The sequence below is a fragment of the Triturus cristatus genome, chromosome 7 (assembly GCF_964204655.1).
Source record: "Triturus cristatus chromosome 7, aTriCri1.1, whole genome shotgun sequence".
Classification (NCBI taxonomy): domain Eukaryota; kingdom Metazoa; phylum Chordata; class Amphibia; order Caudata; family Salamandridae; genus Triturus; species Triturus cristatus.
The window spans coordinates 47305016-47449194 of record NC_140590.1 but is presented as its reverse complement, the minus strand read 5'-3'; the positions used below and the strand labels follow the sequence as shown (position 1 = coordinate 47449194).

Here is a 144179-nt window from a genome sequence, read left to right as displayed (position 1 = left end):
ACTTTGTGGGACACTCCGAATCCAGCTCCTGGTTGTTGTCGACACCTCCTGGACCTCGTGGCTGAAGAGTCAAGACCCCCATGAATCACCTGAAATCACCCGACTACTGTGGGCATCCATCTTCCTGGCCCCGGGTCAATGGCAAGTGACTTTGAACACTGTCCCTTCTGCTTTCAGGTCTTCCTTCTTCTGAATCCATCCTTGGATTCCACCGGACACTTCTTCCGTCTTCACAAGCAGCAAGTCTTCTTTGGCTCCCATTGAAAACGACGCCGCAGGCCCGACACCAAAAGACACCTAGCACCCAGCTTCCCTGGGTGAGGTAACTCGTGCACTCCGGTGCTCCTGTGTGTGTTGGCTCTCGAACTACTTACCCTGTAAGTGACTTGCTTGTAGACTCTCTAGAAGTACCCTAGAACTTTAAAATTTCAACCGCGACTTGCTCCATTGAAGTCTATTGGGATCCGCGGCTGTGTTCTCACACTGCAGGCGTCTCCCGTGGGTGCTTTACTTAACTGCCTTGGGTGGATTAGTGAGGCCCCAGCGCTTCTGAAGACCTTAGGCCTTCTCCCTTCGCAAGTCGATATCCTTATACCTCTTTTTTAGTATATGATCTGGTACACCCCTAGGGCCCCAGCCATATAAGTGTTTAATTTGTTGTGAAACATTGATTTGTGCACATGTTCCTGACTTCTAATCTCATAAAGAGATTAGTAGAGTGTGTCTAGTAATAAATACATATATATTTTATATATATACCTGTGTGGTGTCCTTTCATTTGGTAATTAAAGAGATTATAAGGTAAAACAAGCTGCTTTACATTCCTCAGAGACTTAGCCTGAAGGCTGTTCTCCACAGCTACCACTAGGATAGCTTTCTTTAAAAGGTTGTCTTAAACCTATCTACCATAAGAGTCGAATTGGACTGGAGCAAGGTGGCCACTTTAACTAGTGACCAGCATATGCCACGCCAACTTCTCACAAATGCTAACAAACCCTAACCTGAATGCAACAGCAGAATTAGATAAAGCTACTCTAACAAGGGGCCCCTCAACAGATACCTACATGTTTGATGACACGATGGCCATACTAACCAACACCCTGGCGCCTCCCACCTTACCTAGTAAAAGCCTTCCCAATAAAAACTCTGCCCCCTGGTTCACCCCTATGCTATGAGGCTAGTGTAAAAACCTGGAATGCATATGGAGAAAAAACTACATACAGAAAGCTCTTAAACAATATCAGCAAAAAATCAGAATAGGAAAAAGCGCATACTACTCCAATTTTATCAACCAGGCAGTATCCGATCAGAAAACTATCTTTAACATCGTAAAATCTTTCACTGACCCCAAAGTGTTGGAACTCAAAATCCCGCCGTCACAAAACTCAAGTGAACAGATAGATGAATATATCGACATTAAAATCAAGGATCTAAAAAAAGATTTTAAGAAGAGCAACTACCCGCCTACTGAAGGAAGGGCCCTAGGAGATAAAACTAAACTGTTTCGAAGAGGTCAGCCTGGAACAGTCCCGGCAAGCTATCCTATCATGTGAATCAGGGTCCCCTCTCAATCACTGCGCCTCAATAATTCTACATGCTCTCATTGACATCATCAACCCGATCATCAACAAAAATAGTCAACTCCTCTTTCAAGCTAGCAAAAGTACTGTAGAACTAGAAAATCGCTCCGGTTAAACGCCTCCAAAAAAATAAACTACCGGGCCCAACAACTCTTTCCAACCTCAGACCAATCTCGTTGCTACCAAGTCTGAGCAAAATAACTGAGAAGCTAGTTAACACTTAATTAAACGCCTATCTGCAAGAAGCTAACATTCTGCACCTCAAACACTCAGGTTTCAGGCCTGGCCATTCAACAGAATCAGTGCTGCTCCATACATTGAAAACCTTAAAATTTGCCTAAGATCAAGGTAAAAAATGCAGTACTGATTCTGTTGGACCTATCAGCCGTATTTGACACAGTCTCCCATGACATCCTGGCAGAGAGACTCGCGGAGAGCAGTATCTCTCAAAAAGTCCTGGCGTGGTTAATTTATTTCCTGTTATTATTTAACAAAATAGAGTGTGAGGTTTTTTTTCAAGGGATATTCCCAGTCCCCCTGGGATATGAATCAGAAACAAATAAAGGAGTAATCCCGCGGATATAGGATATCTACGAGATGAGGAGGTACCTATAGAAAAAAAGGAAAGACTTCCTTTTCTAAAACGACCCCTCACTCATCAAACTAGTTGGTGACATGCTTCATCATTGGGGTCCCGCCCGAGTAGCCGAATGCCACCCAGGTGTGCTTCAACACCTGATTACAGTGGAGCAGGATTATTCACAACAGTGGTGTAAGCGAGTGAAAAGGTGAGGTTAAAAATCGTCTTTGTTTAACTCCCTAAAAATGTAATATGGAGCAATAAGACAATAGTTCAAAACAAATGTGAGACACCAAATTAGGCTAGATTGACCTGTGGTGTCTATATCTAAAATAGTGATCGTGGTGGTCTACATGTTTCAACCTGTGCGTGATATTACCAGGTTTTCATCAGGACCCGAGTGGTATGCACACTCTAAGGTGCACCCTACTCTGGGTCAATCGCGAACCACACCATCTACTTACAGTGTGGCAACCTTCCAGCCTTCTGTGAAATGAACAATTAGAAACTAGCTTTATTCGTGCCTCATGGACACCGTAGAGAAGGGCGCTGGCTCTAGTCACACTTGTGCCAAGCCATGCCACCCGCAATCAAACCTGGATGCTTGTCCTACACGTGTCTTTTTAGAAAAGGAAGTCTTTCCTTTTTTTCTATAGGTACCTCCTCATCTCATAGATATCCTATATCCGCGGGATTACTCCTTTATTTGTTCCTAATTTATTTCCTGGACAACAGGAGTAACTTTAGGCAACTTCAAATGGACAGAAAAACAATTGCTCTCTTGCGTCCCACAGGGCTCAACCCTGAGCCCAACACTTTTTAATCGTTACATGATACCGTTGCTTAACCTGATTGCATCGTCTGATGTCCAGTCCATCTCGTATGCGGATGACACTCAGCTAATTCTCACTCTTGACACAAATTCCACAGCAGCTGAAGAAATATACCAGTACTGTCTATCCACAGTCATGGACTGGCTGAAAACAAACCACCTGAAATGTAACAGTCAAAAAACAAGGATCAAGCTACTTGGTAAATCCATAATCTTCATCCCAAACAATGGTGGCCAATTGATAAGGCACCACCCCCTAAAACAGTGAACAATGTGAGAAATCTAGGGAATTGTTTCAACCATGCACTGTCCTTTCATCAACAAGCCCTCTCGGTGGCGGTCACATGCCTCCAACTGATAAAAACCCTCAAACAACCTTTTGACCTACTTCCTGTCACAGCCAGAAAAACAGTGACAGTAGCCCTGATTTTGTCTTGTCTGGATTACTGCAACAGCCTATATGCAGGAGCAAAAAAGGTAGTGCTGAAAAGACTACAGACAGTTCAAAACGCGGCTGGTATTAAAACTACCTAGGAGGTCCTCGGTCACAGCAACACTAAAGACCCTCCACTGGCTGCCCATACACAAAAGGATTCTCTTCAAGATCCTAGTAATCATTTTCAGAACCATCATGAATACAGGACCCAAATACCTAAGATCCAGAATCAAACCATACATTACCCAGTGGCTTCTGCGATCATCCTCGGAAAATCTCCTGGTACCCCCGCCTTCCACCTCATCTAGAGGAGGAACGTTAATGGCAGTCCTGGGAACTAGAGCATGGAATAGCTTGCCCACCCACTTGAGACAAGCACAGTCCGAATTCATGTTCAAGAAACTCCTAAAAACCTGGATCTTTGCGGCCCCTGACCAGTTAGTGCTATCACTGATCGGACCTTCTCTACCGGATTGTTCTCACTAATTCCTCATCACAGCCCCACCCCCCCTCAGTTTCGCCAGCGCCAAGATGCTCCTTAAATTGAACGTTGCGCTCTATAAATGTTATCATTCATTCATCTACATAGGACATTGCCTCCTCATCAAAATTTTGAAGCAACTCCGTTACTCTTGCTGAGAACAGCCCGGGTTTTTTTTCATACCCTTGGTGCAGTCGACAGAATTGACGCTGAGAGCTTAAACATGCTGTCAAATATCTGCTCTCAGGTGCTATATTCTGGCAAAAGAATCCATTTGACATATCTAGTGTTGTTTTGTATTTTTTCCGCACAATGTTATTCATTAATACGACACTGTGTGCATTTTGTACTGCAAATGTCTTTGTGCATGTGTTCAAATGCCTGTAGTCTAAAACTAGACGATATGAATTATCGAGTTTCACTATGGGAAACAAAGGATTACTCATGGGAAAGGTGCAAGGCTCTATTAACCCTTGGTATTCAAGTTGATCTAAGATCTCCCTGACTTGTTTTTTCACTTCATGTTTTATGGGGTACCGTCTCTGTGGAGTTGCAGTAGTTTTTACTGGGTAACATGGTGAGGTGACTCAGTATCCCACCCTACATGATTGCGGTATAAGGCAGGCGCTAGTGCAACCGCCCACTCCTGCGCGTATGAATGTTTCAGGGATTCTGGAACGAGGTCAGAGAAGGCTGGTAAAATTACCGTTTCTTCCTTTGGGCAGTCCCTAACAAACTCAGGCGGTCAATATCCAAAGGACAGGTTCTCCCAAAAGAGACCTTTAACTTTCGTGGGTATGTCCCTATCCAAATGGAGCGTTATTTTGTATAACTGGTGTGAGACACTTACCCTAGTATCAGGTGTCTCCACCGTGATATGTTCATTCAACACCGCTGTCAACAGAATTTCCAAAAGGTTCTGGCGAGCAATTGTTACTTCTGCTGAGCTGTCTAGCATCATCAGAGCCCATTCCCCGTTCAGACGGCGAGTCCTCAGCAGCCAGGGCATTTCTTATTTTAAGGCCTGCTATCTTCTTTTTAAATTGAGTTTTTGATTTTGGTTTATCTTCTCTTTTATATTAAAGTATGTGTGTCTCTTGACTTGGCTCGATCTTCTGATCTGTGTTCTAACCGTCCTTCTCTCTTGGAGTTTCTTGGTGAACCCTGAAAGTAACAAGAGCAACGTGTATCAGTATCCTGATACCTGTCAGGTTTTTTAATGTTATCACAGTTCTAATGTTATACCTCCTGTCAGAAGGCTCCCATCCTGTGATTGTGATGCATTCTGCTTATTTTCCTGTTTATTGTCCCATTTCTTCTGGGAATGATCTGACTTTTTGTTAGTGTTACCCTTTTCAGGATTTCCCAGAGCTTGTGGTTTCATAGGTCTAGCACCCAATATATCTCTACCTAATTTAGCGTAAGTACCTTTGATCATTTTTGGCAACTCACGTTCTTGTTGTGCAGGAGAGCATTCCCTCAAGCGTTGGCGATTAGCCACTGCTGCTGCCTCCTATTTTATGTTAGCTAACACAATTGTAGATACCTGGGAACAACTGCCCATCAATTTTACCCATAAGTTTAGAGCAGGTTCTGCACCACTCATTTTGTATCTGTCTCAATATTTATGGCCTCACTGCTATTGAAGGGGTGCCATGAGTCCTGGTATAGATGGCAGCAAAGAATGTGCCCCAAATGGTACAATCCTCTACTGGGGGAGCTATCCCCATTTGCAAGCAGATTGTCAGTATTCTGTGTTTTTCTTGTGGACCTGTGTGTGGAAACACTGGCTCCAACTGTGCTATCCAGAATGGCATTTGCTCACGCTTATTGGGCTTTTCCCATAACTGCGTTCAGTGTTTGTGGGGTAATTTAGTCGGGGTCCCTTGTAGTTGACCTGCTGGGGTAACCCTTGTGGGTTGAAGTGTGAGTGTTCTCATAAAGAACTGTGTCAGAATTCTGTAAAGTTTTATTATTTCATAGTGAAGTGGAGCAAGTCTGCAATTGGCAAAGTGTCAACTTCTGGATGAGGCATGTAAGCCGCTAGAACCCGCCAAGTCGGTCCATCTCTGCTGAGCGGACAGCCCCACTTTTTTTGTGATGTGTGTCGGAGGGCACCTTAAACCAATTTACATGCTCTTGGTACATGAGCAGAACTTCTATGTCCTTGTACGGACAGTACTCTTCTGGAGTATAAGAGTGAAATGTGTTTGTGCGTGTGTCTACAGGTGGAGATTTCACTCAAGAATAGAACACCTCTGTCCTGAATGATTTGTGTGCCTCAATCACGAATGTTACAGTCCCTCCTAATGCTGAGAAGCCGAAATTTTCTTATTTTGCCGGAAGTGTATTTCTTACATTTTCTGAAATGTTGATCGCACCTTCCTGCTCCGTTACCTCCATACTTGTACTAGCACTGCCTTTAGCAGCAGTGTTTGCTGCCTGAGACATAATGGGTGGAAATGTATAGAAAAGAAAAGGTTTTATGCACAATGAAGGGAACTATAACCCTTCAAGCTTGAATAAACCTACAGCCAATACAGAAGATATCCCTACTCAGCTGTGGCAGATTTTTTCCTTCCCACACCAGACGTCTCTCGGTAAATGAGTAGAGGTCACTGAGAAAGCAAGACTGACCTACTTAGGTTTGACCGTTAAATAAGGGCCAAACCAACGTTGGCGGCGCCATGTCGTGTAGTTCCTACAAATGTATATAGAATCTGCACGTTTAGATAACATAAACTAAGAGACTGGTGTCCAGACTGATTCCAGGCACCCCCAAAAGATATGTTAATCTGCAGACAAGGTAGCTCACAGTGCCACTATGAGCCCCTCTTACCAAGGAGCAAATAGCTTTTGGCAACTATTGAACATGTCAACCCTGACCCCTCAGGGATCGTGGAAACAGTACAGTACTTTTCGCTCAGTCACTCGTGCTTACTTTGTCTCAGAGAGATACACAGAATAAACGGTGGGGATGTTTTCAAAGAGCATTTATTGAACCAGCGTCATTCTAGTATAAAATACGTGTGCTGCAACAACCACGAGACAGCAGCAGATATATACAATTATGAGCACCAGTTGAGTAAAGAAAAAGTAGAATATTACCATAGTGCCTAAACAATGAATATATGCTGGCATATAGATACATAACAGTAATAATGCATACTCCTACGATGCAGACCCTAACAAGATGTACCTAAATGTACCTAGCATGTATGTAGGTGTATAGCCAAGAAGCCCCTCAGGATAGAGCCAACCCCATTACCTGATGTGGGAGAGTGAAGGACCCCATCTTGGTCTCGAGATGGACACCCCTCAAGGGAAGTCAGACCACTGCGTGCTGGAGTTCCTGCGTGCAGGGACCTCAGCATCTCGCGTCAGCATCGAAAGTCTTTCTCTTGTGGTTTGCCCAGCGAAAATGTAGTGCTTATATACCCAAGAGGTACCATTAGGGGTTCTACTTCCAAGTGCATTATGGGCATGACGGGCAAGTATGATGATAGAGGGGACCCTTTTACAGAGTTAATATGCAGAAAATGGTAATCCTGCGCAGATGTTGGTAAAAGGTCGTGTAGCTACTTAGGCCTATATTGGGTTCATTAAAAGAAACAGCCTGCAATGGCAGTGTGTGTGTGTGTGTGTGTGTGTGTGTGTGTGTGTGTGTGTGTGTGTGTGTGTGTGTGTGTGTGTGTGTGTGTGTGTAAAGGTACAGGGCCTCTAAGGGTGGCACAATAAGTGCTGCAGGCCTTAGAGGCCTTCCCTGGTAACAGTGCCCTTTGTACCTAGGGTACCTTTTACAAGGGACTTACATGTGGCCAGAGAGTTGCCAATTTGGGTGTGCAACAGTACATATTTAGATAAAGAACATAGGCCCTGGGTACCTGGTTGGCAAGAACGCTTAGTCAAAGAGCATCAACATTCGGCAAAAAGTGGGGGCAACCATGTAAAAAGGGGCACTTTCCCACACCACCACCGCAATTCAGGCCATACCACAGTACGAAGGCGGTCCTCATCACACCACAGACAACACTAGGACGATCAAGATCAGAGGAGACATCATAGCCCTCCTCCTACTGGACCATTCTGCATCCTTCAACAGTCTTACATGCCATCCTAATATGAATGCATGAAGCCTGCACCCAAGGACCCGCATTTCGCTGTATTTGCTCCTACCAGCCAGGCTGCACCCAGTTGATCAGCCTAGCCCTCTTCACCTAAGATGCAGTCAACCTCATCTGCGGAGTTGCACAAGGATCCTCTATCAAGCCCACCCTGTTCAAAGCTTGCATGAGACTCCACTCACTAGCATAATTTGGGCCCATGGAATCAACATCATATCTTGTGCAGATGACACCCATATCATACGCTCCCTCTCCGACAAGATCCAAAACACCTAAATCGATTTCTCAACCTGCATGACCGAAATCACCAAATGGATGAAAACCAACTACCTCAAGTTTAAGGAAGGAGTAGTAATTTTTGGTAGACACCTCGCTCTGGGACTCCATGTGGTGGCCTGCTGAACTCTGAACCACACCCCATCCAGCAACTCGCACAATGCTCAAGTTGGAAAACACAAGCAACTCACCCATGACCAGCCAACTGAATAGTCCGTCCCTTGCTTTCACTCACTCAAGATCTACAAATGGCTCTCCATTAGCACTCGCAGAACCCTCATCACCAGCAACCTACACTATAGCAACACAGTATGCCAGATTCAGCGCTCAACTGAGCAGAAGACTCCAGACCATACATAACTGAGCAGCCAAGCTCACCCTCAACCTTCCACCCCATACTCATTACACACCTAAAAGCTCCACTCGCTCCCAATCCATAAATAAGCAATCTTAAAACTCCTTCTCACACATACAGACTTACACATTGGCTCCACATACCTCAACCATATAAACTCCCCCAAACCTATTAGACACCTCCATTGTCCTGAACTACTACTGGCACACCTTCCCTGCATACGCACGACCAGAACTGGCAGTCATGCCTTGTCCTACCTTGCTCCTAAAGCCTTGAATTACCTGCCCTCTGCTCATCAGAAGCACCTCCAATTCTTGAATTCCCAAGAAACCGAAGACCCGTCTCCTCCACTAGCCCAGGTCATGGGTCGAGCCATTCAGATTCTGCTTCAGCACCAGAATACCCTCCCAGGTGAGCTGTTAGAGAAATACACATCATCACATTGTGGAGTAACCTCATTGTCAGAAGACTTAGTTGACTTGGTTCTAATGGAGTTCCTACTCATGGTATTCTGATACTTAACAGAGTATCCGTCTAATTGTTCTGGCGTGCCACAGCAATGTCAACATTTTGAGAAATGGCCTAGTCCCACAGAAGTTGAGCTTCTTCCGAAACAGGCCGGGACTGAGTAGTCCCCTTATTGAACTATAAATTACAGCTGTATTGACTGCCCTGATGAGGTCTGCTTAGCTTGCTAGCCTTGGTCAGGACGCTTGAAGGCCCAGTCTTATGGCTTGGAACTCTACTACCTTGGTGTTAAATATCTCTTCAGAGTCTGACCAGAGGCTTCTGTTCAACAGCTCTTGCAGGTGAGCTCCCCAGCCTTACTTGTATGCATCAGTTGTTAGCACTAATCTGTCTGATAAAGGATGAAAAGGGAGACCTTCCTTCAGGTATACAGGGACTCCCCACAACTATAGTGCTTGTTTCAGTAATCTCTTGACTCAGACTGTCGTCCAGTGAGTAGTCAGTTTTTTTTTTTTGAAAGTCCAGTTCTTGTTTGATCAGTCTCATTCGAAGACGACAAAAGGGAATGAGGCCTGTGCAAGAGGACATTAAGCCCCAATAGAGACTTTTACTTTCTGACCATGACTGTGTAGTAGACAGGTTCTTTTCCATAGCACGAAGCTTCATCACTAAAAACGTGAATGCCTTTCCCAACTGGTGCGTATCACTTCCAGGACCTGAGCCCTTCTGAGCAGCTCCAAAGAAGATTTTTCTCTGTTTAGTGTGAGACAGACTCTGAAAGAGACTGATGAAGGTAGCCATACAAGCATTTACCTGTGCCTTTGATAGATGTTGCCTTGGTGATCCCATTATCTGAGGAAGTCAGCAACTGTCACTATAAAAATCCTAGGTGCTGATTAGAGCCAGAATGAAAACACCTTGAATTGGGAGTACTGTACCACCAATAAAACGAGGAGGTACTTATTTTGTTTTTGGTAGATACGATTGTGTTTTTCCAGATCTTAAAAGATCCATGGGCACTTTAAAACTTCCACAGATCAGGAGAACTTACAGAAGTGAACAATATGAAAAAACTGCTTCTTCAGAAACTTGTTTAGTTGTTTAAGGTCTAGAATCGGTCTCCATTGCACGTTTTTCTTTTCGATCAAGAAGAATTGGAATAAAAGGCTGGTTTTGAGATTTCCATTGCTCCCTTGAGAAGAATTGCCTGTTGAAGGTCCCTCAAGTGGAGATGTTCCTTTTTGGATGGGCAGACAGAAGGAATTTGTACAAATTCCAACATATGTCCCACATTTACCATTTGCAACACCCATTGATGGACTCCCATGCAAGGGCCATAAGAAACTCTCTCACCCACTTTCTGGGATTGAAATGAAAGGGAAGGATGGGAGGGGAGGGGCAGCGGCAGAGTCCAGCGTTTCTGCATTTTGCGGGGAGCATGATTGGGAGGAGCTCTTCTTCTGATCATATGGTCTTCCACATCCTGGTCTTTGGTTGTGGGTGCATCCCATCATAACCGGTTTGCCATTTAGCCTAGTAGGTTTGTCCTTTACCTCGATAATGATTAAATTCACCCCCGTAGGTTCGCGACCTGCATGAGCCATGCAAAGTGGCCCAGCTGTGAGGTCGAGATAGCAGTAGTTCTGGTGATTTTGCTGTATCCGTGCCGGAAGCTTGGCTGCATCCCTTAAGGAGGGCGGGAGCCCACCCCGCCTCCACGAGCCGAGAGGTAAAGTCCCGGGTCCCAGGAGGGGGCCCGGGTGAAGTCGACCGAGAATCCAGGCAGGAGCCCACCCCGCGCTGGACATTGTGAGGAGAATCCCGGGTCCCAGGAGGGGCCCCGGGTGAAGACAGCAGCGCGTGGCTCCCAGGAGTGAGGGAAGCCCAGCGCCGCGAGAGGAGTGCTGCCGGTCCGCCTGGGTAAAGAGGAGTCTCACCACGGGGAAGAGTCCGGTGAGTGAGGGCTGACATCGGGCGGGCGGCCACCCTTTGTTTTCAAAGTCCCCGTGGGGGCTTGGGGGCATTGTTGTTTGCAGCTCCCCATCTGCTCCATCGAGGGGGCAGATCAGTTTGGGAGGAGCCCCAGAGTGCCACCTTACTTGGAGGCAAGAGTTACGCTCCAGAGCCCATGTGGCTCCAACGTGGGGTACAATGGTTTTTAGAGCCTAGGTGGCTCCAACGATGGAACCATTATTTTATAGAGGGCCCAGAGGGGCCCAGGCTTTGCCCCGTGTGGGGGCCACATTGAGTCCAGCGGCACAGTGGTGCCCATGTTTGCTGATCTCAGCTGCCCTGCAAGAGCGCAGGCAGCTGCAACGTTTTTGCGCAAGTATTTTATTTAGGAGTCCCTGAGAGGTACAGGAGCGGCACAGTGGTGCCAGGCCTCATTGGATTCCCAGCTGCCCAGCAAGTAATGGGCAGCTGCACCGTTTAGGTCTCTCTTGACTTTGGGGGCATGTCTGAGTTAGGAGTGAGTTGCACTCCTTTGCCCCTGACCTTCACAGCTCTTAGTGCCAGCTGCTTCGTTTAGGTCTGCGCAGATTGCGCACCCTTGACTTTCGCTGCTTGGGCAGTGCGCCCTGACTTTTGGGACAAAGGGCCTTTGAGCCCCTGTTTGAGATGGCCAGTTGGCCAGGGGGATTGCTAGATTTATAGGGCGCCAGGCCCTACTGTGATTTTGGGTGCTAGGAAGTGTAATGTATGTAGAATGATTTACGCACCTGTGTTGGTACCTCTAAATGTGTCCTATGATTATGAGGTTGGTTCGCATATGATGGTTTATGCTAGTGAGTTATTCCCTAATGTAGTTATGCTTAGGAGGTTAGGGTCTAATGTGTTTAGACTTGTGAGAGAATTGCCTAATGTGTTTATGCGGATGAGGTTGACGTGCAATGCGTTTGGCGCCTAATGTGACACTGTGCATAATGTGGTTTATGTTACAGGCTGATGCTAAGAACAGCGATTCCCAGTGGTTGCAGGTTGTACGTTTATGATCTGCTTTACTTTTACTAAGTTCGCTTTGTGATGGATCTGACAGTGGTCCATGTGGCCCTGTCATGTGTACATAATCCCTCGTAAATATTGCCCAGTGCCAGTTGGCAGTTTATATTGTGTGATTACTATTCTAATGTGTTATGATAATACAAAGGCTATTTTCATATATAACCTTGTGTGGAGTTTCTTTTGTGGTGGGCCTGGGATGTTGTTGCTGTATGCGTGCGCAAATGCTTTACACATTGCCTCCGGGATAGGCCTGACTGCTCGTGCCAAGCTACCAAGGGGGTGAGCAGGGGTTATCTTTGGCCTGTAACTTCCTTGCCCTGACTAGAGTGGTGGTTTCTGCCTGGCTTAGGCGCACGCCTTAGCCAGCCAGAAATCCCATTTCTAACAGGATCCGTCTGAGGTAATCCGGTAGTTTATTCCACAGATTTGCTGCTTTGCCCATGAAGGAAGAACCACCCCTCCGCTGTCTTGGAAAGAGAGGGGACACAATAAGACCCGCTGAGCAGGAGCACAGCAGTCTCCCCGGGCAGTAAGCCTAGACGCGATCATTTAGGTACCCAGGTCCCTTATTGTGGAAGGATTGATGCAATCGGATCAAAGCCTAATACCTACTTCGCTGATGAACTGACAGCCAGTGAAGTTTGCCTCAAAACGATGAGTCCGAAGTATAATTCTGAATTTTGTATAATAAACGGAGTGCCATATTCTGCATGACCTGTAAATGCTGGATCAGATATTCCAGGAGACCAAGATAAAGGACATTAGTGTAGTCTAACCTACATAAAATCAGGGATCTACCCACTAACAAAACAAAACAAAAAAATAGGATTTCACCACTGCTGACACCTGTGATTCTAAATGAGAGCTGTGTATCAAAACACACCCAGAGTTCATTTCTTGCCACCGCAATCGGGGAGGGGAAGAGGATGGGGGAAACAGCAGAGGAACACTTTTGTGCCAGGCCCTAACTCAGCCGGGAAGGGGGTCCTGCCCAAATAATAAGACTTCTATGTTATCAGGGTTGCACTGCAGTCTATTGGCCTTTAGCCAATCTAACAGTGCCACCAGACAGTGGACAAAAGCTGTCTTCGTCCTCTCAGGCTCCCCATCATACACTAGCAGCAGTTGGGTATAATCAGCATGAGATGATCATCCAAACTACCTACTCGCAGCCTTCAAGGAAACAGCCCAACCAGCTCAGTGCAGAGCCCGCTACTCCCAGGTGTTTTAACCTGTGCAGCAAGATGTAGTGAGCACCAGAGCCACATTGAGGCCACAGTCCAGATTGAAACTAATGGACTCTGAGACCTCTAATAATGTAGTCTTGGTGCTGTGGTCGGATCTGAACCCTGATCGAGAGTGGCGGAGTAAGTTATTTTTTGTCAAAAAGGCACAGAGTTGCCAGTTTATTGATTTCTCCAGCAACTTAGATGCTGCTGGCAGCAACGAGACTAGCCTGAAATTTGCGAAGCATTCAGGAACAGCATTGGCCTTTTTCGGTCAAGCCTAGCGGCAGCGTGCATTCACTGCTCGCTCTGCGAGACTGCTGTGGGAGAGTATGGGAGAGAAGCCGCACCCAATCTCCTCCCATATTTTTCATTAGCTTGTGTCATTGTCTTTCGTAAATGCTGCCTTCGGATTCGTTAATAGGCTTGTTAGTCCCTCCTTAGTAAGGCCTTGTTTTAATTTGTACCCTCCCATGAAGTCTAGCCCTTTTACTACTGTTGTTACACAGGACCTGTTATTTAGTCTGTAAGCACTATTTACTTTATTGAGTTTCTCTTACTGCTGTCCGGACATGCGCTGCTTCAGCTGAAACCGCTTGTGTTTTATTAAGCAGCACAGCCGCCCCCATAACACGGGCTCCTGCTTTCAATCACTTTAACCCAGCATTATCTTGTGTCTGTTTCAACCCCGCCCAAGCGAAATAGATTTAGAAATGATTAGCGAATTAAAGTCACGTGAATTCCAGTTAGCACATAATCCTGTACTAATGGGCTGAAGCTGGTAACAGCACATCTTGTTACATGTTATTCGTACTAAAGCCACATGACAGATTGTTTTCAAAAGCCCGTTTTTTAACACCGCTATCACCAATACCACAACCTCCACAAATACCACCACCAATAATACCACCACCACCATAACACCACCATCAACAATACCAATACCGCCACCACCAAAACCAATACTACCACCTCACCGCCTCTCGCTCACTAGTAATAGCAGGGGCACTGTACGAGGCCGGAGATGCAGCAGAGACCCTCCCTCCCTCCATGCCTGCCAGTACATAGATTTCTTTCTAAAACCGTTAGCTGAGGAAACAGAGACGTACCTGCGTGATACTATGCAAGTAATCAACATAGTGGATCAACAACCTTTCAACTCCAGCGAGCAAATACTCGTGACTTGTGATATTGTATCACTTTACACCAGTATTCCTCAGGAACCAGCTTTGGAAGTCATGAGAGAAGTCTTGAACTCCAGACCGGCACCGATGAGGGTACCTACTGACTTCATTATAGCCCTCTTGACTATTGCTATGAGGAAGAATTTCTTTTACTTCCAAGGAAAGTACTACGTACAGACGAAAGGAGTGGCGATGGGGGCTGCCTTTGCCCCAGACCTGGCGATCCTGTATATGGACGATTTTGAAAAGCGTTTCGTCCTTTACAACAACCCCTTCTCTGGACACATTAATCTATGGAAGAGATATATCGATGATATATTGATGATCTGGAGCGGCGATATACCCCAACTTAATTTGTTCCATGAGTGGCTTAACCGATGCGACCAAGACATCCAGTTTACCATTCAGTCCAACACTCAGGAGATACCATTTCTTGATTTGAAAATATTCAGCGAAGATGCCAAACTTTTCACCACCCTATACAGGAAGCCAACCGAACGGAATTCCCTGCTGAGGTACAGTAGTTACCACCCACGTGGTTTACGTGATAATCTCCCAGTAGGTCAGTTCCTGCGGATCCGCAGGAACTGTACTAAGCGAGTGGACTACATGACAGAGTCGGAGGACCTGAATGCCAGACTAATTGCCAGGGGCTATCCGAAGCGTTTGGTTAAGAGGGCCCAGAAGAGGGCCTGGTACAACCCACGTGATGATTTGCTCATAGCTAAAGATCCTGCTACATCACCAACGAGCAACAAGATGATATGTGTGACAACGTTCTCAACTAGAAGCAATGCCGTGAAAAAGATAATTAACAAACATTGGGGCATTGTATCAACTGAGATCAATCAACTGAATTTACCGATGCATTCCTTCAGAAAAGCCATGAGCATCAAGGACCATGTGGTACATTCTTTCCTTGAGGACCCGGTTGCACCAACTATCCACTCAATTTGGAAACTACCACCCGTTGTAGGTCATTTCAAGTGCGGATCGTGCAAGGCATGCCCAACTACCATTCAATCTAAAAAGTTTGTCTACAAACATCAAACCATCACTTTTCATTCACACACCAATTGTAACTCGACCAACGTCATTTATGGGATCCTCTGCCCATGTGGCCAATTATATATTGGCCAAACTCAACAAAAAATCAAGGCGAGAATTCTACAGCACCAAAGTAGAATAAGATGTAATGTGATCGGAGCACCTCTAGTTGAACATTTCAATCAACTAGGACATAGCCCCGAGCAAATGCAATGGATTGTGGTGGAGAAGACTGAACTGGGCCCTAGGGGTGGTAACATATCTTCTATTCTCACCATTAGGGAGTCCAAATGGATGATTCGCTTTGACACTGTCAACATGGGTCTGAACGAACAGGATCCGAGTAATGCCCAATTAGCCATTCTAGGGACCTGAAATTAGTTGGCCACTGTATCTCGATCCATCCAGCTGTTAGGTCGCTTCTGTTGTGAATGGAACCTTTAATCTATTTAGCTGTTGAATTACTTTGAAACATGTTATTCATCTATGCTACATTTATGTTCCAAATGCTATGTCTATCCATTAACACTCTGTTTACTGTCAATGGTATAACGGGTTCATGATCTATCACATAGGCCGTCGTGTGTGTTTACAATCAATGCAAAGGTTTTCTTTTTTGCTCGAATATGCTTCTTTCATCTTTGTCTGCAATTACGTATGTGCCTGGTCAAGTGTGATGTACCCCCTGCAGGTGTCCCCTCATGCCCATGGACTGATCTGCTTCATTCATGCTAGAAGCCTCTATCGAGATCCCCTTTCTTAATACACTTTTAATCAATGTGTAACCATCCATCTAGCCTCTTAATTTAATTCACTGGAGTGCTCGGAACTAATGTCCATTTTTTCGCATTAGTCGTCAACGAGCGTTTTGCCTCCTTCCCCATAGAACTACTCACGGTGTCTTTCTTCTACTACACCGACGCTGCTAGCATCGAGCTGCTGCGCCCGGTTGAACGTCACGCGGCGCACGGCGTGTCCTTATCAGTGAATTCTCCCAACGGGTCCAGTGCTTTGTTTTGAAACCGCGAGCACGACAGGCCATGACAGCCGCTTAAGGTATGGGAACGTCTGTTCTGTTAAACTCTCTTGCTACGAGCAACTTAGCAATGCGTGGCATCTTTTTCTATACTCAGTTGCCTAGCTTTCTAACTCCCTCACGAAAATGCATACCGGCTCTGTCGAAGTGCACTTTATTGTGATACTGGAAACGATGCGACCTCACCATACTTTTTAACGCCCTGTCATCACTTTCATTAATGTACAGCAATACCGATATAGTCTATGTCCCACCACTTACCAAGGTGCGGACTTTCCCCCTATTTTATCGCTGTTATTGTTGACAGATTAGGGTACTAGGTCCTTAGCTGATTATCCTCTAGGTTGGGTTTTCCATCTGTTTTTAAATTAGTACTCTTTCCCTTTTTATTCATAGAGGTCATCATCCTTCGTGATTTATTTCACTTGTCACACCGATGTCTTTCACGGCGTGTGTTGTTGGATTTAATAACTTCTCTTCGTTGATTTGATCATCACCAGTAAGTGAGATTTTTTCTTTTTTGTTTCTGAATAATTTCCAATCCTTTTGACCCGTTTATGGATGGTTACAACGACACCTTAAATTCATTACAGGTGAACTCCACCCTCTACAGTCCTCGGAGCCCACCAGGCCCTGCACCCCCGGACGCGCACGTTCCAAGTGATTAGATACCCTGTTTCTAATATGGTAACTATGGCGATGTTTTCGCTCACCCAGTCTCCCTAAGTCAATTTAGTTGGGACTCGACACAGTTTTTAACACTTACCCAATGTCTCTTTAGGTGCCTTCCCCTTCTGCTCCACCCATCTGTTTGTCCTGAGGAAGACCCCGCCAGTAAGGACCTCAGTCGCCTACCTATGCTTTGGGGTCGAAACGTCGACATAAGACTGTGCCAATACCGACAATAGTGCAATATGCACTGGTTTCCTCTGATCGTATATGGTTTTTGTCAAATTATCTATTTTCTTCTGTGAATGGATTTCATACTAATTAATTGGCACAATATTGCGTGCCAAACAATTGATTTGTACGAGTAGTAAAAGTTTTTTCATGTCACTTATCCTATTACCTTACCCAATCCATCACTCCCTTCCCTTACCCCGTGGCACCCCACACTGATTGAATATTGTGAATTTTTTCTACATTAATATGTTCCCATCTAGGTGTGATTAAATAACACTTGGATGCTATTTCATTGTTGTATTTTTCATTACTGTTGATTCTGTTTAGGCTTTTACAAGCTCCTTTGTTCTGGGACCATTTCCTTTCTACTGTTCTGATACCCAGGTCCCAGCGACTTTTTGGGTTTACCCTTAGTTTAAACGCTTTCATGTGCAGGTGCATACCTGCGAGGTATTTTATGTGATATCTCCTTCTGTAAATAAAATGGTGGAGAGCGAAACCCTTTCCTATACTGAGGATTATATCAACCAGCTGCTACAGGATCCTAGAAATCTTTTTCTGTCATCCGACACACCAAATATTGACTTCACGCTCAATGATAAAATAGCACAACTTGAACGCCTAGAAAAGAAACTTATCCGCACTAAACTTCATGGCCATCTGCTCACCAAATATTTACAGGCCAGCATAATACCGGTTGGACTACAGATTAAAAATGAACCTGCCATCTTCATTGACATACCTAAATTTAAAGAAGGCTTCAGCTTCATTGCAAACAATGCTTCGCGACATTGGATGGTTCTAGGAGTAGAGACAGCGGCAGAACAGGTCCAAGTTTTGTTGAGAGAAATCGCTGCTCTGAAACAAGAGATCTCAGGAGATTCTTCCCTGATCAACGCTAAAAGTGCCCTGGAGAACCTCACCAAATCATTAAAAGACTTTGAAACAACTACGCAGAACAAGAAGCTGGATAAACTCTCCAAGGATATCAGGTTCTACGAGAAAAAGAATACGTACCCCTACCTTAACGAGGATTATTACAAGCAAGACAATTCGGGTCGTTTTACAGGACGAGGCAGAGGTGCCTTTAGAGGCAGGAGGAATTACACCAATTTTTCTGACTCCACTGTGAGCTCAGACAGTGACCCGGAGGTCCAGGGTCCGAGCTACGATTACAACTACCGTGACAACTATCGTGATAACTGGTATCCCCCCCAAGGTTATTTCCCTTTTTTAGGGGAAGGCCAATGGAGACCCCCGCGAGGACGAGGCGGCAATTGGCCAAGAGGACCATCGAGAGGCCAGCAGAACCCACCGAGTACGAATTGGGACAGAGGCAGAGGCTCAACCCCCAAACAGGTCCGTTTCCAACAGGAGAATCATGGAGAGATCTCAACAAGGAGGAAAGTGTACAGATGGTAGAGCCCCACAATAACCCTGTGGTTAACATCTCTGCATACAATTTGAGCACTGATGAACAAGCTGTTCTTTCAAAAGGTCTATCATTCGTACCAACGGCTCATCCCAATTCATTTAATCTCAAGACAGAACTTTATGGATTTTTTCGTAAGATTCGTCTCAGATACTTTTTCAGAAATGCTGAGGATAATCCCTCTAAATCCCACACTGGACTCAGACCTCCATCTAAGTTCTTTCCACCGACCAGTGCCATGAGTAGCAGGATTTTGGCGTATGAGAACATGGTTCTGAATGATGTCAATACCTTACTATCGACATATAAACACACTATACCGAACACCAGTAAATCTGAAAAAACTGCACTCGTGACCCTTAAAAACAATAAGGACATTGTGATCAAGTCTGCCGATAAGGGGGGAGCCATAGTGATACAGGACACGACTGCCTATAAATCCGAAATTTTGAGACAACTGCAAGATGGTGTCAGCTACTCCTTGCTCAGATCCGACCCCACCAAGGACTTGATGGGTGAAATCCTTCTTATCACTTCGGAAGCCTTTAACCTCGGTTTTATAAGCAAACTGGAATTCGAGTACTTGAACCAAAAATGCCCACGACTACCGACCATCTACACCCTACCGAAGATACATAAAGACATTCTTCATCCACCGGGGCGCCCTATTGTATCGGGGTGTGGGTCATTATTAGAACCTCTATGCAAGTACATAGATTTCTTTCTAAAACCGTTAGCTGAGGAAACAGAGACGTACCTGCGTGATACTATGCAAGTAATCAACATAGTGGATCAACAACCTTTCAACTCCAGCGAGCAAATACTCGTGACTTGTGATATTGTATCACTTTACACCAGTATTCCTCAGGAACCAGCTTTGGAAGTCATGAGAGAAGTCTTGAACTCCAGACCGGCACCGATGAGGGTACCTACTGACTTCATTATAGCCCTCTTGACTATTGCTATGAGGAAGAATTTCTTTTACTTCCAAGGAAAGTACTACGTACAGACGAAAGGAGTGGCGATGGGGGCTGCCTTTGCCCCAGACCTGGCGATCCTGTATATGGACGATTTTGAAAAGCGTTTCGTCCTTTACAACAACCCCTTCTCTGGACACATTAATCTATGGAAGAGATATATCGATGATATATTGATGATCTGGAGCGGCGATATACCCCAACTTAATTTGTTCCATGAGTGGCTTAACCGATGCGACCAAGACATCCAGTTTACCATTCAGTCCAACACTCAGGAGATACCATTTCTTGATTTGAAAATATTCAGCGAAGATGCCAAACTTTTCACCACCCTATACAGGAAGCCAACCGAACGGAATTCCCTGCTGAGGTACAGTAGTTACCACCCACGTGGTTTACGTGATAATCTCCCAGTAGGTCAGTTCCTGCGGATCCGCAGGAACTGTACTAAGCGAGTGGACTACATGACAGAGTCGGAGGACCTGAATGCCAGACTAATTGCCAGGGGCTATCCGAAGCGTTTGGTTAAGAGGGCCCAGAAGAGGGCCTGGTACAACCCACGTGATGATTTGCTCATAGCTAAAGATCCTGCTACATCACCAACGAGCAACAAGATGATATGTGTGACAACGTTCTCAACTAGAAGCAATGCCGTGAAAAAGATAATTAACAAACATTGGGGCATTGTATCAACTGAGATCAATCAACTGAATTTACCGATGCATTCCTTCAGAAAAGCCATGAGCATCAAGGACCATGTGGTACATTCTTTCCTTGAGGACCCGGTTGCACCAACTATCCACTCAATTTGGAAACTACCACCCGTTGTAGGTCATTTCAAGTGCGGATCGTGCAAGGCATGCCCAACTACCATTCAATCTAAAAAGTTTGTCTACAAACATCAAACCATCACTTTTCATTCACACACCAATTGTAACTCGACCAACGTCATTTATGGGATCCTCTGCCCATGTGGCCAATTATATATTGGCCAAACTCAACAAAAAATCAAGGCAAGAATTCTACAGCACCAAAGTAGAATAAGATGTAATGTGATCGGAGCACCTCTAGTTGAACATTTCAATCAACTAGGACATAGCCCCGAGCAAATGCAATGGATTGTGGTGGAGAAGACTGAACTGGGCCCTAGGGGTGGTAACATATCTTCTATTCTCACCATTAGGGAGTCCAAATGGATGATTCGCTTTGACACTGTCAACATGGGTCTGAACGAACAGGATCCGAGTAATGCCCAATTAGCCATTCTAGGGACCTGAAATTAGTTGGCCACTGTATCTCGATCCATCCAGCTGTTAGGTCGCTTCTGTTGTGAATGGAACCTTTAATCTATTTAGCTGTTGAATTACTTTGAAACATGTTATTCATCTATGCTACATTTATGTTCCAAATGCTATGTCTATCCATTAACACTCTGTTTACTGTCAATGGTATAACGGGTTCATGATCTATCACATAGGCCGTCGTGTGTGTTTACAATCAATGCAAAGGTTTTCTTTTTTGCTCGAATATGCTTCTTTCATCTTTGTCTGCAATTACGTATGTGCCTGGTCAAGTGTGATGTACCCCCTGCAGGTGTCCCCTCATGCCCATGGACTGATCTGCTTCATTCATGCTAGAAGCCTCTATCGAGATCCCCTTTCTTAATACACTTTTAATCAATGTGTAACCATCCATCTAGCCTCTTAATTTAATTCACTGGAGTGCTCGGAACTAATGTCCATTTTTTCGCATTAGTCGTCAACGAGCGTTTTGCCTCCTTCCCCATAGAACTACTCACGGTGTCTTTCTTCTACTACACCGACGCTGCTAGCATCGAGCTGCTGCGCCCGGTTGAACGTCACGCGGCGCACGGCGTGTCCTTATCAGTGAATTCTCCCAACGGGTCCAGTGCTTTGTTTTGAAACCGCGAGCACGACAGGCCATGACAGCCGCTTAAGGTATGGGAACGTCTGTTCTGTTAAACTCTCTTGCTACGAGCAACTTAGCAATGCGTGGCATCTTTTTCTATACTCAGTTGCCTAGCTTTCTAACTCCCTCACGAAAATGCATACCGGCTCTGTCGAAGTGCACTTTATTGTGATACTGGAAACGATGCGACCTCACCATACTTTTTAACGCCCTGTCATCACTTTCATTAATGTACAGCAATACCGATATAGTCTATGTCCCACCACTTACCAAGGTGCGGACTTTCCCCCTATTTTATCGCTGTTATTGTTGACAGATTAGGGTACTAGGTCCTTAGCTGATTATCCTCTAGGTTGGGTTTTCCATCTGTTTTTAAATTAGTACTCTTTCCCTTTTTATTCATAGAGGTCATCATCCTTCGTGATTTATTTCACTTGTCACACCGATGTCTTTCACGGCGTGTGTTGTTGGATTTAATAACTTCTCTTCGTTGATTTGATCATCACCAGTAAGTGAGATTTTTTCTTTTTTGTTTCTGAATAATTTCCAATCCTTTTGACCCGTTTATGGATGGTTACAACGACACCTTAAATTCATTACAGGTGAACTCCACCCTCTACAGTCCTCGGAGCCCACCAGGCCCTGCACCCCCGGACGCGCACGTTCCAAGTGATTAGATACCCTGTTTCTAATATGGTAACTATGGCGATGTTTTCGCTCACCCAGTCTCCCTAAGTCAATTTAGTTGGGACTCGACACAGTTTTTAACACTTACCCAATGTCTCTTTAGGTGCCTTCCCCTTCTGCTCCACCCATCTGTTTGTCCTGAGGAAGACCCCGCCAGTAAGGACCTCAGTCGCCTACCTATGCTTTGGGGTCGAAACGTCGACATAAGACTGTGCCAATACCGACAATAGTGCAATATGCACTGGTTTCCTCTGATCGTATATGGTTTTTGTCAAATTATCTATTTTCTTCTGTGAATGGATTTCATACTAATTAATTGGCACAATATTGCGTGCCAAACAATTGATTTGTACGAGTAGTAAAAGTTTTTTCATGTCACTTATCCTATTACCTTACCCAATCCATCACTCCCTTCCCTTACCCCGTGGCACCCCACACTGATTGAATATTGTGAATTTTTTCTACATTAATATGTTCCCATCTAGGTGTGATTAAATAACACTTGGATGCTATTTCATTGTTGTATTTTTCATTACTGTTGATTCTGTTTAGGCTTTTACAAGCTCCTTTGTTCTGGGACCATTTCCTTTCTACTGCCATAAAGCAAAGCCAGCCCTGCACAAGGTTGTGAAGCCAGGGCCCTATTACAGCTGGAGTTTTTTTTATTAGGCCAAAGATAGCAATGAAATTACACAATGCCACACTGCACACTCAAATCACGGAGAGGGCAGGAAATGTCCGCTCTTCCTCCTGAGCCGCGACAGAGTAATCACAGAGCGAAAGGTGTTGGAGCGCTTTGTTAGTGTTTATAGCTCGGATCATATGTAACTCACTTTACACTTTGTGTTTGTGTAATTTACAAAACATACACATCTTCACTGCACTATTTATTACTACTTTGAAAACGTCGCAGGCCGGTCTCTTCCTCTGATATTTACAATCTAACAAGCGGTCGAGAAGGCCCTTTACTGCAATGCAATAGGTCTTGCATTTACGAGAGTTTAAGCTATTAGTATTGTAAATGACAATGCCTTTTATGTTTTAAAACCCAAAACATAAAAGGCATTGTCATTTACAATGCCAATAGCTCAAACGGGTGTCGATGCGAGACCTATTGCATTGCAAATGCTCGTTTAATAACGGAATCACCCAGTCGTTTGGTATCACGCCTGTGCCAAGGGAGCTAGCAAATAACTTCTGATACGCCGGAGCAATAATATCTGAGATGGACTTTAATATGGGGCGGGGGGTAAGGGGGGGTTAATCAGGTCCATTGCGGACCTTGACCTGCAGTTCAAGAAAGAGGCTGTTACATCCTCTACTGATGGCACCAAGAAAGTAGCCAGAGAGGAATGCTGTATTTGCTCCACTGGTTCTTCTGGCTCTGGTCCTACCAGAGTATTGTTCTCCCCAGACAAGTTAGCCTGGATTCTGAGACTTTTCCCCCTCAAAAGTACCTCAGTCGGGAGCATAGGGACTGATGGGGTTCCAGCGGGGGGGACGTAGCTTTAGGATCGGTAAAATTAGTCACAATTTGAAAAATCTCCTTCCCATCATTATCATCCTCCTTAATGTAGTGGGAATAGAAGATGCTACGAGTCCTCGAGATTTTTAGGACAGGATTTCAGTGACAATTTATGAATGACCTTATCAGAGTCCAGATACGACCACTGCCACACTTTAGTTTCTTACACGCTTCTCTTTCCAGAGCTAGTTCCTTTGTGGACCTGTGAGCCGAGTGTCTTTGTAGCCTTTCTAGAGGCCAAAGTGGGGGCTAAAAGATCAGGCACCCCCCTGAGCCATTAACTGATGGCATTATCCCCCTCTCTAACGGAATTCAGGATGTCCGGTTTAGAGTCCAGAAGAGAACTCCTTAGCTCGTCCAGGGTGCCATGCTCCAGCATCTATTTTCATAGTGCAGAGCAAAGTGCTTTTAAACAATCAACTTCCATGCGAGATGCAAAAGGAAGTGGTATGACCAAGATACTGGCAGGGGCAGACCCCCTTTTAGTGTTGTGTTAGAAAATATGCCTCAATAGTGTGGCCAGCTATATAGGTGGGCCCTGTAGGGGTTATGAAGTAATCTTCCCATTTATCATTACCTCAGTCATCTACTCACAGAAGTTCAGCTTCCTCCTCATTTCCATCTGAATATAGTCCTCTCTCATGTCCTTAGACGTTAGGGCACAAGTGGTTTATTGACAAATCTGGGAGATAGTTCCTCTGGAGTTGGTGGAGCTGTAGGTAGCCCACAAGGCATAGATGGCAGAGGTGGTAGAGTAGGTAAAGCAGGCATTGCGGTAGAATAAGGGTAGGTCATCCCGAAGGGTGCGAAGGCAGCACTCTTTGAAACTTATTCATCATCTGCTGTAGTGTATAAAAAAAAGGGTTGTTACTTACCCAATAAGCAGCTGTTCTTGGCATGTAGAGCTGTAGATTCACATGCTTTGCATACTTCTGCCACCTAGTGTTGGGTTCGGATGTTTGCAAGTCGTTTTTCTTCAAAGAAGGCTTTCCATTCATGAAACTCCTCTTTTCCTCTAGTGCGCATGGGCATCAACTCCATTGTTAAATTGTTTTCCCACAAGAGGGTGAGAATGGAGCAAGTGAGTGTAGTAGAGATGTCCATGCGTATGTCATGTAAATAATAAGAACTGCAACAACTACAGGTGTCCGGGGAGGTGGGAGGGTGCATGTGATTCTACAGCTCTACATGCCAAGAACAGATGCGGTAACAATCCATTCGAGCCATGGGTGCTGTAGTTACACAAGCTTTGCATAGACTATATAGCAGCATTCTCCCAAAGCTGTGGCTAACCAGTAGATGTTGCAGTTGTCTGAAAAGTGTCTTTAGCACTGCTTGTTGGTGTGCTAAACACAATAATGTTTGGTAAATGTCGGACTAGGAGGGTCTAGAGGCTGCTGCAGATGGGGCACTGGTGGACTGGCCCGCACCGCTGGCCCCCAGACCCAAGACGGTGGGTCCCACATCCCCGGCCGCACAGAGGCTGGACAGCTTGCGCAGGCCTGTGGCTCTGGGCGGAATGTGGCGGGGCACCCCTTCTGTAGCCACGAAAGGGGCGAAAAGCAGACTGCGCAGGGCAAGAGGAGGAAGCGAGGCTCAAGGATCTGGCCTCAGCCCTGGAGTCCTTAAAGCGCTCAAGTGCGTTGTCTGCTTTGTCGCCAAACAAGCAACAGTGTAGCTTCGACATCACCCGAAAAGCCAGTGGACCTTAGCCAAGCGTAGCGTTTCAGGGCTAACATGGCAATCGTTCTGCCCAGCGAGCCGGCGGTGTCCAGCCCACACCGTATGGCGAACTTCGCTGCGTCTCCCCCTTCAGCCACTGCACGGGAGAGCACAGCCTGGGCCTCCCCCGGACACTGTGCCAGCACCTGTGCGACTGTGTCCCATACAGAATGGGAGTAACCGCCCAAGACACATGCAATGTTCACCGACCGCAGTCCTAAGCTGGAGGAAGAAAACCTTTTCTTCCCAAGATGGTCTAGCTTCTTGGATTTCCCATCAGGTGGTGCAGTAGGGAATGCGCGGTTGGAAGTCGAGGCTTGGACCACCAAGCTCTCAGGGGTGGTGTGTTGGGAGAAGAAAATGGGGTCACCCGTGGCCAGGCAGTGGTGCCGGGCGATCATCCGATCCACAGGAGCCCATGTGTTGGGCTTGGAACAAGTGCCCAAAGGGATGTCCGTAAGGGCCTCATTGAACGGCAGAAGGGGCTCCGAAGAGGCCGCTGCCGGTTGAAGCACCTCGTCAGGAGGTTAGTCCTAACCGCCACCGTAGGAAGCTCAAGGTTTAAGGCATCAGCCACCCTACGCAACACCACTGCGTATGATGCATCCTCCTCCATAGCCATGTTAGGGGAGAAAGCATGCCAAGATCTGGAGAAGTGTCCAGACCACTGGCCTCACCCAACTCCAGTTCAGTTCTTCCAACTGGTCTGCCAGAGGGTTCACAGACCCCTCCCAGTCCTCCTCCCCCTCCTCAGGATGATAGGGAATACCAGGGGAGAACAGGGGTACAAAAGTACCTGTCAGTGCCGGTCTAGACGTCGGGCGATGCCGGTCCAGCTCTGTCTCCATATTGAGGAGGAGGCCGGGGTCAACATCAGTTGGGGACACAACCGGAGGCGGAGGTGTCACCAATGGATTCGGCGCCAGAGGAGGTGTCACAAGGTGTGACCGGCGCTGATCCGGATTCAGCCCTGGATCCCTGCTACACTGGGGCCGAAGCCTCCGGCATCGAAGGCTTAGAGCCCCCAGCAGAGTCTGTGGGGCCCAAAGGCACACCGGCGAAGTCCGGCTGCCCAAAAATAGAATGGAGGGCTTGGTAAAAACTACGAGGTTGGGCAGGGGTCGCTTCTATTCCTGGAAAGGGAGGGATGCTCGGATTCAACAGGCTCAGCGGGCGACAACACGGGGAGAACACAAAGAGCGATGGTGCTTCTTTGCCTTCTTTTTGAGCTTCAACTTACCTGAAGTCAACTTAGACGAGGAGCGGTGGTGATGGCTCCTCGGCCGGTCCCACGACCTCCCTCTCGACCGGGACATCAATCAAGACAGAGCCGACTCCCGGGCCTCCAGAAGCTTTCAGGACTGCTCCCACAAAGACTTGGGGAAATGGCCAGGCTTTCGGAGCACGACTGTGGGTCGTGGGTGCGCTCCAGGCACCAGAGGCACACAAGATGGGGGTCCATCACCGACATCAACTTGTGGCAGGAGCAACAAGGCTTGAGCCCATACGCTGAGATGACATCCCTGTGCACCAGGAGTCATGACGATTTGAAAAGATGTCGACAAAAAGTCGCAAAGAGTCCAAAAGTGACTTGAGCTACCGCTCTCTCCGGATCTGTGCTGGGTGGCGCGGGAAAAGAAAGAACTGACATCAGTGCTCAGGGGCGGCGTCTAAGTAGATACCATGATGTCATTCCGGCGACCACGACGCCAACAACAAACGCAGAGTTGACCGACCCCACCTACCGGCGCGCAGGGGTACTGCTGAAAAACAATTTGCCGGATCCAGTCTGACGGCTGGGGGTAATTCTAAGAGGAGGAATCCATAAATAATGGTCTCTTTCAGATTAAAGATTATTTTTTTCCACAGTCAACCCTGGTGACGTACAAGTTACTTACCTTCGGTAACGATGTATCTGGTAGAGACGATCCTAGCCGCAGATTCCTTAACGTAGAATTATCCCCAGGCGTGAGACTGGACCCGGAAAACTTTCTTGCCCAGCATCTCTGCGCACCAGGGGGCGGTACCACGTGACTCTACCCAGACGTCATCCGGGGGCGTGACGTCAGTGAGGTCACATAAGCCCCACCCCGGCACGATGACGTCAGTATGCTTCTGAGAACTTTTTCTGTGCTACAACGCGGAGCCAGCACAACAAAACTGAGGAGGGCATGGGACCAATGTGCGAAGATAAAAAACCCAGAGAAACAAAAGAGAGAGAAACAAAAGGTGAGGAACAGCACCAGGTGGCACCAATGCACCAGAAGGCGACAACAGCAGGCCAGAGCAGGAAAAGAGCAGAGCACCATCCTGAGGAACAACTGTGCAAGCCAAGGCAAAAGCACCAGGAGGCAGTAAAGCACCAGAAGACCGTAAAGCACCAGAAGACCGTAAAGCACCAGAAGACCGTAAAGCACCAGAAGACCAGAGCAGCGAAGCCAGTGCAAGAAAAGCGCAAAGCACCACTCCATGGAATCACCTAGCAAGCCAAGGCGAGAGCCATCCCAGAGGCACAAGCAAGGGAAAGCACCGTGACGGGAGAGGGAGAAGAAGAACAGCAGCAATCCATCCCCAGAGCACACTGCCAAGGATGGCCATACCTCCTGAAAGAAGTAGGAGGGCAAAGGACAGTTAATGCATCTGCAGACTACATTGCCAAGGAGGGCTATAACCTCCGAAAGGAGTAGGAGGTCAAAGGACAGGTAAAAGACCCCCCAACAAAGAAGACCGGTAGGGATCAGAAACTCTAACAACAGAGGGAAGAGCAAAAGGAGGCCCTCATGCTGGAGAGAAACCAGCTGGAGGAAAGCCTGACTGAATGAAAACGAAGAGGACACCCACAGAAGACAAGCCACCCAGAGGGAGGAGACTGCAGAGACCCAAGCAGAGGGTACTCGCACAACGGGGAGGAAGGGAGGGGCGTGAAGGAATCTGCAGCTAGAATCGTCTCTACCATATACATCGTTACCGAAGGTAAGTAACTTGTACATCTGACAGAGACTACTAGCCGTAGATTACTTAACGTAGAATAGATATCCTAGCCATACCCAGAAGGGAGGAGGGCCTGCGAGAGAGCCTCCCCACCAGGAGAGACCGGGGCCCCTGTAGGGGACATGGCACAAGAACAAGAAGGAAAAGGGGGCAGGGGATCCTAGCCCAACCAAGATAGAGCACCTAACAGCCCGCAGGGGCAGACAGCGCTCAAGGAACTCAAGGGTCATTTCGAACCCAGTGAGAAGAGGCAGAGCCAGAGGCAGGGCCCACTGGAAGAAGCGGAAAACACAGTGGCCGCGAGCAGCGGACAAGGCCGGAACGGCGCTCCCGACAACAGCACAGGCGGAAGACGTAACGCACCGTTGCACGAAGCCCCAATGGAACCAGAGACAGGGGCACAATAAAACACAGCAAGAGCACCACGGTGGAGTAGAACAAGCAGCCCTGCACTGGCACGCGTCGCCAGCAACAGGTAACATCACGGAGCAGCGCACCCAGGAAAGGCAGATGCCAGGCAGAGGCCCGGGAGGACCAGGACATACCCCAAGGGAGGGAGAGGACCAGAACACCCACACACTGGCCACGAAGAAGTGGAGGAACCAGCAGAAAATAAGAGGGAGACGGAGGACGGCCCAAACCGGCCATGCGAACTCAGAGGCCAAGGAAAGCCAAACCCTCTGGAGCAGCCGGCAGAGGACACAGCCAAAACACAGGACAAAAGTCCGGAACCACCACAACACGATACCGCAGACAGCAGGCCAGACCAGCCGAGTAGCATGGCGACAAGGAGAAGAACAGACCTAGCGCAAGCCACACCAAGACAATTAGCAAGAAGATCGCACCTGCGACATACCGTGACGCCACGGAGAGCAAGGAACCCGAAAGGGTGACCACACCTCCCCAGCACATGACAGAGCCATGTAATAGCTACAAATTAACCCACATAGGGTAGGTTACGTCCCAAGAACCATGGGAACACCTCTTAGGAAAACATTAAGACCTGCAGAAAATACCCGCTGACGGCTTATGAAGCAGCCAATAAAGAAGAGACAGAAGGCCTAATCTCAGGACCTACCGGGCTTACCAACAGCCCAAAACCACAAGACAACAAAAGGGCCAGACCAGCAGCCAACAGCACCAAGGGCCCCACAAAAGGACCCCCAAGGCACATCAACCAGACAGAACACACAACCTGGGCTATCCGTTACAGGGCCCCAGGAAAACAACGGGAGAACACCTCCCAAAACACACACAGACAGTGAGGAGGAGGAGGACGAAGCCCTGCAAGAAACCTCTGAATGGCAGAATCCGCAGGGGCTTCGAACAACAGAGCGCCATCAAAGGGGAGGTCAACTAGTCATTCTCTAACCTTCTCAGGGAAAACACTATACCGTAGCCAGGCATGGCGACGAAGTGCCACCGAAGTACCCATGGTACGACCAAGCACCTCCGAAACGCCCAGAGCCGAGCGAAGAATAAACACCGCCAGCTCTCGGCCATCCAACACATGGTGCCGCAGATCAACGCAGGCACCCTCCTGAGAAGCAGAAGACATAAGGGACTCCATAAGCAAGAGGTAGCTCTGGTTAATACACAAAGAGTGTTAAGGGCCCGTAAAGCAACACTGGAGGAGGCGAAGATGTTGCACCCCCAGGTCTCCAACCAGCAGGCCTCCCGTGACAGGGGAAGACAACACCGATGGCAAGGAGGGAAAGGCAGTCTGTAAAAGAGGGCCCCTGGTAGAAGGGTGGAGGGAAAGAGACAGGATCCTGCGGAGCAGGACAGTGGCGGTGTAGAAGAGGCTGGGGCACCGGGTCCCCCAAGGCAGGATGCCCCCAGGTCCCCAAAAGAGAATTGTGGAGCGCAGCCTCAAAGGGAAGAAGCAGCTCCCGTCCACCAGAGCCCTCGTGAAGAACCTCCAGCAGATGATCCGTGGGGAAATGGGCAGCTGGATCACCCATGCGCAAGATGCCCACAGACGTGGAAACAGCCTGAGCAAAGGCAGCAATCGCCTCCGTAGGGCCCCGCGGTGGGGAAAGCAGCTCCTCCGTCAGTGACGGCTGCAAGCTAAGGCGGCCGTCCCTCAGCCCAACCGGAGGAAGGAAAGGCCAAGCTCGAAACGGGGGAGGGTGGACCGATGAATGGGGAACCTGAGGTGCCTCTGGCGAAGACTCGGGCACGGCAACGAGCTGTCCTTAGAAGACGTCGGGGGGAAAAAGCCACGACGCTGCAACTCGTTTCTGGAGAAGATGAAAAACAGCTGCCGAACCTCTGGAAAAGAGGGGGCATCCGTAGACGAATCAACGACCCCACATTGGACCGGCGCCATAGAGTCCACCACTGGCGTCAGATCAATATCGACCGGCGCCGAATGAGACGCCGGAACGACCTCCGCCACAACGCGCGGCACGGGACACCGGGCGGGGTCGGAACCAGGGCGGCTAAGGAAAGGCGTCGACTCGCGTGGAAGGACGAGGGGGGCCCGGGCACACGCCCCAACCCCTAGCCGGCCCCTGCAGAGCCGCCAGGGCCAGCAGCCGCTGGCGCCTTAGCGGCGTCACCTCGGCCAAAGGATCCGCAGACGTCCCAGGAAGAGAAGGAGAAGGAAGAGCCAAAGAAGCCTGCAATGTCACCGCATAGGCCTCCATCTGGGCTCTGGTCGACCCCGCGCCGGGGAACGGCGGATAGGGTGGCGACGAACTGGGCGCACCACCCGCAGAGAACCCACGCCCCCAACAGGCCGGGGACCGGGCCTCAGGAACAAACTGCGACACTTAACAACAGGTGAGCTACGCCCTTGCGGCCTGGGAGAAGGACGATGTCGGAGACTGAAGCGGCGGGTCTTCAAGCCGTCCACTAGGGACGGACGCGGCGATGACACCGACTTAGACATGCGTACCGAAAGGAGTTTCATCCAGCACTCCCGCCGGGACTTCGCCTTCATTTGCTGACACGCATCGCAGTCCGTTGAGTCGTGGTGCTCCCCCAAACACCACATACAGATGGGGTGAGGATCCGTCGCCGACATCTGGCAGGCGCAAGACGAGTGTGAGAAGTTGGCCTGATATATGCTTGTCCACTAGTTATAGTGGGCACCTTGTATCAGTCCAAACAACCCCTTATGGTGGTAGGTTAAAGACAACCTTTATCGAAAGCTATCCTAGTGGTAGCTATGGAGAGCAGCCTTCGGGCTAAGTCTTGAAGGAATGTAAAGCAGCTTGTTTTACCAGTCTATAATCTCTTGAATGACCAAATGAAAGGACAACCACACCAGGTATATATTTAAAATATATGTATTTAAGATAAAACACACCCCTCTAGTCTCTTTATGAGGCTGGAGCTCGAAGTACTTAAGTTACAAGTCAGTATTCAACAGTAAATACACGTTTGGGCCCTAGAGGCGTACCAAACCATATACCAATAAAGTGGTACAAGAACCACGACTGAACTAGACACAAGGCCTAGAGCCTGTAGAAGTGCTTGGACCACAAGGAACCACCCAAGGCAGTGACACAGGGGACGCTTGCAGTGTGAGAACACAGCCGCGAATCGCCGTTAACTTCTATGGGGAAAGTCGCTATTGGATATTAAGAGTTTAAGGAGACTTCGAGGATGACTACGAGCTAACCCTTTTGGACTTAGAGGTGTCTAGGGCCAACACCCACGGGAGCACCGGAGTACTCGAGTAACCTCACCCAGGGAAGCCGGGTGCATAGGTGTCTTTTGGTGTCGGGTCGCGTCGCTATTTTCAATGGAAGCTGCTCAAGAAGTGCTGCTGCCGTGAAGAGAAGTGTCTGGAGAGATCCAAGCCTGGATCTAGGATGGAAGGAACCTGAAAGCAGAGGGGACAGAGTCTGGGTCACTTACCAGTGACCAGGGGCACGATAGTCCAATGCCCACAGATGTCGGGTGCTTCAGGTGAGTTGACGGGTGTCTGTACTCTTCAGCCACGAGGCGTTGACGACGACCAGGAGCCGGATTCGAGCTGTCCCACGAAGTCTGTCGAGTGCTGCGGTGTCGGCGATCAGATTGGACCCAACAAGCCTTGGCAACGGCAAGTCACTGGAATTTAGAGAAAGGACTGTGGTGCAGACCAGCAAGGTCTGGGGGACTCACCCAGTGAGGGTAAGTCGGGGCACGTCTGGAGCAACCAGGAAAGCCCAATCAGAAGAGGAGTTACCATCGTGGGGACCCACTAGCCAACAGGCTAGCGATCCCGAAGGAGCCTTGAGTGGTCGCACTTAAACCGGCCCACGGTGGGCCGCAGGACGTGGAAATAAGCGTCCTGCAAGTCCAACGCTACCATCCAGTCTCTAGGGCAGCCAGAACCTGAGCTAAGGTGAGCATCTTGAACTTCTCCTTCCGGGGGAAGGCGTTGACGCTCCTGAGGTACAAGATAGGGCGTAGGCCCCCTTTGCCCTTCTTGGGAACCAGAAAGTAGTGGGAATAACAACCACGACCTACTTCTGGACCAGGAACGCACTTGATGGCCCCTTGGCCAAGAGGGCTGTAACTTCCTTCTGTAGAAGATTCAAGTGCTCCTCCGACATGCGGTGGTGGCATGGCTGGAGGGGTCACCCCGAAGGGAGGGAGTAGCCCCTTCGGACGATTTGCAGAACCCACCTGTCCGACAAGATGGAACGCCAGTGGAGCAGGTGATGGCGAACTATGCCTCCCACTGGCGTGGAATGGGCCTGAAAGCACAGACTAGGAGGGCTTTGAGGCGGATGCTGCTGGGGTAGATGTGGACGGAAAGGCACGTTGTCCCCCTGTACCGCCTCGGTGGAATCCACGTCCGCGACCACGTGGAGGTTGGTTCTGCGGCCTGTGGCTAGGCGGACGTGAGGGGGCGCCCCTTCCTTGGCCACGAAAGGGGTAAAAAGCGGAAGATTGCGGGCGTGGGCCGAGAGGCCCAAGGACTTGGCCGTAGCCCTGGAGTCCTTAAAGCGCTACAGCGCACTATCTGCTTTGTCGCCAAAAAGGCCCTTCGATGGCATGTCCATGAGGGTGCTCTGGACATCCCCAGAAAAACTTGTGGACCACAGCCAGGCGTGGCGACGAAGCGCCACCGTGGTCAGCATTGCCCTACCCAGCGAGTCCGTAGTGTCCAGTCCACATCGGATTGCATGCCGCGCTGCATCCCGTCCTTCGGCATGAGCCTGGGCGAGCAGAGTCCGGGCCTTCTCCAGACACTGGGGCAGCACGTTCTCCACCGTATCCCACAGGGAGTGGGAGTAACGGTACAAAAGACAAGCGGTGTTAATAGACTGCAATCCCAAACTAAGGGAGGAGAACAGCTTCTTAGCAAACTGTTCTAGTCTCTTGATTCCCGATCCGGGGGAGCGGACGGGAAGGAGGTCTGGGAAGTACAGGCCTGGATAACCAGGCTCTCGGGCGTGGGGTGCATGGACAGAAAACTGGGGGGGGGGGTGGCCCGGTGCAGGGCCACATTCCGGTCCACAGGAGGACCTGTGGAGTGCTTGGACCAGGTGCCCTTCAGAACGTCAACCAGTGCTTCATTAAATTGCAACAGAGGCTCCGAGGAGCTTGCTGACGGTTGGAGCACTTCAGTGAGGAGGTTAGCCCTCACGGCCACAGCAGGTAGCTCCACCCCAAGGGCTTCGACCGCCTTGCGCAGCACCACAGAAAATGCAGCACCTTCCTCCGAAGCCACGGTCGGAGGAGAGATGAAGCCAGTGTCAGGGGAGGTATCAAGACCACTGGCATCCCCCAGCTCCTCTGCCCAGTCCTGAGACAACTGGCCTTGTCGGGCCAGAGGGTCCTCAGACCCCTCCCAGTCGTCGCCATCATCAGATTCCTGGTAGACAGGTGGAATGATCGGAGCCGGGCGGAAGATGAAATTGCCACCCATCGGCGTCTGGTGCGGTGCCGGACAGCGCCGCTCCGATGCCGGGCCCGGATCGGGACTAAATTGGGGAACGGCGTCGTCCGAAGGCGGCGCCGGTGGTGGCACCGGAGTCGGTGCCGGCGGAGGGGTCGTGAGGTCGACCGGCGCCGACAGGGATCCAGGCTTGGATCCCGCGGGGCCAGCAGCGTCGTGACCGGAGTAGACGACGGCGCCACCAGTTTGCTAGGCCTCCCAGTCGAGCCCGAAGGCACGCCGGCAGGCGTCGACGGCGGAGCCAGGCCTCTCATGGCCATGAGGAAGGCACTGATCTCCGCCGGAGTCACGTCAGCCCCAGGGACCGGCGGGTATGGGGACGGACGGGACTCCTGCGGCTCCGACGGAGCCACATGGGTGGTACCACCCGAACCCTCAGCAGAGTCACGCGACCGGCGAGGGGAGCCCGAAGAGCGATGTCGCTTTTTGGACTTCTTGCTATGCTTCGACTTACCCGAAGACATGAAACCAGACGAGTGGTGGTGATGGCTGCGGCTCCGCGACCAGTCCCTTGACCTCCTCCTCGACCGGGACAGTGAACGGCACGGAGCCGACTGCCGGAGCTCGAGGAGCTTGCGGGACTGCTCCCTTCTAGCCTTCGAAGTCAAGGCCCGGCAGTCGGGGCATGACTCGGCATCGTGGTCGGCCCCAAGGCAATAGAGGCACCGGTGGTGGTGGTCCGTAACTGACATCAGTCGGTGACAGGAGTCACAAGCTTTAAAGCCAGGCATCCATACCGGAACCAGAGTAGAGTCGACGAGAATAGAACCAAAGGAGTTCAAAAAAGATTAGTCAAAAAGTGACTAAAAGGGTATGCGCTTCCCGGATCGGCGCTGTCTGGCACAGAAAAAAGAAGAACTGACGTCAGCGCGCGAGGGCGGCGTCCAAGTACTTCGACGACGTCATCCCGGCGCACGACGACGGAAGCGAAGCCGCAGACGCCACCTAGCGACGCGCAAGGGTATTGCTGACGAAAACCTTTCCGGATCCAGCCGAACGCCTGGGGATATTCTAAGGTGAGGAATCTAACTAACGTGTTTCTTTCAGATACTTCCTGTTGGAGAAGGGCCAGATGAGCCTCCGATGTGCGATGGTGGGGTAGTCTCGAAGGGAAGGGAGTAGCCCCTTCGGACTATCTGCAAAACCCACCTGTCCGACGTGATGGTATGCTAGTGGGGGAGATGATGGCAAATCCTGCCAGCCACTGGCAATTGGTGGCCCTGACTAGGAGGGGTTGGAGGCTGCTGCAGAGGGGGTTGAATTGGACTGGCCCGCCCGCTGGCCCTTAGACCCACAGCGGTGGGTCCCATGTCTCCGGCCACGCAGGGGCTAAACATCTTGCGCCGGCCTGTGGCTCTGGGCAGAACGTGGCAGGGCACCCCTTCTGTAAGCACAAAAGGGGAGAAAAGAATACTGCGCAGGGCGCGTGGTAGAGAGGCCCAAGGACTTGGCTGTAGCCCAAGAGTCCTTAAAGCGCTCTAGCGGGTGGTCTGCCTAGTCGCTGAACAGGCAACACCCATCAAAGGGCCTGTTCATAAGGGTAGCTTGGACATCCCCTGGCGTAGCGTTGAAGCGCTACCGACGTTGAAATAGTCCTGCCTAGCGAGTCAGCAGTGTCCAGTCCTCAGCGAATGGTAAACTTGGCCGCGTCTCTCCCCTCAGCAACTGCACAGGAGAGTACGGCCCGGGCCTCCTCCGGGAACTGGGGCAGCACCTGCGCCACCGTATCCCACAGATTGGGTGCAATGGCCCAGCAGACATGCAGTGTTTACCGACCACAGTCCCAAGCTGGAGGAAGAAAACATCATCCCAGGGTGGTCCAGCTTTTTGGATTCCCCATCAAGTGGTGCGTTAGGGAATACGCATTTGGACGTGGAGGCTTGGACTACTAAGCTCTCAGGGGAGGGGTGTTTGGAGAGGAAAAAGGGGTAGCCCGGAGCCAGGTGGTGGCATCAGGCAATCATCCTGTCCACAGGAGCCCCCGTGTTGGGCCTGGACCAGGTACCCAAAAGGATGTCAGTGAGGGCTTCATTGAACAGCAGCAGGGGCTCCGAAGAGCTTGTAGCCGGTTGAAGCACCTCCATCAGGTGGTTAGTCCTGACCGCCACCATAGGTAGCATGAGGTCTAGAGCCTCGGCCGCCCTACGCAACACCACTGCTTAAGAAACTCGGGGAGGAGCCTAGCGCTTGACCAAGATGGCCGCGTGAGCTTAGAGCTCCCGAGACCCTCGCGCCCTCCGTCGACTATCCTGTCTCTAATCCTGATGGTATGCATGGCACCGTGTTGCTGAGTTGTCAGGGAGGCGATTGATGCTACCCACGGTCGGATCGCCCATCGGGAACCGGACTTACGACGGGCGGAAGATTGCGGCCTAACTCCCGGGGATGCCAGGGGCTAGAGTTGGCAGGATGCCCGACTCCTAGTTGATCAACAACGGCCTGGCGAGGTGTGAACTGTCGGACGGAGGTCCTCGCTCTTTCACTTTCGGTTTCGTTCCCTTTGTCTGCCCGGACACTGTAGAGCTCTGGGTGGCTTTACTACCCCAGGGACGCTCGGCGGGCTACTCTGGCGGCACAAGGCGGACCTGCTCACTCCTTATTCCTCTCTCTGAGAGGGAACAGTCTTAACTGCATTGGACTGCCTGGAGTCCATTATGTCGGGCAAAGCAGAAGGGGATCGGCTGAAGACTAAGTCCACCAGGCGGGGAACGTATTCCCAAGTCAACAGTATGGACCGCTACGCCCTCCTGAAAGCATCGCCGAGTGGATTGAGCCAGGCGCCGGATGCCCAGAAGGAGGACTCGCCTGGGACACCGGAGCTCTCCCTCCAGGATGTCATGGGTGCGCTCGACGGGATGCAGTCCTCGATGGGGAGACAGTTCGAGGCCCTGGCGCATAAGGTGGATGCCATCCTGGTGGATGTCAATCTGATCCGCTCGGACCTGGGCAAGACGAACGAACGCGTTAAGAACCTGGACCACAGGACCACGGGCCTCACTGATGATGTAGCGGATCTGCAGACCGAGGTTCGGAAGTTGAGGGCCGAGAGTGACCTCGCCGCCCGCCGGCTGGAGGACTTCGAGAGCCGGGCCAGGCGCAACAATGTGCGCGTCATCGGGGTCCCGGAGTCCTCGGATGAGGCCTCGGCGGACCTGCTGGTGGAGGATTTGGTCCTCAATCATCTGAAGCCTAAGGGCCTTGGAAAGTTTTTTGCGGTGGAAAGGGCCCATAGGGTGCCGGGCGGGCGGCCCAAGGCGGGTGCCCCGCCGCGGCCGATTGTCGCCCGGCTCTTTCATTTTCGAGATCGGGACGCTATCCTGCAAGCTTCGAGGGTGACGGGCCCAGTCCCCTTCCAAAATGCGTCGGTGAATTTTTATCCGGACTTCACCCAGCAGGTGCAGAGGCAGAGACAGAGTTCCTGGGGGTGAAGCGGAGACTTCGGGAACTGGATCTGAAGTATGCCATGCTTTTCCCTGCCAGACTACGGGTGGTGCATGAAGATCGGACATTCTTTTTTGACTCTCCTGTTATGGCCGACGAATGGCTGGACGCTTTGCCCCGGCGACGGACGGGGGACGACACAGCCGAGCAGGGAGACAGTGGCCGGGATGGACAGGGCTGATATCTCAGAGCCGGTCTGACTTGATTTGACCATATTTGAAGATTTGAACGGAGTGCAGTAACTGTGGAGGGTTGCGGGAGGACGAGGGGTGCTCTTTTCCTCCCTTAGGGTACTTTTTGTAGATTTTTTGTTTTTGTAGGGCGACAGGCACACTGCAAGTTGGGGGGGCTTTGTAAGCTGCAGCAGGGGTGCAGGGTGGGGGGAGTTTTGGGGATTTTGAGTTTGTTGTTGGGGGGTTTATTTCTGCAAGGCATGATGATTATCCTCAGGGCTGTTCCATGGTGGCTCCTCGGGTGTGGGGTGGGCCTCTTTCCGTTTGAGGATGGGGGGTAGGGGCTTAAGTGTTATAAGCTGGAATGTTAATGGTTTGGGAGATCGCATCAAGAGGGGGATTGTTTTGCAATTTTTGAAACGCTCAATGCCAGATGTTGTCCTGCTGCAGGAGACGCATCTCATAGGTAATACGTGCTATGCCCTGAATAGGAAGGGGTATAAATTCATTGCACACTCGGGATTCTCTTCTGGGTCTAGGGGTGTGGGCATCCTCGTTAGAGCATCGTTGCCTTTTGCGGTGGACTCCACCATTGTTGACGATAGGGGGAGGTTTGTGGCGGTGGCGGGGCGGTGGGAAGGAAGGACTTTGGTTTTGGTTTCGGTTTATGTCCCGCCGGCCCTGCAGGCCTCCACATTTGCTGAACTGGGCAGGGCATTGCTGACTCTCCCGGGGGGAATGCTGGTGGTGGGAGGGGATTTCAACGCTGTGGGCTCCGGACTGTTGGATAGATACCCGCCCAGGGACACAGGGGGGGCTCAGAAATGGCTTCCAGACTTCCTGGATACGTTTGGTCTGATAGACTGCTGGAGGCTCCGGCACCCCACACAGAGTCAATACACGTTTCACTCCGGGGCGCATGGTAGCCTCTCCAGGATTGATTACCTGCTCACTCTGGCCGCACATGCCTCGTTGATATCCGAGGCGAGGCACATGGCGCGCGGTATCTCTGACCATTCGCCAGTGTGGATCCGGCTGGATCTAGGTCGGGAGGGAGGAGGGAGGGTGGCCCCCATCAACCCATGGTATTTCCGAGACCCCAAGATGCGCAGCGCCCTGGTAAAGAAGGTAGATAATTACTTTAAGGACAATCTGGGAACCGTGGACTCGGCGGTGTCGCTGTGGGAAGCTTTTAAGACCGTCCTTCGGGGGGAAGCCCTCTCCCTGGTGGTGGCTGCCAAGAATCGGAGGGATGGCGAGGTGCGGCAAGTGGAGGAGGAGATCGCGGCCCTCGAGGGGGCTATGGAGGAGGAGGTTACAGAGTCCTCACTGCATGAGCTTTGCTTGAAGCAGGCGGAGTATAGGGACCTGGTGACGAACGCCGCTAAGACCCTCAGTAGGGAACAACAGGGCCGCCTGTATGACGTTGGTGATAAGGCAGGGAAACTCCTGGCGTGGTTGGACAGGAAAGAACGGGTCAATAGAGTGGTGCCAGAGTTGACGGGGGAGCGGGGAGAGGCGATTGTGGAACCGGAGGGGATTGTGAAGTGTTTCGCGGAGTATTTTCGTAGGGTTTATTCCTCGGTGTCGGACAGGCCGCCCGAGGACTCGTCTGATCTCCTCCGTGATATCGAGTTGCCCTGCCTCTCTGACATAGATAGGGACGATTTGGATGGTGACATAACGGTTGACGAGGTGGCCGGGGCGATTCGCGCTTTAAACTCGGGTAAGGCCTCTGGACCGAATGGACTGCCGATCGACCTGTACAAACTGTTCCCGGATAGGGTCGCCCCTCACCTGCGCGCCATGTTTTTGGAGGCGCGGGGAGATGGGATCCTTCCGTTGGATCAGCGGCTGGCGTCGATCGTGGTCATACATAAAGAGGGTAAACCCCGAGATAGGTGCGCTTCCTATCGGCCCATTTCACTCCTCAACGCTGAGCCGAAAATTCTGGCCAAACTCCTGGCTACCCGTTTGATTAGGGTACTTGGCGATTTGGTACACCCGGATCAATCTGGCTTCATCCCGCACCGAAACACAGCACTAAACCTTAGGCGTCTTCATGGCGTCATCGCCAGGGCGGGCACGCTGCGTGAACCGGCTATTGTGGCATCTCTTGATGCCACGATGGCCTTTGACACGGTGGAGTGGGCATACTTATGGGCCGTGCTGGCCAAGTTTGGTTTCGGTCGCGGTTTTGTGAGTTGGGTTCGGTTGCTGTACGAGGGGCCACTAGCGAATGTTGTGGTGAATGGTCGGGCATCTACTCCGTTTCAGCTTGGTAGGGGTACTCGGCAGGGTTGTCCCCTGTCGCCTCTGTTGTTCGCCCTCGCCCTTGAACCGTTGGCTGCGTGGATACGTTGGCACCCCGATATACGGGGCCTTCGGTGGTCGCCTGATCACGAGGACCGTATTTCGCTTTATGCCGATGATATCCTGCTGTATCTTGCCTCACCTAAGAAGTCACTTATAGTGGTCTGTGACGTACTCGCATCGTTCGGTAGGAACTCGGGGCTTGTGATTAATTGGGGCAAATCGTACTTGTACGTTCTTAGTGGCGAGGTCCCACCAATCCCTAGAACATGTTCGATACAGGTTGCCCAGCAGGGCTTCGTGTACTTGGGGATTTTTATATCCATGGATCCTGCTGTGCGCTACGAGAGGAATCTGCTCCCCCCCTTGGCACGCTTGAGGCGAGATGTTGAAGGTTGGCGGAGGCTGCCGCTCTCCCTTGTTGGGCGTGCGGCCCTGTTCAAAATGATGTCTCTTCCCCGCTTCCTCTACGCCCTCCAGAACACCTTGGACTGGGTACCGGCCAAATACTTTCGGGAAGTCGAAGGCCTCCAACGGACGTTGCTGTGGGATGGGCGGCCGCGAATAGCTATTTCAAAGTTGACGCTCCCGTGGTACGATGGGGGCATTGCGCTCCCAGACATCCGACGGTACTATTGGGCCACGCAGCTGAGCGCGATCAACCATGGGTTTTATGGCCCTGCCCTCAGCCCTGGGTATGCCATGGATAGGTGGCTGCTGCGTGGCGGCAACTACTACAGGGCGTTGTATTCGCGGTCCTTAGACTCGTCCCTCACGGGGCCCACAGGTGTGGCGGTGCGTGTATGGAAGATGGCGACTGATTCGTTGGGCTGGAAGGATAGGCTCACCCTCGCTACCCCATTGTTTGAATCGGAAAGATTGGGAAGACTCTGGCATACGAAGGGCTTTGATAAGTGGGATCTGATAGGTATATCCAAGGTGGGAGATGTGCTGCATAAGGGGAGGGTGAAGTCCTTCGAGGAGTTGCAGACTGAGTATGAGTTAGGGCCCTCAGAGTATTTCAGGTATATCCAGCTGCGTCACGCCCTCCGATCAGTCCTCGTGGAGGGTGAGAAGGTGCCGGAGTCCTCTCCCCTTGAGGACCGAGTCCTTGATGGTCATATGCCCGAGAGCACGATCTCGCTCATATATAAGAAGTTGATTAACGTCCGGGCAGATATGCTTTTGGGGCTGAGAGAGCAGTGGACTAGGGATGGCCTTGAGTTGGATAATGAGGACTGGCAGTCAGCGGTTTCTTCCCCTAAGGAGGTTGCGATCCCGTCGCGTCTGAGGCTGGTGCAGCTTAAAATACTGCACCGGGTGTATGTGACGGGGCCAAGGCTGGTCCACATGGGATTCTCGGAGGACGGCCTGTGCAGAAGGGGATGTGGTATGGTAGGCACTTTCCTGCACATCATTTGGGAATGTGGTGTCATTGTGGAGTTCTGGAGGAGAGTCCATGCAGTTATGGGGGAGGTGACGGGCACTGCGGTACAGCCGGAGGCGCGGTGTTGCCTCCTGAACGTCTGGGGGCCCACTGACCTCGATGAGGCGCAGACCCAATGGGTGACTCTGGGTAACATGGTAGCTAAAAGGGATATCGCGCGATTGTGGGGCTCCTCGGGACCCCCTACACTGACCGCGTGGAAGGAGAACATGGACTGGAGCATGTTTAGGGAGAAGACGGTCTACTGCTCTAGAGGTCGCCCCCGGAAGTGGCATGCCATCTGGGGGCGGTGGAACCAATACAGGGGGGGAATATGTCTTGCCCCGGATCTGGAACCTCCCGAGGAACAGCTTTCCCCCTGACCTACTTTCCAGCACAGTTGGGTTCTAGGAACCGTTTTGGGCCTCTGCTGTCCCCCTTCTTCCTCCGTACACAGTCTTGTAACTAGTAGACGAGCGGGGTCCGGCCTCCCCTGGGGGCTTTCGCCATGGGCTTTCAATGTGCTTGCCTTGCTGGGGTTTGTTGTGAGTTTTTTCTGTATTTACTTAAAATTGGACCTTTGCATTACTCTTTGAACTGTATTGGGGGCACATCATTGTATCCAACTCTCAATGCTGCCGAACCTCCGGGCTGTCGGCTGAATAGCTGTGTCCTGAATTTTGAAATAAAGGTTTTCAAAAAAAAAAAAAAAAAAAAAAAGAAACTCCCTCCTCCGTAGCGTAAGGTAAGAAATGTATAACTGTCTTTCAGATCTTGTTGGAGTACTGTTTGATGCTCGTGTGATAGCCTGTGAATGCAAGGTGGAATGCTTGATGGTGAAGTAATGAGCTCTAGGCAATAGCCATGTTAGATAATGGCTAATACCCACTTGTCTGATTTGTGATGGATTGCCATGTGGGTAGGAAATTACTAAATCTGCCCCCGACAGGTATTGTGATCGGGGGAAGAAAGGAGCAGTCACTGCTTAGAGGGTTTTGCTCCACGGAGGAAGGCACCCTTTCCTTTATCGTAGTTACCTCTATAGTAGCCACAATAGCCCTGATCTTAGTGTTTTTCTTGGGAGGTGGAGGCCTCAGAAAAGGTGGATTTTGAGGCTTCACTGTAACCTGGATGCTAAAACAAGCTACAGATAGCAAGTGTTTGGAGGGCTCCCATAGCTTCTCCCAGCTCAGTGTACTTTTTTTTTTTTTTTCTTTCTAATGTGGAGACCACCTGAGGACCAAAAGGAATATGCTACTTACCAGTATGCATCTGTTCTTGGCATGTAGAGCTGCAGATCTACACACTTTTGCATAGATCGCCATCTGGTGTTGGGCCCGGATGTTTGCAGTTTGTTTTTCCTCTTGGAAAGTCTTTGGAAGTCACGAGGTCGGTGACTCCTCCTTTGGATCGTATTGCGCATGGGCTTTGGCTCCATCCTCAGACTGTTTTTCGCCAACAGGGAAAGATGGAGCATAGTAATAACAGTGAAGAAACCCATGTGTGTTGTATCTAAATAAGATAGACTGGAACAGATACAGGAGGCGGGTGGGCGTGTGTAGATCTGCAGCTCTACATGCCAAGAGCAGATGCATACTGGTAAGTAGCATATTCTGTTCGAGGCATATGAGCTGCAGATTACACACTTTTGCATTGACTATATAGCAGTTCCCAACCTTAGCGGCGACCACCGGTATCTGTTGCAGTGGTTTGAAGGAATATGCTACTTACCAGTATGCATCTGTTCTTGGCATGTAGAGCTGCAGATCTATAAACTTTTGCATAGATCGCCATCTGGTGTTGGGCCCGGATGTTTGCAGTTTGTTTTTCTTCTTGGACAGTCTTTGGAAGTCACGAGTTCGGTGACTCCTCCTTCGGTCCGTACTGCGCATGGGCTTCGGCTCCATCCTCAGATTTTTTCGCCAGCAGGGAAAAGATGGAGCGTAGTGATAATAGTAAGAAACCCATGTGTGTTGTATCTAAATAAGATAGACTGGAACGGATACAGGTAGCCGGGGAGGCGGGTGGGCGTGTATAGATCTGCAGCTCTACATGCCAAGAACAGATGCATACTGGTAAGTAGCATATTCCGTTCGAGGCATATGAGCTGCAGATTATACACTTTTGCATAGATTATATAGCAGTACCCAGCCCTAGCGGCGACCACCGGTATCCGTTGCAGTGGTTTGAAATAGTGTCTTTAGTACAGCCTGGCCCACACTAGCTTGTTGTTTAGAGTGCACGTCTACACAGTAATGTTTTGTGAAGGTGTGCGGTGTTGACCATGTGGCTGCTTTGCAGATGTAATCTAAGGGTATGTTCCCTAGAAACGCCATAGAAGCCCCTATCTTTCTTGTAGAGTGGGCTTTAGGTGGAACAGATAATGTTCTTTTTGCTTTGTGATAGCAAATTTGTATGCACTTCACAATCCACCTAGCTATCCCTGATTTAGAGATGGGGTTGCATTTATGCGGTGGAGAGAAGGAGACAAACAATTGTTTAGTCTTTCTGAAAGGTTGCGTTCTTTGTATGTAGTACAGTAAAGCCCTTTTAACATCAAGTGTATGAAGAGCCCTTTCCGCAACAGATTGAGGTTGCGAGAAAAAAAACGGTAATTCCACCGATTGATTAAGATGGAAGGGGGAAATTACCTTGGGCAGAAATTTTGGATTTGTGCGAAGTATCACCTTGCTGTGATGTATCTGTAAAAAGGGTTCTTGTATAGTGAACGCTTGTATCTCACTAACCCTTCTAAGGGAAGTGATAGCTACAAGGAAAGCTGTTTTCCAAGTGAGGAACTGTAGCTCACATTTATGCATTGGTTCGAAAGGCGGACCCATTAGCCTTGTAAGAACTACGTTTAGATTCCATACAGGGGAAGGTGGTGCCCTGGGTGGAATTACTCGTTTAAGGCCTTCCATAAAGGCTTTAATAGCAGGCACTCTGAACAGTGATAAATGCTGTCTGTTTTGTAGGTAAGCAGCAATTGCTGCTAGGTGTAGACGTATGGATGAATATGCCAGGTTACACCTTTGAAGATGGAGCAGATAGCATATGATGTGCTGTATGGATGCATCTAAAGGGTTGATTGTATTGTTACGGCAGTAAACAACAAATCTTTTCCACTTTGCGGCATAGCATGCTCGAGTGGTAGGACGTCTGGCTTCCTTGATAATGTTCATGCAATCAGGGGGAAGGTTAAGGTATCCAAATTCTAAGATTTCAGGAGCCAGATCGCAAGGTGCAGCTGAGCTGGGTCCGGGTGCCTGATTTCTCCATGGTTCTGGGTTAGGAGGCATGGGGACAGGTGCAGTTTTTGATGTGGTACCACCGATAGCTGTAGTAGTGTGGTGTACCACGGCTGCCTGGCCCATGTTGGAGCTACTAGGATCAGTGTGAGGGAATGCTGTTGTAGCTGTCGCACCACTAATGGAATTAGTGGGAGAGGTGGAAAAGCGTACGCAAATTTGTCTGACCAGTTCATCCATATCGCATTGCCTTTGGACAATGGGTGTGGATATCTGGCGGCGAAGCTTGGGCATTTTTTGTTTTCGTGGGTGGCGAAGAGGTCCATCTGCGGATGCCCCCACATTTGAAAGAACGGGTGAAGAACCTGCGGGTTAAGTTCCCACTCGTGGATCTGCTGCGTCTGTCTGCTGAGCAGATCTGCCATGGTGTTTTGGACTCCTGGGACATGTTGGGCTAGGAGAAAAATTGTGTGGAAATGCCCATCTCCATATGCTCTGTGCTAATTGAGAGAGCTGTGGAGAGTGTGTGCCGCCTTGTTTTTGAATGTAATACATGGCCGTCATGTTGTCTGTGCGAATGAGGACTGCCATGCCTAAAATCTGTCTCTGAAAGGATTTTAGGGCTAGAGAGATTGCTAGTAACTCCAGATGGTTGATATGGAGTAACTTTTGTTGCGGCGTCCATGTGCCCTGCACTGTGAGGTGTAATAGATGAGCTCCCCAGCCGGAGAGTGATGCATCTGTTATTAGTATTATTTGTGGAACCGGGTCCAGGAACGGTCGACCTTTGGAAAGGTTTGTGGGGTTCCACCACTGCAGAGAGCGATGGGTACGACAGTCTACCAACACCAGATCTGTCAGTTGCCCCTGGGCCTGGTTCCATTGGCGCGCTAAGCACTCTTGGAGTGGACACATCTGGAGTCTTGCGTGGGGCACTATGAAAATGCAAGAGGCCATCATCCCTATCAGTTGCATAAACACTCTTGCTGGAAGGGAGTGTTGAAGTATGAATCTTTGAAGCAAAGCCTGAATGCTTGCAATCCTGGCCGGATTGGGGTAGGCTATGGCTTTTGAGGTGTCTATGGTGGCACCGTGGTATTGCTTTATGTGGGATGGTGTTAGCTGGGACTTTTGGTGGTTCACCGTGAAGCCTAGTTGGTTTAGTAGTTGGATTGTAGTGGCAGTGTGGTGTACACATTGGTTGTAGGACATGGCTTTTATCAGCCAGTCGTCCAAATATGGGAAGACGTGAATGTGCTGTCTTCTGAGGTGTGCCGCCACTACCGCTAGGCACTTGGTGAATACCCTTGGTGCTGTTGTGACTTCGAATGGGAGCACCTTGAACTGGTAGTGTTGCCCGTCCACTACAAATCTGAGGAACTTTCTGTGAGCACGGTGTACCGGAATGTGGAAGTATGCGTCTTTCAAGTCCAGTGTGGTGAGGAAGTCGTTCTGGGAGAGGAGCGGAAGCACCTGCTGAAGCGTTACCATGTGAAAATGGTCTGAATGTATGCATGTGTTTAGGGGCCGGAGATCTAGAATAGATCGTAGAGTCTCGTCCCTTTTTGGTATTAGAAAATATAGGGAGCAGACCCCTAAATTTTGCCGATTGGCGGTAACTTGTTCTATTGCCTGTTTTTGTAGGAGGGAGATTACCTCCTGTTTTAGTAATGTGGAATGTTCTTGTGACATTGGGCGTTGCCGGGGGGGGGGGCTGTGGGAGGGGGGGGGGGTTAGATATTAATTCCAGGCAGAATCCTGAATGAATAATTTGGGTCACCCATTTGTCTGAGGTGATAGTCTCCCAGACCTGAAGGAAATTTTGTATTCTGCCCCCGACCGGAGTGGGATGGTCTGGAGGGAGCGGGGGAAGTCATTGGGTAGGCGGTGTGGCAGAGCGGACGGTATTTGTTTTGCCTCTGCCTTTGTTATTGCCCCTATAGCCGCCTCTTTGATAACCCCTTGTGAAGGTGGACTGAGTGGGGGATTTGTAGGAAGTGGACGCGCTATCTGAGGAGTAGCCTCTAGACGTGCTCCGAAAGGAAGAGCGGCGATAGGAGCGCCTAGGAGGGTGTGACTGCAGGGCTCCCATGGATTGCCATATCAGTGTCCTCCTTCATTTTTTCGAGGGCCTCATCTACCTTTGGGCCGAATAGGTGTTCTTGGTCAAAGGGATTATTTAGGATGGAGGCCTGTATCTCTGGTTTGAAACCTGATATTCTCAGCCAAGCATGGCGACGGAGGAGGACGCTAGTATTAATGGCCCTGGAGGCTGTGTCTGCTGCATCGAAGGCACAGTGTATGGAGGTGTTAGTTATTGTCGTACCCTCTTGCATTAATTCATTGGCCCTATTTTTGTATCTTTCCGGGAGGTGGTGCATTATGGTTTCTAATTCATCATAATGTGCCCTATCGTATCTGGCCAATAGCGCTTGGGCGTTGGCGATACGCCATATATTGGCTGCCTGTGACGCAGGGCGCTTTCCTGACGCGTCCAGTAGCTTTGACTCTTTATCAGGTGGTGGTGCTTCGCCCGACGCCTGGGAATTTGACCTCTTTCGTGCAGTGAAAACCACTAGGGAATCTAGTGGCGCTGGCCCTTTGATATAGGCAGGATCTGTGGGGGCAGCTTTGTACTTTCTCTATGCGTGGGTTAATGACCCTGGCCCTGACTGGGTCCTTAAAAACCTCTGGCGCATGTTTTACCACCCCCTTGAGCATAGGTAGTATGGAGGTAGACCTATGTGCGGTATCAAATGTGTCGAGGAGGAAATCCTCCTCCACTGGGTCAGTGTGTAACTCTACCCCGTGATAATGTGCCGCCCTCTGAAGTAGGTGGTGGAAGCCAAATGAATCTTCCGGTGGAGATGGCCTGGAAGGGTAAAGGTCATCTTGTGGGACGTCTGGAATATCTGGGTTATTGTAGTTGTCCCAAGGGAATTGTGGATCCTGTAGGGGTGGGGTCTTGGGGCACTTCCCCTGGATCGTGATATGGGTCCCCCTGATCATCATCGTCTGGAGACAGGGTCGGAGAGCGATGAGGTGGGGGTGGAGAAGGCGGAGGGGGCGGAGGAGGTGGGGAAGGTATTCTGAAAGGGGAGGTAGCAGAGTCCTTCCTCTTTGGAGGTGGAGGCGGAGCCGGTTTGTCCAAATGTCTCTTTTTGGAAGAGAGTGCCAAATTGTCCAGTTTTTGGATCCTTGGTAAGAGTTTTTTGTAAGGGATCCGGTGTAAACAGTTCCTGTGACAATGTTTATTCCGACGGCGCCGAAGTCTTCGGGGGCGATGACTTTTTAGGCTTGTCCGTGCCGGTTTGCTTAGCACTGGGCTTGGGAACCTCCGATTTCTTGGTCGGTGCCGAGGTGGCCTTCGGCGTGGAAGTGTAAGTTACTTACCTGTAATCCTAGTTCTCTTCCAGGGGTATCCTCATCAAAGTCATAAGCACTGAATATTCCCGCCCATGTGCGGGGACCCCGGAAATAATAAAATCATATATGTAAAAAACATACATATATACAGCTCTGTATATGTATAAACATATATTATTTTTTCCACGCAAATGCAGCCCCTAAAAAAGAAGGCTAGGCAATGTATAAATACACATCCAATAACACATGTAGGTATAATAAAACACCTAAATCTCTTTTTTTTTTTTTAATGAGGTAAACACTCATGAGAAAGCAAAAAAGAGAAAACTGTGGGAAACACAGATCTACAACATATTGCTAGCCTGCAGGCTGCATTGCAATACAATACCATAGAGACTGAAAAGCCCTGTATAGGTAAAAACTGGCACCGTGCCTTTAAGGCAGCCCTGGCTTCCATATCCCATCATGCCTCAGGGGTGACAGTTAGGTCAGTTGTTCTTTGCGGGACCATAGTCCTAAACACAAAGATATCCTTTCCATAATGAATAATACCCTTCTTCTCATTTGCCTGGGGAGGTGGGTGGGTTGCTTATGACTGATGAGGATACCCCTGGAAGAGAACTAGGATTACATGTAAGTAACTTACCCTTCTCTTCCAGGGGATCCTCATCAATAGTCATAAGCACTGAATAGAGTAGCAAGCTCACCTTCCACCTGCAGGCAAATGAAAAAAAGATTGTACCACACATGGAATAAGAAGATCATGAAACTGATTATGTATGGAACAGATTCCTCAAGGAGGCTTGTCCTACTTGAGTGTCTGCTCTGGTGTCCGAATCCAGACAATAGTGTCTGGTAAAGGTGTGGACAGATCTCCATGTAGCTGCCTTGCAGCTCTCGGAGAGTGGGACATGGAGAAAAGCAGCGGTAGCCGCTTTTCCTCTTGTAGAGTGTGCTCTAGGGCGCGCCCCCAATGGTTTCTGAGTCAGTTGGTAGGCCAATGTAATACTTGAAACAATCCACCTAGCAATGGAAGGTTTGGAAGCAGCAAAGCCCATACGGACAACCCCGTAGTTCACAAACAGTTGATCAGATTTCCTAACATTCTTAGTCCTATCTAGATAGAATTTTAGGACCCTTTTGACATCTAAAGAATGCAACGCCCTCTCTGCCGGAGAGGAGGGGTTGGGAAAAAAGGTTGGCAAGGAGATGGCTTTATTTACATGAAAGTCCGATACCACCTTAGGCAGGAATGAAGGATGAGTCCTCATCACTACCCTATTGAGATGAAACGTAGTGTAGGGTTCTTTAGAACAGAGGGCCTGTATCTCACTGACCCTCCGTGCTGTAGTGATGGCTATTAAAAAGGCTGTCTTCCATGTGAGGTGCTGTAGGCTAGCCTTATGAATAGGCTCAAAGGGAGAACCCATGACCCTTGAAAGAACCAAGTTTAGCTCCCAAGAGGGAGGTCTAACAGGGGGATAGACTTTGAGACCTTGCAAGAAATCCTTCACCACCTGTAACTTAAAAAATGACTGCTGCGATGGAGAACGCCTGTATGCTGTTATGGCTGCTAGGTGAACCTTTATGGATGAAAATTTCAACCCTGCCCTTGCTAAATGAAGAAGATAGGGCAAAATTACATCCTCCTGGCATTTTGTTGGATCATAATGATGCTGAGCACACCAAATGTAAAATCTTTTCCACTTACAAAAGTAGGAATGTCTTGTCAAAGGCCTCCTGGCTTCCTTAAGTATGGACATACACTCTTGAGGGAGGTTCAGATGTCCATACTGGAGGACTTCAGGAGCCATGCTGTTGAGCTCAGCTAGGGAAGGCTGGGATGGTAAATCTTCACCTGCATCTTGGATAACAAGTCCGGTCTGCACAGCAGCCGTTTGTGGGGGCGGATCGACATGTGCAGGAGATCCGTGTACCACCACTGCCTCGGCCAGTCCGGTGCTAGGAGGATCATCTTGGCAGATGAATTCTGCAGCTTGGTCACCACCTTGGGGATTAGTGGGAGAGGCGGAAAAGCGTACACAAATGTCATTGACCAATTTATCAAAAGGGCATTCCCTAGGGATCCTGGTCGATGGAATCTTGAGGCGAAGCCTCGGCATTTTGTGTTGTGCTCGTCCGCGAAGAGGTCCACTTGCGGACGCCCCCATTCCCCGAAGATGTCTTCTAACACCTCGTCGTTTATTACCCAATCCTCTGGTTCTTGAAAATGACTGAGCAAATCCACTTGCACGTTGAGTTCTCCTGGTAGGTGCACCGCTTTCAATGAGATGTTCCTTGCTAGGATCCAGTGCCACAGGGACTGAGCTTCCAGCGAGAGCGTCCTGGATCGAGTACCCCCCTGCTTGTTCAGGTAGTACATGGTGGTGGTATTGTCCGTCTGTACTAGAATGGTACTCGTCGTGATCGCAGGCAGGAACGCTTTGAGGGCTAGGTGGACTGCCCTGAGCTCCAGCATGTTGATGTGGTACAACTGCTCGCTGCTGGACCACCGTCCCTGAGTTTGCAGAGACCCAAAATGCGCACCCCAGCCTTGAAGGGATGCGTCGGTGATTAAGGTCTGAGTTGGGGGTTCTTGATGGAAGGGGATCCCCACTTGTAGATTCAGTGGCTTCAGCCACCACTTGACTGACTGCCTGGCCGCTGAGGAAAGGCAAACTTTTTCTTCCCACAGGGAATTCCTTTGATCCCATTTGTCCTCGAGATCTTGCTGTAGAGGACGCATCCTTAGCCTGGCATTGGGCACTAGGAAAATGCAGGATGCCATGGCCCCTAGCAGAGATGAGATTTGTCTTGCCGACGACAGATTGTTGGATAGAATCTGCCTGCCTTTGAGGATAGTGGATGACTGTCTTTCCTCCGAAGGAAACACTTTTCCTACTACGGAGTCTATAGTTGCACCCAGGTAGTGGATCCTCTGTGTTGGTGAAAAATTTGACTTGACATTCACTCTGAGACCCAACTTGCGACATAAGTTCAGGCAGAGCGACAGCTGCGATCGAACACTCTGATGCGATGGACCCTTTATTAGCCAGTCGTCTAGGTAGGGGTAGACTAAGACTCCTGCCCGCCTCAGAGCAGCCGCTACTACTGCCACGCATTTTGTGAATACTCGAGGAGCTGACTTCAGGCCAAATGGAAGAACCTTGAACTGATAGTGAGAGTTCCCCACCGCAAACCTGAGAAATTTCCGATGATTCCGTTGGATGGGAATATGGAAATATGCGTCCTGAAGGTCCAGCGAACACATCCAATCGCCCAACCGGAGATGAGGATATATTTGGTGGAGCGCCAGCATGCGAAATTTTTCCTTTCTTATGTGTTTGTTCAGTATCCGTAGATCCAAAATGGGTCTGAACTCTACCTTCGCACTCCTTTTTTGAATCAGAAAGTATCTGGAGTAAACTCCCTTTCCTCTTTGGTTTTTGGGTACTTTTTCTATTGCAGATTTGAGCAGAAGAGACACCACCTCTTCCCTGAGCTGTGTTAGATGCTGGGCTGAATGAACAGGAGGAATCGATGGAGGGTGGCTTCGGAAACGAAGCGAGTACCCATGCCGCAGTATATTGAGAACCCACTTGTCCTTTGTGATGGATTGCCACTCTGGAAGATGATGCACAACACTTCCTCCCACCGGAGCGGTGGACAGCATCGGAGGAAGCGGTTCCTCATTGCTTCCCTGGGGCCTTGTTTCCAGCGTTTGACTGCCTGTTGTTACCGCGTCCCCTGGATGGTCTGCGGGACTGGTACTGCTGCTTCTTTTGACCTTGCTGGTCCTGGTTCTTCTGCCACTGAGGGGTTTGAACCCTCTGTTGGTAGTTACGCCTGTCATTTCCCCTGCGGCGTCGAAACTCTTTCCTCTTTTCAAGCCCCACGGCTTTCATGGTCTCCAGTTCTGCTTTCATACGGGCCATTTCTTTGTCCGCATGAGACCCAAAAAGTGAATTGCCCGAGAAAGGCAGATTTAGAATTCTCGCCTGCGCTTCCGGCTTCAAGGCCGTCAATCTGGGCCAAGATGATCTTCTGGCTGTGATTCCATGGGCATATGAATGTGCTGCTAGTGTTGCCCCATCTGCCGCTGCACTTATGACCTGGTTAGAAACCAGACTCCCCTCGTGCAAAATTTCTTCAAAGTCCCGTCTATCCTCTGATGGAACTTTTTCAACGAACCTCTGGAGAGAGTCCCACAAAGATCTATCATAGCGCCCCAGAAGCGTTGAGGCGCTGGCCACCTTTAGGCTAGAAGATGCCGAACCGCAAACTCTCCTCCCCCAAGAGTCTTGCGTCTTACTGTCTTTATCCAGGGGCACCGTTGAAGACCCCGCTACTGCATGCGTCTTTCTAGCAGCAGCGGTGATGACAGAGTCCGGTGGAGGATCTGATCTTAGGAACAGAGGATCTTCCGGGGCAGGACGGTACTTCTTCAGAATCCGCGCCGGTGCAGATTTGGTGGTCGCAGGCGTGAGAAAAATATCCATTACTGGTTGCAGCAAACCAGGGACTAACGGCAACAGTGGACGTGACACTGCTCTTTCATGAAGAGTTTCAAAGATTATGGAGGAGGTGATCTCCTGAACCGGCATAGGGATATTTAATTTTGTAGCTCCTCTACACAACACTTCCTGAAAAGTAGAGATATCATCCACCGGAGATACCCTGGAGGGTGGTGTCTCCGAGTGTGTCGGTGAATAATCCCTTCTGGATGATCTAGATGACAGGGAGGAAGAAGGGGTCCTACGGCGCCTTCTCTCCGATCTGGTCGGCTCTCTCCTGTGGGAGGAGGATCTGGATCGCCTCCTTGGTGTTCGAGAGCGACGTCGAGAATCTCTTCCCCGAGAACGTGATCTGACCGGTCTCGCTGGGAAGTCCATATCTCTTAACCTTGTTAGTGAGGCCTTGACTGCGTGAGACATAGCAGAGTCCTGAGGCGTCTCTCTTGCGGGACTTTGAGGTACCGCATGTCCCTCTTCCAGCGGACTAATTTCTCTTGCAGGCACTGGAGATTGATTCACAATTTCCGGTGACTCGGACCTTGAACTCGAGCCCTCTGAATCCTGAAGGCGAGATAGATATAAGACGTGGTGAATCATGTTCCGAAGTTGTATATACCAGTCTATGTGGAGATTTGCGCCTTGAAACTGGCCGGATCGTAAGGCGAACATGCGACACCTCCTGAGTACCCTCTGCAGAGGAGCGCCTCGACGGCGATAGGCCTATCACCGGAGACCTGGGACTTGACTCCGAGGATCAAAGGAGATTTTTCTTGCCTAGACGTCGAGAATCTTGTCGTCGACGGAGGACTTGGTCTGAACAGAGGTCTAGACCCCGACGGGGAATCTCGCCTCGATGTTATGGACTTCTCCAAAGCCTTGGAGACCTGCAAGGACGGAGGCACCTGCCTCGACGTCGACTCCGACGGAGGAACCTGCCTCGACGTCGACTTAGGCTCCTGCCTCGACGTCTGTCTTGATGGAGGCGCCTGCCTCGACGTCGAATGCTCCGACGACGAATGCCTCGACGTCGCCATTCTCTTCGCCGACGAACGATCTTTCCTCGACGGCGAACTTGGTCTTGACGGTGATCTTGGTCTCGACGTCGACGTAGACTGAGTCGAACGCCTACGAACCTCTTGCGACGTCGACTGATCTCTCACATTCCTCGACGTCGAATGATGTCCTTGTTTCGACGTCGATCGATCTTCCCTTGACGTCGAAAGATGCCTCTTAGACGTCGACCTGTGACGCCGATCCTTCGACGCCGATCTCTTTGACGTCGAAGTCGTCGACGACGAACGCATCCGCTTCGCCGCTGTATCTAAAGTCGACGACGATTTTCTTTTTGCAGCATGACTACCCCTGGACTCCTCACCTCTCAGCGACGATCCCGCCTCTGGAGTCTTCGACGCCGAGCCCGACGGGGAGAAAACAGGGACCAGCTGCCTCGACGTCGACCGTTCTGACAAGCCGTAGAGTCTAATCCTCTCTCTCTCCTTTAAAGTCCTTTTAGAAAGGTCTTTACAATGATGACATGTTGCTGGAGAGTGAGAATCCGGCAGGCAGACAGTACACACGTCATATGTGTCTGAAGAAGCCTTCTTTTTCCCACAAGATGGACATGGGATAAATAAAGAAGGCATTTTTCTGACAAAAATAGCAGAAAATCAGTCAGAAAAATACAGGATACTGACTTCTTCCCAGATATTAATAAGAGGAAGTCCAAAAAATCACTATACTGCAAATAATTCTTGACTAAAAAGCCAAAAAGAAGAGAGCTGAATTCCAGGGTCCTGACTGAAGGAGCCGGAAAGAACAACTGGCCTAACTGTCACCCCTGAGGCATGATGGGATATGGAAGCCAGGGCTGCCTTAAAGGCACGGTGCCAGTTTTTACCTATACAGGGCTTTTCAGTCTCTATGGTATTGTATTGCAATGCAGCCTGCAGGCTAGCAATGTGTTGTAGATCTGAATTTCCCACAGTTTTCTCTTTTTTGCTTTCTCATGAGTGTTTACCTCATTAAAAAAAAAAAAAAAAGATTTAGGTGTTTTATTATACCTATATGTGTTATTGGATGTGTATTTATACATTGCCTAGCCTTTTTTAGGGGCTGCATTTGCGTGGAAAAAATAATATATGTTTATACATATACAGAGCTGTATATATGTATGTTTTTTACATATATGATTTTATTATTTCCGGGGTCCCCGCACATGGGCGGGAATATTCAGTGCTTATGACTTTGATGAGGATCCCCTGGAAGAGAAGTGTCAGTGCCGAGGGCCTTATGGGGTTTGGTTTGGTCGGTACCGAAGATGGCGTCGGTACGGAAGCGCTGGGTTTCGACACCGAGGACTTCAGTGCGGAGCTCGGTGTCGAGGTAGAGGCCGGTTTCTGTTTCAGTGCCGAAGTGTGTTTCTCGGCACCGCTGGAAGGCTGGCTCAAGCCCGAGCCGCCGGAAGGCTTATTTGGCTTCTTCACCGGGCCCGAAGGTGGGGTGTGTTTAGCAGTGTCTCTGGTCTTGCCTAGGCCCGGAGGCGAAGGCGTGACCGAAGCCCTGTTTAGGTGTCTGCACGGGTGTGTGGGGGTGGGTACATTACTCACGACCCTCTGCGCCGGAGTGATGTCCTCCACATCGGAGTCGTCGGCTTCGGAAGCACTGACGAGGTCCTCTTCAGTGCGCTTCGACGTAGTCTCCCAAGATGTCGACTGGAGCGGAGGTCGAGGAGTGTGCCATGTTTCGTCTGGCTCTTTGGTCCCAAATAGTCTCAAGCCTCATGTTCAGGGGAGAGGCAGAGGTTGCACACCTTATGAAGATTGGTGTGGGGGAATTTGGACCCACATGAAGGGCACTTCTTGAATGGAGTTCTTTCCATCAGCCGGGACCGTAGCTTGGGTAGGGCCGAAGGCCGCCGTCGACGACTGGAACCGAAGATTTGTCGATGAGAAGGTGATTGAGGAGATCGCGATCTGAACAATACCGTGATGTGAGTGAGGATCGTCGAACTGGAAATGTTCGGAACCGGAGCGCGAAGATTACATCCGAGCCCGATGGCGGGAAAAAAACAATCTGAGGATGGAGCCGAAGCCCATGCGCAATACGATCCAAAGGAGGAGTTACCGACCTCGTGACTTCCAAAGAGGAAAAACAAACTGCAAACATCCGGGCCCAACACCAGATGGCGATCTATGCAAAAGTGTGTAATCTGCAGCTCATATGCCTCGAACATATGTTCCCTATCAAAGGGGATGTTTACCACAGCTTGTTGAACCGGAGGTTTAAACCCTGAGATTCGGAGTAGAGCATGGCACCAAAGTAAAATGTTTGTGCTGATGACTCTTGCAGCTGTGTCAGCAAAATCTAGTGCACACCATATGGAGAGGTTTGGGTCTTTCTGGAGTTGAATGACTTGTACACAGCGCAGACTGCTTCATTGTACTCCGGGGACAAGCACAAGTTTCACACAGTGTTGGTCTGTATGAGGATACTTCACAAGGCAACTCGAGCCAAACCGAAAGAGCATCCGTTCCATTACAAGTGGAGCATTGTTGAAAAACTGGCATGGACATTGAAGGTAGACCCCAAAGGGGCTTTGGAAGAACAGTCATAAACAGGTGCGATTATGCATTAAAACGCAGATGGAAGAAACCCGAATGGTAACTATTCCAAAGAAAGGGGTAGGAAAAAAAGATCGATGGTTGAACTGTAGAGTCGAAAATGAAGTGAAAACAAATTACAGAACTGAACAGCAGTGAGGAAACAATATAACAATAGAGTCGATGCGCATGCACATTATTACCAAGAGGAATCACTCGGCCTCATGACTTGAAACATCTCTTAGAAGAACAACAACTTTCACAACTCCTGACCCAACACTAGATGGCAGCAGCATGCAGAGGATGTGTATTTATAGCCACATGCCACTGAACAAGGAATATACCCTAATTACAGTCAGTACTCTGAATTGACCAAATGAGGTCAAAGGAAAAGGCCTTAGAGAGGTTAGAGCAAAGCTCTGCTTGGGGGATCCCTCACATGACATGCATTAGAAATCTGAGCTATGGTGGTCTCTAGAGTAGGAATGCTAGCACTTTAAGCTCATTGCCTGCAGTTTGAATTGCTTCAAATGAGGTAGATTTGCCACTAATCAAACTGTTTAAGTCTATGGCCTGATGAGTGAATGATTCAAGCACGTGAATGTATGAAAGGTCTAATGTTGGAGAATTATGCTCTTTGTACTCTCTTGGAATGAGGAAGATGTTGCATGATATATTTCATCCCATTGTTGGTGCCATATCCTGAGAAGAGAGCATTAGAGTTTGCTAACCACTGTGTTGTTGCTCCCTATCTTTGTGCCTACTGTCTAGTTGCTTGCTATACTTGCGTGGTAGTGGTCCAGTAGTGATCCTATTACTTGCCCTTTTCCTTGCCGATACAATGAGATAGTTACATTCTGTGTGCACTTTTATATAAGGTTCGTGGAATTCTTTTTACATTTCTTCTCCATTCTGGCTGCAAATAACTTGCATGAAGTCCTTTGAGACCATTTCTCTGTTGTAAGACTAGGTAGCAACAGGAGATACTGATTCTCACTCTGCAAAGAGTGTATGGAATTTAAGAGGAAGCAGGATTTATCATCTTCTGTTTGCTCTTCATACGTACCCTCATCTCTTAATTACAACAGGATACATGGTCTGTTTCAGAGTTTCACAAACTGTAGGTTGCATGCCGATTTTTGGTGGATTGTGAAAAGCAATAAAAATGCCTTGAAAGTCTTTGCTTTGTCACATTTGGTGTGCTTCAATGTGGTCAAAGGTGATGTGTGCTTCAATCTGGTCAAATGTGATGCTATGTCTTCTGACTAATTGCTGCTTTTTTTACCTGGGGTTTGGCGTTTACAAACTCCTCACTTTGCAGTCAGAGAAAAAGTAAAATAAATGGTGACAATCTTGTTGGGGTACAGTCAGTGTGAAAGGAAAGGTTAGAAGATGTCTTTTTTTGTAATAAAATGTAAATACCTTTTAAATGAACTGTACACATTCAACAGTTCAGAATTGCAAAATTATGTGCTTCATTTTTGCTTTCCTAAGTGTGATGGAAACAAAGATTTTAATATGATCAAAACAAATCAAGACAATTCACTTGGTGATGCACAAACGATACTGAATTTCGTCACATGGATTGGGTGCAATACAGTTTTAGCAGTAAGAATATGCCTGTGGAAATGTAGCTGTCAATGTAATGGAGAAGGTGCTGTCTGTGAAAGACAGCACTACAACACAATGGTTTAGTTTCAATAAATCTCATGGCCACTAAAGCCAGGTAGGTTGCTAACATTTGGTCGGTCAACAAACTGGGCAGTTCTAAGAAGTACTGGTCAGTTTGATTTCTCTACTTCTTGCAGTAATTCTGTTTCTATTTGTTCTCATATTGCACTGTTTGATTACAGTCCCTCTTTTTGGTGCATGTCTTGTGTGTCCTCCTGGAGGTGTAGTTAAGGATTTAATTCCTTACCTTTGGGGGCCTCACATTAAGTGGACTCTATTTCTTCTTAATCTATATATGAGCCTCTGGCTTTTTTTTCTCCCATTCTATTTCGGATTTTGTAGGAGGCCAAATTCCTTCTTTTGAAGGTGGTACAGTCTGAGTTTATCTTTGAACATCAAATGCACTCTCTTTGACGTCAACCCTTGTTATGTGTCTTCGGGTATGCAGTTTCTGATAGTGTCCATAGTTGTCCTCCAATCGATGCAGAGCCAAATGGTTTAGGCTTTCACCACAACGCTATCTTTAGCTTTTGATCTGTATGTCAAATTTAATGGCCTTCTGATCATCTGTATTTGACAAAGAAGGTTTAGCCTTTGCTTTAGAGTATTTAGAAGTTTTCATTCTAGAGGAATTGTTTGCTTAGGGTATCTCAGTGTCTTCTATAACAGTGAATTGGTTATTTCGATACCTATTGGAATCATGTTCTAGACATCCGGATTCTGAACATGTTCGCCTATAACTACTCAAAACCCTCTTGGTCGCCTGATTCTTGCTCTTCCGATAAACCGTATTATACCAAGCTCTGCTCTTTTGCAAGAGTCATGATGTAATGTGCACACTTCAGTTTCTCTTGGATCTTTTATCCTCAAGTGAAAATGATTACAGGTTTGCAGATGTTGGACTAGTGGTCATTTGAAAGAGAAGTTGCATATACTGCTTCCATACCCATGTGCAAACGTTCAATGACACTTTGGACAGAATATAAAGGGAAAATTCTCAAAGTCCCTTACTGAAAAGGTACCAAGAAGAGTGAAACGGAACCTCTGCAAGTTATATTCTTAACCTTTCCTTTGGTAGAAATTTACCCAGAAAAAATGGTTTCCTTCAAATGGTTTCCAATCTGATTTATTTCTCAAATTTGTTTTTTCCATCTGACTCGCTTCTATTTCCTAGCTTCCTAATCAAGCTGTAGAAAAAAGAATCTAAAAATGGAAGCAGCGCATAGGGGCATTGTTGGGTAATGCTCAGTGTAGAAGGCAATACCAAGACAGGAAAAAAATTGTCAGGTTTTCCCAGACCCAACCACTAGATGGCAGAATGCAAACCATGTGAACCTGGAAGGTGTTCATGCTGAACGAAAGCTGCTTCAAAAATGTGAAATTAATGAGCATAGCTCTAAAACGTAAACACAGTCTTACATTTCTCCTAAGAATGAGAGAACATTTATTACAACTAATAGTTTGGCTTTGTTCTACATAGCACTCGTAAAGGCTTGCCTCTTCAACTTCACAATCCCTCAACGTCAAAGCACAAAGAGAGGGTAATTCGGAAGCGTGAGGGGATACTACAGACTCACTGATTTGCTCTGAAATAATAATTCTCACATGGGCTGCTTAACTGGCCTTTAGTCACACATGCCCAACAGAACTGGCCGGACACTTAGCAGTTCAGAAGCAGAGTATTGTATTGGATTCTGTAAGGTATTTGGGTGCAGACTACTAAACTGTTACTCAATCCATGTAGAAGACTCTAGTACTGACTTGGTTGGTTGGCAGCCATCAATACCTCTATGAAAGGAAGACTGGTACTCAATAGAGAAACTGCTTTCAAAAGATGTAACACATTCAGTTTTATTTCCAAATTAAATGACAAAATCCGATCCCCCCCCCCCCCTTTTTTTGATTTACAAAATACATCTTTTTATATTAGGCACCGTCTACATAAATAATGAAAACTTCTTTAACATTTATAGATATGTATATTATGTACAAGCAAGTCTTATGAAAATCAACAAAAAGATGTTGCTTTGCAGTTCCCCTGCAGAAAATTCATAAAGTTCCTTGGTATCAGATGGGCATGAGTTTTAGCATACCCTGAAGAAAAAAAATGAGTACCAGTGTTATCAGATCAATCTGAAAGGGTGCAGTCGAAAGAGGCAGGTCCTTTATGTTTATAGCTGCTTACGATCCATCTTAATAGGCATCCATATTTGCCGATCCACTGGGATTTACGTTTTTTTCCACTTTAGTTCTTAATGACCTCTCAAATTTAGCCACGACGAACAGCTGAACACACCTGGTCTCAAGCCCGCCCATGACAACGATCCGCTTTACTGGATTCCATGAAGGTCTTCAGTTCTCTGCATTGCCTTCCTTCGGCAGTGCCTACTGCCACCCCTTCAGAGTAACATTACTTTGAGAACTATCCGCATCCGATGTCTGCAGTGTCTTTTCAGAGCCACCAACAAAACATCACTGTAGTCCATTCAAATACGCAGGTGCAAGACCTTAACATTTTCATTATTAGGTGAAAAACACCATATTCAGTACGATTCCCATCCAAATGGATGACTTTAAAGTCTTTACTAAAATAGTAAAAAGAAACGAGACCTGAGAAAAAAAAGAAAGAAGATGTAATATAAAATATGAGGCCGTTATTGCTTTCACATGTATTCAACTGCTGTTACTTCAGAAATATTATCCCAAAAATCAGGATACATTCACACAAATGGACACCAGGATAGGATGTTCAGACAACTGTTACCAGTCAGCCATAGTATTGTGCATGCTCCAATTACAAAATACTAGTAACTTTTATGCATCCACCTGCATACCCATAAGTAAAGCCATGTGTTACACCACGCTTTCCTAGACAACCTTCATTTGATTTTCAAAATGGTTTGATGGTTGAACACAGACTTTGGATTAGTTTCCACAATGATCAAAATAGAACTGTTTCTTTGTTTCAGCCACTTTCAAAAACATTTAATTTTAGAAGTTATTGCTTGGGCCTCAAGCAGGGAGATTACATTTACAAGAGATGCAAAAGTGCATCTAAGGCAAATGACCTGCTCTCCCAGACAACATGGCATTAAATTAAGACTCCTAGTTGCAACTGAAAGATCAAAAGATAAGCCTCGTTCAACCCCGATTTGAGGTAGTGCATTCCAAATATAGTCAATATCTGGGATTCACAAAAGTCACAGAAAAATAACACTGGTGTCCATGCATATTTACTGTGCGATACTGCTAGTCAGTAAAATTGAGGCTGCAATAAGTATGCGCTATCTTTTGTACCAGTCCTCATTTCAATTGCACATATTTCTATCTAGGTTCTAGTACTGATCAGAGCTGAGATTTTGATGTGAGATTAACATATTAAGTATTATAGTGTGAACTAGCCAATTTTTACAAATGCACTTATAAGCCAACAGAATTTTTCCGACTTTGCTCTTATAAAAAAGAAAGCAGGATCAGTTTGAGAAATGTTATCAAGTAATTAGAAATTCTTCCATTCCTTTCCCGAAAGCAATTATCATGGGGCAGTCCTAAGCTCTGATGTGCTGCTACAGAAGATTGGTTTATTCTTTATCATTTCTAGAACCAAATTAAAAAAAAAAACTTTATTGATCAACAAAACAAACAGCATAGTTATCAGAAGCATACAATCGGATACAAAATGTATGTTATTTTACATGATTTGATACCACCGTGAATCATTATTCCCGCATCTTCTCCCTCCGCATTTAGTAGGTTGTGCACTAGAACACCACCACCCTTCCAGAGTGGGAGTGTTTTTCTAACATAATTGGTGTTCAGCGGTGGGATAGAGCTGTGCCTACGTATACTCAACAATAACTGTGGGTAGTCCATAGGCCTACACCGGGAGTTTTCTCAAAGCGGCCTTCCTAATTGTGGGTTTTTGTTTTTTCCAAATTTACTCTGGTGGTGGGAGGAGGTATTATTAAAGGTACCCCCCTGCATTGTTACTGCAAATAACTGTCCTCTGACCTGAGTGGGCAAGATGGAGTTTGTACTAGAAAATTTAGAAACGTACACTGTGGCCCAACTCAGGGAGTTTTGCCAGCGGGAGGGGGTGTATTGTCCCCCAGGAGCAAAGAAGGGTGCACTCCAAACCAGCTTAAGGGCTTGGGGGGAGGCACGCCGAGAAAGCAAGGCTGAGGAGGAGGACAGGGATAGAGAGCCCGACAGTGAGGGAGCTGGTTTGTACCAACCGGAGGTGGGGAACCTGTCAGCGGGGCCCAGGACACTTTCCAGGAAGGGCAGCAGTGCCTCTAGCGGTGGCTTGTCTGAAGTGGAGTTAACAGACCGGAGGGAGAAAAGGCAGCTCACATGGGACTTAGCAAGGCTGGAGAAGGAGAAGGAGGAACAGAGGATGGCTCATGAGATAAGGCTGAAAGAAATAGATCTTCAGATCCTGAGAATCGGGGCACACCCTGTACCTAACGGTGGCAGCGAAGAACGAGAGTACACCAGGGAACCCAAACCCTACCTGCCAAAGGACATAGTAGCTAGCTATGGGGTGGGTGATGATATCGCCAAGTGGCTAGCGGCCTATGAGGTCTCGTTAAGGGCCCATGGGGTTCCAGAGAAGTACTGGGGGGGGGGGGGGGGGAATTGTACAAGTACATGCCTCCAGCTGGTAGGGATGCATTATTGGCCCTCGAGGAGGATGAGCAGACCCACTACCCCACCATGAAGCTGGCGCTCATAAGAAAGTTTGGACTAACACCCGAGAAGTACAGACAGAAGTTCAGGGGTAGTCACAAACTGGGCACACAGAATTGGGTGGACTTCCTGGACTATGCAAAGAAGGCACTAGAGGGTTGGATTCAGGGCAGTGAAGTGAGGAACTACGAGGGGTTGTTTGACCTAGTACTGAAGGAACACCTGCTTGAGAAATGTTTCCCTGAACTGCGGCAACACCTGGTGGATAGCAAGCTGACCAGTCCCCGGAAGCTTGCTGAGGAGGCGGACATTTGGGCTAGTACCCGGGTGTCCACAAGGGGGACTGGAGGGGATACTCAAAAGGCCGGACAGGGCGCCCCCCAGAAGAAAGAGGGAGTGGAAAAGAAAAAGGAGTTCTCCAAAGGCCCCCAAAATAACTTCCAAGGAAAGGGAACAGGATTCACCCCTAGGGCTAACCCACCCAGAATCCCTAATCCTGGCCAGAGTCAGCAGCCAAGGGTTGTCCATTGCTACGAGTGCGGTGGCGTTGGACACTACAAGGGAGATCCGAAGTGCCTGAAACGACCACCCCCTCCCATTGGAGGAAAGACCCCCGGAGTAGCTAGTGTAGTGCTCGGGGAGGAGATGCCCTTAACTAAGGGAAGGGAGTGGGCGGGTGTCACTTTAGTGTCCCTGGGAGAACGGGAGATGGTGCCTAAGATCCAGGTGCCCGCAAATACCGTAAAGTATGGGCAGTGGGTCACCATCAACGGCCAAAGAGGGGAGGCTCTGAGAGACACAGGAGCCAGTATGACTATGGTGCGTAGCCAACTGGTGTCTCCAGAGCAGGTAATTCCCGATGTACTCCACCCAGCCGCGATGGCTGACGGCAGAACAGGCCACTATCCAGTGGCCGAGGTTCCCTTTGAATGGGGGGGGGTTGCAGGTTCACTTCGAGTTGCCGTAAGCCCTGCCGTGCCAGTCGATTGTCTACTGGGGAATGACATGGAGCACAACGCTTGGAAGGAGGTGGAATACCGGACTCACACGGAGATGCTGGGTACACCTGACTGGGCCTGTGTGAGCACAAGGTCCGCGACTACCCGAAGAGGGAGTTCATTTCGGCTGGAGCCTGGAACAAAGGCCCAGCCAGCTGCCAGTCAAGGGAAGAACCGAGGACAGGAGGAGCCTGCCTCGGCGTCCCCACCCCGTAGGACGGATAGGCCACCGGAGGTGGTGGACCAGGAGTCTGCGGTGGGGGACGTTACCAAACTGGAGGACCTACCCATCCCGGCCGAGTGGCACGTGGAGGGAGGCCCGTCCAGGGAGGAATTCTGCCAGGGCCAGAGGGAGTGCCCTACCCTTGAGGGGCTGAGGCGACAGGCCGAAGCCCAGGCAGCAGGGAACGTTGAAGGGAACTACAGTGTTTACTGGGAGGATGGCCTCCTCTACAGTGAACCCAAGGCACCCCTACATGGATCGTCACGAGCCTTGGTAGTTCCTCAACGTTATCGAGCCTTCCTTCTGGAGTTGGCTCACGAGATACCATTGGCAGGACACCTGGGGCAAGACAAGACCTTCGCCCGTCTTGTCCCACACTTTTATTGGCCTCAGATGAAAGTGTCGTCCGATACCTACTGCCGGACATGTGTGTCTTGCCAAGCCAGTGGGAAAACAGGGGTGAAGCTGAAAGCTCCCCTGGAACCACTTCCTGTCGTTAGCACCCCCTTTGAAAGGGTGGGCATCGACATTGTGGGTCCGTTAGATCCACCAACTACAGCTGGTCACAGGTTTATCCTGGTCCTGGTGGATCATGCCACACGGTACCCAGAGGCAATACCTCTGAGGACCATAACAGCACCTGTTGTGGCTAGGGCCCTGATGGGAATCTTTACCCGAGTGGGTTTTCCCAAGGAAGTTGTGTCCGACAGGGGGACCAACTTCATGTCAGCGTACATGCGGGCGATGTGGAAGGAGTGTGGAGTGACCTACCGGTTCACAACTCCTTACCACCCCCAGACAAATGGTCTGGTGGAGAGGTTTAACAAAACCTTGAAAGGCATGATCAGAAGTCTGCCTGAAAGCCTGCGGAGGAAATGGGACGTCCTCCTACCCTGTTTACTTTTTTCCTACAGGGAAGTGCCACAGAAGGGAGTGGGCTTCAGCCCCTTCGAGCTTCTGTATGGGCACCCTGTACGTGGACCTCTCAACCTGGTGAGAGACGGATGGGAAAGAACTCCCAGAAAGCTTCCCCAGGATGTGGTGAGCTACATGCTGGCCTTCCGGAGCCAAATGGCTAAGTTGTGGAAGCAAGCTTCTGACAACTTGGAAGCCAGCCAAGCAGTGATGAAGGCGTGGTATGACCACAATGCTCACCCGGTGGAGTTGGAGCCTGGCCAGAAGGTGTGGGTGATCGAACCGGGAGAGCTTAGTGCCCTCCAGGATCGCTGGTCAGGACCCTTTGAGGTGTTGGAGAAGAAGGGTAAGGCTACCTACTTGGTGGACCTGAAGACCCCTCGTCAGCCCCTGCGGGTGCTGCATGCCAACCGCCTCAAACCCCACCACGAGAGGCCCGAAGTCATCTTGATGATGGTGACTGACGGAGGAGAGGACGTGGAAAGCGAGCCTCTCCCTGATCTGTTTGCGTCTCAAGAGAAGGATGGGTCGGTGGAGGGAGTGATTCTCTCCCCATCTCTAACTCCTGAACAGCAGGAGGACTGTCGCCAGGTCCTGGGGCAGTACTCCTCGTTGTTCTCCCTGGTCCCGGGTAGGACTCACCTGTGCGTCCATGACGTGGACACAGGAGACAGCCCACCTGTGAAGTCCAAGATCTACCGGATGTCAGACAAGGTGAAGGCCAGCATTCATAGTGAAGTCACTAAGATGCTGGAGCTAGGAGTGATCGAACCTTCAAGCAGCCCCTGGTCCAGTCCGGTGGTGTTAGTACCAAAAGCTGCACCACCGGGTGCCCAACCAAAACTGAGGTTCTGTGTGGACTATCGGGGACTGAATTCAGTAACCAAAACTGATGCTCATCCGATCCCTAGGGCGGATGAATTGATTGACCGGCTGGGAGCTGCCCAATATCTAAGTACCTTTGACCTTACTTCAGGGTACTGGCAGATCTCTTTGACTGATGGAGCAAGGGAAAGGTCAGTCTTCTCCACGCCCAATGGCCACTACCAGTTCTGTGTGATGCCCTTTGGGCTCAAGAACGCACCTGCCACGTTTCAGCGCCTGGTAAACCAGATCCTCACCGGAATGGAGAGTTTCTCTGCTGCTTATCTGGATGACATAGCCGTCTTCAGTAACAGCTGGGAGGATCACTTGCGTCACCTGCAAGCTGTTCTCCAGGCCCTGAGACAAGCTGGATTGACGATCAAGGCCAGTAAGTGCCAGATCGGGCAGGGGTCGGTAGTGTACCTTGGACACTTGGTGGGTAGGGGAGCGGTGCAACCCCTCCAGGCGAAGATCGAGGCCATCATGGCCTGGGAACCCCCCAAGACACAGACTGAGGTCCGAGCATTTTTGGGCCTCACGGGATACGGTACCATCGTAGCCCCCCTCACGGAGCTCACGTCCAAGAAACAACCTCGACGGGTAGTCTGGACGGAGGCTTGTCAGCAAGCCTTTGAGAGATTGAAGAAAGCCATGTGCGAGGCCCCGGTCTTAAGGGCCCCAGACTTTTCCAAGGAGTTCATTGTCCAGACAGATGCATCAGAACATGGCATTGGGGCAGTGTTATCGCAACTCAACGAAGAGGGTCTGGATCAACCCGTGGTCTTCCTATCCCGGAGACTACTTCCCAGGGAACAGAAGTGGAGTGCAATAGAGCGTGAAGCCTTTGCAGTGGTATGGGCTCTGAAGAAGTTGCGGCCATACCTGTTTGGCTCGCACTTCCTAGTTCAGACCGACCACAGACCCCTTCGTTGGCTGATGCAAATGAAGGGGGAGAATCCCAAGTTGTTGAGGTGGTCTATTTCCCTACAGGGAATGGACTTTCAGGTGGAACATCGGCCTGGAGTGGACCACGCCAATGCAGACGGTCTCTCAAGGTATTTCCGCCTTAGTGATGAGAACTCCCAAGGGGTTGGGTAGCTCTCCCCACTTTCAGCTGGGGGGGACGCGTGTTAGACCTGTCAGCCCTTTGGGTGGTCCCTCCTCATCATTATTTATTTTGTCCCACTTTTGCCTCAAACCCGGTTTGAATTTTTCCTTTTTGGGAACCACCAGACTTTTTAGTGTTGCTGCAGATTCAGGGAGCCATTTTACCTACCCCTGAAACTTCTGTCTGAGGGCCTGGAGCACAAAATGGTGGCCACCTGTGACATCACCAGCATCCACTGGAACCTGCTAGCACCTTCCAGAACAGTCCAGAACCCTGTGACAGTTGGAGGCGGTTTAGAATGTTGGGAAGCTAAGACAGAGAGTTGGCAGTTGGAGCTGGCAGTTGGCACCTGACTGGTGAAGAGTGAGCAGCAGAAACCTGAAGGAGGAAGGAGTGAGGCAGCAGGGGTGGAAACTTGTGCCTGGAGTGGGGTCCATAAACCCACCCGTGATACTAGTCCCTACTGACTGAGCCCAGCCTGGAGCCCTGTGTGGGAAGAAGCAAGGAGAACCATCCTAAGGACCTGGACAGCAGGAACAGGCCTTAGAAACAGAGAACAGCAAGATCCTGACCTGGAAACTGGTTTCCCTGGAGTCCGACGTCGAGTAGCCTGAGACCTGGAGCCCGAGGTGGAGAAGCGGCGCCGACTGGAAAGCGGACGTCGTACCCGGAGCCGCCAGAGGTCGAGAGAGGGCGCCGTCAGAGGTCGTGAGGAGAACCAGAGGTCGAGGAGGAAGTCACCCGAGGTCGAGTGAGCGGCGTCATCGGAGGAGTGAAGTCCGCCCTCCGGAGTCGTCGGAGACCGAGGTGAAGTGTACCGGAGGTCGGGAGTGAGGATCGCACTCCGGAGTCGCCGGAACCTGAGAGAATCGTGCCGGAGGTCGGGAGTGGAGGACGCACTCCGGAGTCGCCGGAAACCTAAGGAGAGGAGCACCGGAGGTCGGGAGTGAGGATCGCACTCCGGAGCCGCCGGAAGTCGACATCGAGTCAAGGCCGGCTGACGTCATCGAAGTTGAGGTCGCCATCGGACCGGAGCCGCCCGAAGTCGACATCGAGTAAAGACTGCCCGACGCCATCGAATCGGAGGTCGAGATCGAGCCGAGGCCGCCGACATCGAACCGGAGCCGCCTACCGGCGTCGTCAGGAACTGACATTGTGCCGAGGCCGCCGACATCGAATCGGAACCGCCTCACGGCGTCGACACGACTCCAGCGGCGTCGGAGCATCAGAAAAAGGGCAGTAAGTGGAGTAGAGGGCGCCTAAGGCCCTGTGGAGACCTGAGAGACTGCTCTAAGGGGCTAGGGAGGTGCTGGAACCAACCTGACTGTGCCAGGGGGTGAGCTGAGACTAATTTAGAGGGGTTGTGTGGAGGGAGAGAGCCAGGTCTCTGGTATTCCCCCCTTGATCTACCTCAGTTTAGGCCTCAGCCTTGTCCAAGCCAGGGAGTAGACACCCTCAAGCCTTCCACATCCCCACAAGCTGTGCCTGGGCCAAATCAGCCCTTAGGAATTCAAATGTGATCTGATTCTATGAGTGTCACTGTCAGCTTTTAAGTATTTATTAGGGGCACTGTATTTATTGTATTTAACCTATTTATTGCTTCACTGTATTTATTGGTCCACAGTATTTATTGATGCACAATATTTATTGGTTTACAGTATTTATTGCCTCAAAATATTTAATTGCCTGTATGTACTGCACTTATATTTATACCTTCCTTATTTATGATCACCCCTATTTATTGAATCATTAAGCCAGTATTTATCTGACCTGCACTATTTAAAAAGTTTGTATATTGTGATTGTTATTTATTTATCTAATCAGCAACTGAGAGAAAAAGAAGATAAAGAAAGATTTTCATAATTTTTACGGTGTAGAGTCGTTTTTGGAACGGATGCACGCATGGTTATTGTTTGGGTATGTCGTATGCTTAGCACGGAGCCTGATTCCTGACCACTCGAGCCAAGCTACCACAGTGTGTCCGGGAGAACACCACCACCCTTCCAGAGTGGGAGTGTTTTTCTAACAGTTGTGCACTCTGAATTCACTACGACGTAGTTCCACAGTTAGAGACAAGCATATTTCTCCCCTGTGTGCATTCTATGCCGCTCGCTTAAGATCCCATTTTAGGGGCATCCTCTATGTTTGAAAACCTCTTTCTCTGCACTCATAGCTCTGTCCATATCTGCAACCCACTCTGATATGTGGCATCTCCCCATCACTCCATTTTTGTGCTATGTCCAACCTCTCATTCTTGAGTAAGAATTACTAGGATTTTTTTCATACTGGGCAAGTCAGGGCGTTTTAATGTAGAGCTTCATTAGGTTAAGCATGCCCTCGTGATTCTGAATCAGAAGAGCCTATTCAAAGATCCTAGTACTGAAGAGGTATGAAAACTCTAGAATTTATAATTAGTCTTTTAACTGAATAAAGAATTACTTTTAAGGCAGTTAAGCTTGTTTTTGGAAGCCCTCAGTAATCCAACCTAGAAATAATTTCGCACTGGAGTAATAAGTCTTGCTATGATAGAAGATGTTTATGAGTGACCGGTATATAATGGTAAGAAACAAGTTACTTACCTGTAACTACAGTTATCCAGTATTGGTATCTTTCATAGATTCCCATGCCTGAATCATTCCCCGTCGTCATAGTGGGAGTCCCACAGTACATAAACAAAGTAGTAAATATTACCTTTCCATAGGCTATTATGGTAGGAATCATATTATATAGCCTATTAGTATCCTTTTACGAAAAGGACAAAACTGCAAACTCAGCCAATCAGCACCCTCGAGAACCTTCCCAAGAGAGGCCGAGTCCCTCAGATTTTCCAGCACGAGTGTAGTCAGTACTGTCTCCTAGAGGTGCCTCTCCAGAGAGGGCGGGCGGGTTGCATGTGACTCTGAAAGATACCAATACTGGATAGGAAAACAAGTTACTTACCTGTAACTACAGTTATCCAGTATTGGCATCTTTCATAGATTCACATGCCTGAATCATTCCCCATCGCCGAGGCGAGAGTCTCATGGTAAATACAAAAGTAGTGGCAAAAGTAAGGAATATGCTACTTACCAGTATGCATCTGTTCGGGCATGTAGAGCTGCAGATCTACACACTTTTGCATAGATCGCCATCTGGTGTTGGGCCCGGATGTTTGCAGTTTGTTTTTCCTCTTGGAAAGTCTTTGGAAGTCACGAGGTCGGTGACTCCTCCTTTGGATCGTATTGCGCATGGGCTTCGGCTACATCCTCAGACTGTTTTTCGCCAGCAGGAAAAGATGGAGCGTAGTAATAACAGTGAAGAAACCCATGTGTGTTGTATCTAAATAAGATAGACTGGAACAGATACAGGTAGCCGGTGAGGCGGGTGAGCGTGTGTAGATCTGCAGCTCTACATGCCAAGAACAGATGCATACTGGTAAGTAGCATATTCCGTTCGAGGCAGATGAGCTGCAGATTACACACTTTTGCATAGATTATATAGCAGTTCCCAACCTTAGCGGCGACCACCGGTATCTGTTGCAGTTGTTTGAAATAGTGTTTTAGTACAGCCTGGCCCACACTAGCTTTTTGTTTGGTTTGCACATCTACACAGTAGTGTTTAGTGAAAGTGTGCGGTGTTGACCATGTAGCTGCTTTGCAGATATCATCTAATGAGATGTTCCCTAGAAAAGCCATAGAAGCCTCTATCTTTCGTGTAGAATGGGCTTTAGGGGGGGAACGGATAGCGTTCGTTTTGCTTTGTGGTAGCAAATCTGGATGCATTTTACAATCCACCTGGCTATCCCTGATTTTGAGATGGGGTTGCCCTTGTGTGGTGGAGAGAAAGAGACAAACAGTTGTTTGGTCTTTCTGAAAGGTTGTGTTCTTTAGATATAGTAAAGTAAGGCTCGTTTGACATCTAGCGTGTGTAGAGCCCTTTCTGCAACAGTTCGAAGTTGCGAGAAAAATACCGGTAATTCTACGGATTGGTTTAGGTGAAAAGGGGAAATGACTTTAGGTAGGAATTTTGGGTTGGTACGGAGAACAACCTTGTTCTGGTGCATTTGAAGAAAAGGTTCTTGTATGGTAAGTGCTTGTATCTCACTTACCCTTCTAAGGGAAGTGATGGCTACAAGAAAAGCTGTTTTCCATGTGAGAAATTGCAGTTCGCATTTATGCAAAGGTTCGAAGGGCGGCCCCATTAGTCTTGTGAGAACGATATTCAAGTTCCACACAGGTGAGGGTGGTACTCTGGAGGGAATTATTCTTTTTAGGCCTTCCATGAAGGCTTTAATGGCAGGTACTCTGAAAAGTGATAGGTGCTGCCTGTTTTGTAGGTAAGCTGCAATTGCTGCGAGGTGCAGCCGAATGGAGGTATATGCTAGATTACACTTTTGTAGGTGGAGTAAGTAGCATATGATGTGTTGTATAGACACGTCTAGAGGATTGATTGTGTTGTTATGAAAATAAACAACAAATCTTTTCCACTTGGCAGCGTAGCAGGCTCTAGTGGTAGGGCGTCTAGCTTCTCGGATGACGTTCATACAGTAAGGGGGAAGGTTTAGGTATCCGAATTCTAGGATTTCAGGAGCCAGATCGCAAGGTTGAGCTGAGCTGGGTCCGGGTGCCTGATCTCTCCATGGTTCTGGGTTAGGAGGCATGGTGAGAGGAGTAGCTTTTGGTGTGGTACTACAGAGAGTTCCAGCAGTGTGGTGTACCACGGTTGTCTGGCCCATGTTGGAGCTACTAGGATCAGCTTGAGGGAATGCTGTTGTAGCTTTCGCACCACTAATGGAATTAGTGGGAGAGGTGGAAAAGAATACGCACATTTGCCTGACCAGTTCATCCATATCGCATTGCCTTTGGACAATGGGTGTGGGTATCTGGCGGCGAAGCTTGGGAATTTTTTGTTTTCGTGGGTGGCGAATAGGTCTATTTGTGGATGCCCCCACGTTTGAAAGAACGGGTGAAGTTCCCACTCGTGGATCTGCTGCGTCTGTCTGCTGAGCAGATCTGCCATGGTATTCTGGACTCCTGGGACATGTTGGGCTAGGAGAAAAATTGTGTGGAATTGCCCATCTCCATATGCTCTGTGCTAGTTGAGAGAGCTGTGGAGTGTGTGTGCCGCGTTGTTTTTGAATGTAATACATGGACGTCATGTTGTCTGTGCGAATGAGGACTGCCTTGCCTAAAATCTGTTTCTGAAAGGATTTTAGTGCTAGAGAGATTGCTAGTAACTCCAGATGGTTGATATGGAGTAACTTTTGTTGCGGCGTCCATGTGCCCTGCACTGTGAGGTGAAATAGATGAGCTCCCCAGCCGGAGAGCGATGCGTTAGTATTATTTGTGGAACCGGGTCCAGGAACGGTCGACCTTTGGAAAGGTTTGTGGTGTTCCACCACTGCAGAGAGCGATAGGTGCGACCCTCTACCAACACCAGATCTGTCAGTTGCCTCTGGGCCTGGTTCCATTGGCGCGCTAAGAACTCTTGGAGTGAACGCATCTGGAGTCTTGCGTGGGGCACTATGAAAACGCAAGAGGCCATCATCCCTATCAGTTGCATTTAACACTCTTGCTGGAAGGGAGTGTTGAAGTATGAATCTTTGTCGCAAAGTCTGAATGCTTGCAATCCTGGCCGGATTGGGGTAGGCTATGTCTTTTGAGGTGTCTATGGTGGCGCCGAGGTATTGCTTTATGTGGGATGGTGTTAGTTGGGACTTTTGGTGGTTCACCGTGAAGCCTAGTTGGTGAAGTAGTTGGATTGTAGTGGCGGTGTGGTGTACACATTGGTTGTAGGACGTGGCTTTTATCAGCCAGTCGTCCAAGTATGGGAAGACGTGAATGTGCTGTCTGATGTGTGCCGCCACTACCGCTAGGCACTTGGTGAATACCCGTGGTGCTGTTGTGACTCCAAATGGGAGCACCTTGAACTGGTAGTGTTGCCCGTCCACTACAAATCTGAAGTACTTTCTGTGACCATGGTGTACCGGAATGTGGAAGTATGCGTCTTTCAAGTCCAGTGTGGTGAGGAAGTCGTTCTGGGAGTGGAGCGGAAGGATTAGTTACTTACCTGTAATCCTAGTTCTCATCCAGGGGTATACTCAAAGTCGTAATCTATGAATAATCGCCCGCCCACGTGCGGGATCCCAGAGCATATAGAATATATATATATATATATATATATATATATATATATATATATATATATATATATATATATATAATATATATATATATATATATATATATATATACATATACATATGTGAAAACATATACAAGCAGCCTAAAATGTTTCAAACATGGCAATGCTGAAATTACATAGGTTGCATTGTAATACCCCCTAACCAATAAGGAAAAAAGGAAGCACTAAGCCAATTGTCACACGACAATGCTTTATTGCCATAAAGCAAACTTGTAATTGCAGGCATTTGCCTGTAGGCTGCAGTAGAGTATCAAGTAAAAAACAAAGAAAACTGACACCTTGCCTTTAAGGCATTAGAGTAGGGGGACCGTGCCTTTAAGACCTGCAGGAGACCCCTTGCTCCCATGATGCACCACAGGTGACAGTTAGGTCAGTTCTTTTTGACGGTGCACTCGCACCCGAGTAGATCTGCAATCAATAAACAATAACTTGATGAGAAATGCTCGTCCGGGGAGGTGGGTGGGTCGCTTATGACTTTGATGAGTATACCCCTGGATGAGAACTAGGATTACAGGTAAGTAACTAATCCTTCTCATCCAGGGGATACTCATCAATAGTCATAATCTATGAATAGAGTAGCAAGCCCATACCCAAAGTCTCGCGGACGAGCAATATAGCATCTAGAACATGCATTAACATCACCTTAGCATAGCAGTTATGCAAACAAATTCCTCAAAGAGGCCTGCCCCACCTGGGCGTCGGCCTGTGCGTCTGAATCTAGGCAATAATGGCGTGTAAAGGTATGTATGGATCGCCATGTAGCCGCTTCGCAACGTTCCCATGTCTGAAATTTGCAAAGGAGAGCTACAGTAGAAGCTTTCCCCCTAGTAGTGTGTGCTCTTGGTCTAACCTGTAGAACCTTGTGAGACAGTTGATAAGCCAAGGCTATACAAGAGACAATCCATCTAGAAATGGACCTCTTGGAGGCAGCCAGCCCGGTATTTGTTGGACCGTAATTGACAAAGAGCCTGTCAGACTTTCTAAGCGAAAAGGTTTTGGCAAGATAAAATTTCAATACCCTCCGGAGGTCTAGAGAATGTAATGCTCTCTCCGGAGGAGTGGTTGGCTGAGGAAAGAAAGTGGGCAGCGTGATCACCTGATTAATGTGGAAATCCGAGACCACCTTGGGCAGGAAGCTCGGATGAGTACGTAGCACCACTCTATTGGAATGGAACACAGTATAAGGTTCCTTGCAGCAGAGGTCCTGAATTTCACTTACCCTGCGGGCAGAAGTGATGGATACTAAGAAGGCAGCCTTCCAGGTCAGATGCTGTAAGGATGCCTTATGAATAGGCTCGAAAGGAGCTCCCATTAACTTAGAGAGAACAATGTTGAGTTCCCAGGGAGGGGAAGGAGACCTCACTGGTGGAAATACTTTAAGCCCTTCTAGGAAATCTTTGACTACCGGCATCTGGAAGAATGAGGCCTGGGTAGGAGATTTTCTATAAGCTGTGATAGCAGCTAAGTGGACTCTGATAGATGTATACTTCAGACCCGACTTTGCTAAGTGTAACAAGTAGGGGAGAATAACCTGTTCCTGACCCTGGATTGGCTCAAGGGCGTTATCTCTACACCAAATATAGAACCTCTTCCACTTGAAGGCATAAGACTTCCTAGTAGAGGGCCTTTTTGCTTCTCGCAGAATGTTCATACAGTCCGCAGGAAGATCTAAATGTCCGTACTGGATGAGTTCAGGAGCCATGCCGTCAAGCGAAGAGAGGGGAGGTTGGGATGGAACACTCTCCCCTGGCTCTTGGTCAGTAAGTTCGGCAGGCAAGGCAATCTCTGGTGTGGCACCTCTGACAGCTGGAGTAGATCCGGGTACCACCACAGGCGGGGCCACTCCGGAGCTATCAGGATCATCCGCGTTCTGGTCCTGTAGAATTTCTGTATCACCGCTGGGATGAGAGGAGAGGAGGAAAAGCGTACAGCAATGTCCGCGACCAGCTGATCAAAAGTACGTTCCCCTGAGATCCCTGTTGGGGAAACCTGGAGGCGAAGACGGGGCATTTCTTGTTTGCCGCGTCTGCGAAAAGGTCGATGTCCGGTACTCCCCACTGCCGGAAGACCTCTTGGGCGACATCTTCGTTGAGCACCCAGTCGTGCGCTTCGACAAAGTCTCTGCTGAGGCCGTATGCCTGCACGTTCAGGGTCCCTGGCAGGTGAACAGCGATGATCGAAAGGTCTCTCGCCAGTAGCCATCTCCAAATGGACTGAGCTTCCAGAGACCGGCTACCACATTGCTGCGCCTGCGCTTACATCAGCGCTGTGTTTATTTTTAGCATCTCCTGTTTTGCATTTGTGTTAGTTTGTGTTTGACTTACCCCTGATTTTAAACTTCGCTTGCAGTCAGCGCGCCTCTTCCCTCACTGCATATAAAGAAGGCATCTTTGCCAGAAGCACCACCACTTTGGTGGGTCCGGGTCCCGGGGGCGAACTTTGGTGGGCGCCATCTTGGATTGGGGTGTTTGATCCGGCCGCCATTTTGGAGCGGACTTGCGCACTAAGGGCCGATTGGAGCGCCTATTTAAGGCGGTCCTTCGTGTGGCTGCTGTCTTTACCGGCTACCACATTGCTGCGCCTGCGCTTACATCAGCGCTGTGTTTATTTTTAGCATCTTCTGTTTTGCATTTGTGTTAGTTTGTGTTTGACTTACCCCTGATTTTAAACCTCGCTTGCAGTCAGCGCGCCTCTCCCCTCACTGCATATAAAGAAGGCATCTTTGCCAGAAGCACCACCACTTTGGTGGGTCCGGGTCCCGGGGGCGAACTTTGGTGGGCGCCATCTTGGATTGGGGTGTTTGATCCGGCGGCGGCCACCATTTTGGAGCGGACTTGCGCGCTAAGGGCCGATTGGAGCGCCTATTTAAAGTCGCTCTCTCCCGCGCACGTGGACGCCCTCGCTTAGCCTGAGTCGTGCCGGAGTCCTGCCCGTCTGCGCCCGTCAGCGTCCCGGAGGCTCCGGGGCGGAGGTGGACTGCGGCCCGGCTAGCCTAAGGCGAGGATGATCCGATATACCTCGGCGACGCTGCGCGCCCTACAGACATTTTCTTGCTCATGCCGCTCTGTTTTCCCGGGCCGTGTTAAGGGCAAAAGGCGCTGCCCGGGCTGTGGCTGGTCGCCTGCGTGGACTTCGGTCACCGTCCACCGACCAGCAGTGGCTCGTATTAAACATCTGTGCCTGCTGCTCAATACAAGGTCAGTAGCCAGCCATGCCCTGTACATTTACGATCTTGTCAGGGAAAATCCATTATGTCTGCTACTGACTGAAACCTGGCTGGGTGAGGCGTCCAACCCGGACATCTTTTCTGCCATTCCTCCGGCGTATAATATCTTCCGGCAGGACAGAGTGAAGGGTAGAGGTGGTGGGGTTGCTGTGGTGGTGAAGAAGAGCGTGTCTTGTTCAGTGCTCCCCCTGATTTCTATCGGGTGTTCAGAGTCCCTTGCTTTCACGCTCAGACTGTCCTCATGCCAAGCTTTGAAGGGGCTGCTGGTATACAGGCCGCCTGGTCCTGTGGGTTCCTTTTTGGACGACCTGCAGATGGCCATTTCTGATTTGGCGCTGTCCACACAGCATTGTATGGTGGCGGGCGACTTCAATTTCCATCTTGACGTTGCGGATGACTCGGACTCAAACTGTTGGATATTACATCTTCGCTGGGCCTTGTACCTTTTGTGGTGGGCCCTACACATGAGAAAGGGCATACCCTGGACCAAGTGTTCTCGTCGGTCCCGATTGCGGATATTGAAACTCTGCCTGTGCTCTGGACGGACCACAGGTTGATTAGGTTCTCCGTGTTGGAGAACGGGCGAACGAACAGCAGTGCCCCCATACTGCCTAGACCAGCTGTGAGAGCGCTGCATAGTGTGACACCCGATATGGTGGAGCAGGCGCTTGCGAACCATCCGTGCCCCTTCTCGGGCGTGTTGGAACAGGATACGTAGGCTCTGCAGCTATGGCTGACTGAAAGGCTGAACGATCTTGCCCCTTTGAAGACCCCCCCTGTCCACGGCAATTCGGCGATCTGCGCCGTGGTTCACGGAGGTGCTGCGGTTGGCTCGCAGCCAATGTAAGGTTGCTGAGCGGGCCTGGCGCCGTCAGTATGACGGGATGGCGAAACTCGCCTATAGGTCGGCTATGAAGGCTTATCACCGGGATATCCTGTGTGCTAAGAAGGATTATCTCGCTAGGAGGATTGAGGAGTCGGTGAACTCCTGTAAGGAGATCTTCACTGTGGTGAAGGAGTTCACGACCCCCTGCTCTAACCTGCCCCTACCAGTTTCACCTGACGTGTGGGCGCGTGATCTTGCCAGTTTTTTTACAGATAAGATTAAGGCGATTCAGGCCTCTTTCTTGGACAGGTCGGAGGAGGGGTGTTGCGGCTCTGGGGCCGGATGTGCTCCATCGCCTGCGCCTGTTGCTGTGCTGTCGGACTTTTCATCTGTTTCCAGCGACGCGTCCCTTTTGCTATTGGCCAGTTTGAAATCGGGTTCGCCGCTTGACCCCTGCCCTGCCAAATTTTTGACTAGGATGGCAGCGGTGGTGAATCCACTGGTTAATTCTCTTGTTAATGCCTCTCTGAGGAAGGGGAGTGTCCCACGTACCTGGAAAAGGGCGATGGTGATCCCCCTTCTGAAAAAGCCCGGTTTGGATGCCGAGGTCCTGGCCAACTACAGGCCAATTTCTCTTCTTCCGGCTCTGGCGAAGATTACAGAGAAACATGTGCATGGCATCCTGTCGGGTTTTTTAGAAACAAACAATCTTCTTCACCCATCCCAATCCGGATTCCGTCCTAAATTAAGTACGGAAACGGCTTTGTTGGAGGTCTCGGAGGTCATTCGCGAGACTTTGGATGCTGGAGGTAAGGCCATGCTTTTCATGTTAGACCTGTCGGCGGCCTTTGACACCGTCCCCCATGCGGCGCTCCTCGCCAGGCTCCATGCCATCGGCCTTAGGGGGACGGTGTTCAAATGGTTTACATCTTTCCTTGAGGGCCGCCGCCAGACGATCTGGGTTTCCCAGAGCGCCGCCGAGATGCCGCCATTGGGAGTCGGAGTTCCACAGGGTTCTGTGTTGAGCCCGACGTTGTTTAACATCTTCATGTCTCCCCTGGCGGCCTTGGCGGAGGCTCATGGGGCCCAGATCGTGTCTTACGCAGATGACACGCAACTCCTCTTCACATGCGGGAAAGATCAGGCATTTGATGGCGAGAGCATTCGGGGGTGCCTGGGGATGGTCTTCGACTGGTTCCAACAGAATAGTCTGAAGGCCAATTCCAGTAAGTCTGAGGTTTTATTCTTCGGCTGTGCCACTGAGCCGGAGTGGCAGGATTGGTGGCCATCGGACATGTGCCCTCCTGCACAGTCATCGCTGGTGGCCAAAAACTTGGGAGTTAAATTGGATAATAAACTGTCGTTGAGAGCGCATGTTCTTGGCTTGGCTGGCACTTGCTTTGGCATTCTGAAGATGCTCCGCAAGTTTTTACCATTGCTTTCTGTGGAGCACAGGCGGATTACTGTGCAAGCGTTGATTGGATCCAGGTTAGATTACGCGAATGCCCTTTTCCTTGGCCTCCCGGACTATTTGGTCCAGCGCCTGCAGGTGGCGCAGAACTCTGCTGCTCGTGCCATTTCTGGCCTTCACAGGCGAGCGCAAGTATCTGAGCTGCTGCAGTCGCTCCATTGGCTGCCTATCCGGAAGCGGATTATGTTTAAATCCTTGACGCTGATGCATAAAGCACTTTTTGGCTCTGGCGCAAGAAACCTGCAACGGAGGTTGTCTTTCTACCGTCCAGCCCGTTCACTGCGGTCAGATTCTCTTTTCATGGCCGTGGTTCTGCGGGTGAGGAAGGCTCGCACGGGGGGGCGCTCTTTTAGCTTTAAGGCTCCTCAGCTTTGGAATTCGCTCCCGCTGGTTTTACGAAGCACTGTTAATTTGCTGCAGTTCAGGAAGAGCCTGAAGACCTGGCTTTTTAACCTTTAGGTTTTCTTTTCCCCTGCTGCCTTGTGCTTTGTTGTCTGTCTGTTGTGTTATTTTACACTGAGCTGCATGTGGAAAGCGCCGGGACACTCCTTTGGAGTAGCCGTGCGCTATATAAACATATTATAACATAACATAACAGATAGGACTCGTGATCTGGTGCCTCCTTGCTTGTTCAGATAGAACATAGTTGTGTTGTCTGTCTGAATCTGAACGTGGCTGGTTCGGAGAGACGGGTACAAAGATTTGAGAGCCAGATGGACTGCTCGTAGCTCCAAGAAGTTTATGTGATAACTCTGTTCGGTATTGGACCAGAGACCTTGTACCTGAAGCTGGTCCATATGAGCACCCCAGCCCTGCATGGAGGCATCTGTGACTACTGACTGTGTCGGAGGCGTCTGATGGAAGGGGACGCCGTGAAGCAGATGGGAGCGTTTCATCCACCATCTGATGAAGTCTTTGGCGGCTTGGTGAAGAGAGATCAGATCTTCCCAGCGACCGGACCTCTGCGACCACTGATCCTCTAGCTCTTGTTGAAGAGGACGCATGTGAAAACGTGCGTTGGGTACAATGTAAATGTACGAAGCCATGGACCCAGGAAGTGACGACACTTGCCTAGCTGTGGGGAATGCAGTGTCGAGAAGTGCGTGGCATTTCTGAAGCATGGATAATAACCTCTCCTCCGAAGGACACACGCTTGCCTTTGCGGAGTCCAGAGATGCGCCCAGGTAATGAATCCGCTGAGTGTGATTTAGGACCGACTTTTTGTAGTTGACCTGTAAGCCCAGCGACTGAAGCAGATTGTGGCAGAACGAGAGATGGCTCTGGAGTCGAACAGGAGTGGAACTCTTCAGGAGCCAGTCGTCTAGATGGGGATAGACGAATATCTTCCGTTTGCGGAGGAAGGCAGCTACCACCGCCATACACTTGGAGAATGTCCTTGGAACGGATTTGAGGCCAAACGGCAGAACTCTGTACTGGTAGTGCTGACGAGATATCTGAAACCTGAGGAAATTGATGCTTCACTGAGACAGGGATATGGAAATAGGCATCCTGTAGGTCGATGGCACACATCCAGTCTCCCTGGTGAAGATGCGGAAAGATTTGATGCAGGGCTTGCATTCTGAACTTTTCCCTTTTGACAAATCTGTTGAGCAGACGCAGATCGAGAATGGGTCTGTACTCCTTGACTACTCCTCGTTTTTGAACTAGAAAATACCGGGAGTATACTCCTTGATTCCTTTGTAGGGGAGGTACTTCCTCTATGGCGTTTTTGGAGAGTAGAGTAGCTACTTCGTCCAGTAAAAGCAGATTTTGAATTTGAGGAAGGTGCTGCCTCTGTGGGGGTACTTGCGGAGGGGGGAGACTTGAACCTCAGCAAGTAGCCATGCTGTACAATATTCAGTACCCATCTGTCTCATGTAATGGCTTCCCACTCTTCCAGGTGAAAACTGATACTTCCTCCTACCGGAGTGGCGAACGGGCGCGGAGGAAGTAAGATCTCACTGCTTGGAGGGCTGTTTGGTGGAGGACTGTTGCTGCTTTGCGTTTCCTCTACCTCTGCCACGACCCCTTTGTTGGAACTGGGGCCTCTGCTGGTTCTGAGAGGACCATTGGGGTGTTTGAACACGCTGATAAAAAGCGCGCTTGTCGCCCTGACGAAAACGCCTCCGATATTCCTTGCGCTTTTCCAGACCAACAGCTTTAACAGTGTCCATCTCTGTTTTCATCTTGTTCATTTGGTCATCAGCGTGAGCCCCAAACAAGGATGACCCGTTAAAAGGCAGATTAAGAATCTTCTTTTGAGCATCAGGCTTGAGGCCCGTTGGCGCTGAGAGCATACGCCATGAGAGTAGCTATGTGCGGCGACGTCCGACGCATCCGCAGCCGCACTTATGATTTGATAGGCTACAAGCCCACCTTCAAGGAGAATTTCATTGAAATCCTGTCTGTCTTCCCTTGGCAGTTTATCAGCAAATCTGGAGAGGGAATCCCAAAGTGCGCGATCATAACGCCCCAGAAGGGCTGAAGCACTAGCCACCTTCATGTAGGAAGCAGAAGTGTTGCACATCTTCCTACCATACGAATCCATCTGCTTACTGTCTTTTTCCGGGGGGACAGAAGAGGAGACAGACGCAGAATGGGACTTCATGGCAGCCGCCACAATAACGGAGTCCGCTGGCGGGTCCGCTCTCAGAAATAAGGGATCCTCTGCCGGGGCCTTATATTTCTTAGCGATTCTTGAAGGCACAGAGCCTACCGTAGCCGGAGTAAGAAATGTGGCCATAGCTGGCTCCAACAGTCCTGGCACCAATGGCAGCAAAAGGTCTGGGTGCTGAACGGTGATGTAACGTGTCAAATATAATTGATGTGGGAGCCAGAGGGGTGTGCATCGTGATGTTTAATTTCTGCACACCTCTGCCCAGAACGTCAGAGAAAGTAGCGGTGTCGTCAATAGGAGACACTCGTGATGGAGGTGTAGAGGAAAAGGTCGGAGAATAATCCCGGACCGAGGACATTGTGGAGGAAGACCAGGTGGGAGATTCAGTGCGTCGCCTCTTGTGGGGACGATCACTGTGATGAGCCCTGGACCGTGATCTGTGTTTAGAAGGAGATCTTGGCCTTCTGTGAGAGGAAGGGCGATCCCTGGGTCGTGACCGTCGTGGAGAAGGTGACTTTGGTCTACCAGGAGGAGACTTGCTTCTACGCGGAGAAATCCTGGAGGGAGAGTACGTGCAGGAATAGTCCGAGCCCGGACTTGCGCAGTCACCTGTACCCACATTCTCCAACCAGCGAGGTGAAAGACCAAACTTCTCTGGTGTCTTAGGTGATTTCTCCGGAGAGATCTGCACGATATGAAGACCTGGAGATGATGAGAGATCTCCTGACGACCTAGACCTGGTTCTAATCCTCTCCGTGGCTACTGCAAGTCTATCCTTCGACGTCGAACGTCTCGACGTCGATGATGTTTGTGTCACCATCGGTTGCTGGGAATGCCGCTCCGCCCTCGATGGCTGTCTCGACGCCGATCGCCTACGGCGTTGTGGAAACCTCGACGCCGACCTTCGCCGTCTAACCGGTGACTTCGACACCGACCTTCGTCGCCGACCCGGCGACATCGACGTAGACCTTCGCCGACGAGCTGGTGACTTAGACGTCGACCTCGCCGGCGGTCCGGTAATCCATGACGTCGAGCCGAGGTTGATCTTCCTGACATCGAATGCCTTGACGTCGATCGACCCACTCGCGTGAGACATACGTCGTCGCAGCTCTCGACGCCGACCCCCTCAAGGGCGGCGGAGAATGTCTCGACGTCGACGGAAGCCACGAAGTCGACAGTCTGTCCGGATCTCATCGGACTAACATCCTTCAAGCCCGAAGGACTGTGACTCGACGCCGACTTACATGTCTGCGGCGGAGAATCTCGACGTTGAGATGAATCTCTTGACGCAGAAGTCGTCCTGGATTTTTAGACAGTACCTTCGACGTCGAATCTCCTGGAACCTTGGTCTTCCTGGGGTCAGGAGAGGTGGTATGTCGCCGTTTGAGGTCTAGCTGAAGAAGGTGGTTTCAAGGAGGAATGGTCGCCTTCACGACGGCTTCTTTCCTTCTCCAGCTGGGCATGCAGCTTAATGCGCTCTCTATCGCGCAGAGTGCGCCTGGAAAACTTCTGGTAGTGGGGGCACCGGTCCGGATTGTGTGAAGTTGGCAAACACACAATACACACAGAGTGTGGATCCGCCAGTGCTATCTTATTGCCACAGGAAGGGCATTTCCTGAATAAAGCAGGCATTCTGACTGGAAAAAAATTTGAAATACTTCAGGAAACCAGCAGAACAAGCTTTCAGGAGGCAGAAAATGTCGAATTTTCTGTAAAAATCTTAATTACAAAACTTTCAGTCAAAAAGCTAAAGAGCTCAAGCTCCAGGATCCTCATAGAAGGAGCCGGAAAAAAAGAACTGACCTAACTGTCACCTGTGGTGCATCATAGGAGCAAGGGGTCTCCTGCAGGTCTTAAAGGCACGGTCCCCCTACTCTAAATGCCTTAAAGGCAAGGTGTCAGTTTTCTTTGTTTTCTTGATACTCTACTGCAGCCTACAGGCAAATACCTGCAATTACAAGTTCGCTTTATGGCAATAAAGCATTGTTGTGTGACAATTGGCTTAGTGCTTCCTTTTTTCCCATATGGGTTAGGGGGTATTACAATGCAAACCTATGTAATTTCAGCATTGCCATGTTTGAAACATTTTAGGCCGCTTGTATACGATATATATATATATATATTTATATTTTCTATATGCTCCGGGATCCCGCACGTGGGCGGGGATTATTCATAGATTAGGACTATTGATGAGTATCCCCTGGATGAGAAGCACCTGCTGAAGCGTTACCATGTGAAAATGGTCCGAATGTATGTATGTGTTTAGGGGCCGGAGATCTAGAATAGGTCGTAGAGTCTCGTCCCTTTTTGGTATTAGAAAATATAGGGAGTAGACCCCTAAATTTTGCTGATTGGCGGGAACTTGTTCTATTGCCTGTTTTTGTAGGAGGGAGATTACCTCCTGTTTTAGTAATGTGGAATGTTCTTGTGACATTGGGCGTTGCCTGGGTGGAATGTTTCGGGGGGTAGATGTTAATTCTAGGCAGCACCCATTTGTCTGAGGTGATGGTCTCCCAGACCTGAAGGAAATTTTGTAGTCTTCGCCCGACCGGAGTGGAATGGTCTGGAGGGAGCCGGGGGGGGGGGGGGGGGGTACTGGGGAGTCATTGGGTAGGCGGTGTGGCAGAGCGGGCGGTATTTGTTTTGCCTCTGCCTTTATTGTTATTGCCCCTATAGCCGTCTATTTGATAACCCCTTGTGAAGGTGGACTGAGTGGGGGATTTGTAGGACGTGGATGCGCTGAGTAGCCTCTAGCCGTGCTCCGAAAGGAAGAGCGGCGAACGGAGCGCCTAGGAGGGTGTGACTGCAGGGCTCCCATAGATTTCGCCGTATCAGTGTCCTTCATTTTCTCGAGGGCCTCATCTACCTTTGGGCCGAAAAGCTGTTCTTGGTCAAAGGGATGATTTAGGATGGAGGCCTGTACCTCAGGTTTGAAACCTGATATTCTCAGCCAAGCATGGCGACAGAGGAGGACGCTAGTGTGAATGGCCCTGGAGGCTGTGTCTGCTGCATCTAAGGCACAGCGTATGGAGGTGTTAGTTATTGTCTTACTCTCATCAATTAATTCATTGGCCCTATTTTTGTATCTTTCTGGGAGGTGGTGCATTATGGTTTCTAATTAATCATAATACGCCCTATTGTATCTGGCCAATAGCGCTTGGGTGTTGGCGATACGCCATATATTGTCTGCCTGTGACGCAGTGCGCTTTCCTGACGCGTCCAGTAGCTTTGACTTTTTATCAGGTGGTGGTGCTTCGCCTGACGCCTGGGAGTTTGACCTCTTCCGTGCAGTGGAAACCACTAAGGAATCTAGTGGCGCTGGCCCTTTGATATAGGCAGGATCTGTGGGGGCATCTTTGTACTTTTTTTCTATGCGTGGGTTAATGACCCTGGCCCTGACTGGGTCCTTGAAAACCTCTGGCGCATGTTTTACCACCCCCTTGAGCATAGGTAGTATGGAGGTAGACCTATGTGCGGTATCAAAGGTGTCGAGGAGGAAATCCTCCTCTACTGGGTCAGTGTGTAACTCTACCCCGTGATAATGTGCCGCCCTCTGAAGTAGGTAGTGGAAACCTAGTGAGTCTTCCGGTGGAGATGGCCTAGAAGGATAAAGGTCATCTTGTAGGACATCTGGAATATCTGGGTTATTGTAGTTGTCCCATGGGTCTGGGGATCCTGTAGGGGTGAGGTCTTGGGGCACATCCCCTGGATCGTGATATGGGTCCCCCTGATTATCATCGTCTGGAGACGGGGTCGGAGAGCGATGAGGTGGCGGAGAAGGCGGCGGAGGTGGAGAGGGTGGAGGAGGTATTCTGAAAGGGGAGGTAGCAGAGTCCTTCCTCTTTGGAGGTGGAGGCGGAGCCGGTTTGTCCAAATGCCTCTTTTTGGAAGAGTGCGCCAAATGTCCAGTTTTTGGATCCTTAGTAAGAGTTTTTTGTAAGGGATGCGGTGTAAACAGTTCCTGTGACAATGTTTGTTCCGTCGGCGCCGAGGTCTTCGGGGCCGATGACTTTTTAGGCTTGTCCGTGCCGTGCTTAGCACTGGGCTTGGGAACCTCCGTTTTCTTGGTCGGTGCCGAGGTTGGCTTCGGCGTGGAAGTGTCAGTGCCAAGGGCCTTATGGGGTTTGGTCGGTACCGAAGATGGCGCCGGAACGGAAGCACCGGGTTTCGACACCGAGGACTTCGGTGCGGAGCTCAGTGTCGAGGTAGGGGCCGGTTTCTTTTTCAGACAGAGGTGCGTTTGACTGCACCGCTGGAAGGCTGGCTCGAGCCCGAGCCGCCGGAAGGCTTATTTGGCTTCTTCACCGAGCCCGAAGGTGGGGTGTGTGAAGCAGTGTCTCTGGTCTTGCCTAGGCCCGGAGGCGAAGGTGTGACGAAGCCTTTTTGGGTGTCGGCGCGTGTGTGGGGGGTATATTACTCACGACCCTCTGCGCTGGGGTGATGTCCTCTACATCGGAGTCGTCTGCTTCGGAAGCACTGACTAGGTCCTCTTCGGTGTGCTGCTGTCCCGGATCTTCGACGTCGTCTCCGAAGAGGTCGACCGGAACGGAGGTCGAGGAGTGCGCCATGTTTCGTCTGGCTCTTCGGTCCCGAATAGTCTTTTTCGATCTGAAAGACTTGCAGGCCGGACAGTCTCGAGCCTCGTGTTCAGGGGAGAGGCAGAGGTTGCACACCTCATGAAGATCGGTGTGGGGGAATTTGGACCCACATCGAGGGCACTTCTTGAATGGAGCTCTTTCCATCAGCCGGGACCAGAGCTTGGGTAGGCCCGAAGGCCGCCGTCGACGACTGGAACCGAAGATTTGTCGATGAGAAGGTGATTGAGGAGATCGCGATCGAAACAATACCGCAATGTGAGTGAGGATTCCGCTTCGATCGTCGAACTGGAAATGTTCGGAACCTTGGAAATGTTCGGAACCGGAGCGCGATGATTACATCCGAGCCCGATGGAGGAAAAAAACAATCTGAGGATGGAGCCGAAGCCCATGCGCAATACGATCCAAGGGAGGAGTCACCGACCTCATGACTTCCAAAGACTTTCCAAGAGGAAAAACAAACTGCAAACATCCGTGCCCAACACCAGATGGCGATCTATGCAAAAGTGTATAATCTGCAGCTCATATGCCTCGAACAGACTATTTTATACAACTAAGATAGGGAAGCCGGAAACTCTACTAAGGAACTTTTTAAAACCATCACACTGCTGTCCAAGTCACAGCAGTCTAATGCATTCAATTCAGATCAAGCTATGTGCAATAAACTGGCTCTATACTTCCAGAATACGTTGCAAGTGATCTATAATGATCTCTTGAATACTTGGATGTTTCCGGATAAGCAATGTCAACTGTCTGATGAGGTTGAATCAACCCATTGCATACTATTCTGCTTCCATACAATTACAAACGATGAGGTACACAAACTTCTCGTTTCCATAAAATCCGGTTCACCTAAAGACTCCTGTCCTCCCACTATTATGCACATGGCTGCTAAGAAAGTCTGTGGCAAACTCACCCCTCTTAGCAATCAAGTTTTGGAATCAGGTAGTTATCCTGCATGCTGGATAAAAAGCAATGATTAGGCCAATTCCTAAATAGCTGACCCTAGACCCCTCTGAACCAAAGAACGATTGTCCAATTGCTGGCCAACCGATAGCTAAAATTCTGGAGAAGTCTGTGAACAAGGTGCTAACTGACTACCTAGATGCCAACAAACTGCTGGACTCCACACAGCATGGTTTTCGGTCGTATCACTCTACTGAATCAGTCCTGATCGTTGCAAGGAGGAGATCTGAAGAATAGTGGACGGAGGGGGTAGAGCAGTCTTAGACCGGTCAGCTGCTTTTGACACCGTGAATCACATGGTGTTAGTGCAGCGGCTGAAGGAGGTGGGGCGGGGGGGGGGGGTCCGAGGGTACTGCCCTGACCCTCCTCTCATCCTTTTTGTAGGGTAGGGGGCAGAGTCTGTATTGGGAGGGTCTGCAATCAGAGAGTTTCTATCTCCTTTGTGGGGTCCCACAGGGAATCGGCTTTATCCCCGACGAGGTTTAACATCTATGTCACTTCCCTGGCCAGACTTATTAGGAAGCATGGATTTGCACTGGTATCTTATGCTGAGGACTCTCAGCTTGTGCTCTCGATATCTAAGCAACCTGAAGAGACAGCTGTTATGTTTCATGCATGTCTGAGATTATGGCCTGGGTGAACCATAGCTTCCTGAAAATGAACACAGATAAAACAGAGGTTATAGAGTTTGGCCAGGGCCGACCCCTATGGAATGATTCCTGGTGGCCGGTTGGAGCGGGGGAATTCCCTTGCCCGGTACCTAAGGTTAGGAACCTCGGAGTCATCTTCGATGACCAGTTACATTTTGCTGCTCAGGTAAATGACCTCACCTCTTCCTGTTTCTTTTTAATAAAAACCTTGAGAAAGATTTTTCCTTTCATCTCACAGGAATTACAAAAGACAGTGGTTGTGGCTTTTCTGCTATCTAAACTAGATTACCGCAATGCCCTGTTTTTGGGCATTGATAAAACTTCGATGAGAAAATTGCAGTCCTTACAGAATGCCGCAGCAAGGTTGCTTCTAAATATACCTAGAGGACAATCAACCTCGGTAGGAATTAAATCACTGCATTGGCTCCCCGGGGGGTGGGGGGGGGGGGGGGGTGGGAAGGTGCTAAGGACATTCAAAAAATGTTTTTACCTTACCCCCGCTCGTGCACTTCGGTCTGGCAATTTAGGCCTTCTCCAGATTGCCAGGATCAGGCGGGCAAGATGGGGCGGCAGAACTTTATCAAATTGTGCAGCAATGTTATGGAATAAAATGCCAATGGCCATGAGATTTCAATCAAACCGACAGTCCTTTAGAAAGGAACTGAAAACGTGGCTGTTCACCTCGCTCTAGCTCCCTGGTAACACAGGCCTTACCATTTTTTCACATACACTAGCGCAAAGACGCCGTGGCATTCGAGCTCTATACAAATATATCCTATCCTAAAGGCACACGAGGTGTGGATCGGTGACCGATATCAACTTGTGACAGGAGTCACAGGGCTTGAAGTCGGTCCGATGAGACATCCTTCGTGCACCAGGAGTCAAAGACTGGAAAAAGGTGTCGACAAAAAGTCAAAAAAGACTAAAGGACACGATCTCTCCGGATCTGCGCTGGCTGGCGCGGAAAATTAAAGAACGGCCGTCAGCACGCAGGGGCGGCGCTCAAATAGACACTGCAACGTCATCCCGGCAACCACGACGACCGACGCTACCTACCAACGCGCAGGGATACTGCAACAGAACAATACTCCGGATCAAGTCTGATCCCTGGCGGCAATTCTACAGTAAGTAATCTATACCTACAATCTTTCAGATTGCCACTATGCTAACTGTAAAGCGTCCAGATACCTTAAGGTCAAGTTTGCACAATACAGAATTCGATAAATAAAATATATAAACCAGATTATCAGCCCAAATTACTGGAGTTTTGAACCCTTCTTAAATCTCGTATGGCAAAATTGTGGACCTATTTCAATTTCGGATCTAAATAGCTGCTGTAGAGCTTGCATCTCAAATCATACCAGTCTTAGCAGAGTTTATCTAGTGGTGGGAAAATGAGAGGCAGTGATGGAGGAACAAGCACTGGGGTACGGTTGGAGGACATGTGTTTAATAATGTATGTGGAGCTCAAAGTGTGAGAACAATGGTTGAACAGTCCTGGACTTAGAGCAGCCCCCTATAGTACGCTCTCTACTCAGAGGATTAGGAACACCAGTCTTACTTAATATACCTAAAGAGCGGCCAAGGAGGTAGGTAGGTAGGACAGTGCCACCAATAAAATGCAGGCTAGACCATCACAGCTTTCTAAGGGAATGGTGCAGCTCAATCTAGGCAAGGAGTCTCTGCTCTGCTAAAAGAAGCATTATGCTAATAACAGTGCTTTGTTTTCAGCAGAGGTGGGGGGTGCAAGGGAATGAGTGGCAGTAAGCCACTCAATAACGGGCAATCACTAACATCTTTTGTCATTTATGTCCTTAGGCCCAAATGATTTTTTTTTTTAGCCAAGAGAGGGAGGGATAAGGGGGGTGGGGTCACTAAAATGTTTGAAGAACACTGGTTTCATTTGAGCTGGGATCACTTCAAGGCTGCTGTGCTCAAGCCTGAAGATGTCCTTATGCAGGCCCTTCCTGGTGGCTGAACCTTGGTCTCTTTCGTATCAAGTCATAAGCTCCTGGTGGCTTTTATCTTCCTTAGTTGTCAGGGTCAAGCAGCAAGGGAATGCCAGGAGGAATTTCCATACTTGGGACCAGTCTGGAGAGAATGGCAACTAGCAGACAATCTACTTTTGGCTTCTGTTGGTGCCTCTCATGGTCTGGTGCACAGGCCACTTTGATGTGGAATCCCAAAACTGAAAACAATGCATGCTTAGGAGGTCAATGCCTTAACACATCTAAGTGGTTAAGGTGGCACGGCTTCTGCGTTTTTCTATTGCTAGCCAGTTTTCATTAACCCCCAGCCCTTGTGGCTCATTTGGATATTCTAAAGCCTGCCAGGCTCCTTTGGCCTGGGAGAAACCCACAACCCAGGATATAGGGGAGAGTGGGTTTCAACAAAGCACATTTAACCTAGGCTAATAAAAATGGGATACAGCTTGCTATGTTCCTCATCCACGAGATAAAACTAGTTTAGGACTAGTAGCAGATTTAGCAAAAAAATTAAAATTAAAATAAAACACTGGCATGCATAAATAAAACCAACATCTTGCAACACTCCGAGGCGACAACCAGGCCCTTGACTGGCTTTCATCTTTCCTAGTTGACTGCTCTCACGCAGTCTTACTTTTCTCCTTCCAATAGGCGTGCACTATAGATATTTTATCTCACTTCAAACAATGGATGAACGCTATCGCTACCTAGTTGACCAGCTATTCACTGATAGGCCCCGATTTAGAACTTGACAAACAGGATAATCCACTAAACACCCGAACTGACGAACTATTGGTCTGCCTGCTCTATATTTTGGGTGGGGCGGATTAGTCATGTTTCCCAGTATCCTCACTGGTTTTGCCATCAGGAACTAAGCACATACGGTGTGAACAAGAAAGGGGGTGGGGGAGACAAAAACCTAGGTAACAGGTTCAGAGGATACTTCATGGTACTAAAGCAGAAAAAAAATGTACACAGACTGATCATTCAAAGGTAAAAGAAAAAAAATTGACAACGAAGATAAGTTATTTGGTAGAAAAGAAAGGATGTAATGCATGCCTGTCACTTCAGTTTTCAGACTACCATTGTAAGATGTAGGGGTTTCAGAGGCTGTCCGTCAAATTGTTCTTTTAAATGTTTACCCATTTTCAAAAAGGTACCTTCATTTGAAAATGTTAAAAAAAAAATCAGTGTTGCAGATTGCTACACTTGGGTGGATATAATCGGTGCTTTAACAATTAACGAAGCTCCTTTAACAGAAGCCAAGGATATGAATGACTCAAAAAAGGGTTGAGAGCAGCAGAAAAAGAGAGGTTTGCTAATAAATCAAGCCAAGACCAGAAAAACAAGCAATATCAATGTCAGAATTTTTAAAAACTGGAAGGTTTAATAGGGGGAAACTGCACCTCTGACAAACCAGCATGAAGGTGTGTGTTTACTCTCCCCAAACCATAATCCACCCCCTCAAAAATAAAATAACAAAAGCATGCGTTACATACTTCTCGAGTTCAGGCACAGCGCCCCATGCCATATTCACAAAGGAATGTTTTCCAGTAGCACTTTCCTCCCTTCCTCATAATCCTCCTCATCAACGCTGACTAGGAGCTGTATAGCCTCTTGACCCACGGCCTGCTTCAGGGAGTCTGTGATAAATACACCTTTTAGGGCCTCGAGCAATGAGCCATTCAAGTAGTCGTTCCAGAAGGCATCCAAGTAAGAGAGCTCCGAGAACTTTATTTCACAGATAATGGATCCCAAATCCCGGGATTTCAGGACTGTGTTGGACTGGCTGAATACATCGAATTGTTTCTCCAGGCGATTCTGCTTGTTGGAGAGCACATTCTGACTAAGAATAGAATGGTGATTGCAGTACTCTGCTCTGACCCGCAAACGAATGCCTAGTATATGGAGAAAAGGAGGGAAAGAAAAGAAACCAAGAATTAGCAAAGAAAACAGAACAAACGCAGTGGGGAACAAAGCAATTTCAATCATGCAAATAATTTGAAAGGGTGTGTGAACAGGCCATTTCTAGCCAGCAGTTGAATGTCAGAATTTACACTAAACAAAGGAATCTAGGATACATTTGAAGAAAAAAAAAAATGTTGGAGTTAAGTGGCTGGACCAAAGAAACTCTGAGGTTGACCAATTTAAAGCCAAAGGACATAACCGGAATTGGAGAATGCAACTTACAACCAAGGCAATCAGGCTTCAAACCTTGCTACATTAAGTGCCATTTTAAATACTGGTGTAAGCGCTGTAGGAAATTCAGACTTACGGATCACATTAAATCCACTGTCCGGGATAGGATTTCACTCCATCCAGATTTTCATTAGCTTAGTTCAGTGTGCCGTTATTTGTTGTATAGGAAACCCAAGTGTACATACATGCTGTAGAACCAAAATATCCCCCTATGGCGTGAATCTGAACACCCCAGCCCTAAATGCAGAATTATCAATTAAGAGGTGCAAATAGCACAGTCTTATCATAATTTACATAAATTCCCACTGTAATCTAACTTTATTCCACAAATTATTATAAAACAACAAATATCCCAAGGAGAGCTACAGAACGTACAGAGCAACACATTGATAATACAGGAGATTTGTTTACATACGCTGAGCAAGGGGCCAAGAACTTTTTCGCCTTAATTTTTCTTTTCATTTTCATGTGGGTCATCAACCTGTGAAAGTATTAACTCAAAGTGCAATGATATCATGGTCACCCTGCAGAACATACCTCTTCCCTCCTCCCAAACCCTTAACACCCACCCAAGCACTTGGTCACATTTCAGTAGCCCTATCAGTCAACAAGTTAGTCTTGTGTGGTTAAGTTTCCTTTGTTCCATACCAAGACCAGTATAAATAAATTTTAAATGTCCGATGCCACAATGAACAAACTGGCAAAACTTCTGAGTGAAAGGTAATGGTCAGTAATTAGATTTTTGTAAATTGACAAGGGGCCAGAGGTGGAGTGCAATCATTTGAGAAGACAAAAATAAACTTAGTAGGCAGGTTACAACCTACAAATCAAACACTGATATTAGGAAGCACACGAAACCCCTTTTTGTGAATATATGTGAAGCAGGCTTCTGTTACTCTCCTGTAACGATTAACATTAACTGGTTTCTGAACAATTCCTTTAAGGACGAGGGATATTGATTATATTTTACACAGTACTTTAAGAACTGGCAAGAATAAACCTCATGACAGCCAGGAAATCTAGCTTAGTTCATAGGAAATGAAAACGTGAAACTCAGCGTATTACATGAGACTGCTGCTCAACCCATCTCATAATTTGACTTGATAGGAAGAGACCATTTAAAAAAATGTTGTTTTTTTTACAAACATGCATTATTCCCATCGGTATTTTTCTGAGACAGAATGCAGTTCCATATTAACAGCCTGAACTGGACCTTTATATGAAAAGATACACAATATATAACACAAAAACAGTACAGCATGGTGCAGTTGAGATGGTTTCTGGCTAGTATCCGATTGCGGAGTCACCATGAAGACTTCCTACATAACTCCCTTGTGGTCAGTTAGCTTATAGCCTTCTAACTGCAGCATTGCTCACATGTGGCTCACATTTGGAGCAGGTGTCCATTCACGGATCCATTTTTGACATTTGATTGTAGACATGTCTTTCACAGATTTTAGTTAGTTGTATTGCTGAAGCTGCTAAACTTGTATCACTGTGGTCGGTCCACACTTTTCTAGGTATGGGGGCAGTTAAGTAAAGTCTCTTTGGATTGACAGATGCATGATTTTAATTCAAAAGAGATGTTCAAGAGACTGATGGCTAGGAATCTGCATTTCAGATTTTATGGAGAAGGGAAACAAAGAAAATGCACCCCACATTAGCTACTGGTTATACACGAAATTCACCAGGTAGCATTCCCATCCACAGCATGAAACCATGAGCCTCATGCCAGGTATCAAAAGTTCATGAACTGCAGAAAGAAGGGATTCGATATAAGCAAAGGATGGGTCAACTCGATTTGTGGAAATCCTGAAAGCAAAACAATGCGTAATGCTAGAGATAGTACCATACAGATGGCTATACCTACATCTGCAAACACTTTCATTATTTAGAGAACAATCCCAAGGTGTGACGAGTTTGGTAAATACCGGCAAGCGAAGGTTCTTTTGTGTCTACAAGGTTAATCATCAGCCTACACGAACGATGGTGCGCTAGACAGATCCTTAATCATACCGTCAAAGGAAGTGAAATATCTAGGGGAACCAGTGTAGTGATTGAGCACCATCCGTTGACATTCAGAAACGTACAGTTTGTAAAGAGAGGCTAGACTCCAGTGATAAGGAATATAGTATATTACACACAGCCCCATTTAATGGAGTAATAATTCTTTCTTGGTTGCGGAAAATTGAAGTAGTAAAGTTTTTAAAATGTCACGACTTGTGTCGGACAGGCGTTAGTTTAAAGTTAAGAATTCAAACGTGCTTATAGACAGACGTCCTCAGTAGCATGGGAAGAACTTCTTATGGTAGAAGGATTAGCTAATCAGTGATAGCTTTGCAGGAACGTTGGTCATTACCTAGAGTTTAGGTGGCAGAACTGGGCAGTGTACCCAGCTGAGGCGACAATTTGTATCTGGCAATTAACGCGTGAAAGACAGCATCACCATATAACGGTTCTTAAAGGAAAGCAGTACCACCCGCAAGAGGCAAAATGCCATCAAGTGAAAATCATGCCATCCACAGAGCCCTCCTCACTTGTATTGGTCCACAGAATAGTGTGGCAAATGCACAAAATCTCATCCGTTAACTTAGACAGTCAAGCTATTGATGTCCTCAACCAACATTGGTGCAAGACTATATTCTAAGCAAAGGATCAGGATAATGAGGGTGGTGAAGGGGTAGTGTCAAAGAGCATGGCGTGGTAGTATATGCTTGATTTGGAGGCCTGATTGGGTAGTCTCTGGCTTTTATAAGGGGGCAAGCAAGAAAACCACCCTCTCCAGCATACACAAGTCAGTACTTTGCTTTAAAGCAAATTGCCTTATTTGACTTCAATCCGACACTAAAGGCCAATAGGTGAACTAGGCTGTGCTGGTACAGAAGCAGACCTGCCCATAATCAGTGCTGACACTGAACACTGCATGCACGACAATCTGGTTAGAAAAAACATATCAATGTCCAGAAGCAGTAATCGACATTCAAAATGCATACGTCCTATTTCTGTCAAGCCACATCAACTTCTAGAAAAAGTGAAAATACCCCTTGACATTTTTTAAAAGCTGCAACACGAAACCGAGAAATGCAGACAAAAAGGTGAAAAAACACCACACTGAATTTTGAACTATTCTTAGTATCCAACTTTCTGTTCTGATAAAGAGATAAGATTGCATTCACTTCAGAAAACAAACCGCGAAGAGGGAATATTGCATGTTTCGTTTTTTTGCAGTTTCTACTTTGGCCAGGTGGAACATAGCGATAGTACACAGAGTATTGTAGTACTGTTAAATGATGATATCTTAATTTTGAATGCACACTACATGAAGCAGACATATAAAAGATTACATTGTGCATTAAATGGACATGGATTAAAGCAGACATCTGATGCTCTATCTCCAATGCATAGAATATCTTGAATCGTGGCTCTATTTAGAAAAACGGATAGATTGCTTTCAGAGCGGACTCTAAAGAGAATCCGCATGCGCGTCCATTCTTGCAAGCCAAGACGGCATTCGCCCATTCCCTAATCTTAATAGGAAACATTTAACAGCAGGGTCACAGGCAGTAGGATTGTACAAATAAATATCAATACAGATTATACACACATGTACATTTAACAATTCGACTTGAGGATTCCAAGAACATGGAGCCTCGCATGCAAACCGAAGGGTTGTAAAGTGTTTGGATGGGAACCGCAGTTAGCAGTATGCTGTTCAGTCAAACCTCTAGAATAGTTTGCATATTGCCTCCCATTCAGCAGAAACACTGGCAGCAAAGTGTCCCCGATTATATAGGCAGCAAGTCCAAATGAAGCACCACGAATATGTATTCCTGCATCGCTCATTTACCACCCAATAGTTATGTTCGGCTTGAGGTGCCTCTTTACTGGGTAAAATTGAATTTGTTCTAAACATGTGAGCAGTTTAAAACTATCGTGAGCCATCATCACTGCAAACTTTATATACAGTCCCATGGGCTTTTGAATTTAGAAACTTAAATTCCTATCACAGAAAGAAGACTGTGTAGGTTTTTAAAAGCTTATCAAAACTGGTTACAATCTTTGTAGGTCGACTGTGGAATCTTGAGGCAAAGCAGAGACCATTTTTTTTTACCCATTCAGTACCTATTTTCATAAGCCACCTCTACTCCCCCTGATGTTAATCTTAGTCACGCTGTCGTCAGACCAGGGGGGCACAACAATGTCATATTTATGGTCAACATTAAGACAGTAGTGGGTCACCATAGGAAAAGAATGAGACACAGGATTGCTCCGACTAACCAAAAGGCACACTGCTCATGTGGAGACATTTTGGTGCTCAGCAGAATTTAATCATCGTAGGAGAGCAAAGGCTGCTGCCTGGGAGCAGCGAGGTTAGCAAGTTCAAGTTTGATGCCAAGAGGCAGATAAAGTTCAAGTTTTAAAATTGGTTTGCAGGCTTGCACACAAATGAGAGCAGGCTTTACGTTGTGCACCCCTGTTCGACAAAGCAGCCAAAAAAAATGTTCCAGCATGGATTGCGAGCTTCCTCCCAACATCAAATACTTTTTTAATTAACACTGAAAAAGTGAGTTTAACATTCCTACATCTTCATATCAAAACTCAAATTTATAAGCAAATACAGTTGTCAAGTAAGGCAGAAAATCCAAGTTGCGTATTGAGCTGTTTAGTATGAACTTTGCAAATTCATCTGAAACTGGCAATCTCAAGCACTGGCACAAAGCCCCGATTCTAAATAAAAACCCTAACAAAGCCATCTCATGTATCCTCCCCACTGCCCGCAACCTACCCCAACGGTTTAGCTTTTCCACATTTCCCATTCGTGTTGTGCTCCACAGATAATGCATGATGAATCTTTAGCTTTTGTTTTTTTGGACGAGTAACTTGTCAAAAGCAATACAGAAGCAGAAGGAAAAACAACCTTGTGTTTTTTAATCCCAAGTTTACCAGTGTCTGTTACTGCACCAGCTTTTCTGAGCGGCTTACTTATGCTTTTCCAATGTCGATTTTAACTGTGAACCGAGAGAAACAGGTTGATCTTTTAGCATTTAGCAAATTATACATTTTGGAGCAAGAAATTAGTTTGATACTGCACAGGAATATTACCAAAAAATAAAGCAAAGTCATTCTCTCCAACACTGGATACAGCCATTTTGAACTCTGAGCTACTGCAGATATCAGAAATCAGTGTGATCGAAAAGCAAGCAGTTGGCTTTGAACGTTTTTATTTTAGGAGTGGACGTCACTGAAGAACCACTGACCTACAACTATAAAATAGTAGTCACTTGAATATGCTAGAGTCTTCCTAGGTTACCAACTTTGTCTTACAGTGAAAGACTAGAGAGTAAGAAATGGCAGTAACGTATTAAAGCAAGTTCATTAGTGCTGTAATGAAGGGAGACCAGAGTCACCAAATTTGAGGCAGGATTTCTGAGCAAGACTACAGTTCTCAGCTGACCTTGGGCCGCAGTTCAAGGAACCACTTGGTAGTGCAACACCACAAATCTGCAAATTAAGACGAAGGAAACTTTCTCTTCAGCAAGATCTACTCGCTAGGGAAAGTAACACCTCCCAAGCAAAACTTTATTTTCTTATTTTGGACAAAATGGACTTACTTACCTGAAATACTGATGTTTTCCTACCTTAGTCATACATTTGCGATGTTTGAACTTCTAGCAAGCCTAACTTCACGGAGACTGTCTACAACACTTCTCAAACGGACCATCATGATAAACGAACTCCGAGCATGAACCAAAATTAAAACATGTTTTGTGAAAGCAGCTGAAGTTGGGCTGGAAGGTCAGTACTGTGTACGGACAACGTACTGCCATTTGCTTAAAACCTGCAAGCCTTTCTACCGATACTCCAAACAAATACATAGGAGGAATGCTAGTGCTCAGTGCGTCTTAAAGCTAATCCTCAGGCTTGAAGGACGACGCCACAGCAGACCCCAGAGGCTTCACAGAAACAAGTTGCTTACCTGTAACTCCAGTTCTCTGGCACTGGTGTCTGAAGATAGTCACTTGCTTTTGATTACTGGACTTCAGTCGGGGAATGCTATACACAACACAATAGCGCTTGTAGCTGATCCATCTCACTGGCTTCAAAGCCAATGAGGCAAAAGTCTCACTACACTTCTTACTTTCAAGTGAAAATATGCAATACTGATGAATGAATAAAAATACTTACCTGTAACGGTTATCTAGCGAGCAATCCGTTCCAGATTTAAAACCATTGAAACATTCAAGATGCCAGATTGGGCCTCAAAAACATTGTTCTCATTGAGGAGCAACACTTAAAACGGGTACATGTCCATTTAAAACTCTTATGAAGTCACTAGAGCTTATTTCTTAGGAACAGAGATCTCAGTCCTCGCTCGGGCTGTCATTTTGTCAAGCGTGATACACAAACTTTCAAAAGCAAGGGAAACGGTAGGCTGGATTTAGATTTGGGGAAGATTCTGAGCTTGCCAAATACGTCACTAGAGCAAGGCAGCCTCCATACTATAGATTGTAGCAGGGTCTGTCCAGTTAAGTTTACAACCACCGAAACAAAGCAAACGTGGGTATAAATGTACAGCATGACCTCAGAGGAGCTAGACTGCAAAAATCAAGACGTGTGACGTTGCAAAAGACCAGCCACAGCAGTCTTGCCTTCATTAAGATTGCCTTTAGGATTCTCCGCTGATTGTTGGTTGACAGGCTTTCAACACTACCTTCTGCACAGGGGACCTCATTCATTAGCCCACCTTGCCGCAACAGCACAAGCTTGCGGGTCAGAAATAACATGTCACTACGACTCAAAAGATGAACCCTTAAGGTTTTGATAATCGTTACATGATGGTACAAGAAGGGAGGTGAGAGTATACTGTAGGGCTTAGAATTAAACACACACCACTAAACTTCAGATGTAGAAACCAGAGGCCCGAGTCAGCATAGTTCAACAAGTGCATCAAATTGAACACACTATCTTTCAAGTGCTCGAACTAGAAAATCTGAGGGACAGAATGGCCGTCAGCAACTATTCTAAGGCTATACATTGGTGGCAAGAGCGTCAGTTATAAGGACATTCTTACATCTGTCACAATTTAAATACCTAAAAAACAAGAAAGCTGTATAGCAGCAAGGAGCAGGAATGAGGCACCCATAAAAAGTAGTATTTCAAGGAGGAGAGAACGTTTGCCATTTTTAACAAGTTTCCAACTTCCTATTAGGGTAACTCCATTGATCAAGTCCTGCTAGGTCTACCTTCCCTATTGAAACATGCGCAGAACTGTTGATGAGCCACTCAGTAAAAATAGGGTGCAATCAATGAAGCAAGCCCTTGCTCAGACCTTTCATGTTTTTTGCTCGATTACCCAGGCGACGAATGACTGAATCTTGTATACTACCCAGCTGCTTCACCGGAAGCACGCCGGCACTACAGTAAGTAGCCTTGCGCACCTCGTACCCACCATAAAAGGAATGTTTTCAGTGCCTTTTAAAAGTTAGATTTAGAAGTAGACTTCCTTAGCTCGATGGGTAGCTCATTCCAGAGAGTTTGACTACCAGGGATTACACTTCTGGCTCTTTAGATGCAGGGGATTGTCAAAAGTCCTTGACTAGCAGAATGCATTGATCTGGTTGGCAAGCAGGCGGAAAACCTGCCCCTATAACAGGGGCCCTTTTTGTGAGCTGCTCGGTGCGTAATAAAAAGCTTTAAACTGAAACCGTTTTGCTGGGAGCAAATGTAGTTTCCAATGGGTGGAGCTGGACTACCAAGGAGGGATAGTAAGAATTAGACTTACGGCTGCTTTCTGGCTCATCTGTAATGTATCATTTAGAGCAGCAGGCAGTCCTAAATATAGAGCATTTCCATACCCCAAGCTGGAGGCGATCAACAAATGCACTATTGTTCTCAAGAGTATAATCATGGACTAGTTTTAGAATCTTATTTAATGATCTTAATAAAAAGAAGCAAGTGGCCGTGATGCCTTGAATTTAGAATCTAAAGGAAAGCTCAGATTTTATCCCTCAGATTTCTTACTCGAAGAGAGAAAGGCAGATCACCCTAGTCCACTGGAAACCAACTGCACGCCCAAAGCGACAGGATGTTGCTTTAGAACAGTATTTCAAATGTGTCTGCTTTTAACACCTGTTTTTCAAATACTTGGCTACTGCTCTGAGGCAGTCCTGGAAACTTTCTAGGACACCTTTATTCACTCTCTAAAGAAAGAGCATCAACTGGGTACCTTCCGCTAAGACACCATTTTGAGACCCCAGAATTTAACTATTTTTGCTGTGTGTATATATATAACACACACACACACACACACACACACACACACACACACACACACACACACACACGCACACTTGGGCTCAAGCCTGAACACTGAGAGAAATCATGTCTCAATGGCTTAGCAGCAAATGCAAAAGGAGGGAGAAGTATCTAGATATAGGTCTAACAGAAAATATCGGTGACCTGCTTTAATTCCTATGTGGAAACCAATCAGGACATTTCGAACGGATCACAGAAATTACTTGTCTGGAAAGAACCAAAGTTCCACAATAAAATGCATGCCAACATGCCTCGCACGTTTTGGCAGCCAGCAGCAACCTTTCCAGATATCGTCGAGCTTTGTGTGGGCACAAAATTCCTATTCCAGACTTTGAAAAGAGACCTTGTGAAATTACAAGGCAGTACAGGTTTCAAGCTATAAATGCAATACATTTCTTTATTCTGCAGTGTGAGAATAAAAAGGAACTCTGATCTCTTCCATGCCAAAAGTTTTAGGTTACTTACCCTGTAAGCATAAGTTCTTGGCATATAGAGCTGTAGATTCACATGCTTTGCATACTCCTGCCACCTAATGTTGGGTCCGGATGTTTGTAAGTGGTTTTTCTTCGAATAACTCCTCCTTTCGGTGATAGGGCGCAATGGCATGGACTCCATTGTTTGTTTTCCCGTAAGAGTGTGAGAATGGAGTAAGTGTAGTGCAGAGATGACCATGCATATGTAATGTGAATTATGCGGATTATAAGAACTGCAACAACCACAGGTGTCCAGGGAGGGTGCATGTGAATCTACAGCTCTACATGCCAAGAACAGATGCTTACAGGGTAAGTAACAATCCGTTCGAGGCGTGTGTGCTGGAGATACATATGCTTTGCATAGATTGTATAGCAGTATTCGCCCAAAGTGGTGGCTAACCAGTGGGTGTTGCAGTTGTTTGAAAACGTGTTTTAAGCACTGCTTGTCCTATATTAGCTTGATGACGTGCTAATACATCCACACAATGTTTGGTAAACGTCCGTGGTGTAGACCATGCACATGCCTTACATGTCAGCTATGGGAATGTTACCTAAAAAGACCATAGATGCTCCTATTTTGCGAGTGGAATGCCCCCCCCCCCCCCCAAAAAAAGTTGCATCTATATAGTAGAACAGTGTTCTTAACATCAAGTGTTTGTAGAGCCCTTTCTGCTACTGAATCAGGTTGAGGAAAGAACACAGGCAACTTAACTGATTGGTTAATATGAAAAGCAGGGCCCAGTTTGGAAGGAATTTTGGGTTTGTACAAAGAACCACTCTCTCTCTATGAAGTTGAGAGAAAGGTTCTTCTAAGGTTAATGCATGTAGCTCACCAGCATATTTTAGTGAAGTGATAGAAATTAGAAAGACCACCTTCCATGAAAGAATAGTAATTCACATTTGTGTAATGGCTCAATAGGTAGACCCATAAGCCTTGTGAGAACAATGTGAAGGTTACAGACTGGTGCAGGTGGTACCCTGTGTGGTGGTATTCTTTTAAGGCCTTCCATAAAAGCTTTAATTACTGGAACTTTGAATAAGGATACATGTCTGTTTTGCAGATATGCAGCTACTGCTGCAAGGTGTAGTCAAATAGATGTGTAGTCTAAGCCAGCTTGCTGTATAAGCAAAAGATAAATAGTATTTTGTATAGCTACATCTAGTGGATCAATTGAGTTATCACAATATGCAAACATTTCCACTTTGCTGCTTAACATGCCCTAGTTGTAGGCTTTCTTGCTTCTTTAAGAATTGCCATACAAGCTGGTGGTAAGTTTAGGTATCAAAACTCTGACTTCAGGAGCTAGATCGCTAGGTTGAGCTCCTTGAGGTTTGAAAGTCTGATTTCTTCATTTTTCTGTGTGAGAAGTTTGGGAGTGAGGTGCAGCTTTTGGTGTGGAACCACTGACCGTTCTAGTAGTGTGGTGAACCATGGTTGACAAGCCCATGTGGGAGCCACTAGAATCAGTGTAAGTGATGTCTGCCTGAGTTTCCGAACCAGAAATGGAAGGAGAGGTGAAAAAGTGTAAGCAAATATCCCTGACCAGTTTATCCATAAGGCTTTGGATACATGGTGTAGGAATTTGGAGGTGAAGTTTGGGCATTTTGAGTTTACCGCTGTGGCAGATAAGTATTTGTGGGAACTCCCATTTTTGGAAGTATGGAAGGAGAACCCGGGATGAATCTCCCATTCGGGTATGTGCTGCCGCATCATGCTGAGGAGGTTGACAAATTGATTGTGCATACCTGGAAGGTGTTCTGGCAGAAGATGAGTCTTGTGATGTATTGCCCAGCGTCAAATAGTGTAAGAGGTGTGACAGCTGTAGAGTGTCTCCCCCTGTTTTTGTACATAGCTGTCATTGTTTGTCCGGACTCAGACAACTTTCCCTAGAAGGTGACGCTGAAAAGCTTTTAGTGCTTGATAAACAGCTAGAAGCTCCAAGTAATTGATGTGGAGAGTCTAGTGCTTGGAGTCAAGCAAACCCTGAATTGATAGATGTTGGAGATGGGCACCCCAACCTGTGAGATGCATCTGCAGTTAGTACGAATTGTGGAATATCAGGTCGATGAATGGCTGCCCTTTTGATAGGTTTTGTGTTCTACCACTGCAGAACCAACACTGAATCTGTTAATTGATCCGGTGATTGATACCAGTGACGTGTCAAGCATTGCTGTAGAGGACACGTGTAATCTCGCGTGAGGCACTATTGCAATGCATGATGCCATCATCTCTAACAGTTGCATGAAAGTTTTGACTGTTAGGTATTGGTTGTTTTGAAGGTGTAGCAAAGTTTTAAATTCTGGCTACATTGGGAGAGGCTACAGCTGTGTGTGTTTGTTTCGAGTTGCACCCAGATGTGGTTGCAGTTGTAAGGATTGATGGTGGGATTTTTGTACATTGACTGTGAATCCAATTGATGTAGAAGGTTTAATGGTAGCTGGAGTGTTGTAAAAACCTTTGCTGTGTGTTTGTTTTGATGAGCCAATCGTCCAAATATGGGCAGACATGTATTTGTAGTCTTAAATGAGCTGCAACTACTGCTAGATATTTTGCAAATACTCAGGGTGGCTAGTCACTCCGAATGGGAGTACTTTAAATTGATGATTTCTTGCTACCACAAATCTGAGATATTTGCGATGTGCTGGGTGTACAGGAAAACTGAAGTATACGTCTTAAGTCTAGTGTGGACATAAAGTCGCCATGTTGTAGAAGTGGAAGCACTTGTTGAAGGCTAACCATATGCAAGTGTTCTGAAAGTAGGTCTAGGTTTAAAGGCCTGAGATCTAATATTGGTCTTAGAGACCAATCCTTTTTGGGGAGTAGAAAGTAAAGTGAGTAAATGCCTGCGTCTTGGTTCTGTAATAGAACTGGTTCTATAGCCCCTTTTGTTGGAAGAGCTTGTACTTCTTGTTTCAGAAGCTGTTGGTGTTGTAGCGAGAGTTTGTGAATGTGAGGTGGGATATTGGGAGGATTGCTGTTAAGCGCCATGCAATAACCAGGTTAGATAATATCCCCCAAAATCATTTGTCTGATGTTATTGGTTGCCAAATGTTGTAATCTTCCCCTGACAGGTGATGAATAGTCAGGGGAAGTGCTAGCAGGTCACGGCTTTGCTGGTTAGTGGGCTGGGAGGTACGTGCTGGTATACCTCTACCTCTCCCTTTAAAATTGTCCCCTCTATATCCACCCTTGTAGAATCCTCTCGAGGGGGGATGATAGTGTGTGTCTTGTATGAAGATGCGACTGCATCTGTGAAGTTCGTTTTGGCACCTCTGTAAAAGGAGCGACAAAAGGAACCTCTGGTAGGAGATTAAAGTGCTCCCATAGATTTTGCTACTTCAGTATTTTCATCTTTTCAAGGGATTGGTCTATTTGAGGCCCAAAGAGATGTTCCTTATCAAAGCGTGCATTAAGAATCGGTTGTTGCACTTGTGGTTTGAAACCAGAAATTGAGCCATGCAGGTCTCCTAAGCAGAATGTTAGTGTTGATTCCTTTAGCTTCAGTATATGCAGCATCGAATGCATGCCTGATAGAGGAATTGTGGACTATTTTCAGGCCACTTTTTAATGTTCTTATGGGAGATATTGCAATATTTCTTACATCTCATCCCAGTGAGCTCCATTGTATCTGGACAACGGACCTTGCATATTAGCTACATGCCAATGGTTGGCTGATTGAGCAGCTACTCTCTTCCCTGATGCATTTATCAGCTTGGATCCTTTCCCTGGAGGTGGTGCCTCCCCGGTTTGTGAATCTGCCCTTTTACGGGCACGAGACCACTAAGGAATCTAAGGGCAACTGGCCTCTAATAAAAACGGGGTCAGAGGGTGAAGGGTTTTTATTTTTGTCGACCCTAGGTGTTGATATACGTGCTCTAACTGGGTCTTTAACCCCTTGGTAGCGGCGCGAATTCTGCCGCGGCGCTGGTGGGGTGCGGGGTGAGCGCGGCGCCGCCATGCTCGCGACGGAACCACTCAGTCATGAGTCACGGGCGAGCTGTGCTCATGACGGAGTGGTTCCGTCACGGCTTCGCCCACTCGTTAATTCGCCCGCACAGGCGGGGAATCAGTGACGCGTGGGCGGAGCGGCTGCAGCATGACGGAACCACTCCGTCATGAGCACACGCCGCCCGTGGCTCATGACGGAGTGGTTCCGTCGTGAGCACGCAAGGGGTTAAAAAGATTAGTATGCCTCATCATACCTTAACACCATACCTTTTAGGATAGGCAACATTTGTGTTTTGCAGGCGTTTCCCAAGGTTTCGAATAGGTAATCTTTTAGTCCTTCTGTGTGTAAAGGTACTATATTATAGTCATACCGTGGATCAGGTGGTGGCTGATTACAATTGTAGACATCCTCTCCTATATCAGGATGTGTGTTGGGAGAACTTGATGGTGTAATGTGTAGAGGATCTGTATCCAGAATAATGAGCATTGGTGAAGGCGTTTGAGGTATGTTAATGGGCTGGTAGCTAAGTCCTTTTTCTTCTTAAGCGGGATTCTGTATTCGGAGCCTGCTTTCCCTTTTGAAGATATTACTCGTTTAGCTGTTGTGTTCAGTATCAGGGTTTATATGAATATTCTTCTGTACGTGATCCAGCTTTTATTACATTTTTTCCAAAATCGGTTCCAGCAGCTGAAAGTGAGTGTTTTTGTGTTTACGTGCCAACATTTTTGGTGCCAAGCAGGATTGATCTCTTTCGATCCGGAATGTTTTGGAAACGAAGGGGTATCATTTCGGCCCTGGCTGGAGCCAGAAGGCTTGACTTGCTGTTTCGCTGCCGAGCCTGAAGGCGGGGCGTTTGAGTCAGAGTCTCGGTGCCTACCATGGCCTGATGGCAGTGGTGGCCAAACAGCCTTTGGTTTAGAGGACACTGGTTTGGAGGGTAAAGGTGTTTTGGTACCTGCGGCACCCTGTCCAGCTGGAACGTCGCAGGACTTTTGTTAGATCTCCAACTCTGAATCGGATTCCTGGAGGGAGAAGGCCTCTTCTTCCACTGCTGACGCTTCCATCTCGTCTTGCTCGATATCTTCTCTAAAGTAATAAGGGACATCTGCTAAACTCTGCTGCTGCATGTCTCTTCGTAGAGCCCGATGGTCCTGCAGAGTCTTTTTAGATCGGAACGACTGACATGCATTGCAGTCTTCCTCTTTATGTTACGGGGAGAGCCAGAGGTTACAGCCCTTACGCTGGTCGGTGCATGAATATTTGGAATGGCATAGAGGACAGAATTGAAACTGCATCTGCTGCATCGGCAGAAGGCTGCACATTTTCATAAATTTCTACACAAAAAAGGTGGAAGTTACGGAACAATACAGACTAGGGTAGAGTGAATTGCGCACCGAAGGGATCCCGATTGACAGTTTTGAATCTGACCACTGCAATGCATGTTAAACACCATGGTGGAGAGAAAACAATCTAACAATGGAGTCAATGTCCATGCACACTATCACTGAAAGGAGGAGTCACCTTACCTTGTGACTGTAAAACACTTCTTCGAAGAAAAACAACTTGCAAACATCTGAACTCAACATTAGATGACAGGAGTATGCAAAGCATGTGTATTTACAGCACACATGCCTCGAACCGCACCAAGAGGAGTGGCAGCAACCAATGGGGCCCGATAGAATACAGGGTGGAGAATCCCCTTCCACTCGGCCATGGAACAAAAAAGCCGGAGAGAACAGGCTACCCCAAGAAAGGAGGCCAAAATTCCCATAGAGGGGCAAGTAAGAATGCAGGATGGTTCCCACACAGAGGATTGAATGACTATTGTCAACTAGAAGGGCCCAATGCACTCGGGGACGAGAATGACTGCGAGATGGAGACACTTAGAAGAGAAAGATGTGCTTGCAGGGAACACAACATCAGGACCTAGGGTCTGGAGTGAAAAGATTTGAACAACGAAATGGGAAAATGTGACTGTTTCAGATCTTATAATTAGGAACAAAGTCAGCGAAGGGTAAAAACCAAGCTTCTGGCCACCTGCTTTCTTGCTAAAGCAACCCTGATCATTTTAATGAGACAATTTGAATTGAGGGTTGTGCTCCAATTTTGCACATCTTAGTCACAGCTCATAATGAGCTGGGCTGTGGCAAGAATACATTTTATTCATAAGGTTTTCAATATAGGTAAGGGGCTTCAAGAACTCAATCTATACGTTCCATTCTGAGGAAAAATGGAGTCTTGTCCTAGTCTGAACCGGACGTTATATGATAACATGTCACATCACCAGGAGTTTACACAAGAAAAAACCTGTAGTGTCAAGCCCTACAAAGGTCAGTATAAAAGGTAATATTGCTTACCTGCTAATACTTCTCCAAGAGGCTCATTTATATAGGGGCTTCTCCAACAGATTCACATACAGGAACACCTTGGTCGTCCCAAGGGAGGATCTAGCAAAGACTCGGTTCTTGCTGGCCTCCTAGGTACTCCTTTTTTCTTGATGAATTTCAAACTAAGACCTAATAGAGTTAGACTCAAACTGAACAACCTGCAGCAGGACCTTCAGCACCCAATGTCTTTACAATAGTACTATTTCGCTCCAGGACCATGAGAATGGTTTGTTGATACAGTGCGGAAGCAGCCTCTGCAGATCAGGGAGCATTGCCGGTATGGTCATGTTATCAGACAGCTGATGCCCTTATTTCAGATGAAGAATCCTGGACCTTTCTTCCAAGACATTTTGCATGTTAGGAGATCGCACTGATTGCACGGAGGCAGCAAAATGCAGACATACTTTGTAAGGCAAACCAGATGCTGGGCAGACAAAAAAATGAAAGACCAAACTATCTCCTTATAGGTCACTTCTTGTGTGGAGGGAATAAGGGTGAGCCAGGATAGTTTACTTCTTTCGTAAACATGAAGAATGAGAAGCAGCCATTTTATACTGCAGTCTCTTCTGGCACCTGTTGCTTTCATCATTAAAATTATCTGATGAAATTAAATTTTAGAAGACAACCGACATAGCTTGGGAGTATATGGAGGATAGCAAGTGAGACCAGCACTGCCATGTAAGAACATTTCTGTCCAATGGACAAAGTACAACCTTCAAATGTTTACCCGGCAGATCCATACCACGTTTCAAGTGTTTGGAATTCAAAAGCCTAATTCAATATCTCCTTCTTACAAGTTTAACGTTCTAGGCAGTGGGAGGGGTTTTGGACAACTATGGAAAGTACCTGCCTTTGTTCTGGAAACACAAGTTCCTCAAAATCTGGCTCTTGCACTGTGCTCGTTCACATCTACCAACAGTTCAACATGCCTAGTCAATTGTGGCAATCCACAAATTGCTTCCTCTCATCTATTAAGTTAGTTCTCAATTTCAAATACTCTGGACGGAATCTTGTGTGAAATAGGCCTGCTTGATCCCAGTCCTGGTTATCCATTGGTTGGTTGGATGGTTTAGACCAAGGCATCAATATAAATCAGAACATACCTGACTGGGAGCCTCAACTCAAAGTAATTGGGGGGTGGGAGGGGAGCATTATAATTTCTAATATCTGCAGTACTGCATTCTCAAGCGTAAAGTTTGACAGAAAGCAGTCTCCACATAGTCCCAAGACTACTTGAAAATCAGTGGTTCTCAGCACAGGGAGTCATTTGAATACACACACTCCTACCCTGCAGAAATTTACAATACAATTCTCTATTTCGGCAGTCAAACATCCATATGAAGGCCGCCTAGAGCAGTTCTGCTCACAGTATTAGGAGATGTAAGGAATGTTACCATAAGACTGCAATGGGTGCAAGACCGGATATGGTTTGCAATGCAGGACACTCAGCATCAGCACAGACTTGCATGTGTCTACAGTCTGTCACAATCAGCCAGAAGACATTTATCATCAACTTCATTCTTCAGACATCTATCTATATTGTGATTATCTACGATCGTTGGGGGCACGAAACAAGATAGTCATTTTACGGACATTTCAGAACAATCCTCATGCTGGGCTTTAATGTAAAAGGGTGTTTGGTTTCTTCCCCACAATGTTATACATTTACCTTTTGAGTGTTAGTCTCGCATGAGAACGTTCTGTATGAGTGCAGCGCATTGAGTCAGACATTCTCTACCATTAGCATCAACCTTTGCTCAGAATACCTGGAATTTAAACGTTGGTTTGAGAAACAGGTGGCACGTGAAAAGCAACACAACGAACAACATGGACATCCAGCTCTAGAATTCTCAAAAGGGGTAAATCAACTTTTACAGCGTTTTCAATGTTAACGGAGGTATGAGCTAGAAAAGTTCCTTAGTTCAGTGATAACCACTGACAAAGTCACTATTTTTTTTCTTTTTTTTTTAAAGAAACTAACAAAGGTCTTAACCCGTTTTTTTCACAGGCAAAATACCTTGCTTTAACATTCAGATAAGGTGGTTACTGTGCGAGTCCTAGAGTCTATCAGATTCTGCTTTATTGCTGAAAGACAGCGATAGGACGTTTTAAAAGACCATCTGAAAACAACGTGAATTACCATACAATCCCTTTAAACTCTTCTGTTGATAGGATAACTGAACTGGAAATATGTTTTATAGCGGAGCAAAATTGGCCAACTTAAGGCAAATTTCTTTCTATTGTATAATTTCAAAATATTTTCTTGGTCAGAATCTACTTGCAAATCTTGCCAACAAAGGAACATTCTGATCAATGCCCGAAACTATTAAACGGGCACTCCTGGTAAATCTTGCCAACAAGGGAACATTCTGATCAATGCCCGAAACTAATAAACGGGCACTCCTGGTTTCACAAGGTACATTACTAGTTATACTGTCAATAGACTTGTCAGTGCAGCTTGCTTCCATGCCTCTCAGAGATTAAGCAGCAAAGGTGGAGCACAAATCCAACAACATACGTTTCTGCGTGACAGGACAGCATCCTTAGGCACGAGTTGTTGCAAGGAGATTCCAGCCAAGAAAAAAAAAAAAACTTCCCTGCAAGGATGGGGTGACAAAAATATATAAACATGCTAATGAAAGAAAAACAAGGTATTTCTACAGGTCAGGCAAGAACATTTGTATATAAGGAGACATTGTGGTTCTTTTTGGTGAGAACGTGTAACAGAAAGGAATCATCTACAGGGCTGGAATTACCATCAATGGGTGTTATGAATAAAGCCATGCACTCAGTACAGTCTTCACGTCTCAAATCAAGGATTTAAGAAGTCTTAAAAAAATTATTTTGAGAAACAGTGTTCAGATTCTCTTTAACTTCAGACCATACCAGGGTGGCTTTCTACCAGTCAATGGAACGTGCTTTGCTTGCACGGAGAGACCTGCTTTGTTCACAGTAGCAAAGTCATAAAACCTGTGACTTGTTGGTGCCGCACAAATTCCACTGCACAGAATAGAGGTCTTTACTCCACTAGCCAGAATATGGAGGAGGGGGTCTATTTTGGGGACTGAACAGAGGATGAACGTCTCGTTTTACTTCAACCATAAAAGCTACATCATCTGACAGATTATCAATCAGTAAATCTACACATTTTGGCAAAAGGGGTTTAACAGATGTGGGTCGAAATTACCAGCAATCGTCCCTTAAAACTTCTTTAGAAATCCCTGCCAGGAACCAGCTGTTTAAGAACAGGGGAGCCATAATGAGTCGCTATCGCTAGGACCCCAACTTGTCACCCTGGGAGCCATCATCGACAGGGAGCCGGGTGGGTAATCTGTATAGGCTTGTGATATAGTCAGTCTCTTACTAGAGGTCGCCTCTACTTGCCACAGTTTCCTCCTCAGAAAAGAAAGAAGTGTGAATCGAACAAAGTGCCTGGACCTCAGGCCGCTCAAACTGCGAAATAAAAATAGCCAGAGTTGCTTAAGGAACACGCGTATGGCTTTTCTGTATCACCCCTCACTTTCCCCACCATCGGAACCCAAGTAAGGCAGACATTTATAGTGCGCCATGATGAGTATCTTAACTACCTTCTGAAAATGCCTTCCTTTCTGAAGTCAGAGTAGTGTTTAGGGGGGAGGCGCAAGTATACATTCAACTGCGGTTACAGAATCTTGACCATAAAACCCAAAGACCTTTGTCGTGTCCACAATGCTAAAGACAAATGCAGCAGGGAGAAAGGCTGGTTCGGTATTTTGATTTCTTTATCTTAGACGTCAAGAGATTACAAAACACTGTTTCTTTCGAGTATATGAAACTTCAGTAAACCAAGTGTGTGGCTGTATTCAAGTCTATCAATGCTGGAGAAATTCGCATCTCTCAATCAATCTTTATTCGCAGAAGAAAAGGTCAGGAAGCCTCCATCACACACCAACTGCATACTATTACAACATGTGTCCATTCAAGTATTGTGCGTTTCCTTGTCTTGTGCACAGCCTTTCCATAATGAAACATCCGCTTGCATCTTGGAGCATTCTTCTGTAGTAGAACTGAAACAGATTGCCACATAGTCAGATGTGTAACTAAATGAACAAGTAATTGGCGACTAATGCCCTCCTGAAAAAGTTGCAGCTTCTTTGGTCCACAAAGCCATGGCACTGAGGAATACAAGAAAGAAATGCCTGGCCCGCCAAAGACCAATGGTCTGGTTCACACGCTGCCACAACCGGTGCTGTCACCGGAGGGAGAAGTGCTCAAGCTGCTGTAAGAGGAAGGATAGGCTTTATTTCCTTCTTTAACAAATGCTGTTTCCGAAGACATAATATCAAATTATGAAAAGCCTTTGTCATCGGTTATGTGCAGCAAGCATTTGCAATATGTGATCGACTTGCACTGTCGGAAAGACTTTTTTCGGCCATTACTTCCTGTACTTTGTCGAGTGGGAGCACCTTTATATTTCCAAATTTAATGGCAAGTGCTTTAAAACGAGCCTGTGGACTGTGGCATTTTCCGAGCATGTGGTAAGTGCCCCCCCTCCCCGCTCCGGATCTTTTCATCACTAAGGAATTTTAGGCAATGAACGTCCTTGTTCTGCTGTCGTTTTTTTACTACAATAAACACAGATTTTAAGTTTTATACTTGGAGGAGCAAAGTACATCTGTTTTAGTCTAGTACACGATCAGCTGGAGGGGGCTACATTACATCCGATTACAAAATCAAAAAGGTGAAACTGAATGGAGGATTTATTTTACGAAATGTTTGAAATAAGGGTGGAGGGTGGGGTATCTAACAGGCGCACAATGACGCTTGGAGTATCCTATCCCTAGAAGGAGATTGGACACGACTGTTATGTAAATTAGTTTAAAACCCTGGTTTGATAGGCTGTCAAGGAGCCGAGTTCGGCGTTGGCTTTTTAAGCTGCACAAACGACATAAGAATGTCTCTTCCGCTACAGATGGTCCGATCTTTCCCTTTGGGTTGAAGCCCTTTCGATGTGTAAAACTGAGCAATAACCCTCACCATAGCCTGCTAGACTCGGCCCTTCCCTGGCCTGAAAGTGGTGTGCAGAAGCGCAGCATGTGCCCCAGGTGTGACCACACCCCAGGCTCGCCTCTGACTTAGAGGGTGGCAGCTGCTCCAGCACTGGCTGGTGGGGTTGAAGTCACATTCATTTGATAGTAGGGACCGAAGAACTTTATCCAGGGCAAGGCCTAAAGCAATGACGTTTTAATGTAATCAGATGCAATATGATTAAAGACCAGAAGTGTTGGCTCAGCTTCTAATTTCCTCACGTAGGAAAGGACACTGTCCTTTCCCAAAAGAGTGACCCAAGCGGTCAGTGGACAATACTCGGGACCATCTTTCGGACTCGTGTGTGAGCTCTTTATTTCTACTTACTAATACTTGTGATGCACTTGAGATATTTCAGCAGGCCAGTGTTTGCAGCAAAGGCGTCGTAGAGTTCCTGTTTTCACCGTTTCTGTGCTACTAGGATTCATACTCCTACATGGAAGTGCTGTATGTGTGCAGTATGGTAGGAGTACCAGTCAGCCTCACATCCAAACGGTAACACAGCCACAAGAACATGTCAGACACTATCAGCCATCACCAGCGATAACCTGGCTACACCAGCACATTCCTTCATTTCTTCCCATGGTTGAGATTAGCAGGTTCAATGCATTTCACACGTGATCTACGGTCTTTCCCTCAAAAAGGAAGCAAACGTTGCACGCTGTGGCTTTGCATCACTGCAAGCTTCAATGATGCCCAAGTGCAGCTGCATGCTTTCGTTCAGAGGCAAAGGTTGGCGCTCTAGAATTCTTGCTTCAAAATGAAAACACAAAGCGGCAATTTTCATTTTGTTAAAAAAAATGTGCGTTCTTGTGAAAAGCAGGGTTTCTCTCAACAGCAACTAGTCTTCCAAATCAGAAGTTTCAAATGTCAATATTGTTTTCATACAGAACAGAGCGTAACCTTTGATATAGAAACAATAAATCTGGCAGGGTTCTGCAGCCTTTGCTCGGGTGGATGTGTGACTCAAACTCCTGGCAGCAGGTTTTCTTTATAGTAGTCAAATCAAATCAAATGTGGACACTACGAGCAGAATGCCATGAACTCGAGTGCCACATTACATCCCTGAAGTATACGGGCATCGTTCACATGTGCAACCCTGCTCTGTTACGCAGTGAGAAGAACCATGCTTTACCAGAACGCACTCACTCTCGCACTCCAGCCAACAGGATAGTTGTTGCAAAAAGACTGACCACGCTGAAGCAACGTGTGAAACGGTTTGCACAGGATGTAAGGAAATCGGGTTACAACAGACCTTGTATCTCGTTGATGCTACTGATAACCAGGTGGAATTGTTGCCTCAGAGCAGCGTGAGATCCTCTAACTTTCATTTCCATCTCGTGTAGGCCAGTGCGAAGTTTCTATGCTTAACAGAAAGTGTTTAGTAATTCTGAACGGGGAGAAAAATGACAGTACAGCTTTTCGAGACACTGAACAACAACAATGGATGAAGATGGACAGATGCATAGCGAGGTTACAAGGCTGCAGGTTAGATAAAACACATCTTTTGGTGGCTTCCAGAGTGCAGGGGATCACAGAGCATGGACAGAGCTCCCATCCTACCAGTGTCTGGAAAGATCAGCGCACAGACTTGGAGCGGCATCATTTGGCAACTAGCACTAGAAAAAAAGATGGATGCCCAAGGGTGCAGGACCGCAAACTAAGAACAGGAGTGGACGCGCTGCTTTGCTCCATTTGAAGCTCTTTCTCGGCAAGACAGCGGGCTTTTCTGTAGTGCTTTGCAAGCATTCAGGTCTCGGACTTCCAAAGCACAACACAACATCGCCTTTTCCATCCCGTGGACACAAGAAGAGAGCTTGGAGTCTACAGCTGCGGCATTGCTTTGGCTTAAAGAGGAATGCACTTCAGAAGGGCGTTGTGCTTCTACAAGTGTTGAACGCAGCTGTGTCTCCCGGGCCTTGCACAATGGCCCAGTGTCTTTGAAGGGCTGCAGGTTGGACTTACACTGCGGATCCAGCACTACGCTACCCCTTCCAATGTTAAGCCCACCTTGGTGTTATCTGCGTAAACAATGGTCAGTGAGTTTTTGGTACTGCAATAGATGTAGACTTGTTTAAAACTGAATTCCTCCATCTGTGTCTTACAATGGATATTACAGGCCAGCAGTGAACTTTCAGAAGCTCGATCCATCTTTTAAGTTCTTTATAGAAACCTTCCCAGTTCCTCGTTTACACTGGCCTGCAAGCAGCAGGTCTTCACCACCGTGAACTGGGCTGCAGAGGGGGGATTGGATCTACCATTTGTTTAACAGTAATCATTACAGTTGCCAGATACCTGCCGACAGACACAACTACATGTCCTTTTGCTTACAAAGAGCTCAAACTTGAAAAAATGTCTCTTACAAACCAGTCTCTAGAGACTCAAAGTCTTTCAGTCCCAGAGATATTCGGCACTTTAGCCTGGTGGTGTCAAGGACATGTTACTGTGAGGAGGCTATGGAGTGCTGCAGTGGGGGAACTGAAGTGCTGGAAACTAGACAAGCTACTAAGAAACGACAATCAAGGATTCTTGGGCCAGATTTAGATCAAGATCGTTACTCCGAGCTGAAAAAGTATTGTTTAAATCAAGTGTCATCACCCCCTTCAGAGGGGCACGTGACATTTAACTGGCCAGGACACATTTAGGGATCTAAAGCAAAACGGTGGAGTTTAGGAACAGAACGGACACCGAATGTGGCGTCATATGCACCGGTTATTAACACTGCGCTGAAAAGGCAAACACTTTACATTTGTTTCAGCATCCCGTAATTGTGTAGGAGCTTTACTTTCTTCATTGGGTAACATCTGTGTGCCAAATGTACCTTGATAGGAGCTTGAATTCCTTCACAACCATGCAAACTATGCTACGCAGCTTAAAAGAAAGGCCACTAGCCATTGAAAGCGAAAGAGCGACCTATGCCTGCTGGGCATCGCCTACCACGGTTCGAAGAGAAAGCGCCACATGGGGTGGAGAGACCAGCACGTGCAACCTTGGATACCTACCACAGGTAACTTTAGTCTTTGTTGGTTCTTCCTTCGCAGCCACCCTGGCCTTGCGCCCTCGCTTCTTACTGGTGGCTTGACCACATCTTCCCCGTTTGGCCTTCACCCTCTTATTGGACACTGAACCTAGAAATACAAAATGTATATAGATTAATGGCTCATAAATGTAAGTTGGACATTATAAATAAAAAAAAACAAGCATTGGCATAGCCAATAGGTCTCGCCTTTGGGACATTATAAGTGTTTAGTTATCCAGCACAATATCCTTGGTGCAACAACATCAAGGGGCCGATTCCAATCTGTATAAAGGCCCTACGAATAGTCGTTCGGAGCGTTTTCTCCGTACGACTCGTACCCGGGAATTCCACCTTACAAACCAGCAAGTACGATTCGTACAGAAATACCATTTCCGTACGAATCGTAAAAAACACCGTACGGCAAAAAAATACATACAATTCTGATCCTGGACAGCACGTCCGCGACGTCCGCACGGAGTCAGGCAGTGTTTTACGGACCAGCAAGTACGATTCCTACCTACAGCACCCCGCACGGCTATATTTTTACGGGAGCCAAAAAAGCTAAGTACGCTGCGATGCACGACGAAAAGGGGGCCCGCTACGCGACGTACACGCCATCACCCACATCGTACGTGTCATCATATACGGTGCGTACCCCAACATTGCATATGTATGGACCGTACCCCCATCCCCCCCGTTTGTACGGACTGTACCCCCCACCCCCCGTACGTCCGCACCGTACCCCAGGTGTACCCCCCCACCCCCGTATGTCCGCACCGTACCCCAGGCATACCCCAATCCGCACGTATGTGCGGTCCGTACATACGCGAGGATTGGGTACGGTGCGACGTACGCGGAAGTGGTGGGAGGCCGTACGACTCGTACCCCGGGCGCAAGTGTACTCGGGGTGGGGGGGGGGGGGGGGTCGTGCAAATTTTGCTCCGTACGGGGCCTTTTCCATGCGCTTGTGTTTTCGGATGGGCGGTACGGATCGTACTTGCGCGCTCGGACTTCAGTTTTACGATATGTCTCGTAGACTTTTCCCGAGGCGAATCGTATGTATTTTTCACGTGCGAATCGTATGTATTTTTCACGTACGAATCGTCCCAAAGCCGAGATTTATTGGCTATGCCAATGCTTGTTATTTACAATGTAGCACCTTCCATCATTCTGCAGCTTTCCTTACTGGAGAGCCGTCTATGGTAACACTCATCACATGGTGTGAAATGTGCTGACTGTGGCACAAGATGACTGGCACAAAGCAAGGCACAAGGTTTCTATGTTTGGTCTTAGAGATAATTTTGAATCCAGAGGAATGTGTGGACTGGCACAAATCCGGGGGAATTGGCATTCTGAGAGCAAGGGCCCAGAAGACTGCAACAGTTGTCTTGGAGGTACATACCTTTGCGCCAGAAGCCTGTTCCACCCTGAGTCACCTGCCTCTTAACACTACACTAATGGTTCTTCTGCAGCCCCCTCTCAGGCAGCTAAAGGAAAATGCCCTAGGTCATTGCAGTGACACCAGGGTGATTTTGTATGCATGTATACAGTGTTTGCATAGTCCGAACTTAGCCAAAAGGAGGCTTGCTGTACACGGTCAAAGGCATGGATACATTCAATTAATGATTGGAGGAGACGAACGGTTCTGAGAGTGAAGGTGATCTGCTATGTCGTGGTGGTGTGTTTTCTTTAGAGGTATCTTTTCAGCACTTTATTTAATTGGAGCATGGTTGGGGCAGTCCTGAAAGATTGGGGGGGGGGGGGGGGGGGGAGAATGTGGTCCCAGATCCTGGGTGCATAAATGAAGAAGGTATATTATCATGTTTTCACTTCTTTACCTTTTGTCTGTTCTGGCTCCGAGTGTGCCAAGAGCCACCAGAGATTGTGAGAAGCAGCTTTTAGTGTGGAACCACTGGCAGTTCTAGTAGTGTGGTGAACCACAGTTGAGGGGCCCATGTGAACCACCAAAATCAGTGTGAACAAGGTTTGCCTGAGCTTCCAAACTAGAAATAAAAGGAGGGGGAGAGGCGGAAAAGTGTAGGAAAATATCTGACCAATTCATCCATAGGGCATTGCATTTGGATAGGGGGGGTGGGAACCTGGAGGCAAAGTTTGGGCATTTTGACTTGTCCACTGTGGCAATCAGGTCTATTTGTGAGAAATCCCATTGTTGAAAGTATGGAAGGAGAACTTGGGGGTGAAGTTCCCACATGTGTAATTGTTGCTGCATCCTGCCGAGGTCTGCAATTTGATTGTGCACACCTGGAAGGTGCTCTGCCAGAAGATTAATTCTGTGATGGATTGCCCAACACTTAATGGTCTGAGAGAGGTGTGAAAGTTGCAGAGAGTACTGTAGGCAAGTCACTGCTTATTGGGGGAAGGGGAGTTACTTGTTGGCATGCTTTTACCTCTACCTTTGAAGAGGTTTACTCTGTACCCTCCTCTATAGAAGACTCTAGAGGAAGAGGTTTGTGTGTCTGACCTATATGAGGAAGCATTCGGGTCGGAGGATGTACTTTTGGACCCACCTCTATAAAATGAACGGTGAAAGGAGACTCTGCTCGATAGGGATTGAAGCGCCCCCATGGATTTTGCCACATCTGGGTCTCCATCTTTTCTAAGGCCTAATTTACTTGAGCTGTTGCTTGTCAAAAGGGGTATTTAACATAGACTGCTGGACCTTCGGTTTAAAACCTGAAATTCTAAGCCAAGCATGTTGACGTAGGAGAAGGACAGTGGTAACTCCCCTCGCTGCAGTGTCAGCAGCATCTAAAGCACATCTAATGGAGGAACTAGATTGGAGTTTGCCTTCTTGAAACAAGTCTTGTGCTTTCGGTTTGTGCTCTTCTGGGAGGTGTTAAAGTAGGACTTCCATCTCGTCCCAGTGTGCCCGGTCATACCCAACTAGTAAGCCTGGCATGTTAGCGATGCGCCAGTGTTTAGTGACTTGAGCAGCCACCCTTTTACCGGATGCATCATCAGTTTAGACTGTCTGGAGGCGGTGTATCTGTAGACATTTGAGAGAGAGTGCTTTTTCGAGCATTAGGTACTACCAGTGAGTCCAAGGGTAGCGGTCATTTAATAAAATTAGGATCAGATGGAGGGGGGTTTGTATTTTGTGTCAACCCTAGGTGTTAATATGCGGGGACGAACAGGGTCCTTAAAGAGGTCATCGGCATTTCTCATCATGCCTTTTAACAAAGGTAGACTTGCGTGTCCTATGTGTAGAGCCTAATGTCTCAAATAAAAGTATTTTTTCCAAAGACTCTTCGTGTAATGTAACCCCATGGTAAGCTGCTGATCTTGAAATCAGCTCTTGATAAGCTACATCATCATCTGGAGTCGAAGGCTTTGCAGGATATAAATCCGGATCATCATCCATGGGTGGGTCAATATTTTAGTCATCCCATGAGTCTGCTGGTAAATTGTCATCATCATCATTCCCTATGTCAGGCTGTGTATGTGGAGACCCCCCCCCCCCCCACCCGAGTTGTTATGCGTAAAGGGTCTGAATAAATTCAAAACTCCTTCTCAGGGTTAAAACTAACAAAAAAAAGAAGTTGGCACAGAAACTGAAATATAAAAGAACATCTTTATTAAACTCAAAATGAGTGTGACTACGTCACCCAGAAGCCGCAGCAACTGAATGAGGCAGTCCAAAGAGAGCAGAACACTGAGGGTTACATACTCAGCATAAAAGAAAGGGGCAGTCCTGGCTCATGCAAGCATGCAAAATGCCAATATGGACATACAAGATCTGCCAAATATTAGCCAATAGGAAAACATTCAAAACAAGGCATCATGTAACCAGAACGTCCCCCTTGAGTCGTGTTTTTGCCCAACCCCATAAGTCAATCAATGACAGCACCTATAGGTCAATCAGTAACGGCAGGACATGTTTGTGTGCTTCAAAGGACAACTTGCAAAATAGGATAATGCGGAGAAAGAATACTGAAGGCCAACAAATAGTTGGGACAAGGATTAGTCAGTATAGGCAGGGATTTAGTCAGTCTGGCTAGTTCCTGGAATTGGCTTCACAACAAGGAAGGGAAGGTTATTTGACACGTGGCAGTACAAAGGGCAAAAACACTTGGTTTACCAAGCTGCCTGAGTGAGGGCAACAAAATGGCGACAGAATACAGAATGGAGTTAAAACTGAATTACCTCAGGTCTGAGCCTGGCAATTGTGGTAGCCATGTCCTTTTTCTTGAGAGAAATTTTACAACTAGTGTCCTCTGAGCTAACTTTATTTTTTGGATGGTGTTTTTTGCCAAAATATGTCCAGTATCCGGATTGATGTAGATTTTCTTCTGCTTGGGGTTTAGCTTTTCTTTCACAAGGTCCAGGATTGGTTTCGGAGGCATTGGAAGGCCCTCTTGATTTCGGCACCGAAGGTTTGGGGGCCGCACCGGCCTAGTCTTTTGGAGCAGAAGGTTTAGAAGACTGCTTTTCTCGTCTCAGTCCAGAGCCAGAAGGCTTGACTGGTTGTTTTGGTGCCGGGCTCCATGGCAGAGCGTCGGAAACAGTCTCGGTGCCGACCATGGCCCGTAGGCAGTGGTGATCCCGAAGCCTTTGGCTTGGTCGAAGAGAGTTTGGGAGGTAAAGTTGCTTTAGTACTAATGGTACCCTGTCCCGGTGGAACGCCTTCAAACTCCAACTCGATATCCAGCTGGGGATTCGATTCGGGGATAGAGAAGGATTCTTCCTCCACTGCTGCTGATGCTTCCAACTCTTCATGATCATATTCTTCTCTGAAGCTATCTGGAGTAGGTTGTATGCTCCGTCGCTGCATTTCTCCTCATCGAGCCCGACAATCCCGTATTCTTTTGTTCAATCAGAACGACTGACAAGCCTCACAATTTTCGTCTTTGTGCTCCGGTAAGAGGCACAAGTTGCAGACTTTATGCAGGCCGGGGCGAGGGTACCCTAGAGTGGCACTGAGGAAAAAACTGAAATGGAGTCCATTCCGTCGGTGGAAGACTGGTTAGTACGGACCGGAGTAGAAGTCAACCGACCCAGCTAGGCCTGAAGGGCGCACACAAAGTCTTCAACCAAAGATGGAGTTTCCCAATCGATTCGATACACAGATAATAGTGAAATAGGTATGATAATACAGTTGAGGGTACAGTGGAATGCACACCAAGGGGAACCCGAAGAACAGCTTTGAACTGGAGCGCAGCAATACACGTCCGAAATAGATGGCGGAAAGTAAAACAATCGAGTCGATGCATACTATCATTGAAAGGAAAAGTCACCTTATCTCGTGACTAAAAAGGAAAATGCTACTTACCACAGTATGCATCTGTTCTTGGCATATAGAGCTGTAGATTCATATGATTTAGCATAGATCGCCATCTGCTGTTGGGTTCGGATGTTTTCACTTTGTTTTTCCTTCAAAGAAGTCTTTCCAGTCACGAGGTAGGTGACTTCTTTCAGTGATAGTGGTATTATCTTCGATCGCGGTTCCCCATTCGGCGTGCATCGTTCCAAATGAGAAAACCTTCGATCGGATAACTCGAGGAGTGCAGTCCGGCCTACTCGTGCCGATCGCAATAGCTGTTGGTGGAACAGATTCCATTTAAACTATGTCCCGGGTGTCTTACTAAGTTTCCACACACCTCTTTGCATGAGGTCTGCAACCTCTGTTTATCCCCGGAACACAGCGAAAAAGACTGAAGTGTGTCTATCGTTCTGATCGAAGAAAACAATTTGTGATCTGGCTCGACGTCACGAGATGCAGATCATATTTTAAGCTTCCCAGTGTTAGACTATTGGGCAGTCTTTTTCTTTCATGCTTTCTCCGTCAAGGGTAGACTTTTTTGTACAACAATGTGTTGCAAGTACAACAAGCATTGGCATAGCCAATGGGTCTCGCCTTTGGACCATATAAGTATTTAGTTCTGCAGCAGGTCCCAAAGGCGAGACCTATTGGCTTTGCCAATGCTTGTTTAACATTAATCGCGAGTTGACTCCAAAGTAAGCATTAGAATGCCTGGAGACACCTACCTCTAAACGTACTTCTACATCGCTGTACTCCAGAAATTTTACATCCTTCGACCTGAGGTCAGCGAGAGGCCTGCCACACCAGGCTGCATAAAAGAGAGAGACCCATACAAGGGCCACCGAACAAGCCCTGCTACACAAGGCCCTTGTACCACTGAGCCAGCCCATCGACATATGCAGCAGAGCGCGAGACCTACCACGGCAGCCTGCCATAAAGTGAGCCTCTAAATACTGTTGCCAAGTGCCAACGAGCAAGCTATGCTACGAAAGGGCAAGGTAATGTAGAGCTCAGCCTGTCACACAAAGGCCATTTGCTGAAGACCGAGCTTTGCCGCACAGGGGCCACAGCAGAGCAAGTTTGAAGTTTTGGCACCAGGTGCACATACCTGCAAGTTAAAAGTATTGCCAGACTCTGAAAGCACTTGTCTACCCATACACAAAACTGAAACCCAATTGCTGTAATCATACCTATCGAAGGTCCCAAGTCTGTAAACCGCAGAAAGTTAACTAGCTTGAGGCAGGGCAAATGTAAATGCGCCAGCTTGCCTAGAACTGCACCTTGTTGCAAGTATCAGCAGAGGGGGAAGGGTTAATGACCTGCACATGCCATCGAAGTAAACAGAGGCCGGCAACGGGTGGGTGCGGGTGATCCGCAGTGCGTGGTCTCGGCATCATCTCTCCAGCGTGAAAAACTGACAGCTTCATTTGGGCTTGGAGGGTGGGCGAGGGCTCCGAATACGAGGTGGGAGGGGGGAAAATAAACAAGCAGCGAGGAGTAACATTAAAACAAAGATAAATGCACACAAGCAGCGTGCCCACTGCTGCTCGCTCCTGATAAAGAAATACAATCCCCTTAGAGGAACAAGCACACAAGTGGTGCGCGCGCCAAAGCATGCCATGTGTTTTGAATTATCGCGCACGCTTCTGGGCATGATAATTCAAAACACATGGCGCACGTGTGGGTAACCGCAAGCACTAGGCTGTGGGTGGAGCAAAGGCAGGACATGCACCCGCCTTTGCCCAATTGTGTGTAGTCTTTCTTAAAAAGACACACGCAAAGCCAAATAGCCTGTAACCAAAAACAAAACACGCAAGAGCGTGTGGTCAGATTTTTTGAAGCCCCATACAAAAGTCTCGCAGCGCACGCGCGCTGGCTCAGGCGAGACCTAAAAAGTGGTTCTTTCGCAGGACTTGAAACTTTCTCGAAGAAAAACACATCTGACAGTCTACACTGACTATATGGAAAATAACTTCCAGTGATGAATGCTATACACATATTTTCCTGGATTCTTTATATTGAAGGTGGTGTTCCGGGGTCTGTACAAGCAGCACAGAAGAATGCAAGGTTCAGGACTTCAATAAAGATCCTGCAGTGCAGAACCCTCATTTTAACAGGCTCGTTAAAGATTTCAGTGGCCAATCTAAGGACTCCCTTGAGCATAGTTGGGGGAGGTACTATAGAGTGCCGGGTGGAGTTCCATGTGCATCTCTACCTTGTGAAAGGCATCTTCGCTATGCAGAACCTCATGGTACGAGGTGACGTCATAGGGAGGTGAAGCCTTTCTGGGATTCAGGTCTAGGTCTGTCCAGTGGTCCTAAGGAGCTGGACCATCTGGGTGATATGTAGGAGTATAGAGTAGCAGTGGACTTTCCACCATGCGACGATAGTGACCGACGAGAAAGCAGGCTTGGTTTCACAATTGACGAGGAACGGATCCGAAGGCCAGGCAAGAACACCAAGCGGGGCCGAACCGTAGCTCACAGACCCGATTGAGCCAGACGGCAGAGAAAATAAAAGAAGAATGGAGCCGATTTCCATGCGCATTACCACCAATAGTGGTCATTAGATCCCATGACTCGAAAAGACTTCTTTTGAAGAAAAACAAGTTGTACAAATATGAGCACAACACTAGATGGCGGAAGTACGCACAGCATTGTATTTACGGCCACACTTGTCACAAAAGAAAAATTACTTACCTGTAACTGTAGTTCTCCAGTATTGGTATCTTTCATAGATTCACATGCTTGAATCTTTACCCTTTGTCGGGATAGGAGTCCCCAGTACCTTTAAAAAATAATGTCCTAACAGACCTAGGGAAGGGGTTCGGCGCCAGGGCCACAGACGCTGGAATCTGGGGCTCATGGTTTGATCCCCGGCAGCAGGTCAGCCCAGCACCATGTGTCTCTGGGCAATAGCTTGCTTAATCTTCCAGACTGCCCCAGCGCCGGGATGCCTTCGGGTAGCTGTTCGCGCATTACAAATACTGGATTTACATTTTACATTTACCTAGAATACAAAGGCCCTGGGCCTCTCGATTTAGTAACATATCCTAGTCTTTATTAAAAGAGAACCAAACTTGAGACACCCAATCAGATGGTACCACCCTGCAGAACCTTCCTAAGAAAAGCTCTAGTCCCTCAGATTTTCAAAGCACTCGAGCATACAGGTGGAAATAATGCGTGTGTCTCGCATGTGAATCTATGAAAGATTCTAATACCGGGTAACTAGTTACAGGCAAGTAACTTATTTTCTTACTCCAGTATAGGAACTTGCATAGATTCACATGCTTGAATCAGAGTAGAGAGCAGTAATAAGCACATTTCACTTTAATAGATCATAAGTGTGCAAACAGAATACCAAGAAAATGTGCCTAAAAGACTGGTGGTAGGGAAAAAGAAATGGCTTCCCTTTATTGAAACAAGCATTGAAAATGCAATAGGTCTCACCTTTGATTAAGTTAAAGCCATTTGCTTTGCTAATGGTATTGTATAGAAAAGCAAATGGCTTTAACTTAGTGTGAATGCTAGGCTTGGGGTCACAGCCAGGATGATGTCAGACTCAGGGAAGTGATATGGTTAGGGTTACATAAGGGGTAGTCTCAGGGTTCCGGAATAAGGTTAGGGTGGAATACGTTTTCCTCGAACGTTAAAGTTTGGAGTAAGTTTCGGAGATACAGGTGGTTAAGATTCAAGGTAGTTGTAAAAAATATTTACGAAATCATATTACTGCCAAAAATGTAATATTCTTTCAAATTCAATACAGATTTTCATTGAAAAGTATTTAATTCAAATAGGTTTGAATGAAATGTCCATTTTATGTTGGCATTTCAAAATATACAAAGTAGTCAGTGTCATGGGACAATGACACTCTTGACCCGTTGGCGAGAGCCAAAAAGCAGGAAATGTGCATACGAGGCAGGTTTCCTACTGTTTCCTGAGCATTGTTGTAATACAAAAGCATTGGAAATTACTAGCGGGTGTCTTTCATAAGATTTGGTGTGCACCGAGCCCCAGTCAGTGTCGCAGAATTGGGCAGTGCTCCTGCTCCTCTTCTATAGTGCTCCCGTGGTGTGCCCTCTACTTCTAGGAGTACATATAGGCTCCCATTAGAAGTGAGACGGAAATGCCAATGCGGTATTCCTGCACCTCAAATGACTAATACCCTGGGTATAAGCCCTCGGGATGTGGACATTTCTTGGTATTACAATTTTCCCCCGCTGGTTTCCCTGAGAAAGGGTGAACACTTGTGAAACAGAATGCCGCAACGAGTTCCGGTACTAAACCCGCCCCTTTCCTACCGGTATTTAGAAATGCGGTATGCGTGACATGGCATGAGGCCACATAGCGTGACATGTGAGTGACTCTGCCCCAGCTCTACCTGCCTGTGGGAAAAGATGCCCACTGACCTCCACTATGCCTGGCAGGCTCCTCCTCCTGCGTGAAGAGCTTGCTGTCTGGTTTCATTTCCCAATTCAAACAACAAGATTGAAGGTCAAACAGGTTAAAGCTCTGAGGAGGTTTACAACCGTTAGCGCTTCAGTCCACCTTTTCCTCTTAGTTTCCTTGGCGGCGGGATGCTAACAAGGCTGAGGCTATAGCTAGAGGGCGAACCGGGTGTGGCGTGGCCAAAGCACCCTGTGTCACTCAAACCCGTCACTGTTGCACGCTGATTTTCTAGCCAATTACAGTTTACAAATAGCTCTTTGAGACAATCACACCAGGTGTCCGCTGACGCCGGGATCTGAGACTCGAACTGCAGTTTTCCAAGACATTCACAGCCGTCTTTACAGAACTATAGGGAGACACGGGGCGCACGATCACACGTGGTGTCCGCTGCACAATAATGTAGGAGTCACGCTGAATTTATTTCAGATATTTACAGTTGCCTTTTCTGACGCTTAGGTAGAGACAGGAATGTTCCCGCGACAAGGAGCGGCCACGGGCGCCAGGCGGAACCAGGAGTCAAACTGAGGCTTTTCAGGCTCTTCACATTTAAATTTAAGGAAGCAGAAGGAAATACTGGAATATGCGCCCACGATCACACAATGTGTCCACAGCGATCCTTGACTCTCACTGAAGCACCGCGCCACATCAATCGCATTCCGCTTGTTTCACACGGCAGGAAGGTTTTCCCTAACAAGTTAAAAACAAGCCCGCGAGTGGTGCGCGCGCGCCACAGCGAAACATGTGGTTTCAATTATCGTGCCCTACACGGGCACGATAATTGGAAACATATGCTGCTGCTGCGCGTAACAAACACCAATAGGCCATGCCTATTGCGTGCTGTCTTTGTGAAAAGCACGCACGCAAACGCCAATAGCATGGCACAAAAGAACAAGTTACTTACCTTCGGTAACGCTTTTTCTGGTGGATACAGTATCTGCCTGTGGATTCCTCACCTTGTGAATATCCCCTGCGCCAGCATTACACTGAACTTTTCTTTCCCAGCACTCCACGTCGACGTGGGCGACGTCACAATACATCGGCTCCGCACGCGACTCCGTACGACGTCATCGGAGCCATAAGAAGCCCACGTCGGCGTGATGACGTCAGTTCCACCCATTTTTTCCGTGCCTTCGAGGCGAACAGGTGAACCAACGACAACTCCAAGTATACACAGTATATAGAATACCAATACATATACATAGCATACAAAGCAAAAGAATGCTAATCAAACAAGCATTTCCTACAAATGTACAAGAAAGTATACAAACATTTCAAACAAGACCTCTTTCATGGTATACAAAAGGTGGACAACGGGGAGGCGGGTGGGTCAGTGAGGAATCCACAGGCAGACATTGTATCCACCAGAAAAAGCGTTACCGAAGGTAAGTAACTTGTTCTTCTGATGGATACATCTGCCAGTGGATTCCTCACCTTGTGAATAGATTCCCACAGCAGTCCCAACTCCCGGAGGAGGGTGTCCACCTTCCTATACCAGAAAGTCTTGCAAGACAGAGCGCGCGAAGTGGCCCTCCCTCCTCATCTCAGAGTCGAAGCAATAATGCTTTGCGAAGGTATGGAGGGAGGCCCAAGTCGCGGCTTTATAAATGTCTGCCACAGGAACACCCCGGGCCAAAGCAGATGTAGATGACTTAGCTCTAGTTGAATGAGCTCTAATGCCCTCAGGAGGGGTCTTACCAGCCAGGGCGTAGCAGATCTTGATGGCAAGGATAATCCATCTCGACAACGTGCGCTTGTGCACCGCTCTCCCTTTGGAATGTCCAACATAACCCACGAAGAGCTGATCGTCCAGACGAAAGTCCTTCGTTCTGTCCAAATAAAAACTTACAGCTCTCCTTGGGTCCAGGCGATGAAGCCTTTCCTCCTCTTTGGAAGGATGAGGAGGAGGAGGATAAAAAACAGGGAGAGTAATGGACTGCCCCAAATGAAACGGAGTGACAACTTTTGGCAGGACAGCAGCCCTGGTCCAGAGAACCATCCTTTCAGCATGCAAGATTAAAAACGGGGGTTTAGAACTAAGAGCTTAAAGCTCACTCACCCTCCTTGCCGAGGTTATGGCTACAAGAAAAACCACTTTAAAGGACAACAGCCTCAAAGGACAGCTATGTAGAGGCTCAAATGGGGACCCCATCAGAAAGGTTATAACAAGATTAAGGTCCCACTGAGGCATTACAAATGGAGTGGGAGGAAACATGTTTGTAAGGCCCTTGATAAACCTCAGAACAACCGGAGATTTAAAAAGTGAAGGTTGATCTGGGAGGCATAGAAAAGCCGATAAGGCCGAAAGATAGCCCCTGACCGTGGACACAGCACAGCCCTGCTGAGCCAGGGAAAGAGCAAACTGGAGCACATCAGAAAGATGGGCTTTTAAAGGGTCAATGGATATCTCTCCACACCATTTTACAAACTTGGACCACCGGTATGAGTAAATGGACTTGGTGGAGTGTCGCCTGGCCGATAAAACAACATCCACCACATCTGGCGGGAGAGAGAATGAAGGTGTAAGCTCTGGAGGTGGGGGTGTAGAACCTGCCCCTCCGACTGCGAGAGGAGGTCTGCCCTCAGAGGGAGACTGAGCGGAGGGCACGAGGAGAGGTGGAGAAGATCTGTATACCACACTTTTCTTGGCCAATCCGGGGCGATCAATATGACTTGGGCCCGGTCTTGGCGAATCTTCCTCAGAACCCGAGGAATCAAGGGTATGGGAGGAAACGCGTAAAGGAGTGGAGAGCCCCAACTCAACTGAAATGCGTCCCCCAACGCCCCCTGCATCGGAAACTGGAGACTGCAGAATGATGGGCAGTGCACGTTCTCGCGGGTGGCAAACAGGTCCACCCGAGGTGTCCCCCACGTCCGAAAGACGTGACGAACCACCTCCGGATGGAGCCTCCACTCGTGGTCGGCGGAGAGCTGCCGACAGACTGTCTGCACGTACGTTCAACACCCCGGCCAGATGATTTGCCATCAGACAAATCCGATGGTCCTGAACCCAGGACCATAGTCGTAAGGCCTCTCTGCATAGACAAAGAGACCCCACTCCTCCCTGCTTGTTGACATACCACATCGCGGTCGTGTTGTCTGTCAGGACTTGAATCGACTGACCGCGAAGGGAAGGGAGGAAGGCCTTGAGCGCCAAACGAATCGCCCGCAATTCTAAAAGGTTGATGTGAAGCAACCTCTCCTCTGGAGACCAAAGTCCTTTGATCTCCAGATCCCCCAGATGCGCACCCCACTCTAAAGTGGATGCATCCGTTATCACTGTGGCCACCGATGGAGGTAGATAGAAGGGCTTTCCTTGAGACAGATTGCCCTCCACGCTCCACCAAGACAGATCCGCTGCAGCTTCTCCGGAGATCTTGATCGACTCCCCGAGATCCCCGTTGTGCTGATACCACTGCCTGCGGACACACCACTGGAGCGCCCTCATGTGCCAGCGTGCGTGGTTGACCAACAGAATGCAGGAGGCAAACAGACCGAGCAGGCGAAGGACCTTCAGAACTGGAACAACCGCTCCACTGTGGAATAAAGGGACCATCTCCTGAATGTCGAGAATCCTTTGAGGAGGAGGGAATGCTCGACACACAGTAGTGTTCAGTACTGCCCCTATGAACAGGTTGCGTTGAGAGGGCACCAGGTGAGATTTGGGCACATTGATTGAAAAACCCAAGTCAAATAACAGCTGAGATGTCACCTGCAGATGACGCTGCACTATCTCTGGGGACTCCGCCTTCAGAAGCCAGTCGTCCAGGTAAGGGAAAACCGGGATCCCTGACCTCCCGAGATGAGCAGCCACCACTGCCATCACCTTTGTGAAGACTCGAGGTGCGGTAGTAAGACCAAACGGGAGGACCGCAAATTGGTAGTGTTGCGACCCAACCGTAAAACTGAGATACTTCCTGTGCGACTTCAGGATTGGGACATGGAAGTACGCGTCCTGTAAGTCGAGCGACACCATCCACTCTCCTTGCTGCAACGCTTGAAGAACCTGCGCAAGGGTCAACATCTTGAATTTCTCCTGTCTCAGGTAAAAATTCAAAATTCTGAGGTCCAGAATCGGACGCAATCTGTCGTCCTTTTTGGGAATCAGAAAATACCGGGAGTAGCATCCCTGACCCCTTTCCTGCTCCGGAACCACCTCTATCGCACCGTTCTGAAGCAAGGCCAGAACTTCTTTCTGCAGGAGAAGCAGATGGTCTTCCGAGCAATAACCTTGGCAAGGAGGGTAAGGGGGAGGAAACTCCCGAAAGGGAAGGGCGTACCCAGTCTCCACAAGGTTCAAAACCCTAAGGTCAGTTGTAACAGATTTCCAACCCCTTAGAAAGTAGGACACCCGACCCCCCACAGGTCTTACATGATCCGGGATGGGGGATCTAGGGCTGCTTCCCTGAAGCCTCATTTGGAGCAGAGGAGGAGGAGGAAGAGGGGTTGCGACCAGAACCTCTCCGACCCCTTTGCTTCCCTCTATAGGACCTATAGGAGGGGATTCTGCTGCTGCTGGGGTTGTCGGAAGGAGCGAAAGGATGATCTTCCGAATCCCCTAGACTTTCGAAAAGCTGAACCCCTAGTAGGAGCCTGCAGACCCAAGGACTTCGCCGTCAATCTACTGTCCTTAAATCGTTGAAGGGCAGAATCTGCTTTCTCCCCAAACAACTTCTGTCCGTCAAAAGGCAGATCAACCAACGTGGCCTGAACATCCACTGAGAAACCAGAGGAACGGAGCCAAGCCTGCCTCCTTGCGGCTATGGACGACCCCATAATTCTCGCCACCGAGTCCGCCGTATCCAGCCCAGACTGGATCACCTGCCTGGCAGCCGCCTGAGTGTCCGCAACAACTTCCAAGGACGACTTATCCCCCTCAGGCAACTTAGGTGCCAAAGATTTGATGGAGTCCATCAAGGCATGAACATATCGCCCCAGCAAGCATGTGGCATTAGATGACTTCAACGCCATACTTCCTGAGGAGAAGGTCTTCTTGGCCGCCTGATCAACTTTCTTTGACTCCCTATCAGCCGGAGACTGAGGGAAAGCACCCGAAGCATGTTTAGAACATGAAGCTTGCACCACTAGGCTCTCCGGAGATGGATGTGTGGACAAAAAATCTGGGTCTCCTGGTGCAACTCTGTACCTCCTTGCCACCTGTCTGCAAACCGCCGGAGCTGAAAGAGGCTTCCTCCACACCTCCAACACTGGTTCCAAGATGGCCTCATTGAAAGGCAACAAAGGCTCCGAAGCCGACGTCGGAGAGTGTAACAACCTCCGTAAGCAGGTTTGACTTGTACTCCACAGAGGGCAGCTGCAGATCTTAACAACTCTGCGGCCTTCTTAATCACCACATGGCAGGGTGCCAATTCCTGTGGAGGAGAAGACCTTGCAGAAGCATGCTCCCACTCTGGGGTGGTATCCAAACCACTTGCTTCCTCTATTCCTTCAAACTCATCCGAAGAGTCGACTTCACCTTCTTCCACCTCTGCCCGATATCTTCCTTCCTCCAAACCTTGGGCCTCCCGCCTCGACCGGATCTGGGGAGCCGGCGTAGTCGACGTCGTACGCGGCGTCGGTGGAGCCAAAGGCACCGGAGTCGGAGGCGCCATAGGTGGAGTCGGCGGAGCCGGACGCGGCGCCGATGGAGTCGGCCTCGAAGAAGGCTTCGAAGACTGACGGTCCATCCGAGGTCGAGTCGGATCCCCAGCCGGCGCCGGAAACTGCAAAGAAGGTGCCATCGGCATAAAGGGCAGAAAAGGGGCCTGAGCGTAATGCTGCGGCACCCCTAGCGTAAACGCCATCGGACCCACGGGACCAGTTGGTGCTCCGGATGGGAAGGGCGCCCTATTAAAAATACCATACATGGCATTCAGAAATCCTGAGGGATCCGTACCTGGAGCCGAGAATTGGGGATAAGGGACCGTCCCTGTATCCCCTTGTGGAGTCACCGGCGTCTGCTCAGCAGAATCATCCACCGGAGCCGCAGAGTCATCCGGCACCGGAACAGCCTCCTCCTGTTCTTGCTCATCCAAAGGAACATCAGACTCCACTTGACCCGGAGTCGAAACCTTGGACGGAGCCGATGACGGCGTCGGGGAACGAGCTGGAGCCCGCTTCGGTGAGGGAGACTTAGAAGGAGACAAGTCCTTGCTTCGACGTCGACGGGGCGAAGCCGACCTCGACCTCCTGGACTTCGAGGACCGACGCCGAGAAGAATGCTTCCTCTTCTTGTGGTGTTTCTTCGACTACGACGACCTCGAAGTCGATGACTCCCGCCTGGACTTCTCCTTTTTTCTCCCTCTCTTCTCCTCACCGATTTTCTTCATGAAGAGCTTGGTCTTCCTCTCCTTCAGCGCTTTAGGATTCATGCTCCTACAGCACCTGCATTCTTCCATGTCATAATCAGAAGAAAGACACCATAAGCAGTCCTGATGCGGATCTGTCATGGACATCAGGCCTCCGCATTCCCTACAGGGCTTAAAGCCCGACTTCCTCGTCGAAGACATACTGAATTTAACACAGTAACACCGCTAAACTACAAAGCAGTTAGAGAGCACTGGGAAAAAACCGTTGCGCGTCGACGGCGCGGAAAAAAGGGAACTGACGTCATCACGCCGACGTGGGCTTCTTATGGCTCCGATGACGTTGTGCGGAGTCACGTGCGGAGCCGATGCATTGGGACGTCGCCCACGTCGACGTGGAGTGCTGGGAAAGAAAAGTTCCGTGGAATGCTGGCGCAGGGGATATTCACAAGGTGAGGAATCCACTGGCAGATGTATCCATCAGAAGGAAAAGCACACGCTCATGCGTGTGCTTTTCCTAGGTCAGTTTCCAAACCCCCTACAAGAGGTCTCTCGCTGCGCGCTGCAACGCTAGGCGCGAGACCTAACAAAGCGGTCTTAAAACTGCTTGTCCACCTGCAGCGTCTCGCATGCCCAGAGTCCAAAGAACGTGTTGCAAATGTGTGCACCATCTTCAAGGTTGCTGCCCTGTAGATATCTGGCAGGGACACACCGGCAAACAATGCCACAGACGTGGACTTTGCTCTGGTGAAATAAGCATGGACCGTTGATGCTAAAGGTTGGCCCGCTGGCAGAGGACAGAAGAGAGTTGCACTTGATATCCACCTAGAAATTCTCTCTTTTGTGAGAGGATAAACTTTTCTCTGCATACTGTAGGCTACAAACAGTTGGTTGGATTTGCGAAAGAATTTGGTTCTGCTCTAATAGAATTTCAGTTACCTCTTGACATCTAAGAAGTGAAAAGCACGTTCAGCTGATGGCCGACGATCTGGAAAGAATGATTTAGTATGACTGGCTTATACAAGTGTAGGTCCGAGGGTACTTCAGGAATAAGCCCAGGGTTCATGCGTAGAATAACTATTGTGTCTAAACTGCAAGAAAGGCTCTTGGGTAGTGAAAGCTTGGATTTCACTAACTCTTCTTACTAATATGCGAGCCAGGAGGAGAGCAACCTTCCAGAACAGGAACTTTGTATCCGCTCAATGGAAAGGTTCAAATGGATGTTTAATCAATTGCCCAAGCACTGTGTTGAGCTGCCATGTAGGAGGAGGGGCTCTCACTGGTGGAATAGTTCTGAATAATCCCTTGAGGAATTGTTTAACCAGTCTGCTAGACCACAAAGATGGGACATTAGAGGATCGCCGGAAACTAGAAATGACCGCTAAATGTACCTTTATAGGAGCATGAGCCAAACCTGTTCACGGGAGGTGCAAGATGCAAGGCAAAATCTACTCTGGCTAAAGGGCACCCACCCCTCATCCCCAATCTGCACCAATAGCAGAATCTTTTCCTCTTTAAGCAGTATGTTTTTTTAGTGCCATCTGCTCTTTCCCTAGCCAGGACATTTCTGCATTCCTGCAGAATCTTCAAATGTTGAAACTCAGGAGCCAGACACAATCTGAGAGAAATGGGATCTGGATGTCGTACTTGTCCCTGGCTCATTGTCAGAAGTGATTTAATCAGTCTGAGGTGTACCAGAGGTTGTAGTGAGAGGAGGACAAGTTCTGTGTACCAATGCTGGCGGGGCCACGCTGAGGCTATCGGTATGATCTTGCAAGGCTCTACCTTTATTTTGTTCAACAGCCTAGGTAGGAGAGGGATGGAGGAAAGGCATAGGCAAATATGCCAGACCATGCACTTGAAAAGGCATTCCCCCATGATCACTAATAGGGATGCTAACATGCGACGTACCGGCATTTGACATTGTTGGGAATAGCGAAATGGTCTATGCTTGGCTTGCCCCAGAAGACGATGAGCATGCTAATCCAACCCCCACTTGTGACAGGTTTTTAGTCTGCTTAGCATGTCCACTATGGTATTTTGTTTTTCTGGCACATACTCTGCTGTTAGTGATATCTTGTGATTTATTGCCCAGATCGAGATAAGTTGAGCTTCTTGAGGCAGAAGGTGAGATTGTGATACTCCCGGAGTGTTTAGGTAGTGCATTGTTGTAGTGCTGCAGGGAAGCTTGGAGAGCTAGAAACACATCTCTTACCTAGAGGAGGTTGATGAAGGTCTCAAGGTGAGTGCCATTTTCCTGTCACCTGGAGCTCTTGAAGGTAAGCTTCCCAGCCGTCCTAGGAGGCATCAGTTGTTAATCACCAGAGGAGAGGCATGTGGTAGGAACGGTAAGCTTTGCAGATGACTAGGCTGTGCCCACCAGACCAGTGATGAGATCATGGGTGGAGTTACTTGAATTAGGTTGAATGCTCCCTTGACTTGCATCCACTGGAAGTCTGAAGATTCCTGGAGAGGGCGCATGTTTAGGCAACAGTAAGGAATAAGATGAATACAGGACATCGTGCCCAGGAGAGATTTCTAAAGGCGCACGGAAAGATACTTTTTTGCACACATTTAGCCGAAGTAGTCTGTTACTGTTGTCTCTCCAGCACGGTTTTGTTTAGTGGTTTCCAGTGTGGCTCCTAGGAAGTTAAGTCGCTGTGAGGGTTGAAGGACTGATGTGTCCGGGTTCAGAGTTAGACCTAGCTAGTTGAAGAAGTGCAGCCACGACTTAGTGGATGCTCTTGAGGCCGTGTAGGTAGGGGCCTTAAACAGCCAGTCGTCAAGGTAGGGAAAAATGTGATGATAATGTTGCCCAATGTATGCTGCAACCGCCACTAGGCACTTTGTAAAGATGTGAGGGGCAGATGAGCCCTAAGGGAAATACCCAGAACAGATAGTGACTGCTGCCCACTGTGAACCTGAAGCATTTTTAAAATATTTTTTGTGTATGGGTATATGAAAATAAGCCTCCAGGAGATCCAGGGACAACATGTGATAGATTCTGTTGAGAAGATGTAATATATCTTGGATGGGAATCATGTGGAAAGATTGTATTTTGAGGAATTTGTGGAGACTCCTCAAGTGCAAAAACAGTCTTCTCTGACTTTTTGCGAACCAAGAATAAACAGGAGTAGAAACCTTTCCCTCTTTGACCAAATGGAACTCTTTCTTTAGCTCATTTCTTTAAAATGGGAACAACTCCTTAACTTTAACGGTAAGGTGTTTCTGGGTAAGAGGTTGCGGAGGGGCCGGAGGTGGAGTTTGTATGAATTTCACATAATGACTGAATTGAGTCCAAGACCCATTGATCTGTGCTAATTTTCCTCCAATGTTTGAGATAAAGGGAAATCTTTCCACCTATCCTGGATGGAATGGGAGAGGCAGTAGCCGGCAGCATGGGAAAATCATTGGCGACTGTTGGCTTCTTTACCCTGTTGTCCTGTTTTTCCTCTGAAAGAGGACTTGTTGTAGGCAGCCATAAGTGGTTGTCCTTGGTTATACTGTGGCCTACATTGCTGATTGGAGGAAGTGTATGTGGGACATTGATACTGCTGGTATCCTACTCTGTAAGATGTATGTTGGATGCCCTTAGCCTCAAGCACCACAAAAAGACATCATCTTATATTGCAAAGTCCCTTTCGCTTGTAAAGCCTCATTCACATGTTTCCCCAAACAATGCTTCACCGCCATAAGGTAGGTCCAAGTATCTTGGTCTGAACTGCAGCCCTAAATGCCAGACTTGATGTCTCAAAACTGCTGCCCCAGCCAGTTGTCGGTATCCGGTGGAAGCAATATCCATTGCAAGCCATATCCATTGCACAGTCAAATATTTGAGGGGGAACTGTCGCCTTCCATTATTATCTTTTCCAAGTAGTATATCCAAAAGATGGGAAGGCAAAAATGACTTACTTAACTTGGAGACGTTAGAGATGGTGTTAAATTTTGTCTGTGGAGCTGAGGTAGGCTTTTTCAACGTGCGTTTCATCTTTTGGAGGAGTAGATGGCTCTGACGCCGGCCTCCGAAGAGATTTTTTTCAGCAGAATCAGGATTCTTGACTTACTGTGGTTTGAGAGGCAACTTAGGAGCACCATGCTTGTGGGAACCCTGAAAAGATTTTCGGCGGCGCCTTTTTGGTGACTGCTGACAGGAATGGCCTGCAGGGTCATCAAGGGGTCTTAAGAGGCATTTTGGAAAAGGATTTTTAAGGAGGCATCAATCTCCTCAGAGACAAGAGAATCTGTGTTTAAGACTCTGCAGCCACAAAAGAAGTCTGCCTTCATGGTCTTTTAGAGTCTTTGTAGAAAATGCGCGGCATATCTTACAATCCTTTGGTTTATGTAAGGATAAAGACAATATAGACAGTTTTTATGTGGGTCATGGATGTGTAATCTCTTCTTCCTGCAAGTGCCACAGGGTATGAAGAGGCCTTTTTAAGGTGTGCCTGACATGACGGACGTCAGTTTGCAGCACCTAAACACGGATAGAAAGATCTAGGAAGTATCTGTGAAGGCAGAAGGAATAAATCTACAGAAATCTTTCAAAAAAGTGGCAAGGAAAAAAGCTGAGAAGAGCTCAGTGAGACTCCCTATTATGATGTGTGGTAGAAAATCTCTGGGACTGCAGCTTCTCTCAGGAAGGTTCTAGAGTGGTATCATCCGATTGGTTGTGTCCCAAGTTTGGGTATTTTTTTAAAAGAAGACTAGGATATGTTACTAAATTGTATTCTATGTTCTCTTTAAAAAATTAAACAGTACCATGGACTCCCATCTCGACGACTGCAAAGATTCAGGCATGTGAATCTATGAAAGTTGCTGGAGTAAATAACATTCTTCAAAACTAGCAGGACAATAGCTGCTTTTAACCTTGCTATGAAAAATTAGATTTCCAGCCAAGTGCTGCGAGCTCCAACATTTGTTCTTTTGCTGCTGCTGTCTTTTGGGCGGTGGTTGACCATTGAATACTTAAGTGTCTGTCCTTTAACATATAGCAAAAACAGCCACCAACTGGGTGGCAGATCACAAATAGCTTTTTTTAAATGTATGAGGGGGGAAAAAAACATACAGAGCAGAGCACCAATACATTCCAGTTAGTACCCCTTGATTTAAAAAAATAAGTTTTAAAAAACTGTTGGCACCAACTGAAGAGAAAGCTTATTAACAAGGCACCCACACAGCATACAATTAGAAAATACCTTCTTCACAGTGATCGCCCTGTGCGTTTGACGAATTAAGACAGCTATCCACGGTCTGCTCATAGTTGACAGAAGGACCATATGTAAATCGCTCTGGAGAAACTAAAATAGGACAAAAGTACGTTTTTAGATTAACCAAACTGAAAGATAAGCCATCTACTTACAGTACTACTTCTTAATCATGGAATTAATTGCTGAATTCATATGAACGTTGACAACTCAAGTACAATAACTGTGTGGAAGTTTGAAATGGCATTAAATAAAATGCTGCACGAATTACGTAAATCTCTAGCACTGTTAGCTAGTTAAGATACTGGTTTAAAAAAATGTAAAACAAGTACAGTGTGTCGACTGGGGTGGGGGGTGGGGGTGGGATAGGAGATGGTCATTCATTATCACACAATCGAGTTCAGCATTTACACTACAAGGCCCCTCATCTCCCCCAGCATGAATAGTAGACTTGGGTAGGACGACCCCGTGGGACTGCTAGGGATGCTAGTGTTTCACGTTTCTAGTTACCTGTTCTGGGCCTCTTGAGGGTCACATAGTGAAGTAGATCATGCCTGGTGAGAACACGCAGTAACTGCAGGATGTGCTTGAAATTGCCCTCGTCGCATTTTCCTCTCCTTTCAAGCTCCAGAAGCAGCTCGACGCCATTCCTCGGTCTGCAAATGCTGGCTCCCAGAAGCTCACTTGCTGCTCTGCCCTGGCTCTGCCCGCTCCTGCGGCGGTTCAGTCGCTGCCAAGCAGCCACCAAGGCATCGTGTTGGACGCCTTCATCCTCCACAGCCCACAGCTCGGGGTTCATAGGGTGGGTGAAAGGATGGGTCTCCTCCAGAAGGAAGGAGAGGACGTCGATGTCACTTTCCGTCAAGTGTGCACCTATCACGTCAAACATCTGATGAAGGGAGAACATGCCATAATACTCTAAGCACTCGTCCTCTTCCCAGAAGTGCCCATAAGCAGGCCCTCTGATGCCAGCCATACTAGCTTTAGATCAAAGGAAACCGTGGGGTTGTAAGGAGTGTTATAGAACGAGTTGGGAAAAGCCCAAAACAAAATCCTATATTTGCAAAACTAGCTCGTGCCAGTCGAGAGACAGAGAAGTCGCAGAAGAATGCAGAGATGTATCACAGCAGGATCTGGAAGAAAGAAAAAAATAAGTAAAAAGGAAACACGTTAAATTCGTTAGAGTTGTAGCCGGATATCAGTCATGATAAATACTTGTGTAACCTACCCTGAACCCAATTGTGTAACAACTTATTTTTAATGCCAGGCCCTAATTCACTTACGTTAAACGCCCTGCTATGGCTTAAAAGGTGACGAAGCAAGTTCTGCTGACGATAAACATTCCTGGTTCCCAGCCTACAAAGAATGCAGAAGCCTAGGCATTTAACAGGAAGGCAGTATGAGGAGAATACAGAAGGCTTAGGAGGATACTATCTCCACTGGTAGGCGTTTCATTAATCACGGCTGACTTCATTACTTCTTATACAGACAACATATTTTAATTTCTCATAGACTGAAACATTTTAAAATGAAAAATGCATAGCTCTTTGTGCAGCCTATAAATGTACATCACGGACAGAAGCAAACCTCGACAAAGTATCGTTGCTTTGTGGACATTAATACAAATCCAATAAGGCTATGTCAATCTACCCTGCTGTACAGATTAGACAACTGTCACCTTCTGCATACTTTTTAAGAATTCCAATGAGTAAAGTAACCCATCAAAAGCCATGTATAAAATATTGTCCCAAAACACATGCAAGCAGCATAATCCCCCAGAGGTTTCTAGGTTAGCTATTAACACCCAGCACTTCCCGTGCACAATGGATCTGCGCACGCATGCCTTTTACACACACAACTGGTCAGCTAAACAGCCATCCGCATGGAAAGCAGTAAGTTTAATGAGGAACCATGTGACAATCCACCAAGTTTTTAATCCTAAATGAAGGTAGGTGGCCAGAAACGTTTCAGTGTTGGTTAGATGTGCAGGAGGTTGACCAGTTTTGGTGCGGTACGATGTGATGCAGTATCATGTGAGGGTACAGTCATTTACCACTTATGCCAACTATCCAAGAAGAACAAGTTAGCACATACATATACCTAAAAAAAAGTCTAGGGCGGTACAATTCAAAAAGGCAGACGCTATACACAAACCAAGGCCCTGAATGTTTGGTGGAAGAGCCTAGTTTTAAGAACTTTCTGAATTTAATCAGATTCACTTCGTTATTGATGGGGGTGGGGGGGTTAGTTGATCAAGGGTATACACCAAACGAATAGCCAAATTGCACCCTTTGGGCCGTGGGCTGTCGAAGTGGTCAAAGCCTACTCTAGGATTCAGACTTGCTACACCCTCCATCCTTTGCAAGAGCTTTTCTCCCAGAAAGGGCTATAAGATGTGTGCAAGAGATTTAGATGTGGGACCCCTGGGCCCAACTCTGCTCATGGGCCACCACTGTAGGACTAAATGCTTTTAAGGTTTACAAGCAGTTTCTCCAATAGCCAAGTTACCATCACCTTATTGTAGTCACTGGTGAGGCTTGTGGGTCGGGTATTAAAGACAAGTGTTCAAAACGGATGGGAGGAATGGTTCGAAATAGACCTAACCACTGGAAGCCGCCCAGGGAGTACATTCCAACCCATCGTAATTTTGCACAGCATGCTACCTGTTAGGGACATGGCATATGCAACTCAGTCCAGCCCGAACGGACGGACCAGGACCTCACTGAACCAGAACACAAGCAACCCACGGGCCGTTCTGCCTTGACTGGTCTCTTCAGTTGGGTGTGGCTTGGTTCCAGTGGCACATGACCCTCTCTGGGCACCCGTTGACCTGTAAGGACATTACACCAAACACACACCACCTTTTGTGTGTTTGGTGTAATGCCCCAAGCAGGACTTCTGAACACTGATGGTAAAGACGGAAGAGACTTTGCCTTCAACCAGTTGTCCAAGTACACAAATACTTGTATTCCCACCCATACACCCTCTTAATGCTGCACGACAGCCGCCACAGCCAGCATCTTGGTGAATACTTGCAGAGCAGTCAGACTAAGACAAAAAGTAGGCGTCCCCTGAAGACACCTGGGCACCTTTGAGGACACCGCCTCCTGTGTCTATATTACTAGTGACGGGCACCTTTGGGGACACTGCTGGGCACATTAGGGGACACTGCTCCTGTGCCGGCGTTACCAGGGACGGGCATCTTTGGAGACATCGCTGGGCACCTTTGAGGAGACCGTCTCCTGAGCCGGTTACTAGGGCTGGGCAGCTTTGGGGACACCGCCTCCTGTGCCAGTGTTACTAGGGACGGGCACCTTTGGGGACACCGTTGGGCACCTTTGGGGAGACCGCCTCCTGTGTCAGCGCTACCAGGGACGGGCACTTTTGGGGACACCGTCTCCTGAGCCGGTGTTACTAGGGACAGACAGCTTTGGGGACACCGCCGGTGTCAGTATTACTAGGGACGGGCACCTTTGGGGACACCGCCTCCTGTGCCGGTGTTACTAGGGACGGGCACCTTTGGGGACACCTGCCTGTGCTATTGGGTACGGGCACCTTTGGTGACACCACCTTCTGTGCCGGCGTTACCAGGGACAGCAACCTTTGGGGAGACCGCCTCCTGTGCCGGCGTTACCAGGGACGGGCACCTTTGGGGTCACTGCCTGGCACCTTTGGGGACACCTCCTCCTGTGCCGGTATTACTAGGGACAGAAAGCTTTGGGGACACCACCTCCTGTGCTGGTGTTATTGGGGACGGGCCCCTTTGGGGACACCATATCCTGTGCCGGTAATACTAGGGACGGACAGCTTTGGGGATACCACCTCCTGTGCCGGTGTTATTGGGGAGGGACACCGCCTCCTGGGCTGGCGTAACTAGGGACGGGCACCTTTGGGGACCCCACCTCCTGTGTCGGTATTACTAAGGACTGGCACCTTTAGGGACACCGCCTCCTGGGCCGGCGTTACTAGGGACGGGCACCTTTTGGGACCCCGCCTCCTGTGTCAGTATTACCAAGGACGGGCCCCTTTGGGGACACCATATCCTGTGCCGGTAATACTAGGGACGGACAGCTTTCGGGACACCACCTCCTGTGCCGGTGTTATTGGGGACAGACACCGCCTCCTGTGCCGGTGTTACTAGGTACGGAAAGCTTTGGTGACACCACCTCCTGTGCCAGTGTTATTGGGGACGGGCACCTTTGGGGACACCATATCCTGTGCCGGTATTACATGGGATGGACAGCTTTGGGGGGTTACTAGGGACAGGCACCTTTGGTGACACCGCCTGGCACCTTTCGGGACACCGCTTCCTCTGCCGGTGTTACTAGGGACAGGCCACCTCTGGTGACCCAGCGTAATGTGCCGGCGTTACCAGGGACGAGCACCTTTGGGGACACCGCCTGGAACCTTTGGGGACACCGCCTCCGGTGTCGGTATTACTAGGGACTGGCACCTTTGGGGACATCTCTTCCTGTGCCGGTGTTGTTGGGGCCGGGCACCTTTGGGGACACCGCCTCCTGTGCCAGCGTTACCAGGGACAGGCACCTTTGGGGACACCGCCTCCTGTGCCAGCGTTACCAGGGACAGGCACCTTTGGGGACACCGCCTCCTGTGCCAGCGTTACCAGTGACGGGCACCTTGGGGGACACCGCCTCGGGCGGGCACCTTTGGGGACACCGCCTCGGGCGGGCACCTTTGGGGACACCGCCTCCTGTGCCGGTGTTATTGGGGACGTGCACCTTTGGGGACACTGCCTCCTGTGCCGGCGTTGCCAGGGACGGGCACCTTTGGGGACACTGCCTCCTGTGCCGGCGTTACCAGTGACGGGCACCTTGGGGGACACCGCTTCGGGCGGGCACCTTTGGGGACACCGCCTGGGGCGGGCACCTTTGGGGACACCGCCTCCTGTGCCGGTGTTACCAGGGACGGGCACCTTTGGTGACACCGCCTCGGGACGGGGGACACCGCCTCCTGTGCCGGTGTTATTGGGGACGTGCACCTTTAGAGACACCGCCTAGCACCTTTGGGGACACCTCCTCCTGTGCAGGCCGCCTCCTCCTGCACCTTTGGGGGCGCATCCTTCTATGACAGCAGTACTGGGTACGAGCACCGTGCTCGCCACCCCGCGGTAGATGCTCGCCCGTAGCAGCGGCTGACAGCCATGATCCGAACTCCACGCATGCGTAATGGCGAGCGCGCACCATCTGACAGAGCATCAGGCCTGGTTTACAGGAATCCCTTCCTTGTATACACTCGGGTTAAAAAAACAACACCGCCGCGGCCCTTTTTTCCTAACGCCTCCATGACGGGCTCACGGCTCCAATGTGGCGCAACCGAAGTCGCCCTAACTGAGTAGCGCTCCCCAGCCGCCTCAAACCGCCGTACCCCGTCTCCTGTGGGGTGGAAGGTGGGGGACTTTCTCTCCCCTGTGCTTACCTTTCATCCTCAACTTCTCTGACCACAACTCCCTGGGTGATTGACCAGGCTCTTCAGCGTCCAGTGCCCCCTCCCGTCAGCCCCCACCCCATCAGCCCCCACATGTCCCCTCTTTAGGGGGATTTCTTCCCCATCTACCCGTGGGGAGGGGCTTCCTCTCCCGTGCTTACTTACCTTTCATCCTTAACTTCACCTTGTCTGACCACAACTCCCGGGGTGACTGACCAGGCTCACCATCGTCCAGCGCCCCCCCCCGTTCAGCCCCCACATGTCCCCTCTTTAGGGGAATGTCTTCCCCCATCTACCCATTTCGCACCCCACCCACGGATACGAGCTCCTCTTTTTCCAGTCCTTATTTATGCGTTTTCGATCGTCGGCCTTCCTCGCCCCGGGTACCTCCTCTTCGTCGACCGCCGTTGTACCCTACCCTCCTCAACCACACCCCTCTTGTCTCTCTCCCGGGGGATACCCCCTCTCATCGTTCCGTGCCCCCACCTACCCGTCTCTCCTCAGCCGCTTCACCGCAACCTTCTGGTATCTTCTTCTCAGGTCCGAATTACAGTGACAAGAACGCGCGCGTCACAAGGGCAGAGCGAGACAAACAACCGTCATCAGAACAACACGCATGCGCGTGACTGTAGCCACGCCCTCTCACAGAGCGCCCGACACTGAAGTCAGACTGGCGCCTGGCAACAACTCCTTTGTGCATGCGCACTTCGGGGCAGAGCGCGCTCTTCTCTGCGGTGTAGCTACGAGAGGCAAATGCCACTCAGCTGTGCGCGCCCCCTAGACTGTGACGGCCCGCCCCTCATCGCCACGTCACAATCACTTGAGTGAGAGGAGCATTTGTGGTGACGCAGGCCGCGAGAGAAAAATCTTTTCCTTTTTAATATGTAGAAAAATGTTATTCATTACTGTCAGCATACTTTTTTGATCAAGCATCTGAACTCTCCTTTGAAATAAATATAAAATTAATGCAAAACTAAAATACCTCGAAGATCAGCAGTAATACATAATTTATGTTTCAGTGGCTTAATTTTGCATGGTACCGTAGCAAAGCTAAAATATTATTGACGGTAACTGCTTATAAGTATCGAAGTCGCTAACGGGCCTCCGTGTTATGATGACGCGTTTCTGTCATACCTGCTGAAGGGCACCTGCTGTCTGCCGGGGTGCGCGCGCGAATGTCTGACGGCGCTCCAGGGTTTGGGCGCGCGCTTCCGCCCTCTGAGCGAGCTCGCGCTCTCGGCCAATCGCGCACTCCCGGAAGCGCAGAGCCGGTTCTGTGGGCACGCGCTGCCTGAACACCCTGTCCTGCAGCTGAGAGAGAGCGCTGACAAAATGGAGGCTGCAATGTAATAACAGTTGTAATGACTCAGCCACAGGCAGAGCAGCTCCAGGAAGATGCTGCACCCATGATCTCTTCAAGGGAGGCTGTTGATAAGTTACCCGAGAAATATTGGGCAATTTTATCTTAAGATTCGGCCAGTTACAACTGATCCAGCGATCCGGGACTAACAAATTTTCATTAACTGGGCCCAATTCATTATCCAATAAGCCCCTTTCACGCTGGGTGAGTGAAGTACCAAACTTAGCAATTTCCAATTAGTATATCACCCTCTGTTAGACCTGTCAGCCCTAGGGTGGTCTTCCCCTGTATTTTTGCCCTTGCCTCATTTTTCCACCCTCTTTTTGCGTTGGACTTAGGTCTCCGGGCGCCTTTTCATTGCCAATCAGTGTTAAGGTGCAGGTGCTCTCTTCCCCCAAGATGGCTGCCAAAGGCCCCTGCTACTGCGGAGTGGCCTTTCTAGTAGCACCCTAGCTGCCAGGAGCTGGCTGGGACCCTACAACATTGTTGCGACACCAGCCCGCCTTTTTTGTCCTATAGTTAGAGTGGGGAAGCTCCTGGTATATGCTGGAACCTTCTAGAAGAAGGGTGGGGTTACTTTTGCCGCCTTAAAGGGTGGTCACCTGACCTAGGGCTACTTAAGAGAGGGAGGGAACATTTTTTAGTCAGTTGGGGCGAAGCAGATCTGGGGGAACCTACGCAGGAGTTTTAGGCGGTAGGGCCTAGTCAGGGACCTATGCCTCTGAAAGTGACAGGGCTTAGGTGCTGCCTTTTAAGTGAATGAGGGATCCTGAACTAGCCCACTGATCTGGCCCAGCGGGAGGGGAACCCAGGGGGCAACCTACCAAGCCTGACTAGGAGCGAACTAGTCACCAACTCAACCTACCCCACCACCCCCCCAAGGAACAGAACCCCTAAGGGCGCCAGAACCAGCCGCCCACAAAGACTGCTGAAACTTTCCACTGAAACTTATTACTGAAACT

At 48.3% G+C, this 144179-nt stretch overlaps 1 protein-coding gene across 2 annotated transcripts; it reads right to left on the bottom strand.

Annotated features, from left to right (window-relative positions):
- Positions 1-60275: 60275 nt before the first annotated feature.
- Positions 60276-143025, bottom strand: DEDD2 (death effector domain containing 2). Of its 2 annotated transcripts, none has more exons than XM_085615590.1 (6): positions 142992-143025; positions 136923-137545; positions 136404-136505; positions 115161-115286; positions 91266-91664; positions 60276-61060 (listed from the first exon to the last, which is right to left on the bottom strand). In XM_085615590.1, the coding sequence occupies exons 2-5, from the start codon at positions 137386-137388 to the stop codon at positions 91300-91302; spliced, it is 1059 nt and encodes a 352-aa protein (XP_085471716.1). In that variant the 5' UTR covers positions 137389-137545; positions 142992-143025; the 3' UTR covers positions 60276-61060; positions 91266-91299. The 2 variants fall into 2 exon arrangements, with proteins under 2 accessions (XP_085471716.1, XP_085471715.1); XM_085615589.1 differs by lacking the exon at positions 142992-143025 and adding an exon at positions 142348-142487.
- Positions 143026-144179: the final 1154 nt, after the last annotated feature.

Bases quoted from the DNA above. Each gene is read 5' to 3' on its own strand.
- DEDD2 (XM_085615590.1), bottom strand. From the start codon at position 137,388: ATGGCTGGCATCAGAGGGCCTGCTTATGGGCACTTCTGGGAAGAGGAC. The intron at 136,506-136,922 runs GTAACTAGAAAC...GTCCTATTTTAG, and splicing joins CCTCAAGAGGCCCAGAACAG to TTTCTCCAGAGCGATTTACA. The intron at 115,287-136,403 runs GTATTTTCTAAT...TTGTATTTCTAG, and splicing joins GGGCGATCACTGTGAAGAAG to GTTCAGTGTCCAATAAGAGG.